This window comes from Lactuca saligna, chromosome 1, assembly GCF_052625555.1.
Source record: "Lactuca saligna cultivar CGN05327 chromosome 1, ASM5262555v1, whole genome shotgun sequence".
Lineage (NCBI taxonomy): Eukaryota > Viridiplantae > Streptophyta > Magnoliopsida > Asterales > Asteraceae > Lactuca > Lactuca saligna.
The window spans coordinates 4,645,731-4,789,909 of NC_136417.1; the positions used below are offsets into that span (position 1 = coordinate 4,645,731).

Consider the following 144,179-nt stretch of genomic DNA (forward strand, 5'->3'; position numbering starts at 1 on the left):
TGTCTAATAACTCACCACATTCTAATTCTTGGATCCTTGATACTGGTTGTGGTATTCATATTTGTTCTGATTTGTAGGGACTCAGAAGAAGTGAGGATGTGGAGCATGGGAAGATAAACTTAATCATGAGGAATAGGAAAGCTCAAACCTCGAAGTGAGAAGTGTATTTTCATCGTTTACCCAGAGAAATCCTTTGGTTACCTCTTCTGAAGACCCAGTGATAATGTGGTCTTTGTAGCAAGGAGAGGAGTCTTTCTAGAGAGAGTGAGAGAGTTCATAAGCTAAGGAAACAGTGGGAGGCAAATTGACCTTGAAGAAATTCAAGAGTCAAGTGATGAAGGAACCTCAAACTCTAGCAATCAAACTAAGGAGGAAACTCCTGTTGATCCGAATGATGAGTCTGTACCTCTGAGGCGTTCCACGAGAGTTAGGAATGCACCTGAGAATTACTATGGTTTCCATGTTACTGCGGAAGGTGATACACTTATCAGTGATAACACACTGATTGGTCTAGATGAACCTAACAGCTACACGGAAGCCATGGCAGGCCCTGACGCTGCTAAATGGAATGAGGCTATAGATAGCAAGATACAGTCCATGTATGACAATCAAGTTTGGAAATTTGTTGACAACGTACCAAGTCGTAAGACAGTAAGGTGAAAATGGATCTTCAAGAAGAAGACCAACATCGATGGTAATGTACACACTTATAAGGTGCGACTGGTTGCAAAGGGCTTTTCTCAAACTCCGAGAATCGATTATGATGATACCTTTTCACTAGTAGCAAAGATTAAGTCTATTAGGGTTATGTTAGCCATTACTGCATTTCATGACTATGAAATATGGCAAATGGATGTCAAAACCAATTTCCTTAATGGAAAATTGGCTGAGGATGTTTACATGAGTTAGCCAGAGGGTTTTGTCAGTACAGAGTACCCTAATAGAGCGTGTAAGCTTGAGAAATCCATCTATGGATTGAAACAAGCACCTCGCAGATGGAATCTTTGTTTCGATGAGAAAGTCAAAGAGTTTGGCTTTTCGAGGAGTGAATATGAATCTTGTGTATAATTCAAAGCTAGTGGAGTATAGTTAGATTTTTGGTATTGTATGTGGATGACATACTACTCATGGGAAATGACATTCCAACTTTGCAGGAGGTTAAGTCCTGGCTTGGGAAGTTTTCGCTATGAAGGACCTTGGAGAATCTGCCTATATCCTAGGGATAAGGATTTTGAGAGAAAAAAGTAAAAGACTAATTGGACTTAGTCAGAGTACCTAGTTGGTTAAGGTACTAAATAAGTTCAGCATACAGAATTCCAAGAAAGGAGAGTTACCGATCCAGAGTAACGCTAGATTGAGTAAGACTTAGAGCCCGAGTACAGAGGTTGAGATAGTTGAGATGAGTCGAGTACTGTAAGCTTCCATTGTAGGCTCGATCATGTATACTATAACTTGTACTCATCTTGATGTGGCCTTCGCATTGAGCATGGTCAATAGATATCAGGGGAACCCTGACAATGCTCACTGAACTCTGGTACAGAACATTCTTAAGTACCTGCGGAGGACTAAGGACTGGGTCCTTACCCTCGGTAGGAGTGATGACTTGAGAGTAGTAGGGTATAGTGATGCTAGCTTCCAGACTGATAGGGATAATTTCTGCTCTTAGTCAGGCTGGGTCTTTTCCATAAATGGAGGAGCAATTACTAGGAAAAGTTCCAAGCGGGAGACAGTGGCTGATTCAACTTGCGAATAAGAGAATATTGCAGCAAGCAAGGCAGCAAAGGGGACTATATGGCTATAGAACTTCATTGGAGACCTTGGAGTTGTATCGGCTATCAAGGAGCCTATGTAAATTTTATGTGATAGTGAAAGTGCAGTTGCCTTAGCCAAGGAACCAAAGGATCATGGGAGATCCAGACACATCGACAGAAAATATCATTTCATCAGACATCGAATAGAAGAAGGATTCCTCGTGGCAAAGAGGTATCATTAGATGAGAACCCAACAAATCCCCTCACGAAGGGACTGGGCAGGTTTAAGCATCTCCAACATGCGAGGCGCATAGGGATGAAGGATGATATTAGTTTTAGTAGTTAGATAGCTTTGAAATTTGTAAAGCGTAATTGACATTTTGTGATAAATAAAAGTTGTTGTTTATTTATAAGTATAAGTTTTTCTATCTTTTGTCAATCGTTTACTATCATTTCATTTTTCATGTTTTGACTTCCAGAATAATTATGATATGGTATATCATATTATTCAAATTCTCCACAGTCGGTCAAATGTTGGAAGTAGATATGAATCAAGATTGTCATGAGTTGGCTTGTAGATATCTAAGTTGTTGGACATAACAAGAGGTGCTACAACACTCATGAGTTCTCATAAGTTCTCAGTATTGGATTCAACCCACGCTCACTTGTATCACTTCAAGGAATTTATCTCGAGTGATCGTGAGATGGTAATATCATATATGTCTTCAAACCTAGAGATATGAGTTGTTGACTATGAGTTGGTTATACATTGATTGTACGAAATCACATTGGTAACTTGATGTTATAAAATGTGCCTTTGTGTATGACTCAACAAGTAGTAGAACAAGTATATGAGTCGAAGTTTATCTTTTCCTTCTTGGATTAGAAGCGATATCTGGGCCCCTCGATGATTTTGTTTTGACCTATGTACCGGGCCCGGTCATAACTAAATTGATGTGTTCGATTAAGTTCTATGTCAAACAAATCAAAAATATGGAAACAAACTGTTGGACAATAAGTAAGACATTGTTCCATGTATTTGTCCGACTAATATCTAGAACAGAGGATTATATGATCACTTATCTTAAATGGTATATCATCATCATCTCAGTTCTGCAAGACCTTGAAAGAGCTACGATTCCTAGTCGGTTCCTGAAGTCATTCTTGTAGAGTTTTGAGCATTATAACACTCCTAAGTGTACATGAAACACTAAAAAACCTTGGATCTATGTTTGTCTAAGAATACATGAAAAATACTTTTTCCAAGGTTCATAATCCTATCTAGCATACATAGGGAACTTTAACATAAAAGATGGCTAGAATTACATACCTTGTAGTTGATTTGTTTCCTTGGAAACCATGAGAGCCTAGCACCCCAAGTGTGATGCTTCAAATGTTTCACACAACACCAAATGCACTTGGAATAAACTTTGAGAGAGAATGTCACACTTAGAAATCAGCTTCCCCTCTATATTGCTTCTAGTGACCGATTTTGGTGAGCTTCATATCCTTTGTATAGTGTGTTACATCTAGGGTTACAACATGTAAACCGTAATGTGACATGACTCTTCATTTCCATGACCCCATGGGTTTTTAACTCCCATGGAGCAACCATGGAGCATCCTATGGGTCTTAACCCATCTTGATAAACCATGAAGCCTTAACCCTATATACAAGTTATGGATGATTTTCATAATCAACCCATATATTTAATTAGTCTTCTTTTGATCACTTAATTAATTCCAAATTAATTTTTGATCAGTACTAGTTAAATAATATTATTAATACATTAGAACTTATAATATATTAATAAATCATAAGTTTTATTTCTCTCATTTTAGTCTATCCAAATGCGTGATGCCATGTAACCCAAATGGACCATGCTAGGTCGGGTCAAGTACATACCAGATATAGTTATGGACTTAGACACCTTATCCTACAGTCTCCTACTTGGATAAGTCTAATAACTATAACTGCAAGTATGACTACAGAACCGATCATCAATTGTAGCTCTTTCAAGGTCTCTCAGAACTGAGATGATGATGATACGCCATTTAAGATAAGTGATCATATAATCCTCTATTCTAGATATTAGCCAGACAAATACATGGAACAATTTCCTACTTATTATCCAGCAGTTTATTTCTCGATTTCCGATTTGTTTGACAAAGAACTTAATCGAACACATCAATTTAGTTCTGACCGGGCCCGGTACATAGGTCAAAAAAAATCTTCGAGGGGCCCATATATCACTTCTAATCCAAGAAGGAACAGATAAACTTTGACTCTTATGATTGTTCTACTACTTGTTGAATCACACACAAAAGCACGTTTTATAGCATCGAGTTACCAATGTAGTTTTGTACGATCAATGTATAACCAACTCATAGCCAACAAGTCATATCTCTAAGTTTGAAAACATATATGATATTACCATCTCACAATCACTCAAGATAAATTCCATGAAGTGATACCAGTGAGCGTGCGATGATTCGAATACTCAGAACTTATGAGTACTCATGAAGTATTGTAGCACCACTTTGCTACAAGCCAACCTCATGATAGTCTTGATTCATATCTAGTTCTGAGATATGACTAACTGTGGAGAATTTGAATAGTATGTAATACACAACATAAATATCCTGGAAGTCAAAGCATGCAAAAGAAATTATACTAAACGATTGACAAAAGATAGCAACACTTTACTCATAAATAAACACAACTTTGATTCATCATCAAATGTCAGTTACACTTTACAAATTTCTGAGCTATCTAACTACTAAAAACTAATATCATCCTTCAGCCCTATGCGCCTCGCATGCTGTAGATGCTTAACCCTACCCAGTCCCTTCGTGAGGGGATCTGTTGGGTTCTCATCCGATGATACCCTCTTTGCCATGAGGAGTCCTTCTTCTATTCGATGTCTGATGAAATTGTATTTTCTGTCGATGTGTCTGGATCTCCCATGATCCCTTGGTTCTTTTGCTAAGGCAACCACACTTTCACTATCATAGAAAATTTCTATAGGCTCCTTTATAGCTGGGACTAGTCCAAGGTCTCCAATGAAGTTCTTCAACCATATCGCCTCCTTTGCTTCCTCGCTTGCTGCTATATACTCTTATTCACAAGTTGAATCAGTCACTCTCTCTGGCTTGGAACTTGTCCAAGTAATTGCTCCTCCGTTTAAGGTAAAGACCCAACCTGATTGAGAGCGGAAATTATCCCTATCAGTCTGGAAGCTAGCATCATTATACCTTACAACTCTCAAGTCATCACTCCCACCGAGGGTAAGGACCCAGTCCTCCGAAGGTACTTGAGAACATTCTTTACCATAGTCCAGTGAGCCCTACTAGGGTTCCCATGATATTTTCTAACCATGCTCAAGGTAAAGGCCACATCAGGACGAGTACAAGTCATAGCATACATGATCGAGCCTATAGCGGAAGCATAAGGTACTCAACTCATTTATGCTATCTCAGCCTCGGTACTCGGGCTTTGAGTCTTACTCAATTTGGCGTTACTCTGGATGGATAACTCTCCTTTCTTGGAATCCTGCATGCTGAACCTCTTCAGCACCTTATCCAAGTAGGTACTCTGACTAAGTCCAATTAGTCTTTTGCTCCGGTCTCTCTGAATCCTTATCCCTAGAATATAGGCATCTTCTCCTAGGTCTTTCATAGCGAAACACATCCAAATCCAGGACTTCACTTTTTGCAAGGTTGGAATGTCATTTCCCATGAGTAGTATGTCATCCACATACAATACCAAAAATCTAACTATACTCCACTAGCTTTAACTTATACACAAGATTCATATTCACTCCTTGAAAAGCTAAACTCTTTGACTTTCTCATTGAAACAAAGATTCCATCTGCGAGGTGCTTGTTTAAATCCATAGATGGATTTCTCAAGCTTACACGCTCTATTAGGGTACTCTGTACTGACAAAACCCTCTGGCTAACTCATGTAAACATCCTCAACCAATTTTCCATTAAGGAAAGCGGTTTTGACATCCATCTGCCATATTTCATATTCATGAAATGTAGCAATAGTTAAAAAGAACCCTAATAGACTTAATCTTTGAACCTGGTGAAAAGGTCTCATCATAATCAACTCCCAGAGTTTGAGAAAATCCCTTTACAACCATTCGCGCCTTATATGTGTGTATATTACCATCCATGTCGGTCTTCTTCTTCAAGATCCATTTGCACCCAACTGTCTTACGATCTAGTATATTGTCAACCAAGTTCCAAACTTGATTGTCATACATCAACTATATCTCGCTGTATATTGCCTCTTTCCATTTAGCAAACTCGGGGCCTGCAATGGATTCCGCATAGTTGTTAGGTTCATCTAGACTTACCGGTGTCTCATCACTGATAAGTGTCTCACCCTCCGCAGTAATATTAAAACCATAGTAATGCTCAGGTGCATTCCTAACCCTTGTGGAACGCCTCAGAGGTACAGTCTCGTCAATTGGATCAACGGGAGTTTCCTCCTTAGGTTGACTTCTAGGGTTTAAGGTTCCTTCACCACTTGAGTCTTGAGTTTCTTTAAGGTCAATTTGCCTCCCACTGTTTCCTTGGCTTATGAACTCTCTTTCTCGAAAGACACCCCTTCTTGCTACAAAGACCACATTCTCACTGGGTCTGTAGAAGAGGTAACCAAAGGATTTACGTGGGTAGCTGATGAAAATACACCTCTTAGTTTGAGGTTCGAGTTTATCGTGAGTCTCGTGTCTCACGAACGCCTTACAACCCCAAATCTTGATGTAGGCTAAACTAAGAACTTTTCCAGTCCACATCTCGTGAGGTGTTTTGGCAACCTTCTTTGTTGGGACTAGATTAAGAAATGGGGGTAGTTTCTATGGCATAACCCCAAAATGGGATTGGTAGCAAACTTAGACTCATCATGGAACGAACCATATCCAACAAGGTTCGATTATGCCTCTCAGCCACACCATTCAACTGTGTTGTCCTGGGAGGTGTCAATTGTGAGACAATCCCACATTCCTTAAGATAGTTGAGGAATTATGTACTAAAATACTCACCACCACGATCGGATCGAAGCATCTTAATGTTCCTGCCCAATTGATTCTCAACTTCTTGTTTAAACTCTTTAAACCTTTCAAAAGTCTCTGACGTATGCTTGATTAAGTAGACATATCCATATATACTATAATCATTTGTAAAGGTCAAATAATAACGATTAGCATCCCTTGTGGCAGATTTGAAGGGTCTACACACATCTGTGTGCACTAGATCTAATAAACCTTCACCCCTTTCACAAGAACCAGTAAAGGGTGTCACACCCCCAAACCAGAACGGCGGAAACGTTCGGGGGCGGAGGACGTCATATTCAGTATCATAACAGTTCATAGAAAGGAAAGTACACACCACCATATATATTAAAGTTCCCAATATGTTTACATAGTTGTATTCATTACATGTTCAAAAGATAAATACATAAACATCATTCAACAGAAGTAATTAACGCCAGCGCGTTAATCCCAAAAGTTGATTCCCAACCTGCTTAGCGGTTCCCTGAGAATACAAGTTATTTCAAAGAAAAAGTGTCAACAATTAAGTTGGTGAGTTCATAAGTAGTTTAGAAAAATTGGATGCCATTCCAAAATGGGTGTATATTTTCCAGAAAACGCAGCATTTCAAATGTAAAGAGTTGTGATTTGTTTTGTTGAAAGTGAATGTATTAAATCCAGAAAATCCCATATTTTCCCTAATGGTTGAGATACGAGTTGTTGTGTTTCCCAAGAAAAACCCTTATTTTCTTATAAAAGTATGAAATGCATATGAATGTTCATGTTATAAGTTGTAAATAATTGCACCAGGAAAATCCCTTATTTTCCTAACATAAATGACAGTCTCTAAGACCAAAACTCTGCAAGAAACCGACGTTCAAAAGTTGTGTCATAGTTTTATATAATAAAGCTATACGAAGATCGCATTTGTTAGATGAAGAATAGCTTTAATAGCTACTCGTTCATAAAAGCATAATACCATAATAATTGTATATCCGATGAGTTTTATAACCATACTAAACATAATATGCCTGTAACGACGTTCTTCAAGCGTCGCAGCGTTATGACAACTGTCACCCCAAAAGACGGACTGTAGCTAACAATCAGGGCGCGGGATCATGACTTCCCGTATAGATCTATACACATTTGACACGTTCTCCGAACGGGAGACTCTGGTTATAGACAGGACTTGCAGCATTACTTTCTAATAAAGAAAAGTAACGTTTGAAGATATACACGTCTCATGGATTCTCAACTAAGCCTGTATTAAAGTGATAGTTTTGTATGCAAAGTTTATCCTTTTTCACAATGTTTGACAAGCAAAATCATAAGTTTTTAGAATGTATAAAACGACTTAACAATGAAAGGTACTTTGAAATCATTATATACTTTGTATAAGTCTAATGCACACAAAGTATGACAAGAGTTTTCCATAATAGAAATAAGTTCCAAGTGATTTATTCGAGAAAACAAGTGAAGTGAAACTTTATAGAATACACGATAATAACCGTATGTTTACTTGTATTCCCCCCCCCCCTAAAAGAGTATAAAAGCATTTAAATGTATTTAAAGTGTGTTTGAAAGGGGTATGAACTCACTTGAAAGCTTGAAGATAGCAAGACAGAAAACCGGGCAGAGTTTCGTCTCGGGAAATGGATTTTTCTCGGAAATCTCGGGATTCCTCGGGAGTTAAATCGACCTTCGGGACTTGCACAAAATGACCAGGGCTTCGGGGTAGTGCGAGCACGGAAAACGAGGTAAAACGCAAGAAAAAGGAGAGAGAATGGGCCATTTTCCCAGGAACCCTCGCATGCTATTTATAGGGGGCCTGAGAGGCCTCATACGCGGGGCGTACGCTCGTACGCAGCGCGTACGCGTACGTCATGCGTGACCAAAGCCTCGACTGCCTCGGCCTCAAATGGGACGGCTCAAGCTATCGGGTCGGATGGGACGGCGGGTCGGACGGGTGGGTCGGATGCCTCGCATAGGGCGATGTGGATGGTTTGAGACCAAGTTCCTCGGGTACGCGGGGCGTACAGGGGTACGCAGCGCGTACCTCGGATGAGGACGCTGACTCCCCTTCGGATAATACCGAAGTTTTAATAAAAATTATATATAAATTATTTATCAAACTTCGAAAATTCATATCTCCTTCATACGAACTCCGTTTTTGACGTTCTTTATATCCCCACGAAGGTGAGACTACGATCTACAACTTTCATTTAGATTCCATTGGCAAATTCCGGAATTATTTTTATTATTTATTTATTAAAATGACGTGATTAAGGAATTTCTTTAAAAATTCATAACTTATTCATACGATGTCCGATTTGAGCGTTCTTTTTATGCATGTCTGTAGTTTAACGATATCTACGATTTTCATTTAGACACCTAAAGTTGGAAAGTGTTTTATTGAAACTTTGCATTTTTACGCAACTTCGTATTGCCGGTTTTTGTCGGAAAACTTAGAATGATCATAACTTCTTCGTTATAACTCGGATTTTTGTGTTATTTATATGTTTGGAAACCTCAAGACGATAAATACCACATAGTGTACTCCAAATAGAGTTTTTGAATACTTCATTTTTCGATGATATTCTAATTCCTTTCTCAAAGAGGTTACATGACTCGATTTTTACTGACTTGAAATAACGGGTTGTTACAAAGGGTGACTTTGTCATTTTTCCAAGTAAGCATGATTCACAACTATCATCTGACTTTAGGTCAAATGACTCTAAGACTGCATCCTCTTGGAGTTGGCTTATGCGTTTCTTGCTTACATGTCCAAGACAACGGTACCATAATGATGCTTTATCCAAGTTATCATTAGAAGAATCAATACACAACACATTATTCCCTATGTTATCTACAACAGACACAACTTCATACACACCATCACAAGGTAATGCTTTAAAATAAAGAACATTATTAAATAAACATTTATTCCACCAACTTCATTATCAAAAGAAAAGGTAAAACCTTGTTTATACAAAGCATGAAAGGAAATGATATTTCTTGCCATTTCAAGCGAGTAACAACATTTATTCAAATCTAATGTAAACCCACTACTTAGCAACAAATAATAAACTCCAATCTTGGTGACAAATGAAGCTTTCTTATTCCCCATGATCAAGTTTATTTTTCCATGCTCCACATTCTCACTTCTTCTTAGTCCCTGCAAATCAGAACATATGTGAATTCCACAACCTGTATCAAGGACCCAAGAGTTAGAATAGGGTGAGTTATTAGACAATATTGTGTAAACACCTACATGGGTGGGTTTTACTTTCCCATCCTTAATATCTTGCTGGTACTTTGGGAGGTTCTGCTTCCAATGCGACTTTTCATGGCAATAGAAGCATTCAGCCTCTTTTTGGTCATAAGAAGGAGTAACGAAACCTTTCTTGGTTCCACTTGAAGAGGAGCCTTCAAGGGTCTTACCCTTGGTACCCTTCGAAGGGTTCTTCCTCTTTTCCCCTCTACCTTTCCTGATTGCCAGGACAGGGAGGGAGTTTGGAGTAGGAGTAGAAGTGGTAACAACCGACTTTCCTTTAAGACTTGTTTCAATAGTCATAAGGATTCCTTGAAGCTTGTTGAGGGTAACTTCCTCCTTGTTCATGTGGTATATCATGCGAAATTGATCATAACATGAGGGTAAGGAGTGAAAAATGATATCTATTGCCAACTCCTTGGGGAAGTTCACATTAAGTTTCAGCAACTGGTCTACATACCTTTGCATTTTCTACAATAGACTGGTGATGGGTTCACCATCCTTCATTCGGCTTGTTATCATGGAGCAGATGATGTCATACCTCTCTTAGAGAGCACTATGATGGTAGCGGTCCATCAAGTCCTGCTGCATCTCAAAAGGGTAATAGTCCTCATAGGACTTTTGGAGCTCGGTTATCATCAAGGCCATCATGATACAAGCCACTTTTGTGGCATCTCTCTCATGAGTTCGAAATTCAGCGATCTCCTCAGGAGTAGCAGTTGAATCATCAATATCCTTTAGCTCCTTGTCGAGGATATATTCCTTGTCCTCGTAGTGTGTAACCATCCTGATGTTCCGGATCCAATCCATAAAGTTGGAACCATCAAATATAACTCTCCCATAAAGGTTCATGAGAGAGAAGGAGTCAGTAGGGTTTGAGCCAGAAGCAGTATTGTTGGAAGACATCATGTAAAGAAGAGAACAAGTTTAGATTAGATATAAAGATAGTCCGTAATAAAACACCCAAATATAATATTAAGGCTAGGATCCAATCACAATATATTATAACATAGAAGAGGGATGTCTTAATCTAAGTTATAATATATTTGAAAGGTAGGTAAATGACGATTCACCAATTTCCACCATGAAAACGAAATATAAATTATTAGGTTTTTAAATTGGTTTTAGAAACTCCTAGATTCTTTTGAGATTCATTGAACTTTTTAATTGCATGTTTCAATCTCGAGTGTTCCCTTCATGTTTTGTGATTGGGATACCGAGGATCACAAAACAAGGTGTGAAGTTACCATGCAAATTACTTGGTACCCTTAATGTTTTTCACTTAATCGATGTGCCGGTTAATCATACACGCTCCACCGACCTATGAAAAACCTTAAGTCACCCTTTGTCTACCTTGTTAAGTTCAAGTTAGCGTGCCGGTTAACCACACACGCTCCACTAACGACTTAATCAAAGCGCAAAGTGTAATTTCATGGGTTAGCACCTTATTCACATTTTTCCTAAAGTAACTAAGATTAGGAATTAATAGAAACATTTAGTTACTTTATAATAATCATTATACTTTTAATGAAAATTTTAATTCATCGTCCTACCTGTTCGGCTAATGGCCCTCCACCAGTCAAGGAAGCGATGGGTGAGAGTGGACACTCATTAAGCTACCATTTTATAGGCAACAACCTTATACCCCCTTATAGACCGACTTCGTGAATGAGGCCTACTAATGGTAAAACGACTTGATCTTATACATACATACATACATACATACATACATACATACATATATATATATATATATATATATATATATATTATTAACTTATAATATTATAAAGTATAAGGGTTGAATTTTAACTTTTAAAATTCTAGGGATTGGAAGTAAAGTTTACTAGATGACTTTACTTGTTCCAAAACTTGAGGGCAAGTTTTGTAACTTTACAACCTTTCAATTCATAACTTATGAGTTATTAAAAATGAAGACTCTTCATTTTTGTAACTTATGTGTTCTTTTAATGGATATAAAATAAAGTGACTTTTGGTTATCCATAACTTGAGGACAAGTTATGGACTCCATTAAAGCACATAAAGATCATGAATTAAACATTAAACAAGTAATTCCTATGATCTATCAATAACTCATAAGAACATGAATAGTCATATTAAAATTTCAAGAACATATGAACACATATAATCATGTAATTTTGATATTAGCCATTGCAAATGGATTAGAACAACCATTACACCATCTAAAACAAGTTTTAAAACACCAAAACAGTTTAGGATAATGTTTCTAGTCCTTTTCCAGTAGCAAAAATAAAAAATCTGCACTCTACATGCCAACTCGTCGAGTGCAATAACCATCTCATCGAGTTGGTTGAAGAATCAGTTGAACTCGTCGAGTCCCCCCATGGACTCGGTGAGTCCCCTGTGCAGATAGAAAGAAATTCGACTTTTATTCACTATTTTGCATCAAGTATCAAACAAACAAGCCTAGTCTCTGATACCACTGTAGGGTTTTGAGCATTCTAACACTCCTAAGTGTACATGCAAACCTAGAAAACCTTGGATCTATGTTTGTCTAAGAATACATGCAAAATACTTTTTCCAAGGTTCATAATCCTATCTAGCATACATGGGGAACTTGAAGATAAAAGATGGATAGAATTACATACCTTGTAGCTGATTTGATTCCTTAGAAACCTTGAGAGCCTGGCACCCCAAGAGTGATGCCTCAAATGTTTCACACAACACCAAATGCAATTGGAATAAACTTTGAGAGAGAATGTCACACTTAGAAATCGGCTTGCCCTCTATATTGCTTCTAGTGATCGATTTCGGTGAGCTTCATATCCTTTATATAGTGTGTTACATCTAGGGTTACACCATGTAAACCCTAATGTGACATGACTCTTCATTTCCATGACTTATGGGTTTGTAACTCCCATGGAGCATACATGGAGCATCCTATGGGTCTTAGCCCATCTTGAGAAACCACGAAGCCTTAAGCCCACTATACACGTTATGGATGATTTTCATAATTAACTCATGTATTTAATTAGTCTTCTTTTGATCACTTAATTAATTTTAAATTAATTCTTGATCAATACTAATTAATTAGTATTATTAATATATTTGAACTTATAATATATTAATAAACCATAAGTGTTATTTCTCTCATTTTAGCCTATCAAAATGCATGATGTCATGCAACCCAAATGGACCATGCCGGGTCGGGTCAAGTACATACCAGATATAGTTATGGATTTAGACACCTTATCCAATGGTGTATCATGTTCGTTTTTTAGTCTTGATGAAGGAGGTTGTTAATTTTTTTTTCTTCAGATTCAGGCGAGGGCGATGGCTTTGCTGGTGAGGAATCTAGTGGCAATGAAACTTGGTGGAAGAAAGAATAGAAGGCAAAGAAGAAAAATCTCAAGTTTCGAAGGTGGCAGTTGGTCAATAATACTAGGGGTATAGGCTATTATCAAGATTAAGGGCGTGAGTGTTGGTTAATCTTGACATGGGTGGGTTATTTGGGATGAGTTGATGAGTCACAGTTTTAGTCAAATTCAATTTAGTTTCGAATTGGTCACATGTTGACTAAGTCTTAGGAGAATAATGTGCCTTAGTTGCCACTTTTATAGGGAGCACATGCACCTGCAACCTTTGGTTTTTTTCTTTCTTTCTTTAGCTATAAATAGCACACCTTGTAGTCTATTTTGATATAGGTAATAAGAACAGAAAATTTCCCATCTCTTATATTTTCTTCTTTTCTATCGTGTACAATAGTAAAAGTGTACCATTTTGTTTCTTTCTTTCATATGTGTTCACACGTTAAAGAGAGGTTGAACTGACATTTGGTATCAGAGCCCTATGATTGTGGGATCATCTGAAGAGGTTCTATGTGAATCATTGAGTTCAGTGAAAGTTGAAGCTCTATGTGAGCATGAACAAACCTTTGTGTGAGCCGAGTTCAACTAAGAAATATGTGTGATTGATTTTTGTTTTGAAGATTAATTTGTGTGAGAGAAAGGTTTGTGTGCTGAAGGAGTTTTAAACCAAAAAATCCATGTAATTAAATCCTTGTATGTGTGACAAAGTTTTGGAAATGGATCTGTGAGAGTTAATGGAAATTTTGTTCATAATCGAGGTGTTGGCTTAACCAAGAAGATGAGAAACATTTATGGTGATACTAATATGTATGGAGAAGCAAGTCAACGTGAGAAAGAGAAATAGAGTGTGATCAGAAAACCATAATTTTGTGCACCTACAAGTAAATGTGTGTAGGTTGAAGAAAAGAGGAAGATTAGAAAATAACTCAGATTCGTGTGTAATCTGTGTTGGTTGGTAATATATGGGAGAAAAATGGTCGATATGAAACAGGTGGTGTTTCATGTTCGTTTTTCATTCTTGGTGAAGGAGGTTGTCGAGTTTGTTTTGTTTTGTTTTTTTTTTTTTTTTTTTTTTTTTTTTGCGGAATCAGGCGGAGTTGATGGCTTTGCTGATGAGGAATCCAGTGGTGATGAAATTTGACTGAAGAAGAAGAGAATGCAAAGAAGAAAACTCCCAAGTTCCGAAGGTGGCAATTGGTCAAGAGTGCTAGGGGTATAGACTATTATCAAGGTTAAAGGGGGTGAGTGTTAGATAATCTTGACATGTGTGGGTTATTTGGGTTGAGTTGATGAGTCATGTTTTTAATCAGATTAAATTTAGTTTTGAATTGGTTATATGTTAACTAAGTCTTAGGAGAATAATGTGCCTTAGTTGCCATTTTTATATGGAGCACATGCACTTGCAACATTTGTTTTTTTTTTTTTGTCTTTTTTTTTTTAACTATAAATAGCACACCTTATCGTCTATTTTGATTTGGGGAATAATAATAGAAAATTTACCATCTCTTCTATTTTCTTCTTTTCTATTGTGTGCAGTTGTAAAATTGTACCAATTTGTTTCTTTCTTTCATATGTGTTCACAGGTTGAAAAGGGGATAAACCTACATGCCCTATAAAGTTTCTAAGGTTGATTGATTCAGTCCTTAAATTTATTTTTTTGGCTCTATAAGGATATGAGGTAGGTTATCATCCGCTTTTTTTAGTCTCTTTTAACATTTAATAGCCGGTACACCATACGATAGTGGTCATTTGACCAAAAAAAACTCATATTATTCCCCCTATAAAACAAAAAGAAATAAAAGAAAAATAAGTATGGGGATCACTTAAACCAAAACTCATGAAATTGATTTCAATCGCCACTTTTATCCTCGATGAGAAAACTAACTCACCTAGGAAGCAATACCCACCGGTGAGTTGGTTTCCCCATTGAAGACGAAAGTGTCGATTGAAGTCGATTTCATGAGTTTTGGTTTAAAGGTTCTCCAAACTTTTTTTGGTTTTATAGGGGTATAATGTGAGTTTTTTTTGTCTAAATTGTCATTGTCGCATGGTGTACCGGGTATTAAAGATTGAAAAGGACTAAAAAATCAAATCGGAACCTACCTTATACCCCATAAAGTCAAAAAATAATTTTAGGGACTGAATATACCAACTCTAAAAATTTTATAGGATATTTGTGTCATTTTCCAATCACAATAAATAGAAGTTGCGATCCAGGACCCATCTGTTTGCATGAAACTCATATTTTGTTCGGCATATATAGAAAAAACATTTTATATAGGATTTTATACATTGTATTAAGATTGCCTTTAATTAATGATGTGAAAGAGATTTATAAAAGTAGTACATATTACTAGTCAAAGTAGAGGACTTCCGGCCTCCTCCACACCAACTATATATACATCAATGACACACCTTAGACTCAAGAAACTACAATCTCTAATTAAGTAGCACCTTAGAGTTTGAAGTTGCATAAAAATGAAGAAGGCTATGGCTCTTCATGTTCTAGGTTTTCTTGTGGTTCTTGGTTTCATCCACTCTCAAGCAGCGCTAGTTCCAAAAACTTATGACTATGAGGTATATATTCTTTACATTTCTTTTTTCATGATATCAATTTTTATTTCAATTTTGCAAAAAACATTTCTTTTATGGAGTTATTTTAGTTTTTTAGCTAGTTTCTGCAAGAAAAAGGAAAAAAAAAAAACTAGAAAATTAATAGTAAGCTAAATTTAAGTGTTATTTTGTTTATATATTGTTTATGGTTAATTATTGATTTCCCCTTAAAAAATTAGTCGGAGATTCTAGACTCTAAGTACAATTTTTTTGAATCATCACGTAATTTGATTTCACATATACCACAGTTTAGAAGAGTTGTTGACAATTTAAACTATATATTTTAAATATATGTTTTCCTTTCAAAAAAAATATCATTCTAATAGTATAATTGTATTTACAAAATTATATATATGGATATGTCCGTCTTACTGAGACGTGTAATTTTGCCCACAACAAAATCATATTCGACCTTTTGAGGTAGGAATAATAGAAATATCTGCTCGATCCCACTGATTAAAAGGATGAAAGTTCTCTTTAAGTAGTTTGCTCCTTTTAAAAAAAAATAAAATTGTATTCGATAGTTCGATAGTTCATTAATTATTTTTAAGGTTTTCATCATATCACTAGGGTAGATTTCAACCGTGTATAAAATCGTATTGAATTCTACGTGTTGTCCACTGTGACATTCAATAAGATGGAATTTGGTTTATTTAAGTATATATAAGTTTTTTTTTAACCGGCAATTATATTACGAATTTGTTTATTTAAGTATATATAAGTAGCATTGATATTGCTTCCATTGTATCATCCAATATAATAGTAGAATTATCCGATAAAATGCATTATAATGGTGCAATGAGAGCAAAAAAGAATTTAATGACATTAAATACAATTATAATGACCTAAACATCAAATTATACATGTAATATTTGGTTGTTAATTTATCACCTTAGCCCATTTATTTATTATCTTGTTATCTTTTTACTACGTACAACAATTTGTTATTTTACAAAGTACACGTCAAAAGAGATTATATATATATATATATATATATATATATATATATATATATATATATATATATATATATATATATATATATATATATATATATATATATATATATATAACAGTGTATAGTGGAAGTTTGACTATATATTGATAGGGCTTCGTTGTTTATACGAATCAAAATCATAATTTGACAACGAAAGAAATGAAGAAAAGTATAGATTCTAGATGAGCTTCCTGTTTGGTCTTAAAGATAAAACTTGAAAAGGATGGAGAAAAAGTTATTCTTTCCTAAGATGGATATCACCCATCCTGTTGATATATGCCGTCGAAAATCGAAACACGTTTAACAATAAGAGTAGTGATGTTTAACAATAAGAGTAGTGATGTGTTTAAAAGGTAAATATTTTTTTTCTTAATTTTTATTTAACTATTTATATAAGATAAACTATAAAAAAATACAAGTTGTTAAGTTGAAATTACAAGTACATGAAGCTGATATAGTCAAATGGGACCACCAGACTTACTCTTTCTTCTCGCCAAGCAAACAATGAGCCCGTCTTAACGCATGTGTTTTGCACATGGTCAAGGTGTGATAGTGGGTGTTTGGCGAGGGCTTAGCGAGGGAGGGTGGCGAGTCACTCCCTCCAGCCGGATTATCTACAAAAAAAATTTTAATTTTTTTCAAAAGTTTAAATAAAATCCAAAAGTTTTTTTTTTAACAGAAAAGTCTCAATATTTTGATTTTTTTTGTAAATTAACGAAAAAAATGTTTTTTATATTTGAACAGTAAATGATAAATTATATGATTTTTTTCAAAATATTGAGATCTTTCTGTTAAAAAAAACTTTTAAAATTTTATTGAAATTTTTGAAAAAAGTTCGAGACTTTTCTGTAAATAACCGCTATCCAGCCTTAATAAATAGGGTTTAAGCCCAAACATTTTAGGATTTAAATTAGATCTCTTATATATCTTTATTTCTATGAGGTTTAACCTTACTATTTATCAATGATCTATTATCTAACATGGTATCAAAGTTCTAGATTAAAAACTTTGCTGTTGACCACAACCCGCATGATATCAAAGGTCTAGGTTAAAAACTCTATTGTTGACCACAACCAACAACCGCCGCTTTCCACCTCCAACGACATTCTCTCATAGTCGTCGGAGGTGTTTTCATTATGCTCAATAATTTTTTTTCTCTCCTAAATAATAAAACTGCCGCTGACATCAAGCCAGAGCTCTTTCACCGAATTCTTCTACTGCCTCGTCTACTTTTGTCTCCTCCTCGACTGACCACTTCTTCATATCTCCTTTCTGATTTAGCCCCCTTTGATGTTGTTGTTGCCTCCCTCGTATGGCACTTCTCATTTGTGCAGCCTCTGATCTGCAGTCTTTCTCTATAAACATTGTAATCGCCGATCTCGCTGGAATTGGCTCCATCTTGCGCAACTTGAGCCCTAGCCTCTTTCTTTCTCGCTGCTTTTCTCCTGACTCCTCTGCAGCAGCCAGGTGCATGATTGTCGCCGCCACCGATCCTCTCTTATTATACAAAGGAACTGATGATGGTCGTCACTTCTTCTGTCTCATTCTTCAACGAGCAGTTGTTGTTAGCCGGCATTGTTAAAGGTCTACCAGCGTTGCTGCTACAATCTTCATTTATGTGATGTTTTATGTTTTTGTTTTTCCAGTTTAATCGTTTCCTCCCTATCAAACTATGGCAGGATGTCAGTGATTAGGATTTAGGTCCAAACTTTTTAGGGTTTAAATTAAGTTTTTTTATATATCTTTATTTATATGGGGTTTAACCTTCCTATTTATTGATGAAATATTATATTATCTAATAGTCTCACCATTAATTAAAGGTATATACTAATAAAAGGTGATATAGGAACTTGAAATCTTACCGAAGAGTATTTGAGTGATGGATAAAGTCAACAAATATAATGAAGAGGCCTTGTTTTTTAGTGAAGTCTTGAAAAGAGATCTGTGGAATATTTAGTGTTTGCCCCAATATAGAGAAGAGCCCAGATGTTTCCACAGAAAAGCATATAGGTGGATCTCACATAACTAGGTTCTATATGAAAGAATTTCCCTTTTAGGTATAGGTTGATATCTGAATTAAATAAAGAAAAGCTTTTAAGATTGATCTCGTAACTAGGGTTGGGAGTTATTTTGAATGTTCCGGTTAGGTTTCTACTGTCTACGTGGATATCTACGTTATCTAAATCTTGGGTTGCATTGCAGGTTAAAGAAGCTAATTTCACAAGGCTATGCAAGAACAAGACGATCTTAACTGTTAATGGAGAATTCCCTGGTCCGACTATTTATGCTCGTAGAGGAGACACCGTGGTTGTTAATGTTTACAACAGAGGCAACCTTGGCATCACCATTCATTGGTACATATATTTCACTTCTTCTCTTTCTCATTTCTGCAGAGAAAGTACTACTGCTTAATTTGTAAAAGACGCAAGAAACGATTTGCCTGCTCATATTAATAACAAATTAAAGGTCTATATATGTCGGACATATTTAGTTAATTAAACAAATAATAAGTTGTACCTATTACCTAAAATATATCATGTATAACATACGAACCAAATGAACTAAAATTACATTCTTAGTTTTAAGAAAATTGACAATATATATATATATATATATATATATATATATATATATATATATATATATATATATATATATATATATATATATATATATATATATATATATATATATATATATATGTTAAATCCTATGTGAAAAGCGATAGCGTGAAAAATCAAATTAATCTGAAGTCAAACTAATTGGCGACGATAAATATCAGCCATATCCACTTGTGTGGGTTGCTTGCTGCTAGACATCCCAAGACATTTTTGGGAGGGCCGACTATGTAGTTGCATCTACCGTCATAGGAGCTTTCCAACTTTGTCATTGATGTCTTTCTCAATTAAGTCATAACTAATATATATATATATATATATATATATATATATATATATATATATATATATATATATATATATATATATATATATATATATATATATATATATATATATATATATATATATATATATATATATATATATATATATATATATATATATATGAACACCTAAAAGTTTGAGAACGCGAGAACAAATATATTCATTTGTGATTCTATGTATTCATTTGTGGAGAAATGATGAATTTTTACGACAATCAACATGAACATGCTTTTTCTCTTCAATTGAAATTAAAGTAGTAAAAACTTATCATTTCTCCACAAATGAATACACAGAATTGCAAATGAATATACTTTGTTCTCGCGTTCTCAACCTTTTTAGTGTTCTCATTTGATCCTACTCATATATATATATATATATATATATATATATATATATATATATATATATATATATATATATATATATATATATATATATATATATATATATATATATCGACGAAATCTTTTTTTTTTTTAGATTAATATCTTTGAAGAAAAGATCAATTTCGATAATGCATAACTAATACATCATGTGTATCTCTATTTGAATATAACATAACATGTACAATTAAAAATAAAATAAAATATTAATTAAGTTATTTTTTTTTTGGAATATATATGACGGAGTGATATTGATAGTAAGAAAGGTACTTATGCCATTACTTTCTGGACTTTTCGCCATCCCTTGATTGGTTACTACTTTGAAAATGGAAAGTGTAGGCGTGTAACACGTCTCATTAGAAATTGAATGAATATTTTTCTAAATAAATAAAATAAAATAAAAACTCATTATTAGCCAATAGATATCAATATTGATCAATTTATTAATTTTTATCTGTTTTGTGATGGCTTGCAGATTAAATTTATTTCTAATCTTTTATAGTTTTATATATTTACCATTTGTACAAAAAAATTACTCCATGCATACATCCATCTTAACATGGACGGCCGAGAATAGATGGTTGAGGTGCAATTGCACAGGGGCCCAAAAAATATAGGGCCTCGATTTTTAACCAAATTATATATATATATATATATATATATATATATATATATATATATATATATATATATATATATATATATATATATATATATATATATATATATATATATATATATAACTTAAAATAAATGTTTGCTAGTATAGTAGTATAGATGATAAGGAAGACGAATTGAATTTTTTATGTTATGTATTCGAGCCTTATACCCCGCAAAAACCTTTTTACTTGAGAAATCAAATATTCTCATATTTATTTTTCATATCATCTTCTTACACATTTAATACCCTTCTTACACATTTAATATCGTAATATTTATCATATTTAATAAAAATTAATATATTTTATTATACTTGTCGTAATTTGAAAATGGGAAGAAGATGAATAGTAGGATATTTAATTTTAACCGGCAAATTAATCTATATTCTTAAAATATCACATATATTCTTAAAAAAGTATCATTTCTTATCATGCGGGTCTTTTGTAAATAGTTGATATGTGATTCCTAATTTGCTTGTCTAGTTACACTAAGTGCCCATAGAATATTTATCTTTTTTCTAAAAAAACCTTGTATCTTATTTTCTTTTCTTTTGTAGTAACTCATCCATCAAGCATGCAAATATATATTTGTATTATTTTAAGAGTAAATTACATGAATAGTTCTTATGGTTTAGAGTGATTTGGATGTTTGGTCACCAACTTATTTTTTTAACTCGGAAGATCTTTAATGTTTGTTTTTGTTATGCGTTTGGTTTCTATCTTAAAAAAAAAAAAAAAAAAAAAAAAAAAAAAAAAAAAAAAAAAAACTATTTTGTCCTTAATTTTTTTTAATTTATTTTAATAAATACACCATCAACCCCACCTCCTTCACCTAAGCTTATCTACCTCCATCATTTTTCCTATTTAAATAATCGTTTTTGTAGTAACTCATCCATCAAGTATGCAAATATATATTAGTATTATTTTAAGAGTAAATTACATGAATGGTCCTATGGTTTAGGGTAATTTACACGTTTTGTCACTAACTTATTTTTTTTAACCCAGAAGATCTCTAATGTTTTTTTTACGTGCTTAATCACTGTCTTATCTAAAAAACTATTTTGTCCTTGATTTTTTAATTTATTTTAATAAATACACATTCAACCCCACCTACCCCATAATTTTTCATATTTAAATAATCATTTTTTTAGATAAGACATTGAAAAACGCGTAACAAAAACCAATAATAGAAACCAGTTGCGTAACAAAAACAAACACTAAAGATTTTGCAAGTTATAAAAATAAAACCATATGGACTATTCATGTAATTTACTATTATTTTAATGAGTTCCATTCACAATTTAGTTTTCCAACATTTAACATCCATCTAATTAAATGTAAAACATTCTTTTCTTAATATTAATTAAATCCCTATATTTAATTTAAATATAAATAAGTCTCTTATAACATATTTAAAGTTCAAAACATCTAATCCAAATTCACGAGCATTACAATTTTATATTCTATATGGTTGTCATAGTCTTAACTAAAATCATACTTACAAATCTATAATATCATAAAAAAGATGTAATTGATTGACAATATATCATGTTTCAATCAAGGGTTTACCTTAAATCTATTACATATATCTATAACTATAAAACAAGAGTTATTGGAGCTATTTTTAAAATCGTCTTAAAAATAACTCTAACAACTTTTGTTTTATACTTATCCATATATGTAATAAATTTAAGTCAAATTGTTGATTGAAACATGATAAATTTAAGGTTATTTGTTACTTGAGTATTGTTTAACTTTTTTTGTAAAAAAAATTGTGGTTGTCTTGACATTTTGGTAGCGGGTAGCTTATCATCTTTTTAGTTAATTATATGTTGTTTTTTAACATAGTAGAATGAGTTATTACCAAATACCGGAGTGATTAACAAAGTTGTAATTGTAGGCATGGAGTGAAGCAACCAAGATATCCATGGTCGGATGGACCTGAATTCATCACACAATGTCCGATTCAACCAGGAGCAAATTTTAGCCAGAAAATCGTTCTTTCTGATGAAGAAGGCACATTATGGTGGCATGCCCACAGCGACTGGTCTCGAGCTACCGTCCATGGCCTAATTGTTGTATGGCCAAAGATAGGAAGACCTTACCCTTTCCATAAACCCTATGCCGAGTTTCCCATCATCCTAGGTTTTTCTCTCATCTTAATATTAATCTTTTGGCTTATGGATTTAAATGTGCGAGTCTTGTTTAATTATAAACTAAAAAATGATAGAAAAACGAATGTAAGGCTACCTGTAATGATATTGAATATATATATATATATATATATATATATATATATATATATATATATATATATATATATATATATATATATATATATATATATATAGGTGAATGGTTTCGGTCAGACGTTGAGGCTGTGTTACTAGACTTCATGAGAACTGGAGGGGACCCTAACTCATCTGATGCTTTAACTATCAACGGACAACCCGGTGATCTTTACCCTTGCTCTAGTGCAGGTTGGTTTTCATTTCTTTCGTGGTATCATTAATGTTTTCATCAAGCTGATCGCCTTTTGTGTTTAAATGCATATAAACAATTTTCTTTTTGTTATCTATGTTTTCAGAAACAACAAAGTTCATTGTTGAACAAGGAAAGACATATATGCTCCGAATGGTCAATGCTGCTATGAATCTCTTTATGTTTTGGGCGATTGGTGACCATGAAGTTACTGTTGTAGGAACCGATGGTGCATACACCAAACCACTAAAAAGCGACTACGTGACCATCTCTCCTGGACAAACCATTGATCTCTTATTCACAGCCAACCAACCAATAGGTCAATATTACATTGCGGCTAAACCCTATAATAGCCAACCAGCGATTAGTTTCGATAACACCACCACCACAGCCATTATCGAGTACAAAGGCTACAAAAAATCTTCAAGGAAACCAATTTTTCCCCATCTTCCTAAGGTTAATAGTACCAGTGCATCTGTTAACTTCACTGGTAGCCTTAGGAGTTTAGCTAGTCGTGCTCATCCTATTGATGTTCCATTGAAGATCACACATAACTTCTTGTTCACCATCTCGTTGAACACAGTGCCATGTGCTGATAACACCTGTTTAGGACCTAGGGGTTTGAGGTTTGCAGCAAGTGTAAACAACATAACGTTTCATTCACCAAATATTTCTATACTTGATGCTTACTATGGACGAATCACTGGTGTTTACGGAGACGACTTCCCAAATTTCCCACCTTTGTTTTTTAACTTCACCGCGAATAATTTAAATAATTCGTTGGAGACTCCGTTGAATGCTACAGAGGTGAAAGTACTCGAGTACAACGACACAGTAGAATTAGTGTTTCAAGGAACAAACTTGGTTGGAGGAATTGATCATCCAATGCATTTGCATGGACATAGTTTTTACGTTGTTGGATGGGGATTTGGCAACTTTAATAGGAGTAAGGATACCTTGAGTTATAATCTTGTTGATCCTCCTCTTCAACAAACCATTGCAGTTCCTAAAAATGGTTGGACTGCAATTAGATTCAAGGCTGATAACCCTGGTGAGATTATTTTCGGAAATAGTATATTTGAAGCATGAACATTGATCATATAATGATAACTACTTCATTTCGTCAAAAAATTATAATATTAAATTAGTCATCAAGTACACATTAGCATTTTTTTGGATACATTATTTATGTTTATATTCTTTATGAAGGTAACGAGTTAACAGATCATTTTAAACCAGTGAATCATCAGTTATAAATTTAGCCATGCATGCATCATTCTTCAAAAAAACAGAAAAAAAAAATTATATTTTAAACGGAAATGATTATAAATAGATATTATGGATATATAGATGTTAAAAATCACCGTATTCAATTCAAAATTCCATGTTTAAAATAAAATAGTTGAATCGGGTGAAATGACAAAATGTTTGGTTTTCATTTAATTTAATAGACTAAACTCAACCATAGTGTGAGCTTTCATGCATAGTGGCATTCAATTATAAAGTCCAATAACTAATAAACTTTTAAATGGATAAAAACTTTTTTTAGTTTAAAAAAAATGTTATATTGAACTCCTGTAGAGTTGTATGAAAAAGAGAATAATAATGTGATATATAACTTTATAGAGTTCAAAGAGTTATCGTTGCCTTTAGTCTAATTAATCATTTTTTTTTCTTACAGGAGTATGGTTAATGCATTGTCATCTCGAGCGTCATATAAGTTGGGGAATGGAGGCGGTGTTCATTACAAAGAATGGTAGTAGGGCTGGGGAATCGATGTTGCCACCGCCTCCAAATAGGCCACCCTGCACTTAAAACATCATATATATTAATATGAATAAGTTTTCTTTTTCTCCTTTTCATTTTAGTTATACATTTTCATGTTGACTTCAATTATTGTTTCAGTGTGTATATGTAGAAGATAGAATAATAACCGATAGAAGCCTTTGTTCCAATGGTATACAAACTAAACGAACTTTATGACTATGTTCTGAGTTCAAGTTTGTAAAAACAAAAATTGTTAGTGGATTTATTGTGTGCGAAAGAAAAGAAGATAGCTAGTTTAATAACATAGGCATACCATCTAGCCATTGTTAGTAATAGCTCCAAGATGGAAGATGTATTGTATCTTTTAAATTCTATGAAATACATATAATTTGCAGGTTTTTCTTTGCTTTAAAAGATTTGTTATTTTTTTGCATTTGTTACTTATTTATAAAATAAAAATCAAATACCTAATGATCTCCAAAATATTTGATTTCTTATATATGAACATATAGCTTTTTCCTATATGATCAATTTAATTTGTTCTCAAAATCATTATACACAATTATATATATATATATATATATATATATATATATATATATATATATATATATATATATATATATATATATATATATATACTAGGATCATGTAGCAATTCAATTATTTGTAAGAACCTCTAGAACAAATTTTGACTATAAGATTGAAAAAAATAAACAATTAAGATTTAATTTTATTTATTATCAAAATCTCGTGATATAATATAAGGTTTTGGTTATAAATTGCAAGATTTTTTTAATTTTCATGAATGTTAAATGTTTTGAGGGTACAAAAGGATACACTACAAGAATAGTAAGCTTTATCAGCGATGCTTTTAGTGGCGACACATACATTTATCGGTGACAAAAAACTTCCGTATCGTATGTCGCCGCTAAAGGTATGTATCGCCACTAAAGCCTCTTCGATGTCGATCTGTGTCACACACTGTGGTGAAATCATAACCATTGATTTAGTGTCTAATCCAACGACTAGAAATCCACATCGTACACAACTTTTAGCAGTGACGCATTACCGGCGACATTGTGGCTGCTAATACTCGAAAAAAACATCACCAAAGATTCCATCCACAAGTATCACCGCTAAAGTGGCATTCGTCACCGCCAATACCCATCGCAGATAATACCCCTCTTCCCTCGTTCTTTCCCTTTTCGTTGTATCTTCTTCCTCACTCGATTTTCCCCTTCTTCCTCAGCAAAATCTCGACTTTCTTTGTTCAAAGCCATGTCCTCGTCCACCACTCCAGCAACAAAGCTCATCACTGACTACCTTAAAGGTTTCAACGGCGATGTCACAGGTGAGACTATATTTTTTTCTCTTTTTCTTTTTTGTTTTCTCCTCTCCCCCATTGAATTTACCTATTTATTGAAGGATTTTCGAGAATTTTTCTGAAAATTTAAGACCCCCACCAAGGTAGAAGTGTTGTCGTCGATCCCCACCAGCATTTGACCGTCATCGCCATTGTTCCTATTGGAATCTACCTTCACTGTCACCACACTACAAGTTTTCTTTTTTCTATTTTTTTAAAATAATATGTTGATTTTGTGTAAATAGAAGTGTATTTATATGTGGCTATGTCATTATATTTGTATTTTGGATGTGTATGATGTATGTATATGTGATTTTATGTATTTGTATGTGTATCATACATGTTTATTTGTATGTGTATGATGTGTGTGTGTATATATATATATATATATATATATATGTGTGTGTGTGTGTGTTTGCATGTGTATTATTTTTGTATATGTGTATTTGTATGTATAGAAAATTATGTATGTAATTTGTGTATTTGTAAGCATTTTACAAACTACAATGCAATAATGAAAAAATGAAAAAAAACAAAGTTGGATTATATAATGGAAAGTGTATTTGTGTGTATGTACTTGTATGTATATGTATGTATGTATTGATTGGAACATCATTTAACTTTTAAGGGCTTATTTTAAAAGTACAGTGCTATAATAGAAAGTGTATTTAAATGTATATGTAATGTATATTTGTATGTATATGTATGTATGTATTGATTGGTAATAGAAACTTTATTTGAATTCCAACCACTGACGCGACCTCTGCCACAATAACAAGTAACAAGACTATTTAATTTTTGGTAATTGTTTCCAATGTTGGTAATTGTTACAAATGTTGGTAATTGTTAGTTTAGTAATACTTTCAAATGTTGGTAATTGTTATTTTAGTAATAGTATATATGTTAGTAATTGTTATCTTGGTTATTGTTTGATATATTGGTATTTTGTAGTTTGGTAATTGTTAGTTTACGAAAGTACGATGCTATAATTGAAAAAAAAAAAAAAAAAGCAAAACGCTCTAATGTGTAATATATAATACGGGTAGCATGTACAATGCTAATACTCTTATATCTTGTAGAGTAATATTTTTAGTTTGGTTATAGTTTGATATGTTGGTAAATGTTAGTTTATGAAAGTACAACGTTATAATGGAAAAAAGTACAATGTTATAATGTGTTATATGTAATATGTGTAGCATATATGTTTACATCTATTTGGCAATAGATTTTGTACTTTGGTTATATTTTCCTAAGTTTAGTTATAGTACAATGCTATAATGGAAAAAATTTTAAAAATTAAAAAAAAAAGTAGAAGGTTATAATATATAATATGTGTAGGATGTATGTTGTTTCTACTTTGCTTATATTGTTGTAAGTTGTTGGTATAACTTATAAGATTATTGAAACACTCCAAAAAGACAGTCCAATTTTTTTTTAAATCATTTAAGAAAACTATAATTAAACCGTCATCATATAGAAAAATTATAAATCGTGTATCTAAAAATATCATATCAAGTACACAATCAAGATCATGTAAAAATATTAGAGTCTAAAACATCCCAGGCTAAACTGTGGTGCATGTCATGCGATCATCCTAAGCCCTTCCCCTTGTTAGTGGAAGTACCTGAAACCAAAACTGAAAATCGTAAGAACTAAGCTTAGTAAGCTCCCCCCAAACTACCACATACCATACATATAACATATAATCATATATTGGGCCCCAACCCTGCTACATCGAGTATAGCTCGACATTGGCTTTTCCGGCAACGGGCCCCGCCTGGTATCAGGCCATATTCCGTATCGGTCCCCGCCCGACATCGAGTAGATCTCGGCATACATATGAATATATCAACTAACATATAACATAAACACATATACTAGCATGTAAACATTTCTCGGGCCCAGCTCAGCATCAGACCGAAATCCGGAAGCATACCAACATTCCTCGGGAACCGCCCCGGCATCGGACCTAAGTCCAAAACAAGTAACACATAACAAACACATACAAGAATCATAAAGAAATCAAGCATACAAGCATACAAGCATTCCTCGGGACCACCCTGGAATCTGATCGAGATCCAAAAAAAGCATAGAAATCTACATCAAGCCTCGCCTGTCATCGAACCATAGTCCGAAACTACTACTATCTAAACAGGTTGGCCTTGGTTCCTTAGAACCGTTCCTACAGGAGAACCTCACCTCCCAAAGCTGTTTGCAAAATCTCACGGTGAGGAATATCTGCTAGCTGCCAAGGCTGTAGAACTCGTTACTCAGTACCTGTTCGTCCGACTACCGAGTAGCGAGTACTCGGGGGTACTCGGGGAGTACTCGGATTCAGTAATTCATAAAGAAATATTTTTATGAAAATTATATATGTCAAAATCATAAGTTAAAACTACAAGTTGATTGAAATATATAACAAAATTAGATAAATCGGAATACACAAAAACTGAAAAACACATAATGGACTCACTTCATGAGTAATTATTGAAAATTTAATATATATATATATATATATATATATATATATATATATATATATATATATATATATATAGTAATAATCACATGTATGTGTGTGTGTGTTAAATAATAAATCATTAAGTATATTATACATATAATCACCGAGTTGATCGAGTTTTACAACATTGCTCAGTTCAGTAAGTGGCCGATCAGGGAGTACTCAAGATTATGTAACTCACCTCGGTAAGGGGCCGAGTATCGAGTACTCGGAGCAGTAATCAACCAACTCGGCGAGTTTTACAACACTGGTAGATGCTCCAACGACTCCCTGGTTATCAATAACACAATAATACTTAGTCAAGATCTAAAAATCCTTCTTAGGGTAAAATGACCATTTTACCCTTAGTCAAAGTCAAAGTCAAGGTCAACTCCAAGTCAACCCGACTCGTCGAGTTATCCTTCGAGTTCTATGATATACTGTCTCGTGATAAACTGAGTCAACTCGTCGAGTCCCTTCATAGACTCGTCGAGTTCTATCTTGAACATAATTAGGATACAACGAGTCAACTCGTCGAGTCCCTTCACAGACTCACCGATATCTTCAGTTTCCTAGCCTTAATCACATCCATCTAGCTGAATCACTTCCTAAACTCAACGGGTTCACTTAAAATCAGTAAAGGTTAGGGAACTGCGACTCGACTCGTCGAGTCGCATCAACAACTCGTCCAGTCCCCCATATGATAAATCCATACAGTCGACTTTAATCATTTCCAACGCTTCCAACTCACATATCTAGACTTCTTAGGCTAGCATTACACGTAAAGTTGCTAACTTTACGTGCATGCATGGTTTTATGAAGCTAAAACACCAACACCAAGAAAAAATGGTGGTTTATAACATGGAATAGGGCCATGATTGAATAAAGGTGGCAACTTTGAGCTTCTAGAGCTCAAGAATGAAGTCCTTACATCACCAAAAGTTGAAATCTTGGAAATGACATTGGAAATGGTCCAAAAGCAACAACATGCAAGCCTAGAAGAAGATCTAAGTGAAAAGAAGCCAAGGTATAAGATTTATACCTCCAAAGGGTCTGAAATGTAACACAAGTTCTGGATCTACAACCTCTTCTTAAATCACCAAGGGTTTTTGTCCTTCTTCTAGCTTCAAATCACACAAATGGCAAGAAAAAGCTCAATAACACTCAAAGGTTGGTTAGGGTTTCGAGAGTAGGTTGTGAAGGTGATGGAGGCTAGGGTGGAGGCCAATTATGATGCTTAAATAGGGTGTGAAGGTGATGGAGGCCAGGCTCTTGAATCGTCGAGTAGTTCACTTAAACCCCACATCCAAACTGACATCTACTCAATGAGTTAGGGTACCAACTCGTCGAGTAGCTCATACAAAATGAATACTTAAATGAATTAAATGTGTAACAGGAACGAGACGTTACAATTCTCCCCCACTTGTCTTAGACTTCATCCTCGAAGTCTACTATGTCTGAAAACAACTCTGGGTAGTGCTCCCTCATTTTTTCCTCGGGCTCCCAAGTCCACTCTAAGCCCTTGCAATGCTGCCACTGCACCTTCACTAGCTCGACCCTCTTGTTTCTCAGCTCCTTCGTCTTGCGATCCAGAATCACCCCCGGTTTCTCAATGTAATTCAGGCTGTCATCAACCTGAATATCCTCTAAGGGTACAACCACCGTTTTATCCACCAAGAACTTTCATAGCTGGGAAACATGGAAAGTGTTGTAGATTTGGCTGAGCTCGGCGGGATGATTCAGTCGGTACGCTACCTTGCCCACCCGGTTTATGACTGTGAAGGGGATGATATACATGGGGCCCAACTTGCTCCATTTCCGGAACCAGATGACACCCTTCCAGGGTGACACCTTCAGGAGGACCATGTCATCCTCATAAAACTCTAAGTCTGAATGCCACTTGTTGGTGTAACTCTTTTGTCAACTCTGAGTAGTCTGGATCCTGCTCCGGAACTGCTAGATCCGCTCTGTTTTCTTGAGTACTACCTCTGTACTCCCCATGACCCTCTGATCGACCTCACCCCAAAAGATTGGGGTCCTACACTCCCTCCCATAGAGCATCTCGAAGGGAGGCCAGTCTAGACTGGCGTGGTAACTATTGTTATATGAAAATTCTGCTAACAGAAGATACATATCCCAACTGCCACCGAAATCCAAAACACATACACGAAGCATGTCCACAAGAGTCTGAATCATCCTCTCGCTCTGTCCTTCTTCCTGGGGGTGGAAATCGGTGCTGAAATGGAGACAAGTACCCACCTTATCGTGAAACCGCTTCCAAAATCTGGAAGTAAAACGGACATCTCGGTCTGACACCACTAAGATAGGTACTCCATGACGTGCCACTACATATCACACATAGTTCTCAGCCAGCCATTCCTAGTCGATATCCTCTCCTGGATCGGGATAAACTGAGCGCTATTGGTCAATCGATCCATGATGAACCATATCGAATCAACCCACATGTGGTCCTAGGGAGCTTAGTGATAAAATCTATAGTAATGTCCTCCCACTTCCACACGGGGATTTCTAACAGCTGAATCTTTCCGTGAGGCCTCTAGTGCTTTGCCTGGACCTTCCTACAGGTCAGGCATCTCTCCACGTGCCAAGCTATATCCCGCTTCATGCAGGACCACCAGTAATCGGGTCGAAGATCTTTTTACATCTTCGTCGCCCTAGGATGGATGGAGAACCTAGACTTGTGGGCCTCATCCTTCAATATATACCGTACTTCAGCCCATTACAGTACCCAGACCCTCCCATGCAGGGTCAACAATCCACGTTTGTCGTAATTAAAGGAGGCCACCTGGCCTATGATCCACTCGCACTTGCGGTGCTCTTCCTTTAGTCCTTCAACCGGTACCTCTCAGATCTGTACTAGCAATGGGTTGATCATTGATATCCTCATGCAGATGTCTCGGATTAGGGCTTCTACTATCTTGCGGCTCAGGGCATCGGCCACGAAGTTGCCTTGCCTGGGTGGTAAAGGATCTCACAATCATAATCATTCACCACATCTAACCACCAACGCTGCCTTATGTTCAGATTTGGCTGATCCATTAGGTACCTCAAACTCTTGTGATCCGTGTAAATGGTACAACGGACCTCGTAGAGGTAATAGCATCAAATCTTGAGGGCGAACACCACAACCCCCAGCTCCAAATCGTGGGTCGGATAGTTAAGCTCGTGAAGCTTTAGCTTTATCGAAGCATAAGCTATCACATGACCTCGTTGCATCAACACTTCTCCCATGCTTGTGACTGAAGCATCACCGTAAACTACAAAGTCATCTTCACCCTCTGGTAGAGTGAGAATCGATGCCTTGTACAACCGCTGCCTGAGCGGCTCAAAGGCTGCCTGCTGCTCAAATCCCCAGCGAAAAACCACCAATTTCTTGGTCAGTCGGTTCAACGGAACTGCAATCTTGGAGAAGTCCTGAATAAATCTCCTGTAATACCCTGCCATACCTAGGAAACTCTGAATCTTAGTTGGAGACCTCAAGAATCTTTGACTGCATCACGAACTCTATCTTGGCCGGATCAACTAGGATACCCTTCTGGTTGACAAGATGCCCAAGAAACTGCACCTCGCGCAACCATAACTCACACTTAGATAACTTCGCAAAAAGTGTCTCCCTCCTCAGTGTCTCTAGCACCTCCCTCAGGTGCTCCTCATGCTGCTCCTTAGTCTTGGAATAAACCAAGTTGTCATCAATTAAGACTATTACAGACCAATCCAACATCAGTATGCACACGCGATTTATGAGGTCCATGAATGCGGCTCGAGCATTGGTGAGCCCAAACGGCATCACCACAAACTCATAATGACCATAGAGAGTCATAAAAGTTGTCTTGTGCACATCATCATCCTTAAATCGCATCTGGTGATACCCTGACCGTAGATCAATCTTGGAGAACCAAGATGCTCCCTGAAGCTAATCAAACAAATCATTTATCCTCGGAAGTGGGTAACAGTTCTTCATCGTTACTTTGTTCAGCTCCAGGTAGTCTATGCACATGCGATATGACCCGTCCTTCTTCTTCATAAACAGGATCAGGGCTTCCTATGGTGAACTGTTCAGCCTAATAAAACCCTTATCTAGCAGCTCTTGTAGCTACGTAGACAACTTTTGCATCTCGGGAGGAGCCAACCGATATGGTGCCTTGGATATCGGAGCTGCACCAGGGACCAGGTCAATCCTAAACTCAACCTGTCTCTCCAGAGGTATAGCAGGTAAATCCTCCGGGAATACATTTGGGTACTCTCACACTACCGATGCATCATCAATTATCGCCTTACCCTTCTCCTGTTTATCCATGAGATAGACGACGTATCCTGCGTAATATTGCTAAAGGTGGCGCCTCACTCTCGCTGCTAAACATAAAATCGGTCCGCACTATGCCTCTCGCCCTGGATCACTAACTCTCCCCCACTAAAAGTGTGAAATCTCACTAATTTCTGCTCACAGTCAATCACTACCCCATTAGGGCTCAACCAATCCATACCCACTATAACCTTATTCCCACGTAGGGGAAGAAGAACCAGATCTACTGAAAATTATTGATCGAATAATTGTATCGTACATCCTCTGTGAACCCTCGTGACCCTAACAGTCCTATCATCTTCTATCTCCACATGCAGTGGGTAACCCAGCTCCCCTGTATCTCCTTCAAATCGCTTGTTGAGTGTGAGAGACACAAAAGGTCGGGTGGCACCCCGAATCAAACAGTATCAAAGCTGATATATCGTTCACTAGGAATGATCCTATAATAAAACACATAAAACATGAGCGACAATCAAGATAAATAAAGAGATAAGGAGAGAATACATATCGGCCACAACATCCGGAGCCGCACGTGCCTCCTCTGCACTCAGTTGAAAAGCCCTACTCCTTGATGTGGGTGTCTCAGCCTGGCCCAGACGGCCATCTGTAATCCTCATTATGGTAGGAGCAGGTGTTGCCACCTGTCCTGCTGCAGCTAAACTCAGTCAATGGGACCACTTGTGTCCCTCTAATTGTGTAACATCCCAAATCCAAGTATATCTTATAAATCCTTGATCTTTTGAGCTCTTGTACATTTTGGCCCTTATTAGAGAAAAGGTGATAAGCGAGTATGCGGGGCGTACTAGAGTGTACGCTCAGCGTACTCGAATGCGTGCATGTGACACGGATTCCACCTAGTACGTTGGGCGTACTTGGCCCAGAATAAAACCCTAATTGTGAGTAAGCTCCCTATTTAAAGGACATGATGGCCTCACTCCTAGCCACTATTCCCAGATACAAAACCCACCTAACCCTAAATCTTCGTCCTTATAGCTAGAGAGTGAATTTAGGAGCTTGTTAGTGTGATTGTGTATTCTTCAAGAAGAGAATGAGCTTGGAAAAGAAGAGTGACAACCCCATGATTTTGGATCTGAGCTTAACTATGTGGAAAGCTTCACAAAAGGGTATCAAGGTTCAAAGTTTCTCATTCTTTGATTTGGTTCCTTCATATGGAGTATTTTAGGGTTTTGGTCCCAAAAGATGGAGACTTTATGAGATGATGAGCTCCAGAGACCTTGATCTACCCATTTTCAGTGTATTCTGTGAAGTAGAGTCATAAAAATCCAATCTTGGACATTAGGAGTGAGCCATGCATGAGTTATGAGCTTCATAAGGAAAGGGGATGGGTGTTTTGGGTGTTTGTGACCTAATCAGATGTGATATCCCCAAAATCTCGGCCAGAAAAGACCGATTTCATTTATGCTTTTTAAAATAATTTTCAGAGTAAATCCTTTTAATTTTAAAAGAGATGCGGAATTTGTTCCCAAAAACAAAACATGATAAAATAGATATTTATCAAAACATTTCATAAGACATATGATTTCATTTCATATTCAAAAGTCGGGATGTCATGTTCCGATACAGATCATAAAGCATAAACGATAACATTACAAGTCATTCAACAAATATATACATATACAGACTTGTAAACAAAACAACTTGATGTTCGCCCATCTTAAGCTCTTGCGCCACTTCCTGTAAAATAAATCAACTGAGTGGGTCAGGCTTGGGAGCCTGGTGAGCATATAGGGTTTTCAACCCACAATAATTATATTTAATTTCAACAATCAACAATAAACCCGATTACCCATTCCCGTTATCCTCACCTTACGTTCCTAAAAATAACGTCTATTATAAGGAACCTATTTCAGGATTTTTCATCGGGATGGACATTACTGCAGAGGGGCTTCCTCAACAATAAGTGTCCTAAAGGCAACCATGTGGGGGATAGAGTACACCGGTGAACACGTCATTCACAACACCTACAGGTAATGAGCCTGCTAGTGTTCCACAGGACAGTGTAGAATAGTCCGTGGTCGTCATCCATACTCTGCTGAATGACTAGAATAACACCAATAACACCGAGGCCTCTCATCTGTTTATTACACACCAATTATCTACCGATGTTCTACCCAACATATTAGTAGATAAAAATATAAATTTTTATACATAGTTTAAAAACTTGTATAACATGGTTTAATCAACACATATTCCACATAACAGATGAGGCATACACACATAACACGTATTTCATAGAGAATACATCAGATCTATAAGATAGAAGAGAGTGAATATACACTCACACGTATAACAACCAAATATATACACATAACACGTATTCTATAGGAAATACTTCATAATATTGCGTTGGAATGAAAATAACTACACACTCACTTGATCAGAAGATGATCGGGCAGCACTATGGCTTGCAGAAGAGGTGTTTCTCCGTAGATCTGGAAGATCTTCACAAAACCGGGCTCCTTGCGGGTAGCGTTTCGGCTCGAGAATAACGCTCTTCGGGATCCTAGGGGCTTCGGATCTTGCTTCGGGGCTCGAGAATGATACCGGGGCTTTGGGGCATAAACGACACGCAAAACGAGGCAAAACTTAGAGAGAGGGAAGAGTTTGAACAAGAGAAAATGGCTGATTTCGAGTTCTATTTATAGGCTGCTGGGTCTGGGATTACGCGGGGCGTACTCGGGTTACGCGGGGCGTACTTTGACGTCACTGCGTGCGTCGACTGGTGGCACTCGAGTATTGGTCAGACAAGTTGCATCCGACTGAGTACGCGGGGCGTACTCAAATTACGCGGGGCGTAATTGACTTGTCAAACTTCTAAATTGCGTAACTTTCGCATACGAGCTCCGTTTTCGACGTTCTTTATATCCACGCGAAGGTCAAACCATACTCTACAACTTTCATTTAGACTCCGTCGGCTAATTTTGACTTTTATTTTTATTATTTATTTTTAGAAGGCCGGGACAGAAAAACTTTGTTATAAATTCATAACTTCTTCGTCTGACGTCCGTTCTCGCCTAACTTTTCATCGTTTCGCTACTAACAACAAGATCTTCAAGTCTCATTTAGATTGTTTCGGCTAAAAACCGCTCGATCTCAAATCGAGTATTCGGGCTGCATACTGCCACGTCGAAACTTCAGAAAATCATAACTTCCTCATACGAAGTCAGATTTGGGCATTCCTTTTATGCATGCTCTCGGTTTAACGAAATCTACGACTTTTGTTTAGATCGCTAAGGCTAAATATCGCTCTATCTTAAATTCATATTTTACGTCACTCGGCGTCGTACCGGTTCTGTCTCGAAACTTCGACAGGTCATAACTTCTTCGTTATAACTCGGATTTTGGCATTCCTTATATCTCCGGAATCCTTGTTTCAACCACTACAACTTTATGCAAAGATGTCGGGCTTATCTCACACTTTAATTTTGACGCTTATTTTATTCTTAATTCATTAAATTATAAAAATTAAGAAAATACACACATAAATCACATAATTCACAAATAATACACTTTTATTATTTAAAATTTAGTTACAAAGGTTAACCTAGACTATTACATTGCTAAAAATGGCAAGCCTAGAAACACGGGCGTTACAATTCTCTCCACCTTAGAATGATTCCGTCCTCGGAATCACACACCAGCAAACAAATGCGGATAGCGACTCATCATGTCACTCTCCGTCTCCCAAGTGAGATTTGGCCCATTCGTGTGTTTCCATCGGACAAGCACTAACTCCACCATCTTACGTCGCAATTTCTTAGTCTTTCGGTCAACAATTGCCTCCGGTTCCTCAATCAACCTTTTGTTCTCATCGATCCTCAACTCTAAAAGTGGAATTATGTTGGGAACTTCTCCCGTGAACTTCCTCAAATAACACACATGGAAAGTGTTATGAATTCCATTCAGTTCTTCTGGTAGTTCGAGCTTGTAAGCTTGGTTCCCAATCCTCTGAAGAACTTTAGATGGTCCAATAAACCTGTGCAATCCCCAAAATCACGGCAGAAAAGACCGATTTTGTTTATGCTTTATAAAAATCAGAGTACTTCATTTTATAAAAAGGTTGCGGAATTTGTTCCCAGAAAAACACGATAAATACGTTATTAAAATATTTTCGAAGAAACGTATTTTTATTAATCTTAAAACGTTTGGGATGTCATCGTTAATACAGAAACATAAGCATAAACAGAACTTACAATTATTTACACTAGTGATCTACATCTCTTTAAATCTCTCAGTGTAATGTCACTTCATATCGCCACCTGTGATGTAAATAAACTGAGTGGGTCAGGTTGGGAAACCTGGTGAGTACATAGGGTTTTCAACCCACAATAATATAATTGTTATGTTCAATCATCAAACAATTAACCCAATTATCCATCCCCGTTATCTTCTTTACTCCTAAGAGTCATCTATTCTGCATTCGTTATTCCAAAGTCCCTTACTTCCAGGGTTATAGGACTGGCACTAAATCCATAGCTGCCGATATTCATTCGTAAAGCACTAATTCCATAGCTGCTATATCTTACTTATCGGGTACTAAATTCATAGCTACCAGTGCTCAACAGGTACTAAGTCCATAACTACCAATTCTACATGTACTAAATCCATAGCTACTAGTGTCTAACTAATAGGTACTAAGTCCATAGCTACCAATTCCCAACAGGTACTAAATCCATAGCTACCAACGTCTAACAGGTACTAAGTCCATAGCTACCGGTGTTTGTCCCATAGGCACTAAGTCTATAGCTGCCAATGTATACTCACGTCATCTTCTATCTCTCATCATTCATCTACCCATCATCATACCCAACATATTCGTGTATATAAAATACGTATAGAGTTTAAATCCTTTAAAACATGTATAAAACGTTCATCCAGCATAGACAGCAAGTATTCAGATAATATGCACACATAGCACGTAGTTTATATAAAATACTTCATATCTATGTGTAAGATGAAAGGGACTATGCACTCACCTGATTAGGTGGTGATTCCGAACTCAGACAGCACTTCGTTATCTCAAAACAATTTTCCTCGACAAAACCTAGTATCAATACCACTAGGGTTTAGTTTTTAACGTTAACTACGACTAATTAATAGTCTAGCTATTATTACTATTATATAAGCGTTAAATAACACTCAATATAACTCATAATAATAGCCCAAATAATTATTTTAAGGTCCTAATAATGTTACTATAATTAAATAAAATCTATATTAAATATAGTATAGGCGTAGCTCACTTACAGCGAGTTTTTATTAAAAACCGGGCTTCGCTGGAGCAGCGTTTCCAAGCCGAAAGCTTTTCTTCTCGGAGCCGTCGGGCGCTCCGGGGCTTTCTTCTCGTGCTAGGGAGGTTCCGTAGACTTGGGAGGGGTTTAGGGAGGCTAGAGAGAAGTTAGAGAGAGAAAGAGAGGCTTATGGTGTGAAGAAAATATGAGGAGTTCACCCTTGTATTTATAGGAAGTGTATAGTAAAGTAGTCTCCAAGCTTCGTCCGTAACTTTTGCATACGAGCTCCGTTTTTGTCTGTCATTTTACTGTTGAGCTCCTATTAATGAGATCTTCAACTTTCGTTTGGACCTCGTTGGCTAATTCTCATTCTATCTCGGATTTACAAAACTGTATCGAATTCGCCGCGCTCGAAAAGTAGGGACTAAGCTTCGTCCATAACTTTCGCATACGAGCCCCATTTTTGTCTGTCTTTTTACCGTTGATTTCCTATTAATGAGATCTTCAACTCTCATTTAGACCTCGTTGGCTAATTCTCATTCTATCTCGGATTTACAAAACTGTATCGAATTCACCGCGCTCGAAAAGTAGGGACTAAGCTTCGTCCATATCTTTCGCATACGAGCTCTATTATCGACGTTCTTTATATCCACGCATTGGTATTTACGAGTACTACAACTTTCATTTAGATCCCGTCGGCTAAAAATCGACCGATCTAAAATTCAGATTTCGGGCTGTGCACTACTATGCTAAATCTTAGAAAAATCATAACTTCCTCATACGAAGTCAAATTTGGGCGTTCTTTTTATCGATGTTCTTAGTTTAACATATTCTACGACTTTCGTTTAGATCACTAAGGCTAAATCTCGCTCTATCATAAATTCACTATTTACGCTTCCCAGTATCGTGCCGGTTCTGTCGCGAAACTTCAACGGGTCATAACTTCTTTGTTATAACTCGGATTTCAGCGTTCTTTATATGTACAAAAACCTTGTAACATACTCTACAACTTGGTTAAGATTATTTATTCTAAATAATCTTTTGTCGAAAAGTCGTTTTCGACCCCTATTGCCTCTAATTTGACTAGCCCGGATTTGCGGGCGTTACAATTATCTCTCCCTTAGGATGATTACGTCCCGGAATCATCAACGAAACAAGGATCGTATAATGACTCCATACGTCATCTCTTCATCCTAGGTAATAATTATAACTTCTTTATTCCTTCAAGTCTATCTCTTAGACTTATTGATTGTAAGCAATACTTGATCGTGCACTTGCTCTCTACCTCAGATTAGACTCCAAATTATGGCCTATCATCATGTGATGCACATTTAGACTCAGGTCTCTTAAATTCTAAAATAGACTAAGCCTTCCTTCATGTTCTTATGTGATATAATCATACTTTAACATGTAGCATTTCTAGCTACCAACGAGCGCGATACTTCTATTGATCGCTTTGATTTTAATCGTTTGGTTTAAGTCGGACGCTATATCAAACTTGGTTCTCTGAACCACACAACATACTCATCGTATTCGGACTCGATTTGATATGACCACTAGGGTCGGAATATCAACGATCTTCTTAGTCATTACCGAAACAATGGTAACAACACACTTGAATAAAACGAAATCAATTACTAGCTTCTTGGTAACCTTGTGACTTTCCCTGATCCAAGTGTGAGTCCTGTGCTTCCGGTAGTATAGGCCTCTACTACCATTCACACATACTCATACTCATCCCAAGTATTATCTCGCAGTTTCCCAAGTCACCATGCACAAATCACACAACAATTTCACACACCAGATAACAAAACGAAGATTTTATTATTTCTCGAAACTATTACATAGGTGTTCAAGTTCACCCTAGACTACGCCTCTACTAGGCTACATCATACGAAACTATGGCTACTGCATAATCCGATCTTCGGGTAAGAAGTCCTCATTCTTGATTCCTCGCATGGTTCTCTGCTTCGTCGAGGATCATGTGAAATGCCCTTGGCCTTGGTGGCGTTTCTGGTCTTGCTGCTTTATTTTTCCTTGGGCAGTCTCTGGACATGTGCCCCTTGCCTCCACATCCGTAGCATAATTTTTCATTATGTGTGCAGTCTTTGGAATAGTGACCCGTCCTCCCACACTTGTAACAAGTCACTTCTTCGTTGCACTTCCCACCATGCTTCTTCTTGCATTTATCACACCATCTTGTTTCACCTCCATCTGCTCCTCCAAGTTTTGAGAATTTGCTTTCCTTGTTCGACCTCGAAGATCCCTCAAACTTTTGCTTCTTTCCTGCCTTATCTTTTTCTAGACCCTTTTCTCTTATCTGGGCCTCTACGTTCTTAGCTGCCCTAACAGCTGCTTTCAAGGTAGTTGCCATTTTGACCATTGGACCAAAGTCAGTGGGTAGTCCGTTAGCAAACCTATCAATCTTGGAGAGTTCAGTAGGTACCAAGTAGGGAAATAGCTTCATCCTCTCGGTAAATGCGGTGGCATACTCATCAACACTCATCTTCCCTTTCTTCAGGTTCTGAAACTCGTTGTTTAGGTCTATCAGATCTATCTCCGAGCAGTATTGCATTTTCAACTGTTCCAAAAACTCTTCCCACGACATCCTTAAGTCTTCTCCTCGTGGCATCGTATCTGCCAATAGCTTCCACCAGCTCAAGACTCCAGTTTTCAGTTGTCTTACTGCGAAGACAGTCTTCTGTTTCTCGTTACAGCTGCAGCTCTCAAACACCATCTCCATCTCAGAGATCCAATCCACAATCTCAACCGGCTTCGGGCTTCCTGAGAGGCTTGGTGGTTTCGCACCCAATAAATTCTTATACATCCGCCCATCCTTGTTGTTTCTCCCTTCTGGGCCATCCCTTTGCTCACCTTGAGTCCCTACTCGACTCACTTGGTGGCTGTAGTTCCCTTCCTCAGATTGCTCGGGAACTGGCTCCGTCGGTTCAACATGTACGGTAGGTTCGTCCATATTCAACATTTGTCTCATTTCTTCCCTTTGTTCAGCTAACATAGCCCGAATCATGGCTTGAACTCCAGCCATGGTGACTGGCTCAGGCGCAACTTCTTCAACAACAGGTATTTGCTGAACCACTGGGGGTTGGTTCCTGTTCCCATTTGCGTTTACGTTTCCGCTACGGGTCCTTACCATCTCGATCTATACACCGAATAAGGTGAATTTAGACCTTTACTTGATGTTTAAATCATCCTTATCGCTCCGAAACGTTTACATGCTAGTTCTAATACCGTAGTCGTACATTTAGAATCCTAAACACATAAGGTTTCCAGATCCGGTCGGCAACAGACCATAGATCCGAACAATTAACAACATATCATGCACAAAGCATTTAGCACATAAAAGCAATTTAGGCATCATTCCTAAATTAAGCTAGTGCTCACACCTCACAATCATCGCTTAGCATTCTAAGTTTAAGTCTAGAAATAAATCCATATTCCTAGTTCGCTTAAACTAATGCTCTGATACCAACTGTGACATCCCCAAAATCACGGCAGAAAAGACCGATTTTGTTTATGCTTTATAAAAATCAGAGTACTTCATTTTATAAAAAGGTTGCGGAATTTGTTCCCAGAAAAACACGATAAATACGTTATTAAAATATTTTCGAAGAAACGTATTTTTATTAATCTTAAAACGTTTGGGATGTCATCGTTAATACAGAAACATAAGCATAAACAGAACTTACAATTATTTACACTAGTGATCTACATCTCTTTAAATCTCTCAGTGTAATGTCACTTCATATCGCCACCTGTGATGTAAATAAACTGAGTGGGTCAGGTTGGGAAACTTGGTGAGTACATAGGGTTTTCAACCCACAATAATATAATTGTTATGTTCAATCATCAAACAATTAACCTAATTATCCATCCCCGTTATCTTCTTTACTCCTAAGAGTCATCTATTCTGCATTATTCCAAAGTCCCTTACTTCCAGGGTTATAGGACTGGCACTAAATCCATAGCTGCCGATATTCATTTGTAAAGCACTAATTCCATAGCTGCTATATCTTACTTATCGGGTACTAAATTCATAGCTACCAGTGCTCAACAGGTACTAAGTCCATAGCTACCAATTCTACAGGTACTAAATCCATAGCTACCAGTGTCTAACTAATAGGTACTAAGTCCATAGCTACCAATTCCCAATAGGTACTAAATCCATAGCTACCAACGTCTAACAGGTACTAAGTCCATAGCTACCGGTGTTTGTCCCATAGGCACTAAGTCTATAGCTGCCAATGTATACTCACGTCATCTTCTATCTTTCATCATTCATCTACCCATCATCATACCCAACATATTCGTGTATATAAAATACGTATACAGTTTAAATCCTTTAAAACATGTATAAAACGTTCATCCAGCATAGACAGCAAGTATTCAGATAATATGCACACATAGCACGTAGTTTATATAAAATACTTCATATCTATGTGTAAGATGAAAGGGACTATGCACTCACCAGATTAGGTGGTGATTCCGAACTCAGACAGCACTTCGTTATCTCAAAACAATTTTTCTCGCTAAAACCTAGTATCAATACCACTAGGGTTTAGTTTTTAACGTTAACTACGACTAATTAATAGTCTAGCTATTATTACTATTATATAAGCGTTAAATAACACTCAATATAACTCATAATAATAGCCCAAATAATTATTTTAAGGTCCTAATAATGTTACTATAATTAAATAAAATCTATATTAAATATAGTATAGGCGTAGCTCACTTACAGCGAGTTTTTATTAAAAACCGGGCTTCGCTGGAGCAGCGTTTCCAAGTCGAAAGCTTTTCTTCTCGGAGCCGTCGGGTTCTCCGGGGCTTTCTTCTCGTGCTAGGGAGGTTCCGTAGACTTGGGAGGGGTTTAGGGAGGCTAGAGAGAAGTTAGAGAGAGAAAGAGAGGCTTATGGTGTGAAGAAAATATGAGGAGTTCACCCTTGTATTTATAGGAAGTGTATAGTAAAGTAGTCTCCAAGCTTCGTCCGTAACTTTTGCATACAAGCTCCGTTTTTGTCTGTCATTTTACCGTTGAGCTCCTATTAATGAGATCTTCAACTTTCATTTGGACCTCGTTGGCTAATTCTCATTCTATCTCGGATTTACAAAACTGTATCGAATTCGCCGCGCTCGAAAAGTAGGGACTAAGCTTCGTCCATAACTTTCGCATACGAGCCCCATTTTTGTCTGTCTTTTTACCGTTGAGTTCCTATTAATGAGATCTTCAACTCTCATTTAGACCTCGTTGGCTAATTCTCATTCTATCTCGGATTTACAAAACTGTATCGAATTCGCCGCGCTCAAAAAGTAGGGACTAAGCTTCGTCCATATCTTTCGCATACGAGCTCTATTATCAAAGTTCTTTATATCCACGCGTTGGTATTTACGAGTACTACAACTTTCATTTAGATCCCGTCGGCTAAAAATCGACCGATCTAAAATTCAGATTTCGGGCTGTGCACTACTATGCTAAATCTTAGAAAAATCATAACTTCCTCATACGGAGTCAAATTTGGGCGTTCTTTTTATCAATGTTCTTAGTTTAACATATTCTACGACTTTCATTTAGATCGCTAAGGCTAAATCTCGCTCTATCGTAAATTCACTATTTACGCTTCCCAGTATCGTGCCGGTTCCGTCGCGAAACTTCAACGGGTCATAACTTCTTCGTTATAACTCGGATTTCGGCATTCTTTATATGTACGAAAACCTTAATAATCTTTTGTCGAAAAGTCGTTTTCGACCCCTATTGCCTCTAATTTGACTAGCCCGGATTTGCGGGCGTTACAAAACCTTGGACTTAACTTTCCCCTTTTTCCAAATCTTATAAGTCCCTTCCACGGCGAGACTTTAAGCAAAACCGAATCTCCAACTTCAAAAGTGATCGGTCTTTGCTTTTTGTCAGCATAACTCTTTTGACGGTCCTGAGCTACTAACATTCTCTCCCTAATTATTTTCAACTTTTCAGCAGTTTGATGGACTATCTCCGGCCCCATAATCTGCTTTTCCCCAGCCTCAAGCCAACAAGACGGCGTATGACACTTCTGTCCATACAAAGCTTGATAAGGTGCCATCTTTATGCTCGAGTGAAAACTATTATTATAGGAAAATTCTACCAAAGGTAAATGTTCATCCCAATTACCTAGGAATTCCAAGGTACACGCTCTCAGCATATCATCAAGTGTTTGTATCGTCCGTTCGCTCTGACCATCAGTCTGCGGATGGTAAGCTGTACTTAAACACAACTTGGTACCCAATTCCTCTTGTAGACTTTTCCAAAATCGTGAGGTGAAACGGCTATCACGATCCGACACAATCGTTATCGGAACACCGTGAAGCCTCACAATTTCCTTTACGTAAGAATTTGCAAGCTTTTCCATAGACCATTTCTCGTTGGCTGCTATGAAATGCGCACTCTTAGTGAATCGATCAACGACCACCCAAATCATGTCGTGACCATTCTTTGTTCTGGGCAGTTTAGTGACAAAATCCATAGTAATGTCTTCCCACTTACCCATAGGCACAGACAATGGTTCTAAACTCCCGTACGGTTTCTGATGTTGTGCCTTGACTCTTGCACAAGTCACACACTCGGCCACATACTTCGCAATGTCGAGCTTCATCGTCGGCCACTAATAATAGGGTTTCAGGTCCCTAAACATTTTAGTGCTACCGGGATGAATTGAGTACATGGTCTTGTGAGCTTCTTCCATCAAAAGATCTCTGACTCCTCCTGTCTTAGGTATCCAAATCCGATCTTGGAACACCTTCAGTCCGTGACTGTTTACACCGAACACCAACGTTTTGCCCAAACGTTCCTCCTTTCGGTCATTCTTCTCCGAAGCTTCCTCTTGAGCTTTCTTTATACTTTCCAAAATGGTTGAGACAACTTCAATTCTCAACGCTCTTGGGCTTCTCTTTTCAAGATTGACTTTCCGACTGAGAGCATCAGCGACAACATTGGCTTTACCGGGGTGGTAAAGTATCTCACAGTCGTAGTCTTTAAGTAGTTCCAGCCAGCGTCGTTGCCTCATATTCAATTCTTTCTGACTAAAGAGATACTGGAGACTCTTATGATCAGTGAAAAGTTTGCACTTCGTGCCATAAAGGTAATGCCTCTATATTTTCCGAGCGAAAACTACCGCTGCCAACTCCAAATCATGAGTCGGGTAGTTCTTTTCATGCTCTTTCAGCTGTCGAGATGCATACGCGATCACCTTATCTCTTTGGGTCAAGACACAACCCAATCCAACACCAGACGCGTCGCTATAAACAGTGAAGTCTTCAACTCCATCGGGTAGAGAAAGTATTGGTGCCTCGCATAGTTTCTTCTTTAGCTTCTCGAATGCTTCTTTATGCTTATCACTCCAAGCATAAGTAGCTCCTTTTTGGGTCAAAGCTGTTAATGGACTAGCAATCGAAGAAAAGCCTTGGATAAACCTTCGGTAATATCCGGCTAATCCTAAAAAGCTTCGAATCTCCGTGGGACTTTTTGGTTGTTCCCACTTCATTACAGCTTCAATCTTTGCTGGATCAACCATTATACCTTCTTGGTTGACCACGTGACCCAAGAATTGGACTTCTCGAATCCAAAAATCACATTTGGAGAACTTCGCATACAGCTTCTCCTTCTTCAAGACTTCCAAAACTTCTTGCAAGTGTCTGCCATGCTCCTCTTGGCTTTTTGAATAAATCAGAATGTCATCAATGAACACTATCACAGATTTATCAAGGAACGGATTACAAACCCTGTTCATTAAATCCATGAATGTTGCTGGAGCATTCGTTAGTCCAAACGACATAACCAAAAACTCATAGTGTCCATATCGGGTTCTGAATGCAGTCTTCTCTATATCCTGCTCTCTTACTTTTAGCTGATGATATCCTGACCTCAAGTCGATCTTTGAGAAATAACTTGAACCTTGTAGCTGATCGAATAGGTCATCAATCCTCGGCAACGGATATCTATTCTTTATTGTTGCCTTATTCAGCTCTCGGTAATCAATGCACATCCTCATGCTTCCATCTTTCTTCTTTACGAATAACACCGGAGCTCCCCAGGGTGATGAACTAGGTTTAATGAAACCTTTGTCCAATAACTCCTGAAGTTGCATCATCAATCGATAAGGTGCTTTTGCAATTGGCGTTGTTCCGGGAAACAAGTCAATACGAAATTCCACTTGTCGATCAGGCGGTAATCCAGGAAGATCTTCAGGAAATACTTCCGGATAATCACACACAACAGAAATATTTTGCATCACCTTCTTTTCCTTCTTAGCATCGATCACGAATGCTAAGTATGATGTACACCCCTTGGTCAAACATTTTCTGGCTTTCATTAGAGAAATGATTCCATAATTTACTCTGCATTTATCTCCATACACCATAAACGATTCCTTTCCAGGCGAATTCACTTTCACTATTTTCTTCTTGCATAAAATTTCGGCATCATTGGCACTAAGCCAATCCATTCCCAAAACGATGTCAAAACCATTAAGTTCTATAGGTAGCCGAGTACGCCCAACGTAGAGAGTTGGTACGCGCTTCGTACTCCCTACTGTTGACTTTTAGGGTTTGGTCAACATGTGGTCTATTAAGCCCATGGAGGGGTATAATGGTCTTTTACCCTTCTGTGAGTGTATGGGAGGGTTAGCCTAGCATTGTGAGAGCCGTTATTAATTACAGATTATCATTGCAAGTGTTAGGCGGAGGCTAAACTGGTGATTTGAGTTCGAGATTATCCCGAGTTCTTTCAAGGTGAGTCTTCTCACTATACTTTACCTAGAATGGTAACTATGTGTGACCGGAGGGTCTTATGTGCTTGCTTGAGTTATGCATGTTTATGTGGTATGTATTGTATGATATATTATGTGTTACTTAGACCGGACCGGAGGGTGCAACGAACTATGAGACCGGAGGGTTCTCAACCAGACCAGACCAGAGGGTCCAACGAACAATGGGACTGGAGGGTCCCAACCAGACCGGACCAGAGGGTCCAACGAGCTGTGGGACTGGAGGTCCCACTGAGACACATTGACCGGAGGGTCTTACAGAGTTATAGCCTCGAGTGGCTAATTATATGTGTGTGCTATTTTGGGGAACTCACTAAGCTTTGTGCTTACCGTGTTATGTGTTATGTGTTTCAGGTACCTCCGATGATCGTGGGAAGGCACATGCTTGATTGTACACATTTGCCGAGCTGGAGTTATATCTATTGTGGATCCTGGAATTCTGAAAAACTAATTTGAAATATGTTTGACATTGAGACTTAAAGTCTTATGATATGTATTTTACTGTGTTTTAAAAATGAAAAATTGTTTGAAAATTTACGTTATTACAGATTGAATTGAAAGCAAATCAGATCTAATCTTGTCGTAGTGGTAGCAGTAGTACAATCTCTGCTCATATGACCAGTCCGGCCTCACTTGAAGTAGCCCGAACTCCCTGCCTTGCACGCCCCCTCGTGCATCTTGCTACATTTGTCACACCGGTTGCGGCCCTTCTGGCTCCTCGATCTATGATCTGACACCTTGGGCTTCTATCCCGCACTCACTGACTATACCCCCTCGGGTTTCATTTTCCTCTCTATCTCCATATCTAGCTCCATTTTTCGAGCTCTCGCAATCATGTATTCCAACGTCTTGCAACTGGAACGACTCATAAACTGTCGTATGTCTCTCCTCAACATCTCAAGATATCAGGCCTTCATCTCCTCGTCTGCCACGTGCTGCAGAATCAGACGGGCCTTATCCCTAAACTTGGTGGTGATCTCAGTCACCATCTCAGTGGTCTGTTGTAAATCCTAAAACTCTCTTGCTAGTTGTTTCACCTCAATAACAGGTGTAAAATCGGCCCTGAACTTCACTGAAAAGTCACTCTAGGTCATCGCATCTAAAGTTGTGTGATCACTAATGGCACACCTGAACTCTTCCCACCAATCGCGTGATCTGTCCTTCAGTAGGCAAGAAGGAAGTCGAACCTTGTCCGCCTCAAGACATCTACTCTTACGGAAAGTGTTGGCGACATCAGCCAACCATCTGTTGCTAGCAATGGGGTCCTTAGCCCCATGGTAATTTGGAGCTCCACAAGCTCTGAACTCCCTAAAAGTCATCATATGGGCCCCTAATATGGCCGCCATCTCAGTGCGGAAACACTCAACCTGTCATCGAGAATCTCCAGGATACCCTCCTTGACCATAACAAAGATTACAATAGTCTGGTCTAGTATGTTGCGCATGATCTCTGAGAAGATGAACTCCCTAGTCTGCTCGTCCAGCTGCTCAGCTCTAGAGTCTGAGCCTGATCCCTCACCATCACCTAAACTGCAATCGGCTGGTCTAGGGCGTAAAACCACCATTCTGAAAAAAAAACACATCATAACAAACATTAGAGTACTAATCAATCCTCGAGCGATCACATATACTACGAGTTCCTTGGATTCATCTCAGCCTTCCATGACTCGATTATGGATCCTCTATTTTCAGTAGTACGGACTCATACTACCTTCCACATCTATCCATACTTTCCTCAAGAACTGCCTTGACTCCACCATGTCCCTTCTACTACTACTGATTCATACACTACTCTTATCCTAGGCTTTCCCTAGGGTAATCACCATTCCACTCTCCGCCATCAGCTGCATAAGAAGTCCCTGCTATTTTCCCCTAACTAGCTCGAGAATACCATTACATATCACTAAGACTAGATAATTCTTAAAATGAGAGATCCTACCCTACAACGGTTGGACTCAAAAAAGATCTGCGAATAGAGCTAACCTAACCTTCTGAAATTATTTTAGTCCTCGCAATATGCAACTTAACATATTCGTTTACTAGTTAGTAAAAGACAACTAGAAATCCTAAAAGCACAAAGCAAGCAACATTCAAGCATTCAGTAAACATAATCAAGTATATACTAATCAGGCCATCATACTGACTAATCTGTACTAGCATGCAGTTCTCATAAAGTTGATACACATATAACACGCACATAAGGCATCCTTCATAGATCCTTAGCCCAAATCTAGCATGCATTTCTCATAAAGCTGATAATCATATCATAACATAAACTTGTATGCGTAATTTGGGATTACTTACTTGAGCTCGGCTGATTGCATACACCACACCCTTTTCTCTTTTTCAAAATTCTTTTTACTTTTTCTAAAACTTTTTCCTTTTCCCAAAAATCGCTTTTTATAAAAAGGTTTTTCTTTTGAAAATTCTATACTGTATTCCTTAGTTTGAGTTAAGACACACCTGAAAGTGAAGCCAATCCCTCAAACTAAGGCTTTGATACCACCTTGAAACACTCCAAAAATACAGTCCAAAAATTTCATTTTTTTTAAATCATTTATGAAAACCATAATTCAACTATCATCATATAGAAAAATCATAAATCGTGTATCTGAAAACATCATATTAAGTACTGAATGAAAATCATGTAAAAATATCAGAGTCTGAAACATGCCATGCTAGACTGTGGTGCGTGTCATGCGATCATCCCGAGCCCTTCCCCTTGCTAGTTGAAGCACCCAAAACCAAAACTGAAAACCATAAGCACGAAGCTTAGTGAGCTTCCCCAAACTACCACATACCATACACATAACATATAATCATATCTTGGGCCCCGCCCATGCTACATCGAGTATAGCTCGACATTGGCTTTTCCGGTACCACATCAGGCCTTATTCGACATCGAGCCCCACCCAGCAACGAGCACATCTCGACATACATATGAATATATCAACTAACATATAACATAAACACGTATACTAACATGTAAACACTTCTCGAGCCCCGCCCGACATCGGACCAAAATCCGGAAGAATATTAACATTCCTCGGGAACCGCTCCGGCATTAGATCGGAGTTTTGAAACATAGTACCATAACATATTAACTAGACATTCCTCAAGATTGCCCCGGCATCGGACCTAAGTCCGAAACACCTATCACCTAACAAACACATGCAAGAATCACAAAGACATCAAGCATACAAGCATAAAAGAATTCCTCGGGACAGCCCTGACATCCGATCGAGATCCGGAAAAGCATAGAAATCTACATCAGGCCTTTCCTGTCATCGAATCGTAGTCCGGAACTACTACTATCTAAACGGGTCGGCCTTGGTGCCTTAGACTCATTCCTACAAGAGAAAACTCACCTCATAAATCTTTCTGGAAAATCTTGCGGTGAGGAATATCTGGTAGTTGCTCCAATGACTCCCCGACTACCAATAACACAATAATACGTAGTCAAGATCTGAAAATTCTTCTTAGAGTAAAATGACCATTTTACCTATGGTCAAAGTCAAAGTCAAGGTCAACTCCCACTCAACCCAACTCGTCGAGTTATCCCCCTAACTCTTCAAGTTCTATGATATACTGTCTCGTGATAAACCGAGTCAACTCATCGAGTCCTTTCATAGACTCGTCGAGTTCTATCTTGAACAAAATTAGGATAAAACGAGTCAACTCGTCGAGTCCCTTCACAGACTCGCTGATTTCTTTAATTTCCTAGCCTTAATCATTTCCATCTAGCTGAATCATTTCCTAAACTCAACGGGTTCACTTAAAATCAGTGAAGGTTAGGGAACCGCGACTCAACTCATCGAGTTGCATGAATAACTCGTCCAGTCCTCCATATGATAAATCCATACAGTCAAATTTAATCAGTTCCAACGCTTCCAACGCATCCAACTTACATATCTGGAATCCTTAGGCTAGCATTACACGTAAAGTTGATAACTTTACGTGCATGCATGTTGCTATGAAGCTAAAACACTAATACCAAGCAAAAATGGTGGTCTACAACATGGAATAGGGCCATGGCCAAATAAAGGTTGCAAATTTAAGCTTTAAGAGCTCAAGAGTGCCCAGATATGACGTCCTTACATCACCAAAAGTTCAAATCTCGTAAATGACCTTGGAAATGGTACAAAAGTGACAGCATGCAAGACTAGAAGAAGATATAAGTGAAAAGAAGCCAGTGTATAAGCTTTATGCATCCAAAGGGTCTGAAAGGCAACATAAGTTCCAGATCTACAGCCTCTTCTTGAATCACCAAGGTTTTCCTTCCTTTTTCTAGCTTCAAATCACACAAATGGCAAGAAAAAGATCAAGAACACTAAAGGGCTGGTTAGGGTTTCGAGAGTAGGGTGTTAAGGTGATGGAGGTTGGGGTGGAGGCCATATATGATGCTTAAATAAGGTGCAAACCCTAAAGATTAGGGTTTCCACCTGGCGGCCCTACTTGTCAAGTCCAGGTTCTTGACGAGTCAAGTAGTTCACTTAAACCCGGCATCCAAACTGACATCTACTCGACGAGTTAGGGCTACAATGTTGCTTTCTTTGTAGTTGTACATGCTTCATACAATGTTAAAATGCATACCAGGAACAGGACGTTACAACTATGTTGTTTTCTTTGTAGTTGGAAATGCTTCATACAATGTTAAAAGATCTGGAACGTAGTGCCGCACTTGAATATTAGTTTCTAGATCGGAAGGTGAAGGTTCTGAGGAACAAACAAGTGCATCTGGTTCAGGTCCAGTGGTAGAACCGGATGAAATCTGATTTGAATTAGGAACCAGAGACGGAGATGCGGGAGAAGTATCCTGAGTTATTTGTGGAACAAGACTTCGAGGGAGAAGTCTGATTCTAGTGGGGGAGAATTGTAGCATCCCAAAATTCAGGTATATTCCTTTGATCCTTTTCTTTCCCCAAGATGTCAAAAATTTGTCCTTGAAAGAAAAAGTTTGGCTTTTGAATACGCTGGGTGTAAGGGAGAGTACGCCGTGCATACTCATGGGCATGTTCTTGACGCAAAGTTTACCCCGTTCGCTAGGCGTACCATAGTGTACGCTGGGCATACTAGGTTCAGATGAAAACCCTAATTGAGGGGGTGAGCCCTATATAAGGAACATATTGGCCTCACTTTTAGCCACCATTTCCAGAGAGCAAAACCCTAAGTAAGTCAAGCCCTTGTTCTAGACCTTAAGTGTGTGTATTTAAGCTTGATAGTGCTCTTGTGTGCCTTTAAAGAGAAGAAGGTGTCATTGAAGTATCTAGAGTTGGAGTGCAAGCCTTGTATCTGAGCTTTTTAGAGGTTGAAGCATCAGTTGGAGGTAAAAAGCTCAAAGTTTTCCTAGTCTTTTTGGATTTGTGCTTTATGGAACATATCTAGGGTTTTTGTCCCAAAGGTGGAGACTTTATGAGCAAAGGGAGCTCTATAGACCTTGATATGTCCTTATCAGTGTATAAAGTGTTATAGATCCATAAAAATCCAATATTGGACGTTAGGAGTCAGCAATGCATGAGATATGAGCTCTTTAGTGAAGAAAGTTGTGTGTTGGTTGAATGGTGACCTTTACAGCCATACAAAGGCGTAAAGCCCTAGACTTTATTGATTAGGAGGCCAGATCTGTATTTTGAGCCAAGGTCTTAACAGATTAAGACCATAAATGAGGTAATAGTGAAACTGGGACATACGTTGGGCGTAAATCCCAGTACGCGGGGCGTAGGGTTCAAACAACCCATTATCAGCTTAGTGGTCGTGTACGCCCATCGTAGGTATCTAGTATGCGTCGCGTACTCTTTAGGGTTGACTTTGATTAACTTTTAGGGTTTAGTCAACAAGTGGACTTTTGGACCAATGGAGGGATTGAATGGTCTTTTACCCTTCTGAGAGAATATAGGAAGGGATTAGTCTAGCCTTTGAGAGCCATTATTAATTAGAGATAATTTCTATATATGATTAGGCAGAGGCTAGATCAGTGTTGAGTTCGAGATCATTCGAGTTTACCCGAGGTGAGTCTTCTCACTATATATTACATAGGGTGGTATATATATGTGGACCGGAAGGTCATACGTGTTTGTTTGAGATTATGTGTATTGTGATTATATGTAAGTTATGTGCCATTTTGACAGGACCGGAGGGTCAAATGATTTATGAGTCCAGAAGGCTCAACCATACCGGACCATAGGGTCCAATCAGCTAGACTGGACCAGAGGGTCCAACGAGCTACGGGATCGTAGGGTCCCGCTGAGACACATTGACCAAAGGGGACACACTGACCAGAGGGTCATACAGAGTATAGCCTCGAGTGGCGAATTGTTGTATGTGGTATTTTGGGGAACTCACTAAGCATTCCTACTAACAGTGTTATGTTTTATGCGTTTCAGGTACCTCGAAGGATCGCAGGAAGGCATTGGCGTGATTGTACACACACTCGAGATTTGGAGTTATGTTTGTGGATTCTAGATTCAAACAATTGTTTTGAAAACTTGTGTTGATTATGCGAACTAATGTTGAGACATGTGCTATTATTAATATTAAAAATCAAAATTTTGGTTTGAAAAATGATGTGGTTACAGTAGGGGTCTTTCAGCAACTGATGGTAGGGTAAGGTGGGAATCCTAAGATAGCTTAGGAAGTGCTTTAGTACGAATGATGCACTGTTTATCAGGTTTTAGGAGTATCCTTTTGAAGAGGTAACTTAGAAGATTTGCGATGATTCTTGAGGAAAGCATGGATATGTATGGAAGGTGGTATTAGGCCCGTACTACATGAAGCACAGGATCCATTCTCAAATCAAAGAAAGTCACGAGGATTCTAAGAATCTAGTAGAGGATTAATGTGCTGGTTTCTGTTTAGTGGAAAAGGGTGATGAATTAATGATGAGATTTTGGTTATGAAATGATAGCTTGGTCTTGTTTAATAGGATGTCATTGTTTAGGCGCAAAGTAGAGTCCTCCAGGATAATATTCCATGTTTCTCAGTTATGGAAGTGTGTGTTAGACAACGAGGCAGTGGTTCTATTGGATAATATTCAGGTCGATGAGCGCCTGAACTATATTAAGAGGCTGGTAGCTATTCTGGAAATAAAGATGAAGGTCCTGCACAATAAGGAGATACCTTTGGTAAAAGTTCAGTGGCAATATTGGAGAGGCTCCGAGTGGACATAGGAGCCAAAGGCTGAGATTAGAGAGCATTATCCCGAGTTATTCGTTGCATCCGACTTTGAGGACGAATTCTAGTTCAAGTGGGAGAGATTTTAACATCTCAATAATGAGGCAATTCTAATTTTGACCATATAATTGAATTATATTGCATTTTGGTCCCTAAGTTTAAGAAAAAGTGCAAAAAGGGCCTATAGTGGCATTTTAATAAATTTGGACTTTGAGGAGGACGTTGTGCATACGTATGTACGCTAAGCGTACTAGGGCACACCTTAGTACCTTAGGCGTACACCTCGTATGCAGGGGTGTACGTGGAAAGCATATAACCCTAATTTTTAGGGTTTTGGCTCATATATATAAGCATCATTAAGGTCTCATATCTTCTTCTTACCCATCCTCCTTCTGTGACATCGGCCCCCAAGCAACCCTAAGGGAAAGAGAGACATTTTTTATCCTTTAAGAGAGTTTTGAAGTGGTTTTGAAGAAAGAAGAAGGTGGTGATAAGATCTTGGAGTTGAGAGTACTTTGGATCTCGGATTTTTATCTTGTTTGCAACCTCTTGAATGTGATGGATAGAGTTGAGATTCGGAGTCGAGACCTCATCAGCTTTTATCCAGACTGTGAGGTGAGTTTTTACACATTGTACTTATGGGTCTAAGACACCAATGCAGACCCATTGGATTAGATATCTTGTTATATGATAGTATGTTATCATGTCATAGTGATATGTTAGATTTGTATCCTCATATATATGATGATGCTATGCTTAGTGATTTGTAGATCTGTCTGATTTTCTATTGACTAATTATATGTTTATATGTTATATGTGCATATATTTTGGTTGGTAGTTGAGGCTTTACTGCTATGTGTGTGGGCCAACATACCGGGGGCATTCTAATCTGATGGTTAATTGGGCCCGAGGGTATTCCATCCCGGGGATGACTAGACCCTTTGTATATTGGCATTCCGACCCGATGGTTGACTGGGCCTGGGGTATTCCAACCTGAAGGTTGACTGGACCCATTGTATATTGGTCTTCCACCTAGGGTATTCCATCCGAGGATGACTGGACCCGGAGGGTGATTGGGTTTGGGGTATTGCAACCCGATCGTTGATTAGACCTAACATATTGTTGTATATGTTATCTGTATATGTGTTGGTACTTTGGGGGAACTCACTATGCTTTGGCTTATGGTTTTTAGTTATTGTTTTAGCTACTTCTAATGATCACGGGAAGGTGAAAGCGTAACCGTACACATCCTTTATTTTATGTACTTTTGATCTATGGGATAATCTGATATGGAATTATATTTTGAAAAAAAATGATTTTGTAAGCATTCTATGATTTGGGGTTGTTTTAATAAGTTCAAATTTATTGTGATTTTATGGATGTTACAATTTGTTAGATAGGTAGATCTGCATGATTATTTGTACTTGCTGGTTATATGTTTATCCGTTGCGTATGTCGACATAGTATGGGTGGGTTGAGGAAATACTACTTTGTGTTGTAGGCCAACAAACCCCGGGCAATTTAATCAGGAGACTGTGGGCTAGTGGCAATCCAGTTGGAAGATTGTGGGCCAGAGGGGTAATCTAGTCGGGAGACTATGGACCAGGGGCAATCCAGTCGGGATACTATTGGGCCAAGGGCAATCCAGTTGAGAGACTGTGGGCTAGGGTAATCTAATCAAGAGACTGTAGACCCACCATGCAATGTGTACATATGTTTTGTTGTGTGGGGTACTTTGGAGAAACTCACTAAGATTTGATTTACAGTTTGATTTTATAGTTTTACATACATCTGAGGATAGGGACAAGACGAATGTGTGATTATGCACATCATCCTGGATATTTATTTGACTTATGATTTTGTGATACTCTGATTTATATTTTGGCTTTTAGGAAACTATGCTTTGTATGATTTATGGATTTCGATATGGTTTAAAAAAATTGTTATGAATTGTGGGGTGTTACATATTCCCTTTCCGCTACAATTGGTGTTGATTGTGGAAAAATTACAGGAATAAAGCGTCATTAGGATCAAGAAATTACTAAAAGAAGGTTTTGTAATGTAATTAATATCATATCCATACATACAAATGTCATTTATAAAGTTGGTTATTATTTTAGTGTATAACTTTTATCATCTTTTATATAGTTTTTGTCGGACATTTTCTCCTTAATGAGACTAACAAATTTGTTGAAAGATGGTGTTTTGCAGTTGAGAGGAATGGAAGAAGCAAGCAATGGCTACAACTGATACAAATACAGTGAAAGATGCAATTACAAATGCTTTAAATTCCACAGATCAAAGTATTATTAAAAATATAGTTAAAATAAGTGAAGCAGAAAAAGGATAGAAAAAAGGATAAATGTAGTTACTTATGCGAATAATGATAGTAAAGAATATGATTATTCAACAAGTTTACCACTTAGCATTTTATCATTATTATGATGGAATGATACGGGGACACTATTTGAGGTTTTATGAATTTATGATTCTATTACGTAATTACTTGAAGTTATTACACTCGGATTTACAAATACTAGACCATGTTGATGATGCCGTTCACAACCCACCTTAGATCAGGCATGCATCTTACTCAATATGTGGTAACAATCTCCTTATATTATTTAAGATTTATATTAAAATCCGACGTCATGATATTTTTTGTGAAGTTAAAAGATCTTATGAAGTAGAAATATCCTTTAATAAAACTACTGACATGGAAAAGTCAAACACATAGACACATGCTTATTCATTCCTAAAAAAAAAAAAAAAAAAAAAAAAAAACGCTTCCTGTCCCGTGGGGAACCTTCTAGTTAGACCGGAGGGTATGGGTGAGAAATTTCTTTCACTTTTTGTGAGACACAACGCTCTTTATATTACTTTCCTTTCCCTCACCAAAAGTCAAAGAGTGTGCGGGAAACTCTCCGCACTTCCTTTTGATTTTTATAAATAAAATTAATTGATTTTAATGATATTTGGAATATAAAAGTATAGTGTTTATTTTGTAATTTTCAAAAACTATTTTTGAGAAGAGAATTTAGAGCTAGGGTGTATTTTGTCATAAGACCAAAACATAGGGGTCAAATATTTCATTTCCAAAAACTTTTCCTTTTTCCTTGATAAACATGCAAACTCAAAAAAAAAAAAAAAAAAAAAAAAAAAAAAAAAAAAAAAAAAAATCAACCAATCACAAGAAGAGAGAGTGTGTCAACCCCTCCCCTGACTTCCTCCCCGTGCCTCCTATCCCGCACCGCCGATGCAGTGTTCCTCCGAGCGGGAATGACTCCTGCACACCCTTCCATCTTCACTACGTCTGGCCTTAAAGATCAAAACTTGTTTTTAATAGTTTATGAACTTATATTTTGGATACACTTAATATGTTTAATTATTTGAAAATTATGTATAAAATGAGAAGTTATGCTTTCTAAAATATTATAAAATACATTTATAATGCTAAACGTTATGTTTTTACATAATTAATTAAAAGTTATATTCTTTCTGTATTTTTATCATGGACATTAGGAAATGTTATATAACATTAAATATGATATGTCGTAATTCATATAATATTATAAAAAAACATGTTATTTGTAAAAAATATTCTTTTATGACGCGACCCAATTATTTTGATCATTTTGATGGCCCAATCATATGCTTGTTTGTTAGTATCCAACATAAAAAATTTCTAAATCCGTCGTTGTCTACACGATCTATTTTGGGTTATTTAAGAAATATGATGTTTTTTAAATGATTTCTTTGGAAATTTACCTAATATAAACTTAAAGATAGAAATTTAATGGTCTCTATAAGTGGGTTCAATGGTGCACATGACACTAAGATGTTAGTAAAACCACGCATATTGATGTTATTTTATTGGGAAAATGACTTAAGAGGGTAACTACCTCTTATTCGTATTCATATATTGGTAACTTTTTTTTTTTTTTTTGTACATAATAAAGCAACTAACTTGTTTTAACTATTTAAATTACACCAATATTACCGGCTAATATCTGTTTTAACCGGTAACTCAAAGGAAAAATAACTTAGGAGGGTAACTACCTCTTATCCGTATTCACATATTGACAACTTCTTATTTTTTGTACATAAGAAAGCAACTAACTTGTTTTAACTGTGTAACATCCCAAAAATCATGACCAAAAAAATTCTTTTTAATTTAATACTAAAATCATAATTATCAAACCATTAATTTAATACTCCAGCATCGGGCCCCACCTGGCATCGAGCCCCGCTCGGTATACATATATGTCTCTCTTAGGCCCCGTCTGTCTCCGGGGCTCGCCTGCTAAACACATACAATCCTATAACATGCTAACACATAAAGAAACATACTCTATTATATCACTGTCCTAAGAAACATATTATGGTAATAATGAGATACAGAACATCGTTCGTACTCAGCTAATGATGAGATACAGGAGCTCGCCCACACTCACCTCTTTATCAGGCACATACAAGTATCACACATACAATAAGTATAATCTAACATGAAAACATTCCTCAGGCACCCGCCCGACATCAGACATTAGTCTGGAATAACATACTAGCAAACAATGCCTATGACTAACCCCCGAGTCTTCCTACACATAGACTACATGGGCTGGCATTATGGCCTTAGACCCATTCACATAGTGAGGAGACTCACCTTACACTGCTAAAGCCCTGGCTGGAACTAGCTGAGTACGGACGAAGTTCTGTATCTCATTAATAGTAGAGTATGTTTCTTAGGACAGTGATACAGTAGAGTATGTTTCTTTATGTGTTAGCATGTTAGATAATTGTATGTGTTTAGCGGGTGGGGCCCGGAGACAGGCGGGGCCTAAGAGAGACAAATCTGTATACCGAGCGGGGCTCGATGCCAGGCGGGGCCTGATGTCGGGCGAGGCCCGATGCTGGAGTATTAAATTAATGGTTTGACAATTATGGTTTTAGTATTAAATTAAAAACGAAATTTTTGGTCATGATTTTTGGGATGTTACACAGTTAAAACAAGTTAGTTTCTTTCTTATGTACAAAAAATAAGAAGTTGCTAATATGTGAACACGGATAAGAGGTAGTTACCCTCTGTAGTCATTTTCCCTTAGTGTTACCGGTTAAAACATGTATTAGCCGGTAATATTGGTATAATTTAAACAGTTAAAACAACTTAGTTGCTTTATTATGTACAAAAAAGAAGAAGTTGCCAACATGTGAACACGGATAATAGGTAGTTACCCTCCTAAGTCATTATCCCTATCTTATTTCCTTGTAGCTCTCCATGCCTCGTCTAGTATCTTGTTAGGCAGCAACATTTTAATAATATTTATCCTTTTAATATATATATATATATATATATATATATATAATAATAATAATAATAATAATAATAATAATAATAATAATAATAATAAGCTTACAGTCCATGAGTTTTATCTTTTTTGTGTTATCAAAGAGTATTTTGGAATTGAGAAATTAAATTGTTTCGTATATTCTATATCTATAAATATTTCTATCAACTAATATTATTATAAGTGTCATCATTACATATATTTTTTAACTATCTCAGTAAAAATATATTAGGAATATGTCAAATAAAATTAAATTTAAATATAAAATGATAACATTTATCATAATATTAGTGAGTAGAAATATTTATAGGTATAAAAATTAAGAGACAATTTAATTTTTTTTATAGAATTTGTTCATAAATATCTTATGTGCGCTATTAACTAATAGTTTATTTTGAACGGCCACATCATAATCATAATATTTAGTTGATGAAAAGAAGAAGCAAGTACAAAGACAATATTGACTATATACATGACGAATTATTTAATACATTAAATTTTAAATTTGTTAAAACGGCAAATTAGTGAAACTACGTACTACAGGAAAACTATGGGCAAAGCCCAAATTTGAAATATAGCAATTTAAACCAATTGGACCAATATAATTGACAAAATTAGAAAAGTAGTACGAAGTATGCAACTAGCGTCTTAGATTTTAGATAAAACCATTGAATCCAATTAAGTAAACATAGACATTTTCAGCGGATTGTTTTTGGACCAAATAGTGAAAATATCAATATCGATCTTACATCATGATGTAATTTTGAACCTTTTAATTTTTGGAAAAACTCTTGTTAAATAATCTAACCTTCATTAAAATCAAATTAGGCATCCCTAGTATATTAAACACTAGGTGTGAGACCCATGTATTACATGGGTTTAATTAAAAAAACAAATATAAAATTTTAACAATTTGAAAAGTTTGAATTTATAAGAAAAATAGAAAATTTTGAATTATTAAAATTAATGAGATTTTAATGTATTGAATACATTACATATATAAACTCTTTCTAATAAATATTTTACATATATATTACCTTACACATTAAATGTGGAATTTTAATTTAATAAAATAAAAAATACAATAAAATGACAAGTGGAAAATAGAAAATTTTAAAAATCTAGAAAATGCCATGTGTTCAAATGAATGAGAAGATGATAAGTGGCAAAAAAAACATTCATTTATTAAGGAGGATTAGAAAATTTAATGAACTGTTACCTCAATATTATATTTTTCATTTACTTTAACAGAGTTTCTAAAATGTAATGAAATTATAAGGTTTAACGGGATATCCCTTTAAAAAATTAAATATAAAGTTCATTACCTATTCAACTACAGATTCACTGAATTTCAACTTTTTTTTTTTTAACATCAAGAAGAAAAAAATATATAATCACAGAAAAATATAGTACAAAGAAAATAGTGAGGCGCTTGATCAAACAATAACCAATGAAGTACATCAAGATCAATGACCAATTAATTCCTACAGTGTCCACTTTTTTATTGGAAAGTCAACCAAAAATTCCACCTTAACAAATAATTGTTTTTTTTTTTTTTTTTTTTTTAAATTTTTTTTTATATATATATAATTTATAAAAAATTGCAATTATAATCGAAAAAATAATAAATCATTATTTGAATTCATTTTCATATCCTTTTTGGTACGGACGTGCAAAAACACCACAAAACCGAAAAACCGAGTTTATGTAGATAAGTCGTAGTTTTCAGAAAACCCGAGAACCAAAAGTGGAATGTTAGATCAAAACTAATTCATTAACGGCATAATCATAATCTTATCAATTTCATTTAATGTTTAATTTTTTGTGTTATTGTAAATATTAATAGAAATATCTAAAAAATTACATAATAAATCAAATATTTAGATTTTTTTAAAAAATACTATTTTTCAGTTTAATTTAAATAATATTTTTCATTTTTTTTTAAAGTGCAGATTTTTTTAATTTTTTATAGAAAACATGAATTTTTGAAAAATAATTGAAAAAAATATTTTAAAAAAAACTGTAATTTTTTTAAAAGCATTTAAAAATCAATAAAAAAATAATAATAATAAAATAATAAAACTGGAATATTAAAAAAATACTATAATTAAAATCAACATTTTAGGTACATTTAATCATATTTTTACAAATGCATATATCGTAAGAAAATCATAAGAAAACTCATTTTATTTACTAATCTATAAACACAATAGAATAAGTGTTTTATTCGATACAATATAAATATAAAAAACAAAAAAATTGCTACAAAATTTCAAAGCATTTTCATGTCTCTGTATCAATATTTTCATATTTTCTTCTATTTATCATTTTTCACCTCTTCAATATTCACCATAAATTCTTCCAAATCTACAAGATAATTAAAAAGAAATTGATCGATGCAAAAACACTCACAAAAATACAAATGTGATTTACATGTGAATCCCAAGTAATTCATATATGAATTACATGTGAATCACATGTAATTCATATATGAATTATATGTGAACCATATGTAATTCATATGTGAATCACATGTAATTCATATGTGATTTACATGTGAATCACATGTAATGCATATGTGAATTACATGTCAATCATATGTAATTCATATGTGAATTACATGTGAATCACATGTAGTTTACATGTGAATCACATGTAATTCATATGTGATTTATGTGAATCACATGTAATTCATATGTGAATCACAAGTGAATCACCAAGTTAGTATGTGAAAAAATATGTACATGTATATATACCAAGTTACTAAACAACTATGTGAAAAAATTATGTACATATATAGATGCCAAGTTAGTATCTATATACCTGCACATTTTTCATCTCTTGTAATAGAATGGATCAATATCATTATCTGAAGCATCCTTTATGTTTGATTCTTCATACAAGGAAGATTCTTCTATTTAATAATATTCTAGCTCCATAATGTTGTTCCAATGCAAAATGGTTGGATATTAGGTTACAATCAGAATATGATAGTTGATGCATTAAAGATGAGAATTCAAATCCCAGATAAAAACTTTTATGGCAACCAACAAACTAACCTTCTATCTGCTTTTTTCTTTTAACATACTTTAACATCTTTGGGTGATTTTGGGAAAGGCAACTCTTCCAACTATATAAAAAGTAGAAAAAAATTCAATTGCAATATAAAAAACTCAAAAACTGACAAATTGACTTTATATTTCCTTTTCAAAATTACCTTATTACATCCTAGAGTGACTAGCAACAATGAGAATCTGGAGTAATGTAATCAGGTGTTTGCGCCCACGAATATTGTAACATCCCGAATTTCAGGAGTACGACTTAAGAGTTTAAAGTGTAATTTCGAAGAAGGGACTTGGCGAGTAGGTACGCTACTCGCCGAGTCGGAGCGGGTTTGGGTCGTGAATTAAGTGACCAACTCGCCGAGACGGAAGCTGGACTCGACTATTTGGTGTTGGGATGAGAAAAACCCTAATCTTAGGGTTTGCACCCTATTTAAAGGACTTAATGTCCTCCCCTCAGCTCCCTTAGCCCCTTTTAAGATCCAGTAAACCCTAGCTCTTGTGTATAAGGCTATTAGAGGGAGATTGAAGCTTTGAGAGGTGTTCTAGTGGAAGAAACTTGAAGATTAAAAGGGTTTGCATCAAGAAAGTAGTGTAGATCCAGAATCTACTACAGTGTTGGGCACATCTTGGAGGTAATGAGTTGTTACCTTTCCTTTGTTGCTCCTAGATTTATTCTTGAATGAGATTTGGGGCCATTTTGGTATGATTGGGATCCACTTCGGGTTTGGAGTCCAGATCTGAGGTTGCTACTTCAGATCTAGACTTGTATTGGTCCAGAAAGTCATAAAGCATCAGTTATTGAATTGTGGGTGAAGCACTTTTGTCCAAAACCCAACCTATATCTCCCTGGTTTCACGTAAAGTTTGCAACTTTATGTGAGGGTTAAACTATAGAAGAGTGGATATATGGATTGGAGCCCCTACATGGCTCGAAAAGCCATTGTATGGGTTAAGAACTGGAGAGACTCGGCGAGTCACATGGGCATACTCGACGAGTTGTATGAACATAAGCATGGACTCGACGAGCTGGAAGAACAACCCGACGAGTCAGTTGAAGATTGCCTTGGACTCGACAAGTCTGTTCTAGGACTCGGCGAGTTTGGTCGCAGAACCCAACCCCTTTTGGTTAAAGCTTTGGATTAGTGAGTCGGTTGGCGACTCAGTGAGTTGGTTAGGACGGAATTCCTAGATCGTTGGACTCGACGAGTCTTGGGGCGACTCAACGAGTTGAGTCGTGTTATGGAAGTTTGTGAGTATAGGGACTCGACGAGTCGACGGGTTGACTCGGCGAGTAGAATCAACCAGGAAGGTTGAATTTGCTTGAGGACCTTGACTTTGACCAAGAGTTGACCAGTTTGACTTCCAAGGGTATTTTGGTAATTTTGGTATTTATGGAATTGGTTCTTTGGTAGTGTTCTGTGGTGAAGTTCGTATCGGTGGCAGCTCAGTCTATTCTCTTCAATCGATAATTGAAGGTGAGTTATCCTCACTATATCAATAGAGTCTAAGGCACCAAGGCCTGCCCTTTTAGTTGTTATCTTGGTTACAGTATGCTACATGTGGTTATGTTCTGTTAGCTTGGTATCCGAATAGACAATATGTTGTTATGCTCATGTGATCCATTAGGATTGGTATGTTAGTGATTTGGTTAGGTCGATGCCTTGGTCATGAGAGATTGCTATGATCGATGATCTATGAGATATTTATATTTGATATCTATACTTGTACTGTTGATGTGCTTATTGATATGTTAGGTCGACGTCTGGGTAATTGGGAAAGTATTATGTCAGTAACCTGGTTTAGGTCGGTATCCTGGTATATAGGAAGATGCTATGTTAGTGACCCAGTTGAGGTCGGTATCCTGGTATATAGGATGATGCTATGTTAGTGACCAGTTCGGTCGATATCATGGTAAGGATGATGCTATGCTTTATGATCTACTATATTGATTTGTTTGCCTATGGACTATTATGTGATTTCATGTTATATGTACACATGGTTATTTGCTTGATGTTGGGTTGAGGCGGTCCTGCTTTGTGTTGAAGGTCAACATACCCTACAAGCGATCCGGATATATTGTAGGCCCGTATAGTGGTCCAGTCATATCGAAGGCTTAGATAGATCCAGATAGACTGAAGGCCCGGTGCTGGTGGTCCAGTCATACTGTAGACTTAGAGAGTGGACCAGGTGAACTGAAGACCTGTTGAGGGCTGACCAGTCATGCTGCAGTCTTGAGAGGCATGGTTGTTCTGTATTGTGATAAAATATGTTATGATTATGGTTGTATGTGGTTGGTATTTTGGGGGTAACTCACTAAGCTTTAGGGCTTACAGTTCGGTGTTTTGTTTCAGGTACTTTAGGAGATCGTGGCAAGGCGAAGGCGTGATCATACCACTCATCATGTTTTATGATTTATGTGATTTGGGTCTAGAGAAATACTCTAATGTTTAAACTATTTTGAAAACAAACGTATGAACTTAATGTTTTTTGAATGAATTAAAATGTTTTAATTTGGCTCGAATTTTTTGGCCGTTACAAGTTGGTATCAGAGCCTTGGTTTGAGTGAATTGGAGGAACATTCGTGTGAATCCAGTCTCAAATCAAGGAGGGATTTACAAAATGGTTTTCAAAAGGTTTTCGAAATAAGTAAAGGAGGATGCAGAGGGTACGATCAGCCAGAGCAGTAAGTAGACCCCAAAATACCACACAAGTTATTTGATTATGTGATATGATAGCACAACATGCTAGTACTAGGCTAGGGATCTCCAGGAATTGCATGATAGAATTGCCTGATTTCATGATGCCTATTAGCCTAGGGTGTTCCTTATATGAAATTGACATCCTTATTGTAGTTGTTTAGTGTATGCATCACTGCTGTGCATAATCAAGATCTTATAGCCTAAGAATGTTTGATTCGACCTTAGGGTAGAATTGGATATTCGAAATTCTATCGGGTCCAACGTTATGTGTGGCTATTATACACTAATGTTGCGGGGTCGGTGGAAGTTGCATGGATTGCGTGGGTAGTGAGGGGCAGTAGACCAGATTTGAGATGTTTAGCATTCCTCTAGGAGTGAGGATTTAATCGCTCGCTACATTTATGTATATTGTTAGGACGTTGTGATGATACTTGAGACAAATATGGGTAGGTGTGTGGAAGGTAGTATGGGCCCGTACTACTGAAAGCACATGATCCATACGCATAAAAAGGAAGTCAAAACCCCTAGGGTTGGGTTTTGGAGTTGTTTCCCTGTCTTTATAAAGGTTATTAGAGATCTTTTGGTATATTGCCAGAATGGTGGTCACGAGACGTCTTGTGATCGGATCCAGGTTACGATCGGGAGCTGGCAGTCAGGATAGGCCAGCATTGTCAGAGGATAGTGTCAGGGAGATCCTCCGGGAGGAGTCGATCGAGATTGTTCGGGGATAAATTCCGAAGATGTTTGGGTCTTTCAAAGACCGCTATGGTTGAGTATTTTGCCGAGCGTCATGCAGACATTGCCGAGACGGTTGTCGCGGAAGCTTTAGCAGATGTAACGACGGAAGGGAGAGGAGTTAGACGAGCCTTCCAGGACCGGGACTTGTTATTGGTGCATAATCGGATGAGCAGAAGGATACAATTATCTAGGAGCAGGAAGATGACCTGTACTCGTTATATTTCCGCGAGTTGATCGGGAGACTCTAGCTTGTGGGTTTATAGATTTGAGGCTCGGGGGTTTGTTCGAGGCCGGTTTATAGGTCGTGGAAACTCCAAAAATGAGTGATCATTATGTTCAACTAGGGTTTTGCTGCTGGAAGTGAAATGGTTGATTGATGAATTGGACCGTCGTTTGGTAGGTCAAGGATTTCACCCTCTCAGTTTCCGAGCTCGAAGGAGTAAGCAGGCTTGTGACCCCAAGATCAGCTGTATTCCAGCTCGGGGTTAGTTGGTTACAGGAATAAGCAATATTAATTCAGCATCGGTGAGGTCAGGACAGTCAGCGTGGCATAAGTGTTGTGAGGTCCGGTTTTCCTTGGATCTCTTGTATTGGATTGAAAGGACTTTTGTGCGATCTATTGCACTTTTGGGACTGTAGACTATGTATTGGGAGTTGTATGTATCCCGTTTTAGGGCAGAGGTTGTTTCAGCTGCTGCTGTTCAGCTGTGGGCATTTGAGTTAGTGAGTAAGTTAGGGTGTGAACCCTAAAGAGAATGATTTCTAAATCCCGAAAGCGGGAAACTTGTTTGGACACCTTTGGAAAGGGGTTTTATATGGGAGGACTGCGGATGGAGTCCCACAAAAGGGGTATTCATCATGATCAGAATTCAGTGGTTAGCAACCATTAATGGTTGACAGATTAAAAGCGCCAAGAGAAGTAACTCATTGCCGAGGTATTATTTGGAGCATCTATATGGTGGTCTTCAGGAAGTGAGTGTGGAGTCATTCACACATTAGTGGCTATCTGTTTCAGTGGGATTCAGGATGTGATCATCTGGTTCTTAGAAGTGTGTGATGAGTTGGGTATAGCTAGCAATGGAACACGAGGGGGAAAGAGTTGGTTGTCATCGGATAAATCATTGGGAAGTTAGGAGGATTGAGAATCCTCCAATCTTCATGTATTATGAAGGCTTAGTTGAATCTAAGTGGGGGAGTGTTACCCTGAGATGCTGAAGTGGAAAGGTTTTGAAACGGGGATAAGTTTCACAACCCGACAGGGAGAACGGAGGCCATATTAGCTGCTTAGTTGAGGGTTGTGTTGTTTGGGGGTGGAAAAAACTCCCCAACATAAGAACACGTCTTTTGGATGCTTGATAGAAGAAGTTGGGTAACCATGTTGGGGTCCTAGTCAAGAATCAAGTTCAGTTCGAGTTTTTGGTCGAGGGTGTACTCGACTTTGAGGGTTTTGGATTGACAGATTGAGGGTTTTGTTAGATTCTAGGGCTCAGCAGTGCATTCAGCACAGGAGTGCGGGTTATTTAGCGTGTATGGTAGACACGCGGGCCAGGGAACATACCTCAGATTTTTGATAAGGTGGACGATCGACTGAAGGCCTGGTAGGGCGGTACAGTCATGCTAAAGGCTCTGTTTATGTTTGTAGATCTATGTTCGGGTATTGAGTAGGCTGCTACGCTTTAGCACTCAATAGGTCTGTTCCACATTTTGAGCATGCTGCTAGAGTAGGCTTAGGACTCTGGTGTATCTTGGTTGATCGGAAGTTGTTATTAGTAGTCGGGCGGAGTTCAAAGGATCTTGGTGATCTCATCAGTTCAGAGTGTCTCCGAGGTTTCATCTTCCTGGATCGGGTAATACTCCAGTTGGGGACATAGAGTGGATTTGAATGGGTGTTTTAATTAAAATGTTGGATCCAGTAGTGTTTTAGTCAAGAATGTGGTAATAGACACAAGGGTTAGGGAACCGGCCATGGTTTTCCGAGAAAATGATTGATTGTTGTGAGGCCTAGGGTTAGGCCGGAATCTGAGAATATGGAATGGAGCCGGAGTTAGGGACCCCAAGAGGGCGAGAACAGTATGCATGGGAGAGATTCCTGGAAAGAATGGTTTAGGGTGATGTACAAAAATTTTGAGCGGTCCGGATAGACTGAAGGCCGGTGGGCGTACCAGTCAAGTCGAAGCCTCGAAGAATGGTCCAGACAGGCTGAAGGCCCAAAAGGGCGGTCCAGACATGCTGAAGATTCTGAGGGTGGTCCAGATAGGTTGAAAACCTGGTAAGGCGGTCCAGTCATGCTGAAGACCCTGTGTATGTGTGTGTGTGTGTTAGTCGATCAGTATGCAGAGAATGAGTGAGTATGTCACCATGCGATGGTAATCGATAAGGTCTGGCCCCAAGTATTGATTAAGATGATGAAGTTAGCTAAAGGCCGTGTGTGGGCCTTGTTAGTTGCGATCAGATTCAGAGCATATGGGAGTTAGAGAGTAGCAGTTTCTCTACATGGGTAGCGTAGAGTGGAGTTTTAGCGATGTGGCACTTGTTGGAGTAATAAGGGTTGTCGAGTAGATTTCCTTGAAGAATGGAGGAGAAAGGTATGTAGCTCTGGGAAGGAGTGTTGGACATCTGAAAGGAAAGCAGTAGTGTAAATGGATGAGCGAAAGTATTTCAGTTATTGATACTGAACACTGAGATTGTACCAGTTATGTGGAAGCACATCCGGGTGGGATGTGCATTGAGGTTGTGGAATGGTTAGCGCTGATGTTGAATCAAAAGAGCTCGAAAGTGATGCAAGGGTAAGTCCTTGGGTTCCAATTTGGGGTTGTGGTCATGAGTTATTTATGTGGTGGTGTTTCATCCTAGGGATGGTTGGACCCATCGTTGGTGTGCCTGGTTTTCCGGCCTGAGGTTGTTTAGGCCAGGTACGATGTGTATATGGGTTACAGATGGGTATTCATGAGAGTTACTCGGAAGCTGTGGAATGTCTATCATGTCAGCGCGGTAAGGGATTTAATCCAGGGAGGAAACGGGATGAGTTTTCACCGATGCAAGTTAATAGAGGTGACACCAGATGGGTGAGAGATAGCAAGATAATACTGGGTTAAGACCCGGTGGTTTAGAATAGTACCCAGTTTTTGGCACGTGGCGAATGAAGGCGTAAGGCGGAAGTAAGGTAGTGTCTTCTGGTGGCACTTAGGGATGAGTGTTGTTATCAGAAAAAGGAAGCCGGTGGCTGGCTAGAAGCAGTTATCAGGACCCTGCAAGGAAATAGATGGATTTTAGGGATTCGATAGCAGTGTTTGAAGGAATCTGGGTCGGTTTGAGATCAGTGGATTCTTTATGGGAATATCATCCGGAAGTTTGTGTTGCCGTAGGCTTCAAGGACGAAGACTAATTTAAGTGGGGGAGAGTTGTAACATCTCGAATTTCAGGAGTACGACTTAAGAGTTTAAAGTATAATTTCAAAGAAGGGACTCGGCGAGTAGGTACGCTACTCGCCGAGTTGGAGCGGGTTTGGGTCGCGAATTAAGTGACCAACCCGCCGAGTCGGAAGCTGGACTCGACAATTTGGTGTTGGGATGAGAAAAACCCTAATCTTAGGGTTTGCACCCTATTTAAAGGACTTAATGTCATCCCCTCATCTCCCTTAGCCCTTTTTGAGATCCAGTAAACCCTAGCTCTTGTGTATAAGGCCATTGGAGAGAGATTAAAGCTTTGAGAGGTGTTCTAGTGGAAGAAACTTGAAGATTAAAAGGGTTTACATCAAGAAAGTAGTGTAGATCCAGAATCTACTACAGTGTTAGGCACATCTTGGAGGTAATGAGCTATTACCTTTACTTTGTTGCTGCTAGATTTATTCTTGAATGAGATTTGGGGCCATTTTGGTATGATTGGGATCCATTTCAGGTTTGGAGTCCAGATCTGAGGTTGCTACTTCAGATCTAGACTTGTATTGGTCCAGAAAGTCATAAAGCTTCAGTTATTGAATTGTGGGTGAAGCCCTTTTGTCCAAAACCCAAGCTCTAGTGTGTTTTTGGCCTATATCTCCTTGGTTTCACGTAAAGTTTGCAACTTTATGTGAGGGTTAGACTGTGGAAGAGTGGATATATGGATTGGAGTCCCTGCATGGCTCGAAAATCCATTGTATGGGTTAAGAACTGGAGAGACTCGACGAGTCACATGGGTGTACTCGACGAGTTGTATGAACATAAGCATGGACTCGGCGAGTTGGAAGAACAACACGGCGAGTCAGTTGAAGATTGCCTTGGACTCGACGAGTCTGTTCTCGGACTCGGCGAGTTTGGTCGCAGAACCCTACCCCTTTTGGTTAAAGCTTTGGATTAGTGAGTCGGTTGGCGACTCAGTGAGTTGGTCAGGACGGAATTCCAAGATCGTTGGACTCGACGAGTCTTGGGGCGACTCAGCGAGTTGAGTCATGTTATGGAAGTTTCTGAGTATAGGGACTCGACGAGTCGACGGGTTGACTCAGCGAGTAGAATAAACCAGGAAGGTTGAATTTGATTGAGCACCTTGACTTTGACCAAGAGTTGACCAGTTTGATTTCCAAGGGTATTTTGGTATTTATGGAATTGGTTCTTTGGTAGTGTTCTTTGGTGAAGTTTGTGTCGGTGGCAGCTCAGTCTATTCTCTACAATCGGCAATTGCAGGTGAGTTATCCTCACTATATCAATAGGGTCTAAGGCACCAAGGCCTGCCCTTTTAGTTGTTATCTTGGTTACAGTATGCTACATGTGGTTATGTTCTGTTAGATTGGTATCCAAATAGACAATATGTTGTTATGCTCATGTGATCTGTTAGGATTGGTAAGTTAGTGATCTGGTTTGGTCGATGCCTTGGTCATGAGAGATTGCTATGATCGATGATCTGTGAGATATTTATATCTGATATCTGTACTTGTACTGTTGATGTGCTTATTGATATGTTAAGTCGGCGTCCTGGTAATTGGGAAAGTATTATGTCAGTAACCTGGTTTAGGTCGGTATCCTGGTATATAGGAAGATGCTATGTTAGTGACCCGGTTGAGGTCGGTATCCTGGTATATAGGATGATGCTATGTTAGTGACCAGTTCGGTCGATATCATGGTAAGGATGATGCTATGCTTTATGATCTGCTAGATTGATTTGTTTGCCTATGGACTATTATGTGATTTCATGTTATATGTACACATGGTTATTTGCTTGATGTTGGGTTGAGGCGGTCCTGCTTTGTGCTGAAGGCCAACATACCCTACGAGCGATCCGGATATATTGTAGGCCCGTATGGTGGTCCAGTCGTATCGAAGGCTCAGATAGATCCAGATAGACTGAAGGCCTGGTGCTGGTGGTCCAGTCATACTGTAGACTTAGAGAGTGGACCAGGTGAACCGAAGGCCTGTTGAGGGCTGACCAGTCATGCTGCAGTCTTGAGAGGCATGGTTGTTCTGTATTGTGATAAAATATGTTATGATTATGGTTGTATGTGGTTGGTATTTTGGGGGTAACTCACTAAGCTTTAGGTCTTACAGTTCAGTGTTTTGTTTCAGGTACTTTAGGATATCGTGGCAAGGCGAAGGCGTGATCATACCACTCCTCATGTTTTATGATTTATGTGATATGGTTCTGGGGAAATACTCTGATGTTTAAACTATTTTGAAAACAAATGTATGAACTTAATGGTTTTTGAATGAATTAAAATGTTTTAATTTGGCTCGAATTTTTTGGCCGTTACAAATATCATCATACAACATATAGAACCAAATATCAATTACCAAAACAATATCTGCAAGAAAATAAAATGTAAGATATAATTGCATATATTTTCATCAAATAGATTGAAGGTAAATAAGTTGAGGATAAATGAAGAATGAAAGTCTGCAAAAAGGAAAATCGGATCAGAGATCAACTACAGAAAAAAATGAAAATCAAAACATGTAAAAATGTCAGTAATATATCGTCAAGAAGAAGGCAGATCTAAAAGTTGATAGCCACTGTTATCACTTATCATAAAGGATCATATTTGGAATATTATTCTCTGAAATTTTGATCGATACGTAGGAGATATATCTCCGGTGATGAAGGTGCAGCGGACGGAGGAATAAGATACATGTCTAGAGCCATTAGTGAGTGTAAATTACTATCCCTATCATTCAATATATCCAAAAAGAAAGATTTCGTTGTCTCAAATTCTCAATAATCATTCTAATTATATCAAGCAACAATTATTGAATCCTTACCTGATTTGTGAGCCAGAAGTGACGATTAGAAAACGGGCGCCAAAAGATGAGTGTTATATTATTGCAAGTGACAGACACTGCGTGTGGAGTGGCGAGAAAGTATCTGAAAGGGAAGACACCGGTGGCTAACATGAAGAAACCGACAAAGAGCAAAGAGTTAGAGCCAGAGAATTGTGAGAGAGCTAGCTCTGATGCATCGATGCTACTATGTTCGATTTCAATACATATGAGTTCGATTTTAATCTAAAATTGTTTTCTATAAGACGTGACGTGATTATTCCATTGATCCACCACCAAACAACTTAGGGCTTCAGTGATCTACGACTGTAATTGAACATAAACACGAACATCGTCTATCTCTCGGTCTCTAGAGGCTTTCAAAAGAACATGGTATCCTACCTGGAATTCCAAAGGTTTCCTTCGTTTATCTGCGTAGCTTTTCTATCGGTCTCTAGAGGCTTTCAATTGTTCACGAATCTGAACGATCTTCTATAGTGCTGGCAGGAACTCGTCCTTTAGCTAACTGGGTGTCACCCACCTCAGCCCAACACAGAGGGGATCTGCACTTCTAGCCATAGAGGGATTCAAATGGAGCAGCCTTGATGCTCGTGTGGTAACTAAGGAAAACTCGACAAGGGGTAAATGAGTATCCCAAGCCTTCCCAAATTCGATCACACAGGCTCGCAACATATCTTCCAATATTTGGATGGTTCTCTCACTTTGTCCATCGGTCTGAGGATGGTAGACTGTACTCATGTCTAGCCTGGTTCCTAAGGAACTTTGTAGCGACTTCCAGAACCTCGAAGTGAATCTACTATCTCTATCGGAGATAATGGATATAAGAACACCATGTAGTCGTACGATCTCCCAAATGTATGTTCTTGTAAGCTTCTTCATCTTGTCAGTTTCTTTGATAGGCAGGAAGTGTGCGGACTTGGTCAATCTATCGACGATGACCCAAATGGTATCAAGTCCACCCGTTATCTTGGGCAACTTGGCTATGAAGTCCATAGTGATTCGCTCCCACTTCCATTTCGGTATTTCTGGTTGTTGTAGTAAACCGAAGGGTTTCTGGTACTCAACCTTGACCTTAGCGCAAGTAAGGCATTTACTCACGAAGGTAGCAATTTCTGCTTTCATGATAGGCCACCAGTATAACATTTTAAGATCCATATACATCTTATCTGAACCTGGGTGGACGGAATATCGATTGTTGTGCGCTTCAGTCATGACTAAGTCTCTGAAGCCACCGTGTTTCGGTGTCTAGATCCATTCCATGAGATATAAGGCTCCGCCACCCTTGACTTCCAAATTCTTATCCATCCCTCTAAGGGATTCACCCGCCATGTTTTCTGGTTTCAAGGCTTCGAGTTGCGCCTCCTTATCTTGTGTGGACAGATGCGAATGGATAGTCATGGTCAATGATTTGACCCTTCGACCAGAATATTCTTTCCGACTTAGGGCGTCTGCTACTACGTTGGCTTTACCAAGATGATAACGAATTTTGCATTCTTAGTCATTAAGTAGCTCGACCCACAGTCGTTGTCTCATGTTGAGCTCCTTCTGATCGACTATGTGTTGTAAACTCTTGTGGTCTGTAAAGATAGTGCTTTTCGTACCATACAGATAGTGTCTCCAGATATTCAGGGCAAACAAAACTGCTCCTAGCTAAAGATCATGTGTGGTGTAGTTGACTTCATGTGTCTTCAGTTGTCTCGAGGCATAGGCGATGACCTTACCTCGTTGCATCAGAACACAGCCGAGCCCCTAGTTGGATGCATCACAATATACTATGAAGTCTTCTATCCTTTCGGGGAGGGATAGTATCGATGCAGTGCAAAAGGCTCGCTTCAGCGTTTGAAATGCTTCTTCTTGTTTCTCTTCCCAGTCAAAGGCCACGCCTTTCTGGGTCAATGTTGTGAGAGGTTTCACGATTCGCGAGAAGTTCTGTATGAATCTGCAGTAGTAGCCAGCGAGACCTAGAAATTGATGAATTTATGTAGGCGTCTTCAGTGCTGACCAGTTTTCAATGGATTTAACTTTGGACGGGTCCACGTGGATTCCTTCTTCGCTAACCACATGTCCTAATAATTCGACTCTTCGGATCCAAAATTCACATTTAGAGAACTTCGCATAGAGCTTCTCCGATCGTAAGGTTCCTAGGACTTGTCGTAGATAATTGTTATGTTCCTCCTTACTTCGTGAGTAGATCAGTATGTCATCAATGAAGATGATGACGAACCGATCCACGTAAGGACGACATACTCTATTCATTAAGTCCATGAATATTGTGGGCGCATTGGTCAATCCGAATGGCATCACCACAAACTCGTAGTGTTCGTAACGAGTTCGAAAAGCTAACTTCGGAACATCCTCCTCTAGCACTCGTAATTGGTGATATCCGGATCTTTAGATCAATCTTGGAAAAGTAATTCTCCCCTTGCAGTTGGTCAAACAAATCGTCTATGCGAGGTAGAGGGTAACGATTTTTGACCGTAAGTTTGTTGAGTTCCCTATAGTCGATACACATACGGAACAATCCGTATTTCTTCTTAACGAACAAGATCGGTTCTCCCCATGGTGAGAAACTAGGTATGATAAATCCCTTGCTGAGCAATTCGTTAAGTTGACTGGATAGTTCCTGCATCTCAGCTGGTGTTAATCGGTAGGGCGATTTAGCTACTGGGGTAGCTTCTGGGACTAAGTCGATTCTGAACTCGACTTGTTGTTTTGGAGGTAATCCTGGTAGTTCTTCGGGAAAGTCGCTCACTACTAGGATGCTCTTCAAGTATTTCGTTTCTAGGCTCGTATAGACAATGTGAGCAAGGTACGCACGATATTCCTTACGTAAGTACTTCTGTGCTTGAATACTTGAGATGATATGTAGATTCGTGCCGGGTTTGTCGCTGTAGATAATAAGAGTTTTGCTTGACGGAAGGTTTAGACGTACTGCTTTCTCGTAGCACATGATGTCAGCGTAATGAAGACTCAGCCAATCCATGCCGATTATGACATCAAAACTTTTAATTGATACCGGCATGTGGTCGATTGAAAAGGTATGACTATATAGAGTTAGGATACATCCTATAAATATATTGCTAGTGCTCTCATTTTTCCCGTTATCCATTTCTACAGTGAATGGCTCCTTAAGTGTTTGTGGTTTTTGTTTAAGTAGGCGAGCAAATTTATGATTCACGAAGCTTCTCTTCGCTCCACTATCAAACAGTATGCATACATAAGAGTTATCAAGGAGAAACGTACCAGTGACCACTGTAGGAACCGCTTCCTCGTGGCCTATAGCCAAAACTCTCCCCACTCCACCGGCATTCCCTACCTTCGGGTAGTTCCTTTTGTAGTGGCCCACCTCGTCAAAACCGTAACAAGCCTAGCCCACACCAGCGCCGGGGACTTGGGTGATCGGCCTTGCCGGAGACTTGCAGAAACGAACAATGTGTCCTTTCTTGTTGCAGTTAGAGCACTGCATTTCCAAGCAGGGACCATTATGGTGGAAGTTACATTCGTTGCACTTTGGCAAACTTCCAGCGTACTGCCTTATCGGCATAGCAGCGCCAGGTACTATCGCAGCATGAACTGCCACGACCTTCTACTTCTTAGCAGCTTTTTGCTTCTTCTTGTCATCCTAAAGTTTTCTCTTGATGTCAGCGTCTTTGGAGGGTTCTAAGATGGCTAGGGTTGTTATTGTTGATGGGGTACGGACTCCATGGTCAATGAGCCGCTGTTCCAATCATTTGGCACTGTCGAAGGTAGCGGGGTTTGAAGCTAATACATTCCCCTGAACTGGAGGCAACAACCCCTAGATATACCTCTCTATCTTCTTCCCCTCCGTGGGAATCATGTTGGGACATAGAGACACCATTTCCCTGAATCTGGCGGTATAAGAAACCATGTCGGAGCCTTCATGGTTAGGCTCCTAGCTCCTATTCCAGCTTTTGGATTTCACCCCTCAGGCAGTATTCCTCAATCACGAGGTCTTTCAGGGTTTCCCAGCCCATATCATTTACCACTATGAGAGTTAGTGACTTGGCATGGCTATTCCACCATGTCAGGGCTTTTTCTTCGAAGGCGCAAGCAGCAAACTTGACCTTGCTCCCTGCTGGATAGGAGCAGATCTTGAAGATCGACTCCATCTTTTTGAACCCGAGCGAGAGGTCAATGACTCCGCCAGTCCCTCTAAAGAACTTTGGCTTGCAATTGGTGAAATCCTTGTAGGAGTACTCTCTCGAGTGCACGAGGATTTCAACTTGATTAGAATTAACAGGTGTTCCACCTCCGCTAGCACTAGTAGAATGATATTGAGCCATGGCTGTTGCTACAGCCGCAACTACTTCAGGATTTAGAGCTGCCGTATCGATTAGTGGAGGAGGTGGTGGTGTTTGATTTACCGACCTGCCTTTGGTAGGACACTTTCGAGGTGCCATCTTTTACTGAAAGTTTATAGAGATGATGATGATAGTAAGAATCAATTGTAAAGTATGATGAGAGTGATCCATGGACTAACTCTCCATAGCCCAAACATTAGAATCAGTGTGTGTGTTGAATATAGATACAACAACAGAGTTTGAAAACACAAGAGTATAAACTTTCCAATAGGTTAGAAACTGCCAATATTACTGATATTACTGAGGTAAATGAGTTTGGAAAAAATGACCTAACGGTATGTCTTACATCAAACCATATGGGGGGAAATATTGACAGTTTAGTAGACTAGATAGTGTACTGAAAGACAGGAATAATTTACAGACAAGTGCTTCATAGAGCACAGATAAGAAAAGGCTATTCCTTAATCAAAAGAAAAGATGTGCTAGAAATCTTCTAACGACGGTGGGCATTCCTTGGGCAAACCCTCAGGTTTTCCAGTTGACGCTCCAAGTCGAGAAGGTGTCGTTCATAGACTCTCTGGCGAACCCGGAGCTTTATGACTTTAGCCCAAGTCTCAGCTTGCAGACCTCTCCCGAGCATGCTCTAGGTGGTTGGTGCAAATGGAATGCATTCTTGCATTTGCATCAACCTCCGTAATGCGATGGAAAGCTGTCATGCCATGGATTTCGTTTCGGGCAACCCTTCGGACCAGGATTGGAAAGACTCTGTCTGCTAATCTTCCTTTACTCGTGTAATAAAAGCTTCGGTCTCCATTAATTGGCATGGGTTGATTTTGCTCTTCACCCCATGTTTCTATGCATTCCACCCAAGCAGGCGTCGGGCCTTGAAAAGCTTGATGGGGGTTAGGATTTGGGACCGGAGCCACATGTGACATCCCCATTTTCACGGCCAAAAAAGACCGATTTTGTTTATGCTTTATAAAAATCAAAGTATCTCTTTTAATAAAAATGTTGCGGAATTTGTTCCCAGAAAAACACGATAAATATGTTATCAAAACATTTTAGAAGAAACGTATTTTATTTATGTTAAAACGTTTGGGATGTCATCGTCAATACATAAACATAAGCATAAACGGAACTTACATTTATTTACACTAGTGATCTTTATCTCTTTAATCTCTCAGTGTAATGTGACTTCATATCAACACCTGTGATGTAAATAAACTGAGTGGGTCAGATTGGGAAACCTGGTGAGTACATAGGGTTTTCAATCCACAATAATATAAATTATTATGTTTAAATATTTAAACAATCAACCCAATTACCCATCCCCATTATCTTCTTTATTTTACTCTAAGAATTCAGTTATTCCTCGTTTATTTATTGCTAAGGGTTATCCTAAGGAATAGGCACGAAATCCATCGTTGCCAAGGTTTACTAAACGGGCACTAAATCCATAGTTCCCAAGGTTTATCTCGTTTGTTGACAGTATCGTTTCCGAGACTCCTCTCGCAATACAGGTCAATGGATTTTATCTCGTTTATCAACGATATCGTTTCCGAGACTCCACTCGCAATACATGTCGATGGGTTTTTAGAATACACATGGTGAATACACAGTTCAAAACACCTACAGGTTGCGAGCTTGCTAGTGTCCACTGGACTGTCTAGAATAGTCTGTGGTTGTCATCCATACTCTGCTGGATGACGGGACCATCAATTCGGAAAAAGGCTTCTCTCATGGTTCGCCTCTCACCCTTACCTCATGGTCTATATTACCTCTTCCTCATTTTATTTTTGTCACACAGAAACTATTTCATCTACCCATGTTTTATCCCAACATATTTGTTGGTATAAAATACATATACAGTTTAAATCATTTAAAACATGTATAAAATTGTTCACCCAGCATAGATAACAAGTATTCGGATAATATGCACACATAGCACGTAATTTATATAAAATACTTCATATCTATGTGTAAGCTGAAAGTAACTATGCACTCACTTGAAAGGTGGTGACTCAGCACTCGGACAGCGCTTCGATACTCTTAAAACGATTTTCCTTCGATAAAACCTAGTACCAATACCACTAGGGTTTAGTCTAACGATAACCGCGACAATTTAATTAGTCTGACTATTGTTATTATATAAGCGTTAATAACACTCAATATAACTCATAATAATAGCCCACATAACTATTTTAAGGACCTAATAACATTTCTATAATTATTTGAAAGCTATATTAAAAATTGCGTAAGCGTAGCACACTTACAACGAATTTTATCGAAAACCGGAACTTTATTTGGAGCAGCGTTTCGAAACCGAAAGACCCTTTTTCTCGGGACTCCGGGAGCCTAGGGCTTCCCTCAGGAGCTAAGGGCTTTTCCTAGGGTTTACGGGTGGTTTGGGGAGCTAGAGAGAGAAATAAATTAGAGAGAGAAGTGATTTTTGGTGTGAAAATGGAGGCAGCCTCGACCTCCTTTTATAGCTGCGATGGCCTCGCTACGTTGGGCGTTCAGAAGCTCTACACGGGGCGTAGCTTTGGATAAGGCAAACAGATGGCAAGCTTCGGATGGTGAGACGTGGAGGCTCGTGGACCAAGGAAGAGTTCTTGTACGCGGGGCGTTCCGAAGCTCGTACGCAAGGCGTACTCGTACGCGGGGCGTCGGATGCTAACGTTGGGTGTATGCAAGGGGTTGCATGTCATGCATCCGAGGCGGGTACTAAGGTCAGCGATGGAGGGTCCAGATTGCGCCACGTCATCGACTCTCATCAGACTTCGCAAATTCGAGTATCGACTTTAAAAATTCGTATCTTCCTCGTACGAGCTCCGTTTTTGACGTTCTTTATATCCACACGAAGGTGGGAACATACTCTACAAATTTCATTTAGACTCTGTTGGCTAATTTTGACTCGATTTTAAATTTTATATTATTAACGGGCCAGGACATGATTGGTCCGTTAAATCCTCATAACTTCTTCATCCGACGTCCGTTTTCGCCCATCTTTTTCTCGTTACGCTACTCTTAACGAGATCTTCGATTCTCATTCAGGTCGTGTTAGCTAAAAACTGCTCGATCTAATATTCGAATTTCGGGCTGTACACTGCTAATCCGAAACTTTGAAAAATCATAACTTCCTCATACGAAGTAAGATTTGGGCGTTATTTTTATCGATGTTCTTAGTTTAACATACTCTATGACTTTCGTTTAGAGCTCTAAGGCTAAATCTTGCTCTATCATACATTTACTATTTACGCTTTCTGGTGACGTGCCGGTTCCGACACAAAACTTCGACGATCATAACTTCTTCGTTATAACTCGGATTTCGGCGTTCTTTATATGTACGGAAACCTTGTGACATATTCTATAACTTAGTCAAGATTATTTATTATAAATAATATTTTGTCGAAAATTCGTTTTCGACCCCTATTGTCTCTAAATTAACTAACCCGGATCTGCAGGCGTTACACCACAGGGGGTAGGTTGTTGACTTCTGGCTCGAAGTCAGAACTATCAGAAAAGGTTTCTACATGGTGATCATCCAAAGGGGTTGGATGCTCATTTTATGGCTTGTCTTCAATCCATCCAACATTGCCTTCGTTCGGGAAGTACGGGTCGCCCTGAAGACGGAATCCAACCATGATATCTACGCGAGAAAAGGGGTATAAGAATCTAACATAAATAGACGTACTACTTAAGATAATTATAAGGCGATCCTTACCAGTTACTTCAATACTTGTATAGTGCATACTAGTTATATAAAATCAAAGTAGGATACACCTTCGAATAAGTAACCCTAACTGTAAATCCACAATCAAACAAGGAACAGGAAGTAGAACAAAGACTATAAATTCTAAGTCTATGACACCTTAATCTCACATAACCTTAGTGTATTCACTTAGCAACTATTGATTTACTAGTAAATACCTTTTTAGTTCTCATATAGGTAATTATAGTAACACAAAATACTCCTATAGTATTTTAAGATTATGTTTTTTTCTAATGTTATCATTGTAGTAGTGTTGGTAAGTTTGTAGACTTGTTGCAACACCACAACCATTCTTAGGCACATGCTAGTCACTTCTCGGAAAATATAGTTGATCAGACTATATTCTCCCAGATTTGACTATATGTCTCTAAGCCTAATTGTGTTGTTCAACAATCGTAATACTTTTGTTCTGTCCTAGTGACACTGATTTTAGTATGAATGCAGGTATGTATACTTGGTTAAATATTTTACTATTTAAAAGTATAAACTCTTGGTCAAAGTATTTTAATCCCGTTGTGTTTATAGTTTGTATATCTTTTATGGGTTGATATACTCAATTCACTATAAATAATGCTCTGATACCAATTTGTCACACCCTAAAACCGAAACGGCGGAAACGTTCAGGGGTGGAGGACGTCATGTATAGTATCACAACACATATAATAGTAAACAAGAAAATAACGTCATCTATTACATTAACAATATAATTTAATACAAGTGTGTTATGTATATCATATGACACAAAAAATGTAATTCAAAATATAAGATGAGACTTGAACGCGCTCCATCTTCCTAAAAGCTGGCATCGGTACCTATCTACTGATGACCTGAGAATACAAGTTATTTTGAAAGAGTTTGTCAACTTTAAAGTTGGTGAGTTTATAAGTATTTTAGTGTCATTGTTTGCATCAAAATGTTTGTAACAGTGTTTGAATTATGAGTTTGTAAACGTTTGTAGTAAAAGCATGTGCATGTTTGTAAATATTCGTAATGAGTAGTATATCCCTAACTATACCTATTATAGTTACTAGTAGAATCGTTTGTATGACTGAATGTATTGAACTGAGATAAAAGTCTTTATATCTATACATATATACATAATATATAACTAAGGATCCAACGACACTCGGACAAACAATAGGGTACTCTAAGTCCACAACTAAACAAAGAACAGAAAATAAAGTGAGTTGGCAGTCCTAAGTCCTTCAATCCTTACTTATATAACTTTATATGTAATATACATGGTTTTAACAATCTATAGGTTTGAAAGCTGTAATAGAAAAGGTTTGATACATAAAAGTGAGTTTAGTAAAGAGTTTAACATGTAAAAGAGTTTGATAAGCAGTTTGAAGTCATTTGTTTAGTAAAACAGTTTGAAAGTATAGTAAATCCATATGTTTGATAGTTATTAATCACATGTGATTGATATAATAACTATGGCATTCAACTTGTATTCCCCCCTATAAAAGCATTTAAAATCATTTAAAAGGTTGATTAAGGGGTATGAACTCACCTGTAGTGAGTGGTTTAGATGGAAGTGTTGGACAAGGTGCTAGGTGTCAAGTGAAGACTTGAACACACATAATGATCCTACTCAACATATAAAGATATATATATATATATATATATGTGTGTGTGTGTGTGTGTGTGTATCTAATTAGTGATTATAACCACAATTAAGCAAGTATAAACACCCTAAAACGTGGAAAACACTTTGGTTCAAGTGTTAGAGGGTCATAGGGTTGCATCAAAGGGGTTTAAGGCATTGCTTTAGAGTTCACGACCTAAGGACCAACTCCCATGGAGTTTACGGCCTAGGGTTTACGACCCTAGTGGATTTACGGCCGTAAACCCATGGTAACTCCTACCATTTCGAAGTTTAAGGTCTATAGCTCAAGTATGAAGGGTTCTAGTCCAATATCCAAGCCCTAGGAAGCAATGGTGGCACATATGCAACACTTAATGGTGTTTACGGCCCAAGGTGATTGCCTTGGCCGTAAACCCATGTGTTCTTGGGCATTCTTGGTGTTTGTCAATGGTTTAACAAGTAATCCAAGCTTATAACTAGTTAAGAGGAGTGTACTCTCTTATAGGAAGCTTGTAAGAGTGTTTAAGGTCCAAGAACACTAGTGTGTGTTCTTGGTGTTTTGAAAAACACTTGAAGATCTAAGAAAAAAAAGAAGATTTCATGGATGAAATCATGTATAACTACTAGATCAAGTGTTATAACAACAAATCAAGAGAATAAACACTTACATTTTTGGAAGATTGGAAGGAAGATGTTATGATACTTGAGAGAGAATTGTGGTTGTTCTTGAACTTGGAAGTGAGAAGTGAGGAAGTGAGGAGTAAACTCATGCCTTAAGCATGAGTTCACGGCCTAAGTGGAGTTTACGGCCCAAACTCCCCAAGTTTGGCCGTAAACACCAGGTTAAGGTGTTAATTGTTTTATTGTTACACCATAATCCTAGAAAATACTTCCTTTTATTTGTTCGCTTGAAGAATTAATATTAAAACACCCAAACGGACTCTAAACCGAGCTAAAAATTAGCAAAAATGAGTTTAACTTTTAATTGAAGTGCTTGACTGTAGGGTTTGTACACATAGAAATTTCGGATTGTCACACCTAACGCCTTCTATCCTTTATGCAATGCTTTCGAAGAGAACGATGTACACATATTCAAGAACTGTTCCAAGGCACTGGAGCTTCAACGGCATAAACAGACTTGGTGGAATGATTTTCCTGCCTTAACGGACTCTTTAGAAGACATGTTGGAGGTAAACTCTACTGTAAAAGAGGGAAGTAGGTCTATAGACACCTTAGAAGCGATATCTAGAGCATTCTTATGGACTATATGGAAATATAAGAACGATATGATCTTCATCTCCAATACTAAGGTTAAGAGTCTGTTAGGAATTTGATTTGGGACTCTTGGATTGAAAACTCATTGTATTGTACCATGTAATTCCAAATTTTTGTTGTTTTGCTCTTAAAATTTTTTTTGAACTTCATAAACTATTTATATGCTTGTTCAGCTGCGTAGATGAGTAGTTACACAAAACACCATTAATGTACACATGAAAAAGTTTTAAAATATATTACGGACAACAAGGGTGATAATTCGGTAAAGCAGTTACATAAATTAAGGACAAATTAAATGGGGAAAATATTAATGAAATAGATAAAACACAACAGAAGCGAAAGTTCGTTGATTGATAGAGGAAAGGACAATCAGAAAGTAAAATCAATATAATATTGAGTTGGTGAATTTTCAAATGATATTAGGATTTGTATTTGACTTTAAATGAAGTCAAGAACAAGGATATATAATTAGAAAAGTCAAAACATGGTAAAAGTCCAAATCAATATGCACGCAAGTTAGGTATTAACACGATAAGCTAAACGAGTTGGTAAAACTAGAAAAGCAAATAATTTTCAAGGTTGATTTAGTCGAAGACCAGCCACCAGCAGACACTTTCTTAACGAGTACTATAAATATACATGAAAGTATCCATGCAAAGAGCATATACCCAAATACAAAACTAGCAACGTAATCAACTCCAATTCGTAGTACTCCCACAAACTTTTCCAAATACGTTTCGTTATACAAACACATCCATGAACATGCATGCTCTTTTCCTAGGGTTCTTAGTGATTCTTGGTTTCATCCAATCACAAGCAGCTTTGGTTCGATATACCTTTGTGGTAAACTTTGGTTCCCTAGCTATCAGTCATATAGGGCATTTTGGTTTTCTTTCTTGTGGAGTGAATTACTGCAGATAACTTATTATCATACTTTTTTTTTTCTTTGAAGGTACAAGAAACTAACTACACACGGCTATGCAGCACTAAAAAGATCTTGACAGTTAATGGACAATACCCTGGTCCGACCATTTCTGCTCGTAGAGGAGACACCGTTATTGTTGATGTTGTCAACCAAGCCTCCCAAAATATCACGATCCATTGGTACATGCATGTTTATGTTACTAATATAGCAATTGTTGGTTTTCATAGTATATATATAAGAATGATTTTTTGAATAATTAACATTATGAGATGTATGTAATTGTATACAGGCATGGAGTGAAACTACCAAGATATCCATGGTCAGATGGGCCGGAGTTCATCACACAATGTCCAATTCAACCAGGTTCTCGTTTTAGCCAGAAGATTATCCTTTCCGATGAGGAAGGCACATTATGGTGGCACGCACACAGTGACTGGTCTCGAGCCACCGTACATGGTTTACTAGTCGTCTCTCCCAAGATTGGAACTACTTTCCCGTTTCCTAAACCTCATGCAGAGGTTCCTGTCATCTTAGGTCTTTAATCTTTATCCCCAACAACTCTCCTTATATATGCATATAAATTAAATAATATGTCATTCAATTTCTACGCTAGCTCGAATATTTCGTACGTAAAACATATTGAATCAATATTTGAACATGCATGCAGGCGAGTGGTGGAAAAATGATATACAGACAGTGATGGAAGACTTCTTACGTAGCGGCGGTGATCCAGCTATCTCTGATGCTCTAACAATTAATGGTCAGCCTGGAGATCAATACAATTGCTCTGCTCCAGGTTCTTCCTTCGATTCTCATCTTTCATTGTGCAAAGTTCAAATATGTGACTAGCTAAATATATACTTAGCAAGATGTATTTTCGGATAGAATAATATGTAATACTTACGGATTCGTAATACTTGAATGTTTCCAGCAACAACCAAAGTAAAAGTGGAACAAGGAAAGACTTACATGCTTCGAATGGTGAATGCCGCCATGAACAACATCATGTTCGTTGCAATTGCAAACCATCAACTCACTGTCGTAGGAACTGATGGGGCCTACACCAAGCCGCTGAAAACCAATTACGTGGCTATATCACCGGGACAAACCATAGACCTCTTGTTAGAAGCAAACCAACCCCGCAATCGCTATTATCTGGAAGCGAAGTTCTACAACAGCAACCCTCGTAGTCTCTTTGATAATACCACCACCACAGCGATCATCGAGTACATTAATGGGAACTACAACGCATCAGCCACACCTTTTTCACCTCTTCTTCCCACTTTTAATGACCGAAATGCATCTGCGAACTTTACTAGTAGCCTACGAAGTTTAGCAAGCAGTGCTCATCCAATTGACGTTCCACTTGAAATCACGAGAAAGCTACTCTATACCCTGTCGATTAACAGATTGCCTTGTGCTACGTGTGTGGGAAGGGATAATAGGTTTGCAGCAAGCATAAACAACATTACATTTGATACCCCAAGGACTTCGATTCTTGGAGCTTACTACCGTGGAATGAATGGTGTTTATGGCGACGACTTCCCTGATAATCCCCCTTTCATCTTCAACTACACATCGGATAGTTTGAATACTTCGCTACAAACTCCAATGGATGGGACGGAGGTGAAAATTCTGAAATATAACGATACGGTGGAGCTTGTTTTCCAAGGAACAAATGTGGTTTCAGGGATAGATCATCCCATGCATTTGCATGGATATAGTTTCTATGTTGTTGGATCAGGATTTGGTAACTTCGATAGACAACGAGATCCTCTCAATTATAACCTTGTTGATCCTCCTCTTCAGCAGACAATTGCTGTTCCTCAAAATGGCTGGACAGCCATTAGATTCCGCGCAAATAACCCTGGTAATTAGTCAATTTCCTTCTAGTTTTAATTAAATTGTTAGAAAAAAAGAAAAAAGAAAATTTCAAATTTCATTTCATTATATAGTATTCTAATTATTCATGTTAACTAATATATTCATTTGATTATATACCTAAATCTTCAGGAGTTTGGTTCATGCATTGTCATTTCGAGCGTCATGTAAGTTGGGGGATGGAGATGGTATTCATAGTAAGGAATGGGAAGAGTGCAGACACAAGAATGTTGCCTCCACCACCGGATATGCCCAAGTGCTAGAAGACTTATTTATTTGTTGTCAAGATTATTATTTATCCCCAGTTTCTTTATCCTCTTTATTTATTTATTCTAAATAATCGGTGATATTCTTTAACTGTACGTTGCATATATATAATAAGTTGATTGATGAAGTAATTATGTACGTATTCATTATACGAATAAATAAAAGGTATTTACAAATTTATTGATGGATTTTTTGAGTAGTACTGATCGGTTCTTGAAATTGATTTTATACATTTATAGCATAATTAATTATACTTCTTGTTAAGTTATTCTTTAGGTTTGGTGTTTTTTGTTCAAAAAATTGGTCCCCTTTTTTTTTCTCATGTTTTTTGTACTTGAGAAAGTAGTTTTGTCATGTTTTTCAGCCGTTTAAACTAAAGGTTGAACAATTAAGTTCATGTAAAATGAGGAATATAATCTCAGCTAATTACGATATAAGCTAGTAAATACTTTCACTTTCACAATAAACTAGCTAGTAAATACTTTCACAAATAAATATGTTACAAACCACATTATCGAAATCGGTAACTAATTTCGCCAATATTGACATACATGCATGTTAAATAAAACAGAAAATTAAGTCAACCCTTTAATAACAAGAAGAATGACATTTTTGCCCTCTCAATTCTTTATTTCGTTTCTTGTTCATCCCTGGAAGGTTGAAAAGAGAGTACTTTATTTTACGCGGACGGGACCCCTCACAAAAGCTTACATCATTTCAGAAGCTCCATTCCTAGGAATGACTTTTGCACACAGCGGTTGCTTCATTTCACATGAGAGCTTCAAATCCTCAGTTAGGTCAACAGGACGACCCATGTCTTGAACCCACTCAAATTGGTGAACCAACTTAGCCACCCACTCGCTAACCGTAACCATGCCAAGGTTCATACCAGGGCAAACCCTACGGCCTGCTCCAAAAGGTGCCAGCCTAAGGTCATTACCCCTTACGTCAACATTAGAACCACCTGCAGAAATTAAGAACCTCTCGGGCTCAAACGTGAAAGGGTGATCCCATACGTCAGAATTGTGGGTGATTGACCACATGTTGACCATGGCAGTTGTGTTAGCTGGAATAACCATGCCATTGCTGAGGTGGACGTCTGATGTGGAAAGACGTGCCCATGATAGGAGGGGGCCAGGGGGGTGAAGACGGAGGGTTTCTTTAATAACAGCTTGAAGGTAGGGAAGCTTGGTTATATCTGCATGATCATTATTGGTGCTTTTGTTTTCTATAAAGCTGTCAAGTTCAAATCGAAGCTTGGATTGAATGCCTTGATTTATCGTTAATTCAGCCATGACCCATTCGGTTAGAAGAGCAATTGTATCAGTGCCTCGAAATACCATTTCCTAAAAAAAAAATCCAAGTAGAGAGATGATAAATTGTTGTTCCAGAAAAGGATGATAAAGCACATGATCTATTCAAATCAATAGCACATGATAACCATAATATTTGGTAATATATAGTAACATAGAACTTCATCTTAATTAAAGTGGTGATATGTAGTAGTTGATCAGTACTGACAAACGATTGAGAAATGAGAATTATAACAAATTAATGTGTCTTCATTTATAATTAGTTAATTAGTTAATTACATTCAAATACGTAAAAGATATATTCGATGTAAACAACTAAACATTAAATATGATGAAAAATATTTTTTTCTATAAAAATACGAAAGCTTTTAATATACAAAATATTTGTGGTACGTAACTAATTGATTGTGACGTACATAAATCTTTATTAACGGGAATATTTGGTCGGCAAAACGGATCTAGAAAATATTTTTTTTATTGAATCTTTTACACATAAAAATGTTTCTATCAGAAGACATTCTCTTAAAGCTTGAAAAAAGCATGATTAGTCTACGATAATCGAAACACACGTATATGGTCGGGACTTCAATATTTTTCTAGTGTTTTTTCCCGCTTTTTCCGACGTAGAGGGCATACAAAATTAATTTATTATCTTCGTTGTTGGCAAACAACATTTAGTCTTATTTCATAGGTCAACTTGAAAAAAGAAGCACCCATAACTTTCTAGCTTCTAGTCTTGAAAGCCACATATAATTATAATTAATAATTTAATAGAATGACCACAAATTCAGTTATATCCAAGTTAAACAATAATTGCCAAATATGTAGTATTTTGTATAAGTTTATACTTGGAAGATTTATGAAGTTGATTTACATCCACAATTAATTGAATTAAATTTTGTAGAGCATCATTTTACTTTTCATATAATTTTAACATTTTTATCCACAATTAATTGAATTAAACTTCATAGAATTTAATAGATTCTTATATCATCATTTCACTTTTCATATAATTTTAACATTTTCTTTAATATGCAATATTCAACTCTAAAAAAATAGATAAAGATCACTTATTTTGTAATGTTTTTTTTATAATAAAAGGCCCGGCCCTTCTCTTTTACTGTTAAAACTTCAATTGTCATAAACCCAATATATATTAATCTATTAAACAATCAACATATCATGTTATATTTAATTCTTTAATTAAAGTGTAAACTAGAGAATCCATTTCTTTCAACTGTTCTACTAAACAATATATTACAAATATCCGTACAAATGAAGACATTTATTTATAAAAGACTTGATATGACACAAATGGATAAATTGCTTTTATATACCAAAGGGCTTATATAGCCGGTATCAGAAATCTATGGAAAAATGTTTGGTGGTAAAAGACTGATGATTCAAGTCTCTTTTAGAAACAAATTACAAACATTTAGGATTACAACAGTGCTTAGTGTTTTGGTCATTCTTAAAAAAATTAGTTTTATACATGTAGTTCCAAGGAATTCCATGTGGACGAGTAAATGCATTCTAACGAATTGAACCTATATATGTATATATAAAAGGAAGAAAGATACTAACCCATAGAATGGCCACCATATCATCCTCACTAAGGTTGTCTTGGCCATCTAAAGAGAGCAAAACATCAACGAAGTCTGAATCGTCTTGGAGATTAACCGAGCCTCTGAGTTTGTGTTCATTTATTATCTTCTTGATGAATTTCTTGACTTGGGGAACAAGAGCCATGCATCGTTCCTTGATGCGAAATGGGTCATAAAAGTAGTTCAACCAAGGCAAATGATCAGACCAGTTGAATGCACCTAAAAGCTCAAATCCTTCTCTTACCATCTTCTGTAGCTCCATTGATTCATCAACATCCCCAACTTTGTTGTAGCTTTTGCCAAAAACAATTTCCATTATGTTGTTCAAAGAAGCAGCTTGCAAGTGCTTTCTTAATACAACAAATCCATGCAACGATTGTTCCTTACTAATATCATTTAGCATGGAGATGCATTCCAGGCTGCGTGCAGGTTCATGGGCGGAAATTTTCCTGGGAGCAAAGAGATGAGATGAGGCAACTTTTCTCAAGAGCCTCCAGTAGGATCCATTGGGTGCAAACCCAATAGCTCTGTTAAACATAAGTAACCTCGCCGACTGCTTAATAGGACGGTTGGAAAAGTGTTGGGAGGTCAAGATTTCACGAGCGGTTTGTGGGTCTGAGGCTACCACAGTAGGGGTGGACCCTAAGCTGATAGCCATGAGCTGGGATGCTGCTTGGCTAGTTTGAGCCATGGATGCAAGGGTTCGATGAGGCAAGCCATGAGCCAAACCAAGCAAGCTGCCAAAGATTGGAAGTCCTTTGGGACTTGGAATGGAAACAAAGCCAATACAGTTGCGGCCCCTTTTCCATGCTGGACCTCCAGGACATGACAAAGTCCACGTCAGAACTCCAAGCGTTATAAATGTTATTACAGCATACAATAGTAGTGTACTGGTGTTCAAGTTATAAGATTCAAACATGGCAAGGAGAGTATTACCCCTCAAACTGATCATGTCTTCATCAAGAAAAGAGCTTATGGTCGTTGCCATGGAGAATGGGAGGAAGTGTGTATGGAAGTTCAGGTTTTGTGGTATGGGATGATGTTCGATAGAATGATGGTTGTTTAAATAGAAGCATGTTGTGAATTAGGAAGCAATATTATTGTTAATTTTGAGAAGTATAAGATTTCCTAGATTATCTAAAAAGCTAGTGAGCAACCCATTGTGCTTTCGTGGGTATTACTTCTTAAGAAAGTTATATACCAATAAATGTGGATCCAATCAAAACCTTGATTTCATGGCCACGTAAATTATTTTTTATTAATTAGTAAATTGGGTATTTAATATCACGTACCACAAAGATTTCACTTAGAAAAAACAAATATATACTGGTCTAGGAAAAAGCACTCGTAAACACCAAATCATACCTGTTTGTTAATAAAGTCTTTGTTAGGTTAAAAGGAGCTTAACACCTTATATGTTAGTTTTGTTATATGTTAGTTTTTTGAGTGACATCTCATTTTTTTTCCATTTAACATCTAATCTTAACATTTGGTAGGGAATGGTAACACTCATAGCATTTTTTTTTTCTAATTTAATTTATTTACTTTATTTTAATAAACAAACATATTTTTAATATTACACAAATATTTTTTGATTTACTTAATATCACATAGGGGTGGAATTGATACGGTACCATGTATTTTTTTTTTCCGAACTGTGTACCATACCAATTATAATTGGTATGTAATTTTAGTTACCACTACCGTACCAAATACAGTTGGTACCAACTTAATTGGTCACCAGTAAGTTCGGTTGGTAATGATATATACCAACATGTATGGGTGTTTTACGAATTAAGATTTATATATGATATTGTGCACTTAAAAGATACATGTGAGTTTTGTAAATAAGAGTTTTCTGAATGGTTGGACTGGAAATTCGATACAAAAAAGATTTTATAATTTTGTACCATGAGTTTAAACTAAACAATAGAGTAAATGAGATATGTTCATATGAGTTTAAACTTTAAAAGTTACTAGACCGTAAATGCTAATATCAAAGCACTTGAACTCTTAATCGTCAAATACATTTAAAGTTAAAATATGCAATATTTTATTTATATGAAAAATAAATTTGTTGGTACGGTAATATGTGGCATTTAAAACTTTGTACTATTATCATACCATTATTAATTAATTGGTATGGTACTACCAGCCAAACATGTTGGCTACCAAACATATAAGCTACCAATATAATTGGTTCGCTTGGTACACATGTGGGTTGATTTTCCATGGTACATATTTGTCACCCCTAATATCACATAAAGTAATTACATTTTGGTTATCTTTCTTATGTTTGTTTGATTTGGGCAAAAGTGTCATGTATTGGGCAAAAATGTCATGTTTTGAGACAAAAATTCAACCTATAATGTGTTGTTTGATTCGATTATGTTTCTTTTATTTGGTTTAATTTATGTTTGTTTCTGTTTAGTTTTGTTTGGTTTGGACAAAAACATGTAATCATACTCAGTTTTCTGTTCTACTATTGATTCCATTCCCATCTCCACTTTGATTCCATTCATGTTTATGTCCAGCATTTCTCTTTTCTGTTCCTGTGCAGCTGCTTATCCCGTTGTATTATTGATTCTATTCCAATCTTCATTCCATTCCATTCATGTTCTAATCTTGATGTTACAATCTATTAAAAATGTCCAACTATAACACAATGGTAAAACTGTCCAACTATAACAAAGGAACCTAAAACAATCCAATTACTCACAAAACCACATTATCTTCATAAAAAAATATAAAGAAGGGTCAGAGCAAGCTGTAGAAATCATGAAAGTGTTTGAATCTCATTAGAAAATCATGATGCACTAAAATTGATCAGAATTATTTGATGATAAGAGAAAATCTAATTACTAGATTCACAACTAGTAATATAATTATTTTTAGAAAACAGCTTGGACAACCACTGAAAGAAAAAATCATCATGAATTAAGGTCTTTATGCTACATATAGAATAAATGATATATGAGGAATTTCATTGAGGAATTTCATTGAGCACTTGGTGTTCGTCTAAACACCATGGAAAGACACCGGTACATTGTAGAAATCAAACACATCAATAAAAAAAATAGAGTATAGGAGTTGATAATTCATTGAAATATGAAGAACAAAAACATAAACAATGGAGATGCATAATGGAATAGCAAAATAAATCAAGATGTAAAAAAGATGAATAAAAACCGAGGATGGAAGTTACCACAATGAAGGATCAAACACCTTTACTCCCCCCCCCCCCTCTCTCTCTCTCTCTCTCTCTCTCTCTCTTCAAGCCAAGATTCTGGTGAGGCATTGTTGGCAACCCCCTTGGCGCTAGCCAGGGGGCGGTGTTCAACACCTTTGGCGACCGATGACGACCACACTAGCAAGGCCCACTCACTCTAGCCTTAGGATAAAAACAAATCATATCAAAACACTATGCAAAATGAAAAACTAAATCCTAATCCAGGCTTCCACACTTCAAATGTCATTCTAAAAAATGAATAAGCTTAAAATGTGTATTGCTATTCCGACCAATATATATATATATATATATATATATATATATATATATATATATATATATTCAAATGAGAACAATTTTTATTTTAAGAACAAATGAGAAAAAGATTGTCTCCAAGGTGAAAATTTTGTGAGTAGCTCAAAATGGAGATGCAAGGACGATGGATTAAAAAAGACACGGGGGTATTATAGTAAATACTCATCCAAACCCCACCCGTTATACCTGTGTTGTTTATGTCACCTCATTTTCATGTCGGACCACCATCGAGACCATTGGACCTCCGAAGAACCACCCGATTTCCAATTTCATCCCAACGACAAGGAACTCATCATTCACAATATCTGCCATAAGTCCCAATCGACATCATAATTCGTTGGTTTCTCTCAAAGCGTACGAGAATCCCTAAATCATCATGAGTTTGCTATCACTTCATCTAGATCAGAGTACAAAGATCGATTGAACCAGATATGTTTATTACTTGATGAAAAAGTTTGATTTTGTTCGAATTAAGGATAAAACTATAATGAATTGGTATGATTTATTCAGATTTTTCTTAACTGATTTTTGTTATTATTGTTGCTTCATTACTCTTTCATTTGAGGTAATTTACTTCTATCTTGTTTCAATTAATCTCATAGACAGTGTGACAACTTATAGAATTTTTATGAACACCAAGTGTTCGATGAAATACCTCAATGAAAAAACTTCCACAAATAAATCAAGAACAAGGTGGTGTATTTATTGTTGCATTCTGTATGTGCTTGTTGATGGCTTTTTGCTGAAATAACATCATTTTGATGTCTCTATTTAATTTGTCTCTGTTTTTTTTACTTTTTTACTCCACTTTATTTCCCTAAACATTTTTAATAACTTGAATGTTTGGCTTTTGAGATTATAAAGTTGATTTTATAATCATGCATAGTTTTCCCGAACATATTTTGATGTCTCTGTTTAATTTGCCTCTACGTAGGACTCAATTTTCCTTTCAAGAGGTGACTTAAAGAGCTAAATGGGTTAAGTTGGCAACTTAGCCCTAATAAGTGTAAAAGTGGTATTTTATGTGAAAATCCTTAACTTTGAACCATCATTAAGCCAAGCATTAAGGCCCTTAGGTTAAACTTAATTTCACATTTTAAAAGCCTAATAAGTAACCAACTATCATATAAAAAGTGATAAACTTAAGGCTTAACCATTAAGTCCTTAATAGAACACCAAAAGTGATTATAAAGCTATTATGATCAATTTTCCCAAATCTTTCCTATAACTTCTAAAATTCGTGCAAGTAAATAAGAACACCTAAAAATCATGAGACTTAGTTTTCTAGAAATCTTAGTGTGTCTACTTTCCTCAAACTTTGAATCACATTTCGAAATTCCAAATCCTTGAGGGGTAAAATTGGTAATTTTCTCAGGATGGTCCATGTTGTCACAGATTTCATGCATTGTCTTTAAAAAAAATCATAATAAAACCATCAAAACTCCAAATGCCAAAATTCAAAATCCTATGGTTAGATATGGATGTATAGTTTCCCACATATAAAGGGACTGATGTAATTCTTAGAAGATTGATACAGTTTATTCCAAGAGTGTTGAATGGTCTAGAAAGTGATAGCTTAAAGTTACTAACCTATAAATTTAATTTAAAGTCAACCAATAATCATTAGAACGATATCTTTATATTTCTAAAAACATAGAATGGGGAAATTTACCAATGTTATTTTATCCAAATTTAAGAATGGGTTGAAATGTAAGAAAGAAGATCCCAAACAGATCACTGTAATCAAAAAGAAAATAAGGAAATATGTACATAAGTTTTATAAGAGTAATACAACAAAGCATAAGCCAAATAATGTTATAATTATTGTGTAGGTTCTCGGAAAGGAAATGATCAATCTTGCTCACGCTAGCTGATTTTCAAGTTCAATGAGGTGAGTTCTACTAACTCTCCTATTATGTAGGCATTTCTTGTTTTACATTATTGTTCACGGATACCCTAATCTGGTAAAGTGAACAAGGAAAGGAAGAATGTAGTTTGTTCTTTAATGAAACAATCATAAAAGATTCATTTTCGTGTTCTTGATTTGTTAATTATTCTTGTGTATTAAATCACATGTGATTATATGATCTAATCAATTATGACTTATATACACAAGATCATTTTTTTTTTGTTTTCAATTCAATAGTTGTTCTTTCTCCATAATAATCATATGTAATTAAATACATAAAATGACATATGAGTAAATACATGATAACAACTATTGAATTGAGAATTATTCACATAAATCGTATGTGATTAGATACGTATAATCACATGTGAATAAATACATGAGAACAACTATTGAATCGAGAACAAGAAATTAATATTTTCCATGTAAATTATATGTGATTAGATACATATAATCACATGTGTTTATGTGTATCTAATCACATATGATTTTCTGTGGCTAAGATTCATTTTCGCGTTCTTGATTCAATAATTGTTTTTTCCACTTTAATCATATGTGATTAAATACATTTAATCAGATGTGACTATATTTTTCTAATCACATATGATTTTATTTGGAAAAAATGAATCTTGTCTATATAAACATATGTGATTAGATACATACAATCAAATATGATTATATACACGATAACAAATATTGAATCAAGAACACGAAAAAAAAATCTTTATCCACATTAATCATATGTGATTAAATACATCTAATCACATGTAGTTATATGAATCTAATCACATATGATTTATGTGGACACGATTCATTTTTTCTTTGTCGAGTCAATAGTTATTCTCATGTATTTTATCACATGTGATTATATGTATAATCACATATGATTAAGTACAGGAGCACAACTATTAAATCGAGAAGGCAAAAATAAATCTTGTCCGCCTCAAATCATATGTGATTATATACATATAATCACATATGATTAACTACACAGAAGCAAATATTCAATCGAAATAAAAAAAAATAATTATTGTGTGCATAAATCATATCTGACTAAATACATATAATCACATGTGATTATATGTATCCAATCACATATGATTTATGTGGATAAGATTAATTATCGTATTCTCGATTCAGTAATTGTTTTTGTTAACTTTAATCATATTTGATTAAATACATCTAATCACATGTGATTATATATATATATATATATATATATATATATATATATATATATATATATATATAATCACATATGATTTATATTGACAAAACAAATGATGTCTATATAAATCATATGTGATTAGATACATATAATCACATACGATTATATACACAAGAACAACTATTGAATCGAAAACACGAAGATAAATATTATCCACATATATCATATGTGATTAAATGCATATAATCACATGTGATTATATGTATCTAATTTTATAGAATTTATGTGGAAAATATTCTTTTTTGCATTCTCGATCTAATTGTTGTTCTTGTGTATTTAATTACATGAGATTATATATATCTAATTAGATATAATTTATATGGACAATATTCGTTTTTGCATTCTCATTCAATAGTTGTTCTTGTACATTTAGTCACATATGATTTATATGCACAAGATTCATTTTCGCATTTTCGATTCAAATTTTCTTTTTCCACATTAATCATATGTGACTAAATAGATACAATCACATGTTATTAAATATATGAGAAAAAACATTAAATCAAATATGTGAAAACAAATATTATCAATATTAATCATATGTGATTTGATACATATAATCACATGTGATTAAGTACATGAGTACAACTATTGAATTGAGAAAGAAATAATGAATTTCGTCCACATAAATCATGTGTGATTAGGTACATATAATTACATGTGATTATATGTATTTAATCACATATGATTTATGTGGACAATATTCATTTTTGCGTTCTTAGTTCAATAGTTAGTCTCGTGTATTTAACCACATATAATTTATATGAAAAAGAATTGTTTCCACATTCTTGATTCAATAAATCATAGGTGATATATATATATATATATATATATATATACACACACACACACACACACACACACACACATATATATATATATATATATATATATATATATATATATATAATCACATATAATTATATACATGAGAACAACTATTGAATCAAGAACATTAAAACAAATATGTGTCCACATTAACCATATGTGAGTAAATAATTATAATCACATGTGATTAAATATATAAGAAAAATTATTGAAACGAAAACTCGAAAATGAATATTGTTCATATAAATCATATGTGATTGGATACATATAATCACATATGATTATATGTATCTAATCACATATGATTAAACTTGACAAAAAGTTTATTATTGAATCGAGAACGTGATAATGACATATATGATTAAATATATCTAATCACATTTGATTAAATATATCTAATCACATGTGATTATATGTATCTAATCACATTATTTATATGGACAAAAAGAATATTGTCCATATAAATCATATGTAATTAGATACACATAATCACAGGTGGTGGTGATGGGTAGTGGTGGTGTGTATTGATGTTCGATGGAGGTAGGTGGTAGGTAGTGGTGATGGTGAAGGGTGGTAAGGGGTGACATGTGTGGGTGGTGGGTGGTGGTAGGGATGGTGATTATAGTGGGTGATAGGTGGAGGTGGCAGGTGGTGGTGATGGGTGGTGGAGGCGGGTGATGGTGATAGGTAGTGCTGGTGGGTGGTGGCGATGTATGGTGGTTTTAGTAGGTGATGGGTGGGGTAGTAGTGGCGAGTACGTTGTGATAGGTGGTAAAGGCAGGTGGTGGTTGGTGGTTTTGGTAGGTGGTGGGTAGGGATGATGGTGGCGAGTGGTGATGATGGATGGTGGTGGTCAGTGGTGATGGGGTGGTGGTGGTCGGTGGTGGGGGCGGGTGGTGGTGATGTGTAGTGGTGGGGAGTGGTGGTTAAGGGTGGTTGGTATTGGTTAGTGATGGGTTATAGGCATCACTACATCCTATGTGATCATGCAACCCTAGTTGCTTTAGATCTAGTTTTTCACTAGTTGAACATGCAGTTGAATACTAAAGCAATAAACCCTAGATCTAGCATACAATTTTCAAAAATCATATAACAAAAGGGTTTTGATGATTACCGTACTTATTATGTAGTAATAACAAGAACTCCTTGTAGATCCTTGGCTTTTGAAAGCTTAGTGCCTCAAATGTTGCATCTCTAATGATTCACAAACACCACTAGCAAAAGGATGAGAGGGCATAGGAGGAATGCACTAAGAATTTCTGTTAGGGTTCTCTGTATGCAAGCATTGGCTGAAAATCCCAAGTCTAGGGGTTCTTTATATAGTCGAGGGTTGCTAGGGTTTCTGGAGGAAACCTTAATTTCCTGCTTAAGGCTTAAGCAACCCATGGACCTCCCACTAAGAAGCATTGGACGAAATCTATAGGGCTTCCTTATAGAATTTCTTCTACTCCCAATTAAGGAGTCCATCCGTCCAGTTTCACAACTATCAATGATTTGCAAAACAACCCCTCTTCTTTAATCAGTTCCTTTAATCCCAAAATTAATTCCAAAATTATTTTTGATTAAATACTAATTAAATAACATGATTACTAATTAATATATTATTTTCATAATATATTAATAAATCAATTTATTATTCCAAATAATAAATTCAACCTCTTTCTCCAAAAGTCATCATGTCAAGTTGTTAAGGGGAAGGCAACCCAAAAGGACCATGCTACTATCAAATCAAGTACATACCACTTATAATTATGGACTTAAACACCTAATCTAATAGTCTCCCACTTGGATAAGTCTAATAACTATAACTGCAAATATGACTTCAAAATTTGACCAACAATCATAGCTTTCAAAAGCCGTTGTCGAACTCCGACCCAGTCAGTTGTGTGTCCTTAAGATAAGGGATCGTATAATCCTCCGTTCTGCAAGATATCATGTGGATAAAGACATGGAACATAATCATTCTCATTGTCTAACAATTTGTTTCCTAATTTTTGATTTGTGTGATGAAGAACATAATTGAACACATCAATTCAGTCCTAACCAGGCCCGACACATAAGTTAACACAAAATCATCGAGGGGCCAAGATATTGCTTTTACCGCTTGGGATAAAAGGAACAGATAAACTTTGACTTATAAGCTTGTACTATTTACTCATCAAATCGTACATGATAATACGTTTTATAACTTCAAGTTACTGCTGCATTTATGTATTATCAATGCACAACCAACTCGTAAACCACAACTCATATATCTCGGTTTAAAGATTATACGATATTAGCGTCTCATAATTACTCGTGATAAATTCCATGAACGTTGCAGCAAACAATTGCTATATCTAAACACTTAGACAATATACCAGCCAATTCATGACAGTTTTAATTCACTACTTACTTCCAAAGTATGATCGACTGTGGATAATTTGAATAATCCAATTATTCTGGAAGTAAAACATGCAAAGTTAAAACACAAAATAAACAATTGACAAAAGATATTAAACAATACTCATAAATAAATCTTCATTACTTAATCATCAAATGTAAATTACATTTACATTGTTACAAGTTTCTAAAATATCTATCTAATTGTAATGTCCGCAGATCCGGCTAGTCAATTTAGAGACAATAATCATCAAAAATGAGTTTTTAATGGAAGATTATTTATGTAACACCCATAAAATTTAAGCCAAATTAAAAAAAAAATCATTCAAAAACTATCAAGTTTATACATCTTGTTTTCAAAATAGTTTAAACATTAGAGTATCCCCCAGAACCATATGACATAAATCATAAAACATGAGGAACGGTACGATCATGCATTTGCCTTGCCACGATCTCCTGAAGTACCTGAAACAAAACACTAAACTGTAAGCCCCGAAAGCTTAGTGAGTTACCCCCAAAATACCAACCAGACATCAACATGCTCATAACATATCACAGATAGAACCGCCATGCACATCGGGTCTACTGTATGACTGGTCCGCCCGCACCGAGCCTTCAGTCCACCTGGTCCACCCTCCGAGTCTAGCCATGTACATCGAGTCTATAGTGTGATTGGTCCGCCCGCACCGGGCCTTCAATCCACCTGTTCTACTCTCTGAGTCTACAGTATGACTGGTCTGCCCACACCGGGCCTTCAGTCGGCCTGTTTCACTCTCCGAGCCTCGGCACGTCTGGTCCGCCCTCTTGGGGCCTTCAGCCTATCCGGACCGCTCGCTGGGCCTTCGGAATATCCGGTGCGTCCTGGGTATGGTGGCCTACAGCATAAAGCAGGACCCGCCTCAAACCAACCCCCGTGAAACAACCATGTGCACATAAAACAATTAATCACATAACAAATCCTTAACCAGAAAAACAGTCCAACAGATCACATAGCATATCAACATCCTAACCAGGAATCTGATCTAACCGGTCAGTAGCATGACATTGCCTTATATACCGGGTACTAACCTTAACCAGGTCACTAACTTAACACCATCCTAAATACCAGGATGCAGATCTAGCAAAGCCATAACATAACAGACAATACCCAGATTCCCATCCGATAAAGGGTCGGCCTTGGTGTCGTAGACCCTGTCGATATAGTGACGATAACTCACCTGCCATTACCGACTGAAGAGATAATACCAAGCTGCTCCGACCACTGACACGAACTTCACCACATAACACTACCAAAGAACCAATTCCAAAAATACCCTTGGAAGTCAAACTGGTCAACTCTTGGTCAAAGTCAAAGTCCTCAGTCGACTCATCGAGTTCTTATACTCATAAAATCCCATAAAATGACTCAACCCTTAGTTGACTCTACTCGACGAGTCAACCCGTTGACTCATCGAGTTCTTATACTTAGAAAATCCCATAAAATGACTCAACTCGCTAAGTCCCCCCCCCCCTCCAAGACTCGTCGAGTTCAACGATCTCGGAATTCCATCCTATCCAACACACTGAGTCGCCAACCAACTCACTAATCCAAAGCTTTAACCAAAGGAGGTTGGGTTCTGCAACCAGACTCGCCGAGTCCAAGAACAGACTCGCTGAGTCCAAGGCAATCTTCAACAGACTCGTTGAGTCCATGCACATGTTCATACAACGCGTCGAGTACACCCATGTGACTCGTTGAGTCTCTCCGGTTCTTAATCCATATAGTGGCTTTTCGAGCCATGCAGGGGCTCCTATCCATAGATCCACTCTTCTATAATCTAATCCTCACATAAAGTTGCAAACTTTACGTGAAACCAAGGAGATATAGGCCCAAAACACACTAGGGATAGGGTTAAGGGCTAGGGGGTTTCACCAACAACTCCTAAACATAAGCTTTATGACATTTTGGACCATCACAATCCTAGATCTGAAGTAGCAACCTCTTATCTAAGCCTCTAACTCAATATATCACTCAAACAAGCTAAGGAACTCCAAATCAACCACCAAGGATGAACCAAAAAGGAAATAGCTTAAGATAATGACTCCTTACCTCTGAGATGTGCCCAAAATAATGTAGATCCCATATCTACACAAGCCCCTTGGTGTTAGCCTCTAATTTCTCAAGCTCCTTCCACCAATTTCCTCTTCCAAGCTCCAATCTCCTCAACAATGCAGTCTCACACGAAAATTAGGGTTTCTGGATCTCAAAAGGGTAGCAAAGAGGTTGAGGGTGGGTTATAATGTGCTTTATATAGGGCAAAAATCCCGGAATCAGGATTTTCTCTCTTCAACACCAACTCATTAAGTCCAAGCCGTCGACTCAGCGAGTTGACCACTTAACCCGCGACAGAATCCCGCTCCAACTCGGCGAGTAAGCATGCCTACTCGTCGAGTCCCTTTCCTTAATTTACACTTTAAGTCCTTCAACAACACCTCTGGAATTCGGGTGTTACAATTTAGAAGGATTAATCTTTTCCAAGTGTTAGTATATGTTACAAGGGCTTTGTACATATAAAAAACACCGAAATCCGAGTTATAACGAAGAAGTTATGACCCGTCGAAGTTTTTCGGCAAAACCGGCATGGCACCGGGAGACGTAAATAGTGAATTTACGATGGAGAACTTTTTAGCCTTAAAAATCTAAACAAAAGTTGTAGTATATGTTAAAACGAGAACATACAAAAAAAGAACGCCCAAATCTTACTTCGTATGAGGAAGTTATGAATTTTCTAAGATTTGGCATAACAGTGCACGACTCAAAACTCGAATTTTAGATCGAGCGGTTTTTGGCCACCACGACCTAAATGATAATTGAAGATCTCATTAATAGGAACTCAATGGTAAAAAGAAAGAAGAAAACGGAGCTTGTATGTAGAAGTTATGAATTTTATGCGGACATTTAACAGTATAATCTCCTCATACTGTTAAATTTAAGATCAGTCAAGAATTAGCCGGTAGAGTCAAGATCAAAGTTGTAGATCTTATTTTTACATACACATGGATATAAGTACGTCGAAAACGGAGCTCGAATGCGAAAGTTATGAAATTTTGAAAATCGTCTTATTTCCACTCTATGTGCGATGACACGTGACAACACCAGGCTCAGACATGAAGCCCAAGTTGGCTCACGATGTGAGTGACCCTCCAGCCCCCTATAAATAAGAGGTGAAGCCTCCATTCTTCCTCACACCTCCCATCACTTCCCTATCTCTCTAGAACCTCTCTCTAGCCCCGAAAACCCCCCAAAAAGCCAAGGGAACCTCCCTAGCATGAGGCGGAAGCCCTGGAGTGCCCGACGGCTCCAATACAAGAGCCTTTCAGCTCGGGAACACTGCTCCAATTGAGCCCAGTTTTGAGAAGAAACCCGCTGTAACTGAGCTATGCCTAACCTATCTTTACTATAGCTTATGTTTTAATATAGTAATATTATTAGGATCTTATAATAAAAACTTGGCTATTATTATGATCATATAAGTGTAGTTATAATATTTTTTTAACCACTCGCGGTACGGGGAATCTGGTTTGGAGGGCTGCTTGGGTTGATGGATTCAGAAGTGTTATATGCTAAAGAAATCCTGCCCTCCGGTGTTCCTTGTCTGGCCCTTATCTGTACATAGTGGGTGAAGAGTATTGTTTAATGCTTATATAATAGTAATAATAGCTAGACTATTAGTAGTCTGGTCAAACATTAGACTAAACTCTAGTGGTAATGATACTAGGTTTTGTCCAAGGGAAATTGTTTTAACAGTAACGAAGTGTTGTCTGAGTGCCAAGTCACCACCTTATTAAGTGAGTGCATAGTTACTTTCATCTTACACATAGATATGAAGTATTTTATATAAACTACGTGATATGTGTGCATATTATCTGTATACTTGCTATCTATGCTAGATGAATGATTTTATACAAGTTTTATATGATTTAAACTATATACATATTTATATCTACATAATATATAATGTTTCAGATAAACAACTTAATACTTGAATTGAAAAACAATAGTCATCCCATGCTCCAAGCATGCACAACATGTTTACCTATGGTCCTTACTTTGTGAAATAGCTCAATTGAACACATTTCCAATGATGCTCATTTCACAATTTCCAATCCTTATCACTAGTGTAAGAATACCAAATTCTTGCTATGTGTTAGATTCTAACATTTTACGCAATGATCTTTTTGTAATGACATAGCACCAAAGTCACCAAGACTTTGCCAATGATATTACAAAGTGCTCTATTGGAGATTGTTACAAGACAAATCTATAGACATGAAGTCTCAAATTCAAAGTACATTCCTTTAAGCATCCTTCTTGCATAAAAATTTCTAATATACATGCATCCTTAATATCCAACTCCCATTATGGAAATATTTCCATATTTTCCATATGACAACACATTCTAAATAGAATCCAATATATTAATAATAATGTCAATATGGTCCATCAATTACTATACTTCCAACTGCCCACAAGTGATCAATCTTTGTTGAACCTTAGATCGTACTTGTGGTTGTTTAATTATTTTAGTCATATCCGCTTCTGGTCCTTTTTCCCTATTAATGCCCTAGGCATTTGGAAAATCAAAACGGTCGAATATTATAGCACATATAATCGATCCTATACCCGAAACATATGGGATACGATACATAATGTCTTACATAAAGACATGATACTTTACTAGTCTCTTGCTATAATATTGTTATACATATGGAATTCCCTTATGTTGAATCTTTTCAACATAACATTCATATATGTTCTTTGACTAAATTTGATTAAAATTTCTCAATCTAAGCTTTTAGATTTGAAATGAAGTATAAGTTCCTCTCCCTTAATTATAGCAAAACAACTTTTCAAACTCTGCAACTTTGCGAATTGAAACTTTTATTTTCTATAATTAACGTTGCTAACTCGCAACATAATAATCATGCTCCCACTAACAAGATAATTATCTCTTTACTAACATAACACTTATGCTCCCACTAGTTTTTCCGTATTTTTATAAATAAAATAAATTTTGGTTTTGTCTTATTTATATCCTTGCAATGGTATTTGTGAAAATTAATGTTTGTATGTTTCTATTGTTAGCAATACTGAAATGGATGTGATTCTTAATTATGATATTGTGGTAGTGTCAGAAATTTTCCAAATAAGGAATGATTCTCATCACCTAATTTTCAATTGGACAGAAACTTGGAATCATGCGACTTGCATCGTATGATGAATGAGAACCTTCTTCTTTTGGAAAACTAAGACTAATTCCTTGTCCACACAAGTATGTGAGTCAAGTGAAGGACTAAAGGGTCCAATACACAATGTTGTGCATTGGTCAGGTCCACCACAAAAAACGATAAGACTATTCGTCATGATTTTTCTAAAAGGTTAGTAAAATTGGTTATACATACAATATTAAGTGTAATTCTGAATCATTGGAAAAGTTTCAATGAATGACGCCAGAACGAATAAGAAGAATCAACTAGGCAGAAAGATAAAAGTTTCTCCAATCTGAAAAGAAGGGAGAGTACTTGAGTACCATGTTTTATGATCATCTTAATGATTATGAAACCATATCACAATTGATCATCTAAGGACACCTTAGTGCATTAATATGACTAAGAAGAAGAATCGTGAATTGTTGAAATGGTTTAAATCAAGAAGATGAGTCATATTTCGTTCCAAAATCGAGTCTTTGAGTCGTACTCCTAGATTGTGACTTGATTGACATAACTTTAGTATGTTTATAACACTTATCAAATGTGAAATAGATAAATGTTTTCTTACTCTTGCACATTTGAAAATTGGTAAGTTATGATGTTTTGGATAAGACAAAGACCAACTAAAAACAATTGTGTAAAAATGTTTTTATTAAAATTTCCAAAAAAAATCATATAGTTACAAGGCTTAAAGCTACATCCATATATTATATCAACTCAACATGCATGACAATACTTTCAAGTGATCGATGTCATATGTTGAAATAAGAGCCACACACAATTATTAACTCAAGTATATTATTTGTAAGAGGACACGGTATGGACAACGAAAAATGATGTTATTGATTATGTGGCACCTCATAACCTGGTCAAAACAAGATGAATACCACCCCCTTTTTAGTTAAGGGTGTGTTAAGGCACAACTCGTTGTAACGATAACAACCAAAACGAGTAATGTAATTGACTGTTGTTTTCATCAACCAATCAAATTCTTTCTCTCTTTATTCTCTCTCTATCTCCTAACATGTTATAACATATGCACATCATCCCTACTTCTAGTTATTGCTATGTTGACATGTGATGTGATAATTTTAGATGTTGTAACATTGGACCCATACTCAATGCTCTAAAAGTTAAAGTTAGCATGCTTCAAAAAAAAAAAAAAAAATCCAAAACCGAAGAGCACCCTCAAAGAAGGGAAAATATCAATTAGCTCCGGAGGTGTATAATTGTCTATATCTCAAATATAATACTTAAAAGATAGAAGTAATATTTGTAAATGTTACATTATGGCCATTCATATTATAGTTAATTGAGGTTCACACATGTAGCTTCATTTGAAATGTAGTTTTCGTTTATTGTGTAGCAACCGATTTTCTAACATGGACATCTTTAATATATGTATCAAGTTGGGTAAGCATGGACACAGATCTCCACCCAAAAGCATTAACAAGGATACCTCTTACATTTAAGAATTTAGGTTACTTTGAATCCAGTCCTAATTGTAAAAGTAGCATTGCTCTTTTTATTACAACACGTTATTCAAAATATTTAGAAAGACGATATTTTGACTTAACCATAACAAAAGGTTATCACGATATTCCAAAAATTGCACGAACGGTTATCGATTTAGTGAAACTCACTATGTCCATTTCGAGATTCAAACCATTGCATGTGGAATTGCAAAATTTTTTGCATAAAACATCACACGGATTATAAAAATAATTATTCACCGAAATGACTATTTTCGGTGAGTAACATTAGTACCCAAGCACTTTTCTGTTTTAAGAAATATAGGTAAATGGCTAACAAGCCCGTGAACTCGTGAAGCTACAACGCAAATTACTGATATTAATATTTTTTTTACAAATAAACTTGCAAGTAAATCATGATTTTGGATATCATAAGCGCTACTATTTTACCAGCTATCCTAATGCGATCTACCATTCAAATTGTTAGGTCTAATGCGATCTACCATTCAATTTGAACAATTTGAATAGTAGATCGCTTACAAAAAATCAAGTGACTACATATATACAACAATAAAATTTGCTTATCCAAACAAGTCATTAACCCTTCTTTTAATTCAATCCAACACAAGATTTCCATCACGCATGAAAGCGTACAACCACTAAGGGGTCATGGGGTTGTGACGTGGAATCGGTGTTGTCTCGTTAATACCGTGCCCCTAAAATTACATATTTTAATGTATAAAACGTAAAATAAATAATTCATTTGTATTTATACCCAAACATAATCAAGTTTCTTCTCTTTTGTACCAAATGATTTTTTTTCAAAAAATCTCTATTTTATATCCGAAATGGTTATTTCAAAAATGTCAAATATCAATGATTCTCGATCAATGCGTTAAATTTAAGCTATTGTATCATACTAATAACATAAGAATTTATGATATATATATATATATATATATATATATATATATATATATATATATATATATATATATATATATATATATATATATATATATATATATATATATATATATATATATAGAATCAAGATCAAATAAGAAGGAAATTTTTGGTAGGAAGGTAAAAAGTTTTTTTTCTACATATTTTTTTCACGAACAAACAAAATGAATCATTAGATGATTCATTTGTAAGATGATTCACAAGAAAAAATTCTCAAAAAAACATCTCGATGATTCATTTATATAGTGATTTTGTTGTTATTCACTAAAATTATCATAAAAATGATTTTTTTTTCTTAATTTACTTAAAAATGAATCATAAAGATGTTTTTTTGGGAATTTTTTCTTGTGAATCATCTTACAAATGAATCATCTAGTGATTCATTTATTTTGTTCGTCAAAAAAATATGTAGAAAAAAAACTTCTTACCTTCCTACCAAAAAAAAATTCTTACCGGATCTATATCTTTTATATATATATATATATATATATATATATATATATATATATATATATGTGTGTGTGTGTGTGTGTGTGTGTGTGTGTGTGTGTGTGCGCGCGCGCGCGCACGCGTGCACACATAAATATATATTTAAATAAATAATATGTATTTACATGCAAAAACAAATTACAAAAATACTTCATTTATATTTAAATAAATGTTTACTTTTTTGGAAACCGCAAATAAAATTTAAAAGACTACAAGACTAGCAAGTAACTAGCTGAAACAAGAAACAAGTTTATAGTTACATATTACAACAAAGAAACGGGGAACAACACCAAACCATTTACATTTTTCATGATTTTCCCTATATTTATGTCAATAGTATGCTAATGAAATTACTTCATCAACTACCATGGTGGGGGGTTGTATCATATTGCTATATATTTTATTGTTTCTCGCCTTCTATATTCGCCACCAGATAAGATAGTAGAGTATGGTGGTAGAGTCTTACGCTTCCTTGGACAATTACCCCATCTTGCCCCTAAGTCCAAGAGTTCAGCCACACTTGTAAATTCTTTTTGAGGAATTTGACACCATTTAAAGAGCTATTCAAGTACCGTCGAAGCGAAAGAACATATGATGAGTACATGGTCTACCGTTTCCTCACCTGTGTCGCAAAGCTTGCAATAGTTTGAAGGAATTTGAACTCCTCTTTTTGCAAGGGTATCAACTACCAGAATTCCAGTTTTGATCTCCATACAGAGCACGACACTTTCAGCGGAACCGTTTTAGCCACTCTATCGGATCACCACATTTACTAGCAACTTTTGAATCCATAAGTCTCCTAGTTGACTCTGTTGTGAAATCACCATCTGGGTTGAGCATACACAGAAATTTGACCGGTCCCTGCAGGAAATTATGATTACATAAAAGTGAATTCAGGTTTGTTAGCTCTAACTAGGCTTAAATGGAAGTGGGTGTAGATTTACATGCCCATTTAAAACCATTATATCATGTCCTTTCATCTGTGTAACATGATTTGAGCGATTCAAGTGAATAAAGCACCGAGAATTGAACTTGTAAAGTATTGGATCCAATCCATCTGTCTTTCCAAAAGAGTGTGTTGTTCCCCGAAATGACATGTTGCTTGAAAATGTCATCAGGAGATATGTTTAGGTTGTCGAGGTCATCGAGGGATTTGGTTATGTTTTGCCAGACACCTAGTAAAGTTTTCTTTGCACATTCATTCCATGGTTTCCTGTTAAGCTTATGTATTCCATGAATAACTTTACACCAAAGGGAGTTGTTTTCATTTTGAAGTCTCCATAACCATTTGACTAGCAGTGAGATGGTTTGAGCTTTGAGTGAACCCACTCCTAGTCCACCTTCGACTTTTGGAGCTAATATCTTTTTCCATGATATCTAATTTATTTTCCTTGTGGTATCCTATCCTCCCCATAGGAAATTTTTTCTTATTTTCTCAAGTTCTGGGATGATGTAAGACAGTGCTTTAAAAGCGAGAAATAATATGTAGGAAGGCTTTCGAGAACCGCTTTAACTAAAGTTAGCCGACTACCAAATGAAAGAGTTTTAGCTTTCAATATCTATAAATTAGAATGAATTTTGTCAATAATGGGTTCCCAATGTTTCCTATGCTTCATATTCGCACCAACTGGAACACCTAAATATAAAAATGGAAAATAACCAACCATGCAACCAAAATCACTAACCCTTTTTTTCGTTTCATTTGAATCTACACACAAACGAATCACTCTAGATTTATGAAAATTTACTTTTAGTCCTGAGGAGATTTAGAAGCATCTTAATATCCTTGCCAAATTTTTTATATTATTGTGTGTCCATTCACCCATAAAGATGGCATTGTGTGCATATAGTAAGTGGGATATAGTAGGTCCATTATTTGGTATCTTAACACCACAAAGTATAGACTTACTGTATGCAGTCTTCATTACGATATTCAAACCTTCCGTAGCAATAATAAATAGAAAAGGAGAGAGTGGATCACCCTTTCTGACTCCTTTGTTGATCGGAAATACAAGAGTGAGGGGGGAGGGGGGCATTCATAAGCACCGAAGCCCGAGCAGAGACAAGACACTCTCATATCCATGCTCTCCAGTTAATTCAAAATCCCATTTGTTCCATGATAGTGTCGATAAAACCGCAATTAACTGAGTCAAAGGCTTTCTCAAAGTCAACCTTGAATACGAACATCTTTTTCTTGACCTTTTTCACCTAGGAGTACAACTCGTTAATAATCTGGGGACCATTAAGAATATTCTTGCCATCCACATATGCTGATTGGACTTCATCTTTTACTTTCCTAATAACCGATTTCAATCTTGATGCAAGAGTCTTAGCTATGATTTTGTATGTGCACCTAATGAGGCTTAGCGGTCTATAGTCTTCGAGTGTGACAGGATCTTTTATCTTCTGGATAAGTGTGATGAAGGAGGAGTTACAACCTTTAGAGATCATCCCAGTTGCTTCAAAGTTTTTGATACACCTGATCACATCATCATTTATTACTTCCATTGAGATTTGAGAAGTTTAAAAGTAAATCCATCCAATCCCGGTGTTTTTTCATTATCACAGTCAAATACTGACAATTTTATTTCTTCCTCCATAAAGTTTCTTTCCAACATCATGCAATCTTGAGGTTCTAGATTTCTAAACATTTCATTGATGAACTTCGGACGATTTGACCATTTTTTTGGAATTTGGAACCAAAAATCGATGTACTTCATTTTCTATGAAGCCATGATCGGTAATCCATGAACCATCGATAACCAATCCATGGATTTTATTCTTGTAGTAATTAATTTTTAGAACTCTATGGAAGGACCTCGAGTTTTCATCTCCATCAACAATCCATTTGACTCTCGCTTTTTGCTGCAAATCCAATTTTCTAATCCTCTCAATCTCAATTATTTTAAGTCATCCAGATTTGATTATTAGTTTCTCATGATCAATTAAACTCCATGATTCAACGGCTAGGTCTAGATCGCTTAATACCTTTTTCAGTGAATTCAACTCAGTTTTCTCCTTTTCTAATTCATTGGTTCTCCAAGTTTTCAAGGCTCCCTTGTGGTGCTTTAATTTAGCTAACAAATACATATCAGGTAGACCAAAATAAGAGAAGGAAGACCATGCATGCTTGAATAAGGAGTCAAATCCATCTTTAAGCATCATGAACTGAAGAATCGAAAGGGTGGAGGACCAAAATATATGTTTATTCTTTGAACAATCTATGTAAATATATGTATCTTTTGAATAAATTATAAAAGTTAATGGTAAAATGTGTACGAAAAAATAGTTACTAAATTTATACAAAAATTATTAGTGACTAAATTTCTACAAAAGAAATGTTTAGTGAATTAATATATAGATTGAAATATATAATGGACGGTTATAATGGTGTTTTTTGAATAATTTGAAAAAGTTAAATGATAGATCAACAACATAAATTTAATGATTAAGTGTATACAAAATATAAAATTGATTACCCTTAGGCTTTGGGGTATCCTCACGGGTGATTTATGTGTGAAAATGATGTCACGTAGATTTTTTTACCATTCCACAACCAACCCACTAGGTTGTGGAAATGGTGCTCACCAAGTGGGTTGGTGGTGAAGAGACAAAAAGAAGAGAGAGAAAGAGAGTGATTGATGTTGCTGCTTGCTTCCTATTGGGTGTCTTCTTCCTTCTTCATGGAGACGCCACAGCCAAGCCCCCAGAGTTTAGGGTGGTGTTCACGCGTCCCTTGGACTGCCACATAGACTTTCACGCATGATTCGAGGCTCCACTCCGGATAGCCTTAGAAGTTGTTATCTCTTTTAGCAATTCATTGACTACTCTCATATCTCTTTCCATATAAAACGTTTTACTTTGATTGTTATGAAAAATATTCTCCAGGTCATCCTATATATCTAAAACAATGATTGAATTGCAAACTCCATCAATACCTTAAAAATGTGGTTATCATTGTAAATGTAAAGAATTTCATTGCCTCGTGATTAATCATTTATCCAATGTCGTTCTAGATTATCTATAAGGCTATGGGAAGTGGTCACCACAACCCACCGAAAATGTGTTACCACATCTGCGCCACATCAACTTCACCACTAACCTACTAGACATTGAAAATGGTTACCACTACATAATATTCCTTTATTTTTATATACTTTTTAATTTTTTGTAACATTATATTAAATAAAAAAAACATATTTTATAACATAAATAAATTTTTTGAAAACACAAATATAAAACCACATTTCATTAATTAAAAACATAAAAATTCAAAACCTAAATTACTAAAATAAACATAAAACATAACAAATAAAATATTACACTACTTCAAAAACATAAAAAATCAAAACATAAAAGAATATAGAGAAATACTACTCGTCGTCGTCACCGTCCTCATCCACCTCGTCGTCACCGTCCTCATTCTCTTCGTTTCATCGTCATTTTCTCCTTGGAATTTTCTTTCCCATATGTGCTCGGTTAAATCATGATGTAGATTGTGATCTGTTTTATGGTTTTGTATTTCCAAAACCCTAGAGAAGTATGACGGGCTGCCGACTTGTATTATTGCAGGTGGATTAAGTATTTCGTTCCCGGTATATGTAACGTCACAAAAATACGGTCCAAAAAATTCAATTTTAAATTAAATAATTATAAAATCACTTGTCTGAAAATAATCATAGTATCCCTCGTATCAAAAGCTAATGTATCGATAATCAAAACATGTCATGATAAAACATCATCAACATATATATCCCAAAGATCTCTGGTGCGGAAAATGTAGTGTGATGCGCTACGATCATGCCAGCTCCTTTCCCTTCTAAAAGGAAGTACCTGATACCAAAACTAAAAAATGTAAGCACAAAGCTTAGTGAGTTCCCTCATCATACCACATACCATACAATAATATACTACCAGGCATATCTAGGTGCCCGACCTACCCTATCAGACATATTTGGGTGCCCGACCTACCCTGTCAAGCATATCTGGGTGCTCAACCTATCCTGCCAAGCATATATGGGTGCTCGACCTACCCTGCCAGGCATACCTGGATGTCCGACCTACCCTTCGGTGTATCTCAATCGGCTACAAGGACCATTTCACCCCTACCCCTACCACATAACACATAGCATAAACATACTGTCAGTGATATTTGGGTGCCCGACCTTCCCTCCGGTTTATCTCAACCGGCTACGGGGTCTAACCTACCCCTCCTACCACTATCATATAATATCATAGCATACTAGCACATAAACCATAACAAATAGTTGCATACCAGACAATTATCACAAAGACAATCATCTCAACTATAATCAACTACTAGTAGGCCGACATTGGTGCTTTTGACCCACTTCTACTGGAAGGTAACTCACCTCAAATGTCGTAAAGTAGCTGAACTGTCCTCGATTCTGAAATCAACTCCACTCAATCTAATACAAATAAAAGATCTGCTTTAATTACCCTTTCATATTCATAACCCCTTACGGGTCAACTTTGGTCAAAGTCAAAGTCACAGTCAACACCCCGGTCAAAGTCGACCTTCTAGTTAAAGTCAACATCCTGGTTTGACTCAACTTGTCGAGTTGGTCCATAAACTCGTCGAGTTCCATGAATCATAAACCCTGAAATCGCGATCCAACTCGTCGAGTTCTTTCACAACTCGTCAAGTTCCTCCTATCCACAGAATCGGGACTTCTCCAGTCAACTCGTCGAGTCATCCTTGAACTCGTCGAGTTCCTCTATGGACTCGGGGAGTTCTTCAATCGGTTGTGCTATCTCAATAGATTAAGCTCCTATCCTTCCGATCTAAGCTCCATACTTCAACTACATATTGAAAATGTCCTTTTAAGGGTAAAGTTTCCAACTTTACCCATTAATAGCCTTCCTTAATGGGTTTAGCTCAAACCCTAACACTTTAAGACCTAGATCTTGATCCAAAAGCCATAATACTTCATGCCAAGGCATACAAACTGAGATCTAGACCCTAGACACTACATGAACACATAAAGTATCTGATTTTCTCTCCATTCATGGCCTTTTAGAGCTTAAAAAGCCAAAATGACATCCTAAAGCTTGCATGGTGCTTCAATGGCCATAATGTTTGCACATTTAAGCCATGAAAGCCCTTCATGGTCCTAGATCTGGAAGTATAGTCACTTGGGACGTCCATTTCTCAAGGACAATGCTACTTGGACCTAAAACTCAATAAAAGTGAAGATGAAGAGATCTAAGTAATCATTAAGAAAGTTTGAGACTTGCTTACCAGAAAATGTTGCAAATGGAGTAAAGTTTCTGGATCTACTCACTTCTTGTAGAGTCCTCAAGCTTCTTCTTCTTCCACAACCATAAATTGCACAATTTTTCTTTTAAAAATGACTCACAAACTCACACAAGGCATTAGTGTTTCGAGATTTAGGGTTTGGGACTTGGAGGTTGTAAATGAGGCCAACCCTTTGGAGGTTAAGGTGTTTAAATAGGGTGCTAAATCCTGAAAATTAGGGTTTCACTCTGGTATCCTTGCTCGTCGAGTTGGAGCTCTCAACTCGTCGAGTAGATGTTACATCCTGCGTCCAAATTCCATTCCTACTCGACGAGTTTGGGGCCTCCAACTCATCGAGTTTCTATACAAAAGTGAATAAATGTTGATTTAAAATACATACCGGGAACCGAGCGTTACAATATATGAACAAATAGCCCTACCCTCTTCTTTTATTATCATGTTACGTAAAATAACACAAGAGTCAACACCGTCGCTAGTTTTGCCCTATCCCATGTTCGTATTGGATGTTTGATTATGTGTCACTTTTGTTTTGGGACTCCAAACGCTCGTTCCACATCCTTCCTTTTGGATTCCTATGCTAACTTGAACAATTTCGTTTTTTGTGACATCCCCAAAATCTCGGCCAGAAAAGACCGATTTCATTTATGCTTTTTAAAATAATTTTCAGAGTAAATCCTTTTAATTTTAAAAGAGATGCGGAATTTGTTCCCAAAAACAAAACATGATAAAATAGATATTTATCAAAACATTTCATAAAGAAATATGATTTCATTTCATAATCAAAAGTCGGGATGTCATGTTCCGATACAGGTCATAAAGCATAAACGATAACATTACAAGTCGTTCAACAAATATATACATATACAGACTTGTAAACAAAAACAACTTGATGTTCACCCATCTTAAGCTCTTGCGCCACTTCCTGTAAAATAAATCAACTGAGTGGGTCAGGCTTGGGAGCCTGGTGAGCATATAGGGTTTTCAACCCACAATAATTATATTTAATTTCAACAATCAACAATAAACCCGATTACCCATTCCCATTATCCTCACCTTACGTTCCTAAAAATAACGTCTATTATAAGGAACCTATTTCAGGATTTTTCATCGGGACGGACATCACTGCAGAGGGGCTTCCTCAACAATAAGTGTCCTAAAGGCAACCATGTGGGGGATAGAGTACACCGGTGAACACGTCGTTCACAACACCTACAGGTAATGAGCCTGCTAGTGTTCCACAGGACAGTCTAGAATAGTCCGTGGTCGTCATCCATACTCTGCTGAATGACTAGAATAACACCAATAACACCGAGGCCTCTCATCTGTTTATTACACACCAATTACCTACCCATGTTCTACCCAACATATTAGTAGATAAAAATATACATTTTTATACATTGTTTAAAAACATGTATAACATGCTTTAAGTAATACATATTCCACATAACAGATGAGGCATACACACATAACACGTATTTCATAGAGAATACATCAGATCTATAAGATAGAAGAAAGTGAATATATACTCACACGTATAACAACCAAATATATACACATAACACGTATTTTATAGGAAATACTTCATAATATTGCGTTGGAATGAAAATAACTACACACTCACTTGATCAGAAGATGATCGGGCAGCACTATGGCTTGTAGAAGAGGTGTTTCTCCGTAGATCTGGAAGATCTTCACAAAACCGGGCTCCTCGTGGGCAGCGTTTCGGCTCGGGAATAACGCTCTTCGGGATTCTCGGGGCTTCGGATCTTGCTTCGGGGCTCGGGAATATTACCGGGGCTTTGGGGTATAAACGGCATGCAAATCGAGGCAAAACTTAGAGAGAGGGAATAGTTTGAACAAGAGAAAATGGCTGAATTCGAGTTCTATTTATAGGCTGCTGGGTCTGGGATTACGCGGGGCGTACTTAAATTACGCGGGGCGTACTCGGGTTACGCAGGGCGTACTTTGACATCACTGCGTGCGTCGACTGGTGGCACTCGAGTATTGGTCAGACAAGTTGCATCCGACTGAGTACGCGGGGCGTACTCAAATTACGCGGGGCGTAATTGACTTGTCAAACTTCTAAATTGTGTAACTTTCGCATACGAGCTCTGTTTTCGACGTTCTTTATATCCACGCGAAGGTCAGACCATACTCTACAACTTTCATTTAGACTCCGTCGGCTAATTTTGACTTTTATTTTTATTATTTATTTTTAGAAGGCCGGGACAGAAAAACTTCGTTATAAATTCATAACTTCTTCGTCTGACGTTCGTTCTCGCCTAACTTTTCATTGTTTCGCTACTAACAGCAGGATCTTCGATTCTCATTTAGATTGTTTCAGCTAAAAACCGCTCGATCTTAAATCGAGTATTCGGGCTGCATACTGCCACGTCGAAATTTCAGAAAATCATAACTTCCTCATACGAAGTCAGATTTGGGCGTTCCTTTTATGCATGCTCTCGGTTTAACGAAATCTACGACTTTCGTTTAGATCGCTAAGGCTAAATATCACTCTATCTTAAATTCATATTTTACGTCATTCAGCGTCGTGTCGGTTCTGTCGCGAAACTTCGACAGGTCATAACTTCTTCGTTATAACTCGGATTTTGGCATTCCTTATATCTCCGGAATCCTTGTTTCAACCACTACAACTTTATGCAAAGATATCGGGATTATCTCACACTTTAATTTTGACGCTTATTTTATTCTTAATTTATTAAATTATAAAAATTAAGAAAATACACACATAAATCACATAATTCAAATAATTCACAAATAATACATTCTCATTATTTCAAGTTGAGTTACAAGGTTAACCTAGACTATTACATTGCTAAAAATGGCAAGCCTAGAAAAACGGGCGTTACATTTTTCATCGGCTAGAAATCAATATAACTCGACAAATGTAGCATACTCTGGATATAACCCATCACCTAGGTACTATACATACTTATATTCGTTTCCATTCACAACGTATGACATTTATGTTGCTTTACCCTGCAAAATATTGTTAAATAACAAAGATGCTTGAAGCACATTCAGGTCATTATGAAATATGAAGTAACTAAATGCTTTTGTAAATTCCCAAATCTTCGTTACTTTAGAAAAAAAAATGTCGAGTTGGTGCTAATCCATGAAATTGCACATTGCACCTTGTTGGTCGTTAGTGGAGCGTGTGTAGTTAACCGGAACACTAATATGGGACCAATAAAGGATGGCAATGGGTAGCTGGTACATTATCATAGATCAATGGAGCGTGTGTGGCTAACCAGCACATTGATTAGGTGATAGACATCTTCGAGAGTATCAAGCTCATTTGAATGGTTATCCACACCTTGTTTGTGATCCTCGACATCCCAGTCACAAACTTAAAGGTCATATTCGAGATTAAACATGTCATTGAAAAGTTCAATGAATCTCAAAAGATCTAGGAGTTTCAATTCATTTAAAACCTAAGTTTTCATTTTCATTTTTCATGGTGGAAATTGGTAAATCGTCATTTACCTACCTTCAAATATTCTGCAATTGTATTACGGCATCCCTCTTCCAAATTGTAGAACATTATGTTGGATCCTAGCCTTAATATTTCATTTGGGTGTTATATTAAGGATTGAATCAATTAACTTGAATTTCTCCCATTTTGTAGATGTCAAATTCTAACAATTATGGTCTCCCTGAATCCTTTGGAAAAAGTTTCCCACGTGAAGATGATGTTAGATGATTGGATTATGGAAATGGAAATCATGCTTCACTTCCTCCACCTCTTCCAATAATTCTCCCTGACCCACGTGTCTGAAGACTTGAAAAGATCAAGGTCACTCAAGCCTTATTGGCAAACAAACACAAAGATGGAAAGTTTGTATGTGCTGATGTCTTGGATATGAAGTTGCATATTGATATGTTGGTATTTTTGGTTGTTAATGTCTCAAGGAAGCTGGCTGTTGACAAGGTTCTTCAATCACTTCCCGAATCATATAGTGAGTTCGTTAAATATTATTATATGATGGACGATGACGTGACCCTCATTGATCTTACCTATTTGTTTATTGTTGTGGAATCAACAATGATTTGGAACACCGGTAAAGCAAATTTGACTGGTAGATCAAACTCCTAAACTTCTGTGGACATTGACAATGGGAACATTGGAAGTCCAAAAAAGTTTTCTCTACGCAAGAGAAAGACTAAATTTGAGATTGTCCCATGTGAAATTCCAAAAGAGTCCATTTGTTTCTATTGCCAAGAGAAAGGGCATTGGTTACGAAGCTGCCATATCTACCTAAAGGATCGCGAAGATGGGAGAGTCAAGATGTATGACTCTGCTTCACGTAAATCCACTATCTAACTCTATTAAGATCGTATTTGTAGATTCTTAATACATGATGTGATAAGATTACATTTTGATGTTTTGTAGGATAGAAGAAAAGAAAGGGAGCTTAAAGGAAAAGTATGTTGAGTCTGATCTTGAAGAAATGAATTTCGATCGCATAGTTCGATGATTGACCCGCCCGGTATCGAGCCTTGACCCGGAAAACATATAAACACAGCACATGCAAGAGTCACGGAGATAACTAGCATACTAACATCATAATGTAAACATGGTCCGACCATGGTGCCTTCAACCCGCTAAACCTGGTAAGGAAGCTCACCTCGAATGCTGAAAGAAAACTGTATAAATCTCCGGCCCCGGAAACAGCTCTACTCAACCCCTAAACAGAAACAATTCCTTACATATCGATCCATACTTCAAAACCCATAAAAGTTCAAACTTGGCCAAAGTCAAAGTCAAAGTTGAAGTCAATGCTTTGAGTTGACTCAACTCGTTGAGTTTCCATTAAGCACAGAATCACGATATTTTGATCCAAGCCGAGTTTCCCTTAACTATTCGAGTTCCTCCTTTTTCAACAGAATCGGGACAACCCCAACCCAACTCGTTGTGACACCATAAATTTTCAAACAAAATTTTCATTTTAAAATCACATAATTCTCATAACACATTTCATAAAAATCCCATTTATTTAATTTACAAAACGCAACTCCAAAATTGTTTAATTAATAATCCAGGATCCTCAAAACATAACTCTTTCTCTGGTGTGTACAATCATGTCGACGCCTTCCCGCGATCCTGAGAAGAACCTGAAACACATATCATATAACACGGTAAGCACAAGGCTTAGTGAGTTCCCCAAAATACCACACATATCTCATAAGCCTCTCACGGCTATACTTAGATTAGACCCTCCAGTCAATGTGTCTCAGTGGGACCTCCGGTCCCACAACTCGGGTGGACCCTCTGATCTTAACTCAGTAAGCTCAAAATAATACACAACATAAATCACAAAGCATAATGTAAGATATCAAAATACTTAATATAAGCACATAAGACCCTCCGTTCACACAAAGGTTACCACACTAGGTAAGTATAGTGAGAAGACTCACCTCGGATGATGAACAACTCATATAGATGCTATTGCTGCACCGACCTCTAACACGGGACCAAAATCCACAATTACCCAATTAAGATCTAAGTCCAAATCCTCACTCTTTAGGTCTAAAGGTAGTCCACTAACTAGCCCATCAATAACCTAAAACTCATTGGGCCCACCAAGGCCCAATAATGAATGGGCTCTCCCGAGGCCCAACTCTCAAGTCCAAGTGACAAGCCCAACACAAGAGCCCAAGGCATATATATATATATATATATATATATATATATATATATATATATATATATATATAATATTTCTCTGCTCAAAATCTCTAGTACACAAGCCCAAAGATCCAGGCCCAACCCTTAAGGCCAAATATAAGATTTAGCCCCAAAAGCCCACAATGAGGTTACGTGGGGCGTACCTCCCTTGATACGCTCAGTGTACACACGCATGCACAAAAGCTGATCGGGGACACCAACCCAGTACGTGTGGCGTACTAGGATAACGCTCGGCGTACGTTCAGTATGGCTTTTCTCACTTTCTTGGTCTTAACCCGTTAAGACCTTAGCTCATATCACAGATCTAGACTCCCTAGAGGCTCTTACTCCATAAAGTCTTTGACTTTAAGCCTTCGCATGGCTGGTAAAGTCACAAACACCCAAAACTCTCATTCTCTTATCTCAAAATGCTCATATCTCATGCATGGGTTGATTCAAACATCCAAGTCTCAATTTTTATGACTCTACACCACTTAAGATACTCAAAGCGGCTGATAAAAAAACTCTGGAACTCAATATCTCATAAAGTCTCTAACTTTGGGACTAAAACCCTAAAATACACTAAAATGATGCACAAATCAAAAGTGTCAGAAAGCTTTGAGCTTTATACCTCAACATGAAGCTTCCAACTCAAATAAGCTCATATCCAAATCCTGGAACCCCACTCCTTCTTCTTCAAGGCTCCTTCTTCACTCCAAAGAAACACAAGATCACTCATTATCTCACAAATGGACAACACAGGCTCAATGGACGAGTATTTAGGGTTTGAGAGGGTTGATTGTCTGAAGATGGTGGCCAGGAATAAGACCATCATATTCTTTATATAGGGACACCCCCTCATTTAGGGTATTCACTATGTGCCTAGTACACCCAACGTACTAGGTGGCTCCGCTTAAAAGCCACGCACATGAGTACGCTAAGCGTACACACACGTACGCCTAGCGTACTCAGCGACCACCTTTCACAAATAATATACTTATGGTGCCAAAGCTTCAAACTTCTGTAGTTTCCTCGATATAACTCTCTTTCCAATGAACCTCTTATCCACAGAAAGGTGACAAGAAGCCCTATGCTTCTAGGAACTCATCGCAGCCCCGAGGCTTCCTCATGCCCGGGTTGCATCCCACGAACCCTAATCACGGACGATCCGAAACAGGATGTTACACTCGTCGAGTTCCCTTAACAACTCGTCGAGTTCTTCGATCAACCAACCCACTTAATTCATTAAGCCACTATTCTTCAAAACGAATCCCTATCTTCCAGATCTGGAATGATAATGCATCTAGGAGGGTAAAGTTTCCAACTTTACCCATGAAGAATCACCCCATAGGCATTAAGCTTAAACCCTAATCCTAAAAGGCTTATGACTTAATCCAAAAACCACCATACCTTCAAGATAGAGCTCATGAACACAAATTTGGACCTTAAAGGCTAAAAGGTCACATAAAGTCTTCAAATTTACTCATTTGCATGGCCAAAATGAAGCTTAAGAGGCCAAAACAAGGGCTTAGAAGGTGCATAGAGCTCTTAGGGCCATAAAGTTAGCACATTTATGCCATAAAAGCTCCTTAAGACCCTAGATCTGAAAGGGTTTGTCCATATGGGATGTCCAAGTCCCAAAGACCATTTCATTTGGACAAAAACAAGCAAAAGAACACTAAGATGAAGATCCAAGTAACCACAAAGCAAGGTTAAGACTTTTTACCAGAAAGATGTCGAAAATGAAACAAGGGTTCTGGATCTAGCAGCTCCTTCCTCTATCTCCAAGCACTCCTTTCTTCCAATGGCTTCAATCACACACAACAAACTCAAAAAATGGCTCACAATCACTCAAAGATGCCTTAGAGTTTAGGATAGTGGAGGCTGGAAATGAGGCCAACTTATGGGGCTTAAGTTGTTTAAATATGGTGCAAAACCCCAAAATTAAGGTTTCATTTCTTCCAGACAACTCGTCGAGTTGAGGCCTCCCAACTCGTCGAGTTGGTCACTTAAAACACACGATCCATAACATTTCAACACGATGATTTGGGGCTACCAACTCGTCAAATTGCTTTGACTAATTTGGAAGTTTAAATACATACCAGGAACCAAGCGTTACACATTGTCAATGACTTGTTCAATATTTTTTAATGTATCAACCAAATGTCCCCTTTCTGATATCTTATGTCCTTTATAACTTCCCCCATAAATGAATGGGAAATCTACAGAAAAGTCCAAAACTTTTTTAAAAAATTTCAATAAAGTTCTAAAAGTTTTTTTTTACCAAAAAAGTCTCGTTTATTTAACATTTTGTCCAAATTAACGAAACATCCATTTTTTATAATTGAATAGCAAATGATTGACTATATGATTTTCTCAAAATAATTGAATATTTCTGTAAAAAAAAATTTTAAAAAAAAAAAAACTTTTTTAAAGCTTTTCCTAAAAGTTTGAGATTTTTCTGTAGATTTCTCTAAATGAAAACGTTGTCTATGAAAGTCATATTTCGTGATTTATATGTTTTTTTTATTATTTAAATCATAAAGCTTCTAACCCTTTTAACCGATCAAATATCTAGGAAAATACAAAGTTTTCCTTGCATGGGAAAGACAACCAAACACATCCTATATGCTCATATAAGAGTGTTTATTAATAGTATTTCATGAGGTGTTTTGTTTTCAAGGATATCGGTTGGTAGTTTGTTTATATTATATGTTAAAGTTAGTATGCAATCTCCCAAAATTCAATAGGTAACAAAGCTTGAAACCTTAAGGTTCTCCCTATCTCGAACAAGTGTCGATCTTCTATTCCCACTAGTCCTTTTTATTGCGGTGTGCATAGGCATGATGTTTCTAACAAAATAAATTGTTCCTTGTAGAATTCCATCATGTATCATGACTTGAATTTCAAACTAGTATTGCTTCTTATTCTTTTTCTGCGAAATTGTGTATCTATCATTTAATTTGCAAAGAATTATAAGGAAATAAGATGCTTATGATTTGTTTTTCATGTAGTATACCCACACCATGCACCCTCGACTGTGATCATTACCAATAGACAAGAAATAGTGTGCACCATCAAGAGAGGCATGTTGGTAAAATCCCAAACATCAACATGTATTATTCTTTAAAGTCTGGCACACTCAACATATTCTTTAAACTAAATGCCATCTGATAGATGAATATTACCAACACCTTTTACTATATATAGTGGAGTCTCCGTTTAGTATTGTAAGGAATTTTTTGTCCTTATTATCTTTTCTTGATTTCAACCATTCATTATGATGTGTAATGTGATTGCTAGCACTTGAATCGATTACCTAAAAATCATGTCTAGTAGTCTTACAAGGCATGTTGGGGTGTGGATAATGACTTTAGTTTCTAAATTTAATTGAAGAGCATTATCTTATTCATCCTTTGTGAGGGTCGTCATTCGTGCATCCTCACAAACAACTGATGCTCGAGATTGTTGTTCATCTTGACTGACAAGGTGCCAAGGTGGTAAGCGTTTCCAAGTGTTGGCCGGGGACTAGTGCTCAAAATCTACATTTTAACAACTCAATATTCTTCGTTTAAGCCCTTTAGAAAGTCATAAAGTTTTCTTTTTCGCACATCTTGGCAATCTCTTTTATTACATATCATAGGTACATCCACAACATGTACATAATGGTGTTGGAGTGATTGATTGAATTTCATCACAAACTTCCCTCGGTTTCGTATAGTATCTATGAAATCAACATGTACCCTTGACGAATCACTGTGACCTTTCTTCTTAATTCATATGCTCTTGGTGCGTTTTTTCTTTTTTTCCAAAATTTTCTTCCAGCTCAAGCCAGATATCACGAGCAGTTACATCATACATGACACTACTTCTAATTTCTTTTTCCATGGTTGCAACAAGCCATCCTCTGATCACCAAGGCATTGCATCTTTGATTTCCAGTTCATCAAGTCGGTAGTTCCTTCTTTCTGCATGGGAATTGAGTCATCAACAAAACCTATTTTGTTTTTGACAAAGATTATGTTTGTCATCTCGTTTTGCCAATCACTATAAGGAGGTTGCTCCTACAAAGTTTTGTTCGGGATGATCTGTTGCTGTGAGGAAGTAAGGAGAGGTAATGTCGACGGCTGATTTCTCTCCTGTTGGGGATTAAGTACATCTCCAGTTAAATTTAATCTTGTTGAGTAAAGAAAAAGTAATTTTTATTCCTTTTGATTCAAATGAAACTAGGAACATCAATACATAATGTTAGGATTTAGTTTATGAAAGACAAGTAATTTAAACGGTAAAAATAGTAATTAATCTCCAACCAAGTAAGAGGACACTCCTAAGTAATTTTGAGGCTCAAGTAAATCTAGTGGGTGTTATTGTCCAAAAAAGTCGTATGGCTAGCTTCACTACCAGGTGTAGATTTAAGACGCAAATTTATATAATGTTGCAAATTAGTAGCATGCCTATATCGATAAATATAAGGACATTTAAAATCTATGAACAAAGATAAAATTATTTTAAAAATCACGATTCTTTTCTATAATACCCAACAATTTTATTTCAAAATATGGTCTTTATTTATTATATATGTCAACTGTGAAGACAGCAGAACAAAAGCCATGTACAAATGACCTAGTAGACAACTTCAACGGGCTTGAAACCATTCTTAATCGAAGCCACAACTGCATCAATCACTGCTTGGGTCTTTCTACTAATCGTTGGCCATTTCTTCTCCGGTTTAGCGTCACCACCGTTAATCCCCTGAACTAGTCGACCAAATTCCTGCACCATTAATGCTTCTTGAGGAAGAACAGTTGTGATCTTAAACTCACTTGGTTCAGGCTCACATCCAAGTGACAACTCTTTCCAGCTTGAATTTGCCACTGCGTAGAAAGGACCCACGTTTTCATTGAACGGGATAACAAAGTCATGAACTCGTAAGCTTCCTTTAGTCCCAAGGACAGTTATGTCCATGGTTAAATTCGTATAAAACGAACAGTAAAAAGTCGCTACTTTCCCACTATCTTTCCAGTTTAATGAAGCACCACATGACAAGATTACTCCTGATTCGTTGTACTCAGGGTCTCCAATCGCAGTAACAGTTTTTGGAAGCTCATAATCATAAGCCCACAAAATGGCTCGTATGCTATACCAACCAGCATCGCCAAGAACTCCAAGTGAATCGAGAGTTGGGTTTACACGAATATCGTTCTGTAGGAAATCACCTTCTCCTACGTACGAAAACGTGCTATGGACCTATCACGATCAATATCCGATCAAAATCAAATTAAAAGAAAAGTTTTTTTTTTTTTTTTGTTTTTTTTCCATTTATGTTATCAAGTGTCGTGTCATATCATAACTCATAGGACAAAAGCATGTATATACCGATTTGAGCTGTCCAAATCTGTGCGGATCGGAAAGGATCTCCTTCATCTTAGCCGTCCGTGGATGATGCATCCACATGGTAGCATCCATGAACTGTACACCACTCGATTCACAAGCCTCCAGTATCCTATCCAGTTCCCCGACGTCAAGTGCCACCGGCTTCTCCAGCAAAACGTGTTTCTTCTTCTCGGCGGCGAGAACAGCCCACCGCAAATGGAGGCTGGTCGGTAAGGGAACGTAAACGGCGTCAACATCAGGATCGTCCAGTACGGCTTCGTAGCTGCCGTACTTCTTGGTGGATTCAGGGAAGTGGTTTTCCGATGCGAAAGCAATTGCCTTTTCTAAAGAGCGGCTGCCGATGGCGGAGATGGTGGTGTTAGGGGAGAGGAGCATCGCCCTTGATACCTTGCGGGCTATGTTAGCACAGCCTAGAATTCCTATTCGGATCGGGGTTTCTGCCATTTTGATGGAAGGTGAGTGGATAACCGGAAGAGATGAGAATGTGATACCTAAGAGGTTATGACTTATATAAGTATACTATACTTTAATGGTGAGTATTTGGATCCCATATGCGGGACCGGAACGGGAATTTGTTCGCAAAGTTTCAGAGAGTAATAAAATTATGAATCGTGACTATGGAGTGGGTATCTCATGCGTACTAATCGAAACCGAACCGTATTATTAAAAAAACCGAACTGAACCGAACTGTATGAAAGCGAGTAACCACGGTTCGGTTCACGGATACCCAGTAAAATATAAAAAATTAAATTCAGTTGAAACTATAAACTCCATTTTAATTATTTTTTCTTAAAATTAGTAAGCTAAAGAGTTTAGAAAAAACATAATGAAGTTTAAAAAAAATAATGAAGTTCAAATATATTATAATTTGTATAATAAATACAATAATAAAAATAACAAGAAAAACAAATGAATTTAAAATTACAAAATTGGAGTTGTCGATATGGATTTTTATTTAGGTTATTTGACTTGTAGATTAATCAAAACAATACTAATGAAATAATACTTTTTTTTACTTTATATATATATATATATATATATATATATATATATATATATATATTCATTTGTTTAAGCTAATTATTATGTTATTGTATGCATAAATGTGGGTCAATCATTTCAAAAACTTAATAAAGGTATTTTAGTAATCTTAATATTAAATTAATAATTATATTACTTAAATCAAAATATTTATGTCCTATAATTATGGTTAGTTACCTTATTTTTTATCAAACCCTATTTATCAATCCAAAGTCACTGACCATGCTCATCGTCTCCACCCCAACCGACTTGAAGAATATTCAACTTCCCCTGTTTCTTATCGTCAATCCGCCGCAACTAATTTAGAATCAAAATAGGGCATATCTACAATTTTAGAATCAAAGAAACTCTCTGGTTGTTATCTCTAACCCCGATTGGTTCAGAGGCCAAGCCACTTACAAGCAAGGTGGGTCCTAGGATCCACCAAAATTTTTTTTAATTTATATAACATTTGAATAGAAAAAAGAATATAAATTATCTTAAAAATAATTAGGACATGCCTAATAATATTTGACAAAATAAGAAAACAAATAAATAAAAAATAATGAAAAATTGATACTTTCATTTCAAAGCAAATGGTTAATACTTTCAAAACCTATCATTGAAGATAAAAAAAAGAGTTGAAGCTCTTTAATGTTATAAAAATAAATTATGAATGGTTATTAGGAAATTAAAAAAAAGCAAACAACTCTTCTCATATTGTTGTTAGTACAAAATTGTTTTACAAATGAACTTTTAAAAAAGAAAAGAGACTCGGTCGTGCAAAATAGTTATTTTTTTGTTGCAAAAATCAGGTTTTAGTGTTAAGTACACTGATTTTACCCGTTTTTAACTATTCTATTCGTCCGGTTGAACTCGAGCTTTTACAAACCGGTTGTTTTTTTGTTGGTTCGACTCGACCCAATCTGTCATACATAGAATTGACTACTTGGTTTTTTCGCATTCACTTAAGTAGGAACCACGTGTTATTTTATTTTAGATTCGCCACTGGATTCGTTCATGTTCTTGATGTGCGAAATTGAATCTAGTTTGTTTGTTAACTTCATATTAAACTCGATTTTTGATTGCTATCTGAATCCGCTTCGTTTGATTACATCATATTAATTTGGATTTTGTTTATTGGTTTTCTTGTTCTTACTATGTATAATATTGGTGCTGATAATTGTGGCCAATTTTGTTTAGTTTTTTAGATGCAAATATATCTTTCTCTACAAAGATTTAACAAATATAAAATTATTATTCATCCCTTAGATCGTGTTTTTGCCGGCTTCGTCATCTTGTGAAGAGATATCGATTGATATATTTTAATCATATGTCCACTGTGATCCATTTTAGTATTAATGTATTTTCATCATTGAAATTATATATTTCTTTTATTTGCGATGGAATTTAACAAAATTTAGTCATTATGAAACTTAAATTTTGCAAGAATCGTCGTTCATCTATTTTATGGGTTCAATTACAGCATGACGTTCATTACTTGGAATGTATCAATTTAAAACATGTACCAAACAAACATTGCATTAGGTTTTTAAGTGTATATTAATTTATAAAGTTAATCAGTAAGTAGACCAAATGTGGCCTTCGATATTCCTTTGATTTTGTTTTTCTTTCCTTTGTATTGACAAAAATTCAGTGGAGTGTTAATGGGTTTTGGGTTTGATTGTTCTTGATAGAAATGGATAAATGGATTGGATTTTTGGGGTTAATGCTTATAGGAAATTGTTTGGTTTGATTGATAGAATTCGATGTGGTGCTTATTACTTGAAATTGCTATGAAAAGAAGATTAAGCAATAATAATGAGTGGTTGTATTTCTCATTTGCAGGTATACATGAAATCAAGAACACGAATGTTCTTCGTTTTCTTGGTTGGGAACTAAACGAGAGATATAAAAGCAAAACAGGGTATATGAAACTTACAACATTCTACTGGAATGGAATCTATTTCCCTTAAAATATACAATTTTCCTTAAAATATACAAATTTCCATTATTAAATCTATATTAACTCACTAAAATACACTTCTAGTTAAATTAGATGGTATTTTTCAATTATATTTAATTCAATAATATGTAATAATCACTTTTTTAAAATAAATAAAATGATTATATATATATATATATATATATATATATATATATATATATATATATATATATATATATATATTATCAAACGGTTCGGTTCGGGTATCCGCGGATACCTAAATATGATAACCAAAAACTGACCCGTTGATATCCGATTTTTTTTTGGTTTTGGTTTTTTCGGTTTCGGATTGGCCGGTTCAGCTCGGATATTCGGTTTTGCGGTTTTTTTGCACAACCCTATATACTAGTGCCCGATTTTCCCGGTTCTTGGAGCGTTTGGGCCGTACAAAATTCACTGACTAAGGTACAAGTCGATGAAGTGTATGGTACATTTAATGTATTAGACTGGTCTTACATTCATTTTGATACAATTACATTTATTGTTGTGGACCGGTCCTACATTCATTGTGATAGAATTTCTGGCCCAAACACGTATGATACATTTATTGTGTTGGACCGGTCCTATATTCATTGTGATGCAAATTTTGGCACAAACGCATATGGTATATTTATTGTGTTGGACCATTCCAACATTCATTGTGATATAATTACATTTATTATGTTGGATCGGTCCTACATTCATTGTGATAGAATTTCTACCGAAACACATATGGTACATTTATTGTGTTGGACCAGTCCTACATTCATTGTGATACAATTTTTGGCCCAAACGCGTATGATACATTTATTGTGTTGGACCGGTCCTACATTCATTGTGATACAATTACATTTATTGTCTTTGACCGGTCCTACATTCATTGTGAAATAATTTCTGGCTCAATTGCGTATTGTACATTTACTTAGTTGGACCGGTCTTACATTCATTGTGATACAATTAAATTTATTGTGTTGGACCGATCCTACATTCATTATGATGCAATTTCTGATACAAACGTGTATGGTACATTTATTGTGTTTGACCAGTTCTACATTCATTGTGATACAATTTTTGGTCATCCGACATTCATTGTGATATAATTTCTGGCCCAAACGTGTATGGTACATTTATTGAGTTAGATCGGTCCTATATTCATTGTACTACAATTTCTGGCCCAAAAATAAATCGAATATTCAAATAAACAATTTCTGGCCCAAAAATAAACAATTAATTGGTTATCTAATTTTGACCTAATCTAATTACATACAAGATAATTGATCAAATAATTCAAATAATTAAGATTTATCATATAAGACAATAATTATCTAATTAAATGACAAATCTTTTATTTTGACTAAGATAATCACATAGAATCAATAAAATTCTGATTTTATTAATCAAAAACAATTTTTGTAATTATCCCAAGTCAAAATAAGCCAAAATCCCAAAAATTTGTATGTCTGAGATCCCGACTGGCCGAGTCCCTTCCAGGACTCGTTGAGTTCATCCTACTCGTCGAGTACCTCATAGGGACCGACGAGTTTGTCAAGCAGATAATATAAAATTCGCTTTTAAGCAATGAATAAATACACCATGCATCAAATACAATGGAAACCAAGCAAGACTCTGATACCACTGATGGGTTTTGAGCAAAAAAACATCCTATGTGCACATGCAAAACCCTAGAGCTTTGGATCTAGGTTTCTCTATTGTACATGCAAATTTATCCAAAGCTTGTGAACCCAAATCTTGCATACAATGAAAATGAGATCAATAATAAAACAAGTTTAGATGATACTTTTCAATAGTTGCAAGAATCTTCAATCTTCAAGAGCGTAGTATCACAAGTGTAATACCTCTAATGGCTTACAAACACCAAGGCAAGAAGATGATTTAAAAGAGAGAAGGAGAGAGGCACAATTTCGACTCTTAGGAACTCTAGGGTTTCTTGGTTAGCCGAAATCTATAGCCCTGGGGTCCCTTAAATAGCTGAGTTGCTAGGGTTTCAGTCAAAACCTTAATTAGATAACTTAGGCCCTAAGTAGCTTTAAGAACCTTCTGGAATAAGGCCCCTTAGACGAAATCAGAGTGGGATTCCATTCTATATTTCGTCCCCCTTATATCCATAATGATTCACAGCCCAAAATCAATTATCTTATAATCGACAGTGTCAGTCTCCTTTATTTAATTAATCTCTTTTATCCACAAAAATTAATTCTTAATTAATTTTTGAATAAAATTAATTCAACTATCTTTTTTAATATATTATTCATATAATATATTAATAAACCATAATAACCTCTCTCTCTCTCTCTCTCTCTCTCTCTCTCTCTCTCCATAAATTATCTTATCTAGTTGCTTTGGTGACGGCAGCACAAATGGACCATACACAACCGGGTCAAATACATACCAAATATAATTACGGGCTTAGATACTAATCCAACAATTATAACATCATACTTTTGTTTATTTTCTATTATAGCATCGTACTTTTAATATTATATTACATAATATTTTGGTTTCAAAAAATATACCATTTAATTTGATTTTATAACTAATTTTAATTTATTTTAATATTAATATTAATTGGATTTTAAAACTAATTTAATTTGATTTTAAAACTAATTTGATTTGATTTTACAACTAATTTAATATTTTATTTTTATTGATTTTTTTTAATTAATTCAATTTTTCTTTATAATTAATTTAAAATTACTAAAAGTACGTTGCTATTAATAACCTAATTAAGCTAAAGTCGTAATGACCAACATTAAGTCACTAACAAAATTAAGCGCTTTGAAACCATATTAAGCACTTTACAATACAAACAATAACATCTAAATACAAAAACTATAACTTATCAATTAAGAACTTTATCACTTTATCTTTTATACACTCAAACTATTAAACATAAATATCACATAATCAATACATGTATACAATACATTCAATTCCAATTTTCATTTGATTTAGACATACAATACAAATGTATACATCTAAATACAAACAATAACATCTAAATACAAAAACTATACTTTACAATACAAACAATAACATCTAAATACAAAAACTATAACTTATCAATTAAGAACTTTATCACTTTATCTTTTATACACTCAAACTATTAAACATAAATATCACATAATCAATACATGTATACAATACATTCAATTCCAATTTTCATTTGATTTAGACATACAATACAAATGTATACATCTAAATACAAAATCAAACATCATACAAAATCGAAATCAAACATACAATTTTAATTTTTATCCAATTTCATACAATCATACCTTATAGCACCTTACATTTTAGACATCAAATTTCAATTTCATACAAATGTATACATCTAAATACAACAACAAACATCATTCTTAATTTCATTTTCTTGCCAATACACCACAATGAGCATAAACAAATCATGCCTAACTCCATTTTCATTTTCATGCCAAAACACATTTTCATACCTCAAAATGCATATATATATATATATATATATATATATATATATATATATATATATATATATATATATATATATATATATATATATATAAGCAAATAACCAAATAAAATATGAGAAAAATTATATATCATGGTGTATTGAAAGAAAAAATCATAAACTCCATTCACTCACTTACACACTATGTTAAGTAGGAATAAAAACAAAAAAAATACCTCAAAATCAGTGGTGAAGATAGCACAATAACCGGAAATCGTTTTCTCTGGCGGTGGTGAAGCTTGTTGTCGGCCGATGGTGATGAAGGTTGTGATTTAGGGCTCCAACAACAGAAAATAAATCCCACAAAATCATAAAAAAACTCAAGCTACGACAAATTAAGAAGAAATCAAGGACCAAAAAACTTACCTTTAGGTCGCCGATGAAGCGGAGTGGCCGGAAATCGCCTTGCGTCGCTGAAGGTTGAGAGGAAAAACGAGGTGCATGTGCGACTGCAAAATGAAAGTTGATACAAGTTTTGTTACAGGGAAACCTATACCAACAAGTTGTCGGTATAGGTAAAGGAAAAATGATGTCGTCCTGCATTACGTCATTAAAAAATAATAATAAAAGAAATGGCTTTCCTGAAGACATATCGTCTGGACAGATATTTCACGTGGATCGGTCCCATTTTTTCCCAACAACAAGTCGTCGGTATGGGAGTACGAAATGACATCGTTTTACTTTTCTGTGACATGGATTAAAAATAAATCGAAATTGTTTTTTTAACATCCTATACTGACGACATGTCGTCGGCATAGGTGGACAAAACGACGGAGTTTTTATTTTCTGCGACGAGGAATATAAATAAATCAAAAATATTTTTTTAATAACTTATAAAGACGACATGTCGTCTACATAGGTATTGGACATACCGCCAGTATTTTACCCCTTCCCGTCGAGTCTATACTGACGACTTGTCGTCGAGATAACGGTTATGGTCAAAGAGATATGGTCAAAGTTGGAAAATGTTTTACCGACGACATGTTGTCGGTATACCTTGGCTTTTGCCGACGGCATATGTCGTCTGGATAAGTTTCGTCTCCATAAGGCTCGATCCTTTTAGTGTATCATAACTTATAGGACAAAAGCATGTATATACCGATTTGAGCTGTCCAAATCTGTACGGATCATAAAGGACCTCCTTCATCTTAGCTGTATGTGGATGATGCATCCACAAGGTAGCATCCATGAACTGTATACCACTCGATTCACAAGCCTCCAGTATCCTATCCAGTTCCTTGAACGTCAAGTTCCACCGGCTTCTCCAGCAAAACGTGCTTCTTCTTCTCGGTGGCGAGAACAGACCACCGCAAATGGAGATTGGTCGGTAATGGAACGTAAACAGCATCAACATCAAGATCGTCTAATACGGCTTTGTAGCTGTCGTACTTCTTGGTGGATTCCGGTAAGTGGTTTTCCAATGCGAAAGTAATTCTCTTTTCTAAAGAGCGGTTGTCGATGGCGGAGATGGTGGTGTTAGGAGAGAGGAGCATCACCCTTGATACCTTGCGGGTATGTTAGCAGAACCCATAATTCCTATTCAGATCCGGGTTTCTGCCATTTGGTGGGAGGTGAGTGGATAACCTGCAAAGATGAGAATGTGATATCGGCGAGGTTAAGAGTTATATAAGTATAGTATATTTATATCCTCTAGCGATAGCATTTGGATCGGACATGCGGGATTCGGTTCCGGATCGGACCGATCATGGCATACCGGTGTCGGTTTTTCTGGTTCTTAGACCAGTTGGTTGGACATGTACAACATTCATTATATATGGTACAAGTCAATGAAACATATGATACAATCATTGGTTGGACCAATACACGTTCATTACGTATGGTATAGTTTCCGATCCAAACTGATCCAACACCCGAAACCGCTTAATTGAACTGGTCAAAAAACCAAACCGAAAAATTGACAATCCAAGAACGGAGAACCGACTAGACTACATAACTTTTCACTCTTGCGTGTTGTTGTAACTAATGATTGCCTATTAGATATAATTAATTAATACACAAAACTCTTGAATAGTTATATTTAAGAAGGCAAGCAAGATAAGGTCGTCCGGTATGCTTAGCACAGAGGCTGTTTATGTGGCCATGAAAAAAAATTTGTGCACGCCATCCTGACCATTCATGGTTGGGCGTGGTCGTGCTCCCTCATTTGCCAACAACGAACACAAACACCCAATCAAATCGGGTTTTCATTTCTTGAATGTTCAACAGTAAAAAAAATTAATCTAAAAACATTACCTATATATAAACATATCAATTTAACAATCTATACACTCAAACCATTCTCTTTCACACATTTTCTCTCTACCTTTATTCACTTTCAAAAATCATAGCTCCCAAAATACAGAGTTGGTCGAAAGAGCAAGAAGAGAAGTTAGCACTGATGTGAGTGACGGTTACGAAAAAACTAGATAGTTGAACTTCCAGGGATTTTTGGACAGAAGTTGGAAATGTTTTTCAAAATTTAATGGGTTGTCGCAATCGTAATCTTGATGCAATATGTTGTAAGTTTCGTTTTATGAGGGCAACATGTCGCGGGTTCAACGAACTTTATAACCATGTTATAAACAACACACACGAAGATGATCCGGTTGTTGTCATTCATCAATATGAAAAAATAAAGCACATATCGTTTAAACACCTCTGGCAAAAGTTTATGGAGACCACATGGTGGAATAATTAAAAAAAAATAAGGTTTAGAAACTAGTTTAAGTTGTTTTTGTGATTGTATTTTAATTTTTTTTTCTATTTTATTTTATTTGTTTTTTTTAAATTATGTAATGTTTTTTTAATTAAATAAAAATGTATATATATATATATATATATATATATATATATATATATATATATTCTATTTGGATTTTGTATGTAATTTTTAATTAAATTTAATTTTAAAAAATAAGTGAAATGTTGTGATAGTGGTGGGTATCTCATAGGTTTAATGGTAGTTAGTGATGATGATATGACACCCACCATTATATTATTTAATATTAGGTATATGGTGTAAGTTAGATAACTACCAAGAACTAACATTATCTAGCCATAAATAGCCATTTTTGACCAAAAAATCAAGAAAAACGAATACACTTCTTAAATATATGTAGTTGTCAGAGGAAATAGAGGAATAGAATAGAAGAGGACACCATAAAATATACGTTTACCATGTTTATGACTTTTGATGGTATGTTTTTATGACCTAAATATGTATTGCAAAAGGGAAGTGATTCGTACACAACAGTTTTTATCCGTACACAACATTTTATGCTTAATAGAGTTGTACAATACAACAATTTAAAGCACAAATTGTTGTGTATGGAAAATTTTTGTTGTGTACAAATCAGCTCCCATTGCAAAATTACATGTGCTATCAAAGCATGCACTAACTCATTACTGGTAAGCTTTTAATACATATGTGTATCAAATCTAATGTGGTTGTGAATTGTGATGAATATGTCAATGTATGTTATGACTAATGTTTTAAATTTTTTTATAACTTTTGAATGATAAAATTATCGATAAAGATTTATTTTTCATGTTTTCAGTTTATAATTATGTCATCAGCCTAAAACAACTTTATATAAGATGATGATCTTAACAAAGTTGATTCAATTAATAAACATAAGGATTTAATGTTTTGATAAATTAAAAATAAGAATTTGAACAAAAAAAGGTTTAAAACATAAATTGAAATAATAAACAAGTATCAATAATATTTTATTATACCCGTCCTTTTTAGGTTTTACCGTGTCAAGTTAATATTTTATTGAAATAATAAACAAACATCAATAATACTATAGTAAAAACAAATAACAAAAACCAAAAACATGCATGTTGATATCCATAAAAGCATACGAGTGATGTGGAAATATAAATATACTAATCATTTTTGCCTCTTTCTCTTTCTACAAGACAAAAACAGCCTTATCTTTTTCACCCACTTCTACGTGGCATGCCCAATTTCCATTTCTCTTACACCTCTAAATACGGTGTCGTTGTCAATTTTTTGATGTTAATTTTAGGATGCAGGGTGTGGCTTGGCAGATGCTCGGGGAAGGATGAGTTGAACTCGATGTACACTACGTCATGGGGTTAGCCGTGCCGAGCTCAGAAGGTTACCTATCTTTCAATCAATATAAATACCAATAACTATCATATTTTCTAACACACAACAACCATCATAATTTCATTCAAACCTTCTTCTTATTTGGTGAAAATATATTCCTTCAATTCCTCATTCAACCCAAAAACTCCAAGAAGAAACAAGAAAAATACTCAAAATACAACCGCTTCGAACCCTTCATCACCCTTCTTCTACCAAAGTCAAATGGATTGCCCTATTTTTTTCACCCGTACCTATTTTCCATTAGGTCGATATCAATTCATACCACAATCCTTATTTTAGGTAATCCCAATTCCAGTTCCAATCTTAATCTCAATCCCAAACCTAATTCCAATCCCAATTCTCACCAAATCCCAATCTCAATCCTTATTTGAATTCCAAAATGATTTCAACCCATTTGAAACCGTTCAAGAAACCCAATTTAAGTTCTAATCCCAACCCCAATCCCAACCTCAATTCCAATCCGAACCACAAAATCATACCCAAAACAAATTCCAATCCCGAAAATTATCAACCTCAATCTCAACTGGAACCCAACAAAAATGGAAAGGAACCATTTAAGAATTTGACCCTTGACACGTGCATGAGTTGATGTTTTGCAATGCCCAAAAGTCGAGAACAACCAAGATGGGCTAACTTTTTACCAGAAAGTTACAAGGCGTTTTCTTACTAAAATGGATCTTGAAGACTATTTGTAACATCCCAATGATAAGGTACTTCTAATCTTAACCTTATAATTGAATTATATTGCATTTTGGTCCCAAGTAAAAGGAAGTGTGCATTGGAAGCCCTAGTGGTATTTTCATAAATTGGGAAGGTTGGGGAGCACGCTATGCGTACGTGTGTACGCTTAGCGTACTAAAGCACGCCTTAGTACCTAGGGCGTACGTGCCAGACATGCAAACCCTAATTTTTAGGGTTTGGCTCATATTTAAACCCCATTATATCCTCACTTCCCCTCACCTCATCAGCCTCTACCCTCTTGATACGTTTTTGAAGCCATAATCCTTCTTGTAAAGTATTTCTAAGCTTAAGTGTGTGTGTGTGTGTGTGTGTTTTTGGTGCTTTGAAGAAGAATGAAGGAAGAGGAGACCACCTTGAAGGAGTGAAGCTCTCTAGATCCAGGATCACACCACCTTTTGGCATGATTTTGAGGTATCAAGTTCTGAACTTGGTGTAGTTTCTTGTAGATCTTGTTTTGGGTCAAGTTTTAGGTTCTTTTTGTCCCAAATGTGGTGCTCATGAACAAAGCATGTTCTTGACCCATTACGCTATCCTTTTAGACCCTTGGAAGGGTCTTGGGTTATAAAAATAGGTTTCAAATGGTTGGTTTTGCTCTATGCATCTTGTAAAATGTCTTAATGGATTAAGAAGTTGATTTAAGCACGCAATAGGCATGCAAAGTCATAAAGTTGGAAACTTTATGAATATAGGGTGTATTTTAGTCAAGGATCTGAAATATGAGCGTAAGCCATTAAGCTCTTAATGATTTTTTGGGGGGTTCTGGGAGTACGCCCCGCGTACTCGAAGTACGTCGATTATGAGTTTAACGACCCTGATGGTGGTCAACATACGAGTATACCCAACGTACATAGGGAGTACGCCCTACGTACTCACTCTGAGGTGACTCGGTGGGGTTGGCTCGGCTGGGTTGACTCGGTTGATTTGACCAGTTTGACTTTGACTTTGACCAAGTTTGACCCTAAGGGTATTTTAGGTATTTTCAAGATTTTGATTATGATTGGTCATTTGATTGGATAGGCGACAGTTTGAGCTGGGATTCGTAGTCGGGACCTCATCAACTACTGTTCAGTTTGTGAGGTGAGTGTAGAAGCCCATTTTAACGATCGGTTTTTGTGGAATAAGAACATCTTGAGATTTAACAATAATAAAAATATGAAGACATAAAAGAGATGTGCAATCCGATAATTTTACTAGAAAAAGAGAGTTACAATATGAAAATGAAGAACACTTGGTAGGAGACATCCCACCACACTCTCTCTTACTAGAGAACTACATTTGGTTGCACTCTACTAAAAACAATGACCATCCCTCTCTATTTATGGAAAGAGATACCTTACATTACAATAAAAGGGAAATAAAATAATCTGACTATCACTCATAATTTGTAAATCATTTTCATGCTCCAACAATTTCTCCCTAAATGCTCACAAATGATGATGGATACAAATGCAGTGATAAAAGGCTAAAATGCATAGTAACTAACTAGCAAGTGCGGTAATAAAAATGAAACATAATGAGAAACAAATGTTGAAATGTCTCTGGAACTCTGAAGTGTCTGTGATCTCTGATGCTAGCCATGAATCTCTAATCGATAATAGTCTTCGGCTTCAAGGTCATCACTCTTGAGGTAGAAAAATAAGATCCAAATCTTCAAACTTATCGCAAGCACAATGATCAAGTTGAAGATCCAATAAGAAAAACACTTTGGCTTCAAGAAGTCTGAAAAACATCTCTAATCTCGAATCATAATACACCCAAATTCTTCCAAAGAATAATCTACTAAAAATATGAAACATCATGAAGTAGACTCTGAGTAATAAATAATTTGGATCCAGTAAACATTTAATGAATCTAAAAACTTGATCATGAAGACCAAAAATCAGTGCCACGTCGTATCACTAAATAAATCATCATCTTCAAAAGTCTTAAAAATTAAAGCTCAAACAATCATAAAATCATATCTGGATGATAACATAATATTTTATCCCTATTTTTGATAATCAATGACCGGATATCAAAAATAAATAAATCAATCAGGATGGAGAGTGTCGGATACCAAGAGCTTCACATGCTGTCCCTAGATATATGAAGGGTTTCGATAAAACACGAGAATGAGAGTAAAATAAATACTCTTGGGTCATAAGTAGCCGGTTGATTCTGTCATTGAAAATTGTTCGAACAAATACCAAAGTAACAGTAAGAACTCTACACAAAAAATCTCTGCTTTGCTGAAAAATGATGATCTACCCAAACTGCAGTGCCGAAACTCCATAAGTGGTCTTCAATAAATAAAGACCACATGCTCAAGATACATGGTTCATCAACCAATGATCAAGAGCAACAAGTCATAAAAAGTCTTCATGAAGCGAAGATTGTGAAGCAACTTTGTTGATCAGACATCGTTGTGGTGCAAACATCGCAAAGAAAAATATGATATCCAACTGTGGTATGGAGGATAACCGGTCCAAAGACACTGATCCAAGGAGTGCTGGTTGACGGACCTTGATTAAAGAGCAATCCTCATGGAAATAATAAAAATTGTCCAATATAATCAGCAAGAAGTAGTCCAATGTGACGATCGAAGCATGAGTAAATATCCAATACTAATCTCTTTCCTGAAGAGAATAAATCGAGTCTTGTAAAAATTATTCTTCACAAAAGTGTTTCCGATCATAGGTTGGTTTGTAGAAAAAATTAATATAAAAAATAATTGGTTTTAAAATAAAATTAAGAAATTAATTGGTTTTAATAAAAAAAAATTAAAAAACTAAGGTAATTGTTAGGTTTCAGTAAAAAAATGGTTAAATAAAAAAATTGGCTGAAAAAAACTAGCTAAAAAAATTAGTTTTAAAAAATAAATGGTATTAATTAAAAAAAATATGGCTGAGAGGGGTTGATTTTCGAGGAAGGCTGAAATGAGAGGAGGGGAGGGAACACAAAGAGGAGGGAGGAGGGAGGAGGTTGAAGGCTAAAGGGTGAGGAGGAGAATGATAACAAGGAGGGGGTACTAAGGAGGGAAGGCTAAGGAGGGATACCGAAGACGGGAGTCTCCAGGTTGAGAATGGTAAATATGCAGTAGAAAGTAAGTTGGGTTGAAGTACTACCGAGGACTAAAGGTCTTCGGTTATGCGAGGGTCTGCAGGTAGGCTTGGGTAGCAAGGATGTGAAGAGTGGAAGCGAAGAGGGTAGTCTGCGAGTTATGCAAAGAATAGAAGGGTCTCTAGTATGCTCTTGAGTCTTCGGTATGCGAGGGTCTCCGGTATGAGAAGGTCTCCGGTAAGAGGTCTTTGGTGTCTTCGGATGAGAAGGATCGGAGAGGCTACTCAACCGAGGACCTCTCAGCAGACTTTGAATGTAGCTTTCAACTCTTTGGTATGGAGTTTATATCCTCAGGTGAGGCAAGTCTTTGTATGTTTTTGATCCTCGGTATTGAGCTCCGAGGATGAGAGGGTTGACGACGAAAAGAGCCTTTTTTTCAGGAAATTTCAATACCAAGGAGGCTATTTCTTCGTGTTTATCAAAAGGGAATCTTTCCTAATGCATATGAGGACGAAATGGAGTGTTAGGAAGGGTAAAAGGTGGCAGAAAGTAAGAGAGTGAAAGGTAAAAGTGAGGGGACAAAGCATAGGTCGAAGGTAAGAAGTTGAGTGTGCGGAGGACAAAAGGTGGGGAATAAGTCACATGGATGTGAATGAAAAATTAATGATGGAGTACTCTTTCTAAAAAGAGTAATAAGGATAAATACTTTCTTTAAACACATATCCACACGTCCATAGATTGTTAAAAAGATCAATAAGCTTTTAATGAAGAGCAAAAGGAGCTTCATACCTTTTTATGATGAACTCAAGAAAAAATATGTTGATAAACTCTTCAAAAAGAAATCTTCTCCACTCTCTTCAATAAAACCCAAGATATTATATTTATTTCCATAACATAATTAAAATGCGTGGAACAAAAATTCTTCAAGAGTTTTAGACCACAAATAGCATCTTCCTTCTCCTTCTTTTCCTTCAACAGCAAGATAATTTCTTCATAAAATTGGATTTTCTGCAGAAACTTGAACAAGACAGCAGCAACATTTTTTATTCTTGAAAACTTAAAAAAAATAAAAATAAAAAAGAATCTTGAATCAACACTCAAAAAATCAAAAACTCATCATAAGAATATTCGGTTGCGTACCCAGAAATTCTTGGTAGAAAAATCAAAAAATCATCAAGATAAAATGATTGATCGGGAGTCATTCCATTGAAATAATCGCTTAGATCTTCAATGTACAAATCTGATACCAGTTGTAGAAACCCATTTTAACGATTAGTTTGTGTAGAATAAGAACATCTTGATATTTAACGATAATAAAAATATGAAGAACATAAAACATATGAGTAATCCGATGATTTTACTAGAAACGGAGAGTTACATTATGAAAATGAAGAACACTTGGTGGGAGAAATCTCACCGCACTCCCTCTCACTAGAGAACTGCATTTTGGTGTACTCTACTAAAAACAATTACCATCCCTCTTTATTTATAGAAAGAGATATCTTACAATACAATAAAAGGGAACTAAAATAAACTAGGTATCATTCATAACTTGTAGAGCATTTTCATGCTCCAACAGTGAGTCATTTCTCACTGTACTTACGGGTCAAAGACACCAAGGCCAGCCCACTGGATTAGATATCATGTTATGTGATAGTATGTTATTGTGTTGTGTGATCCATTAGATCTATATCCTGGTACATAGGGTGATGTTATGCTTAGTGGTCTATAGATCTGTCTGATTATCTGTTGACTGGTTATATGTTTATTTGTTGTCGACATTTTGTGGTGGGTTGAGACTGTACCACTTTGTGTGTCAGTCAATAGATCGGGGCATTCCAACCTCAATAGGTTGTGGGCCAGGGCATTCCAACCTTTATAGTTATGGAATGGGGGTAATCTAACCTTGATAGGTTGTGGACCCAGTATGTATTGGCATTCTGTAACGCTCGCAGATTCGGGCTAGTCAATTTAAAGACAATAAGCATCAAAAATGACTTTTTGATAGAAGATTATTTAGAATACATAATCTTAACTAAGTTACAATATAGTTCAGAAGGTTTTCGTACATATAAAGAACGCTGGAATGCGAGTTATAACGAAGAAGTTATGACTTGTCGAAGTTTTACGGTAAAACCGGCACGACACCAGAAATCGTAAAAAGTGAGGTTGCGATAAAATACTTATTAGGCTTAGCGTTCTAAACGAAAGTTGTAGTATACGTTAAACTGTAACGCCCGGGTTTCGGAGCTAAGCATTTTTAGACAATGTAATAGTCTAGGTCAACTATTGTAACTCTTTCTGAAATAATAAAAATGAAATATTTGAGTATTATGTGAATTATGTGTATTTATGTGCTTATTACTCATTTATTATAATGAATAAAGGATAAAAATAAGCGTCAAAATAAAAATGTGAGATAAACCCGATATCTTTACATAAAGTTGTAGTGGTCGAAACAAGGATTTCGGAGATATAAAGAACGCCGAAATCCGAGTTTTAACGAAGAAGTTATGACCCGTCGAAGTTTCGCGATGGAACCGGCACGATACCGGGAAGCGTAAATAGTGAATTTACGATAGAGCTAGTTTTAGCCTTAATGATCTAAACGAAAGTCATAGAATACGTTAAATTGAGAGCGTCCATAAAAAGAACGTTCGTATGAGGAAGTTATGATTTTTCGAAGTTTCGGCTTAGCAGTGTACAGCCCGAAACTCGAGTTTTGATCGAGCGGTTTTTGGCCTACACGACCTAAATGAGAATTGAATATCTCATTAATAGGAACTCAACGGTAAAAAGACAGATGAAATCAGAGTCCGTATGTAGAAGTTATGAATTTTACGCGGATATTTAACAATATAATCTCCTTGTACTGTTAAATTTAAGATCGGTCTAGAATTAGCCAATGGAGTCAAAATGAAAGTTTTATATCTTATTTTTACCTACGCGTGGATATAAAGAACGTCAGAAACGGAGCTCGTATGTGAAAGTTACGGATTTTAGAAGTCGGAAGTGTACTGTGCGAAAATGGGTGACGTGACACAATCTTGGTCATTGCTTTCTCCCCAAGGCTTGCCACCAGATGGTGACATGTGGCACCAAGTTCAGCCACATTTCACCCTATAAATACCACCTCTCCCACCCTCATTTTCTTCACACCTTTCTCATTCTTTCTTCTCTTTATTCTCTCTTTAAAACCTCTCTCTAGCCCCGAAATCCCCCAAAAAGCCTAGGGAACCTCCCTAGCACGACGCAGAAGCCCCGGAGTGCTCGATGGCTCCGAGAAGAAGAGCTTTTTGGCTCGGGAACGCGGCTCCAAGCAAAGCCTGGTTTTCTATAAAACATGCTGTAAGTGAGCTACACCTACGCTATTTTTAATATAGCTTTTATTTAATTATAGTAACGTTATTAGGAACTTATAATAGATATTTGGGCTATTATTATGGGTTATATAAGGATTTGTTTAACGTTTATATAATAGTAATAATAGCTAGACTATTAATTAGTCTCGGAGAATAATAGACTAAACTCTAGTGGTAATAATACTAGGTTTCGTCGAAGGAAATTATTTTTTAAGAAGCGAAGTGCTATCTGAGTTCGGAATCACCACATTTTCAAGTGAGTGCATAGTCACTTTCATCTTACACATAGATATGAAGTATTTTATATAAACTACGTGCTATGTGTGTATATTATTTTTATACTTGCTATCTATGTTGGATGAACGATTTTATACAAGTTTTATATGATTTAAATTGTATATGTATTTTATATCTACCAAAATGTTAGGGTAAAACATGGGTAGATGTAATAGGTGATGTGTGATAAAATGATGAGAGGCCTTGATGTTGTTGTTGTTGATCCAGTCATCTAGCGGAGTATAGATGACGACCATGGACTCTTCTAGACAGTCCAGTGGAACGCTGGCAGACTCGCAACCTGTAGGTGTTGTGAACGATGTGTTTACCGGTGTACTTCATCCCCCTCATGGTTGCCTTTAGGACATTTATTACTGAGGAAGTCCCTTAGCAGTAATGTCCATCCCGATGATGATCCTTAGTATAGGTCCCTTATGATAGGTGTTTAGGGACGTAATGTGAGGATAACGGGAACGAGAAATCGGGTTATTGTTGGTCGATGAAATTAATAAACTTATTTATTGTGGGTTGAAAACCCTATGTGCTCACCAGGCTCCCAAGCCTGACCCACTCAGTTTTATGTATTATAGGTAGTGGCGCTCAAGCATAGTTGTGATGTGTTGGGATGAAGGATTATGGATATAGGCCTGTAGATATGAAATAATGTAGTAAGGCTTATATTGTATTGTTTATACTTATATACTATATCGAACATGACATCCCGAGTCTTTTAATGAAATACATTTCTAAGGAAATGCTTTTGATAACTCTTTATCATGTTATTGTTTTGGGAAAAATTCCGCAACTCTTTTATTAAAAGGTTACTCTGATTTTGAAATAAAGTATAAACAAAAACCGGTCTTTTCTGGCCGTGATTTTGGGGATGTCACATAAATCGAGAACGTGCATAAAAAGAACGTCCAAATCTGACTTCGTATGAGGAAGTTATGATTTTTCTAAGATTTAGC

At 36.5% G+C, this 144,179-nt stretch overlaps 3 protein-coding genes, 1 long non-coding RNA gene and 1 pseudogene across 4 annotated transcripts; 2 read left to right on the top strand and 3 right to left on the bottom strand.

The window, feature by feature from the left end:
• Positions 1–15,748: 15,748 nt before the first annotated feature.
• On the top strand, positions 15,749–86,792 carry LOC145034261 (uncharacterized). Its single transcript, XM_078982667.1, has 13 exons — positions 15,749–15,986; positions 19,222–19,373; positions 22,907–23,151; positions 23,358–23,486; positions 23,594–24,538; positions 25,169–25,286; positions 28,895–28,903; positions 61,753–61,777; positions 84,676–84,827; positions 84,938–85,182; positions 85,316–85,444; positions 85,580–86,518; positions 86,662–86,792. Exons 1-13 carry the CDS (start codon positions 15,888–15,890, stop codon positions 86,790–86,792), a joined length of 3,318 nt encoding a protein of 1,105 aa, XP_078838793.1. The 5' UTR covers positions 15,749–15,887.
• Positions 86,793–87,299: 507 nt separating this feature from the next.
• CYP78A7 (cytochrome P450, family 78, subfamily A, polypeptide 7) lies at positions 87,300–90,736 on the bottom strand. Its single transcript, XM_078996187.1, has 2 exons — positions 89,694–90,736; positions 87,300–88,142 (listed from the first exon to the last, which is right to left on the bottom strand). The coding sequence occupies exons 1-2, from the start codon at positions 90,699–90,701 to the stop codon at positions 87,504–87,506; spliced, it is 1,647 nt and encodes a 548-aa protein (XP_078852313.1). The 5' UTR covers positions 90,702–90,736; the 3' UTR covers positions 87,300–87,503.
• Positions 90,737–124,293: 33,557 nt separating this feature from the next.
• On the bottom strand, positions 124,294–125,658 carry LOC145034337 (putative oxidoreductase At4g09670). Its single transcript, XM_078982755.1, has 2 exons — positions 125,126–125,658; positions 124,294–124,996 (listed from the first exon to the last, which is right to left on the bottom strand). Exons 1-2 carry the CDS (start codon positions 125,585–125,587, stop codon positions 124,373–124,375), a joined length of 1,086 nt encoding a protein of 361 aa, XP_078838881.1. The 5' UTR covers positions 125,588–125,658; the 3' UTR covers positions 124,294–124,372.
• Positions 125,659–131,471: 5,813 nt separating this feature from the next.
• On the bottom strand, positions 131,472–133,216 carry LOC145001922 (putative oxidoreductase At4g09670; annotated as a pseudogene).
• Positions 133,217–135,675: 2,459 nt separating this feature from the next.
• On the top strand, positions 135,676–137,642 carry LOC145047827 (uncharacterized). Its single transcript, XR_013682473.1, has 3 exons — positions 135,676–136,503; positions 136,863–136,945; positions 137,552–137,642. It is a non-coding gene; the product is annotated as an uncharacterized LOC145047827 (long non-coding RNA).
• Positions 137,643–144,179: the final 6,537 nt, after the last annotated feature.

Excerpts from the sequence above, each read along its gene's own strand:
- CYP78A7 (XM_078996187.1), bottom strand. The coding sequence starts at position 90,701 with ATGGCAACGACCATAAGCTCTTTTCTTGATGAAGACATGATCAGTTTG. Across the intron at positions 88,143-89,693 it reads ATATGGTGGCCATTCTATGG|GAAATGGTATTTCGAGGCAC; the intron begins GTTAGTATCTTT and ends TTTTTTTTTTAG.
- LOC145034337 (XM_078982755.1), bottom strand. The coding sequence starts at position 125,587 with ATGGCAGAAACCCCGATCCGAATAGGAATTCTAGGCTGTGCTAACATA. Across the intron at positions 124,997-125,125 it reads GATTTGGACAGCTCAAATCG|GTCCATAGCACGTTTTCGTA; the intron begins GTATATACATGC and ends TGATCGTGATAG.
- LOC145034261 (XM_078982667.1), top strand. The coding sequence starts at position 15,888 with ATGAAGAAGGCTATGGCTCTTCATGTTCTAGGTTTTCTTGTGGTTCTT. Across the intron at positions 15,987-19,221 it reads CAAAAACTTATGACTATGAG|GTTAAAGAAGCTAATTTCAC; the intron begins GTATATATTCTT and ends GTTGCATTGCAG. Across the intron at positions 86,519-86,661 it reads ATTCCGCGCAAATAACCCTG|GAGTTTGGTTCATGCATTGT; the intron begins GTAATTAGTCAA and ends CTAAATCTTCAG.